Here is a 102,988-nt window from a genome sequence, read left to right on the forward strand (position 1 = left end):
GTGGACTGAAGGAAGCCCTCAAATTCAGACAGTGACACCCTAATCCCCAGTGTGAGCTTATCTGGAGATGGAGCCTTTGGGAAGTAATTAGGGCCAGATGGGTAACAGGGGTGGGGCTCTCATCTGACGGGATTAGTGCCCTTACAAGAAGAGCCACCGGAGACTGTTCTCTTTCTAGATGCACAAAGACAGTGGCCCAGGAAAGAGGATTCAGAGTGAAAGCTACCTTAGTGGCATCTTGGCCTTGGACTTTCAGCCTCCATAACTGTGAGAAAACCAATTTTTGCTGTTTACACCACCTACTCTGGTTATTTTATCGTGGCAGCTCAGGCAGACATCTGCCTTTCTTTTTCATGTCACTTCCCACAACTCCTGTTTCAGCCACAGTGGTCTTTCAGGTCCTTCGGAACCAACCCCAGGACATTTGGTCATTATTCTCTGGCAGGCTCCACCCCTCTGTCACCTCAACCCCACACACAGAGGATGACTGGCTCCCCTCATGCTAACCTCTTAAACGTCACTGCCAGGTGTGGCCGGCTGTCAAGATTTTTACTCTTCACCCAACTTATTTCAAACTTTTCTTCCCTTGAATCGTTAACCCTATTTGTGATTCATATCATCACTTCTCTCTGTTGCACACTTTTTCTAATTCAGTTTTACTGATTAAGGCCCTTGGGTGGCAAAATGTAATGTGAGCTAGCAACACCATAATATTTCTCTGTCAATCAGGTACTTGTGAGAGGCAACTTTAATTAAAGCCAAGGAGTGTAAGTTAAGCCCTTTCCAGGAGTTTTCTCAGCCAGAGCCTTCAGAGTTGATGCTGTGCACTTTAACTCACAAGTCAACAGAAGACTTTAACACGTGTCATAAGTTGAAAAGTGTTCGTTAACAGGAGCTGGGCTTTGTTTTTCCAAACATGTTTCCAAAAGGCTATTTTATTTTAAAACACACACAAAGTTGGATACAAATGCCTTTTAAACCATGGTGAAGGAGAAGGTTTCACTGACTGCTTAAGCTGATCATCTCTTCCTCCCTCCCGAGTCCGCTGTCCTCGAAGCCTTATGAAGGACAAGGAGATGGGTCTCCTCCTTTGCTGCCTTGTTTGTTGTCACACGAGGCTTGGATGATGGACCAATTTTTCTGGAACCACTTGGCAATCATTAAAGCTTTGCAGTTACTGGTTTTCCTATGGGTGTCTTACAGCCTTAGGTGAAAAGAGACAACTCATGAGATGACATGGAGTCTACCTTCCCTATACAACTGCTCACGCAAGAGAAACCCCTCATCCTTGCGCAGAGTTCTAGAGGCTGAGAAAGCACCAACAGAGACACCAGCACCCTTTGCAGGGGAAGCAGCAGCTTCTGAAAGACCGAGGGCATGGCCAGCGCCCCCGGCTAGGGCAGAGCCAGAATTCCAATCCATTCAAGTTTTCTAAACTTCAAGTCCTGTATGTTCTAGTAGGTTCGCACTCACACATTTGCCTTCTGAGATTAAGAAATGAATTCCAGGAGTTCCCGTCATGGCTCAGTGGTTAATGAATCCGACTAGGAACCATGAGGTTGCAGGTTCGATCCCTGGCCTCACTCATTAGGTTAAGGATCTGGCATTGCTGTGAGCTGTGGTGTAGGTCGCAGATGGGGCTTGGATCCTGTGTTGCTGTGGCTGTGGCATAGGCCAGCAGCTACAGTTCCGATTGGACCCCTAGCCTGGGAACCTCCGTATGCTTCGGGGTGTGGCCCTAGAAAAAGACAAAAAAAAAAAAGGAAATGAATTCCATCATCCCTAGAATGAGGGTTTTGGGGTCTGTTTTAGCTTCATGTCTCTCTTACCAGATTCAAAATTCAGTTTTTTTTTCTTTTCTTTTTTTTTTTGTCCTTTTAGGGCTGCACCTGAGGCATATGGAGGTTCCCAGGCCAGGGGTCCAATCGGAGCTGTAGCTGCCGGCCTACGCCACAGGCACAGCAATGCCAGATCGGAGCCGCACCTGCAACCTACACCACAGCTCAAGGCAATGCCGGATCCTTAACCCACTGAGCGAGGCCAGGGACCGAACCTGCAACCTCATGGCTCATAGTCGGATTCGTTTCTGCTGTGCCACGACAGGAACTCCTAAAATTCAGTTTTTTGTTTTTTGGTTTTAAGAAAAAAAGTTCCCAGGCTAGGGATTGAATCAGAACTGCAGCTGCCAGCCTATGCCATAGCCACAGCAACAAAGGATCTAATTTCCTTAGTTTCCTTGAGAAATTGCTATGTGATAGAAATAGCTCTCTGCATATATTAAACTCTACTGCTGTTCATCTCGATGAAGTGTTTGGTGCCATACTTTCTTGTTTTACTATATGTTGATAAATACAATGTGAAAATCCACCAAATTTTATTAAGCTGTACTTACCAAGCATTTCTTCTAACTTTGTTGCGGCAGGTTCATTCACATTAAATACAGTATCACTATTTCTAGGAGAAAAAGTAACAAGCTTCCTTATAGCATAAACTAGGAGGAAAAGACAATTTTCATTATTTATACAATAAGACTACTTTTAAATAGTCTTTCTCAAGACCAACCTTAAATAGCTGAATATATAAGGTGCATGTGTGTGTATGCGTGTCAATACTGTGTGTATAGTACATATATTTTTATATACATAAGAATACACACACACAAACACTACAGGTCCCCACAAATCTTTCTTATAATTAACCTATAAATTTCAATATTAGGTCAAAGCCAAAATGCTGGCCTAAAGCGCTTCCTTTCTTAGCTTCAATATAATTTTTACTCAATCATATAAAATTTGCATGGTGGAGTTCCCATCTTGGCGCTGCAGAAACAAATCCGACTAGGAACCATGAAGTTGAAGGTCGGATCCCTGGCCTTGCTCAGTGGGTTATGGATCTGGTGTTGCCATGAGTTGTGGTATAGGTCGCAGACACGGCTCAGATCCTGTGTTGCTGTGGCTGTGGTGTAGGCTGGCAGCAACAGCTCTGTTTAGACCCCTAGCCTTCGAACCTCCATATGCCACGGGTGCGGCCCTAAAAAGACAAAAGACAAAAATAAAATAAATTTGCATAGTAACGCATGGTGAGCTGACTCAGCAGGAGATGGACGAGTGAGGCACAGTGTGACGGTCACTAGGTGAGACACTCCCACGCCTCTCTCTGGACCTGAGGCCCGTGGTACGGTGCACAGTACTTACACCTTCTTCTTGTCCACCACACCGAGCCGCACAAATGCCGCTAAGGCGTTCTTCTGCACGTCAGAAGATAATACATCGTAACATTGCGAGGTGCCTAAAATTGGGGAAGGGAGAGTGAGTAGACTAGTCTCTTCTTAACTGTGGAAATCACTAACCACAGGGCTTTAACTCACCGTGATCGAGAAGCTGACTAGTGAATTTCCTAACTTTCACCAGGTACTGTTTCTCAGTGAAGGAGTCTTCTTCTTCGTTCAAGAGGTATTTGCAAATTATCTGATTTTAAGAGGGAGGATGAGAGGAACAGAAAGAGGAAGAAAAAGAGAAAAAGATAAACAATAATTTTACCCTGCCCCTTCTAACAGCATGATACTATATTAGAGCAGAATAAAGACACCCCCCCCAAAGATTTGAGTATAGAAAAGTTGCGGAATTTTTAGATCTCTCTTGATCCTATATTACTTTTTAGAATTAGAAAAAGAAAGCTGGAAATAATATTGACATTATCAAATGTCATTATAGTTTCTCACTTTTACAAAGTGCAAGTTCAGTAAATTAAGTAAATTTCTATTTCTTCACGTAACGCTGCTTAGGAAGAGAGGGGCCAGAGTTTTTGCAGCTTTTTTTGCTCTGAAAACACCTGGCAACATGCTAGGCCCTAAAACACTGATGATCTGCACTGTAGGAAGGTGCTCAAGGCAGAAGCAGCATTCATCCAGTACTACTAAGTGTCCGACTTGGAGCCAGGAGGCTGACAGCGGGTCACTCATGGCCCTCAGCCCTGCTGTGCAGGAAGCTGGTCCCGGTGCCTCTGAGCAGCACTTGGAGGGAGGTCACAGGGCCCTCTTCTGGCAGATACATATGGGTCCTCTCGAGGCTATGCCTCACACTCCCTGACTCTCCTGGAATCTCCACACAACTCCTCTGGGCACAGACACCATCCCCTCTCTGCACCTGCTCCTGAGAGCTCTCACTCCTTCAGATATTTGCACTTGAACCTTTTCCTTCTCTTCCAACATCACCACTTGGTGGCAATATAAGTAACTGACTTTACCTGTCATTTGAATTCTTAGTTTATTGCATACCTACTGTGTACCTTACTAAATGCTAAGAACAAAAGATGTAAGATACAGTCTGCAGGTGTTGGGGTGTAACTGTGCTCCTGGCATCATAGAGCTGTTATCCTCTCGGCCTGTGACAGACCGAGGTCCAATGTAAGGGAGCAAGGCTTCACCTGAGAGGGGAAATCATCCATCCTAATCACTAATCTCTCTAGCTGTACCATCCACCTGGGGAAGACACTTGCCCTTCAGACCAGAAATAAGTACAGGGTGGAAATCTAAGCACGAGAGGGTGAAGGCGAACTTGCAAAAGATTTACACACCTGATAAGATTCCACAAAAGGTTTAAAGAGACCTATTAAAAATTCTAACAAAGCGTTTCCTTTTTCTGTAACTAGGATGTCCCTTGTCGTCACTTCTATGGCCTCACTTTTAGAAAGCAGGTAACAGCCTTCTTCAAAATCCTGGAAGGGGAAGGGAGAAGACAGAATGCATCCACCAATTCATAACCGAGTCAACAATCGGCTGCGAGGCTCAGGATACGCAGCCATGTGCTCTCAGAACAGGAAAAACAAAAAACAAAAAAAACTGAAAAAACACCAGCTAATTCCACAACCCATCCCAGATGGTTCTGGCTGTTAAGAGCCAGAGAAGCATGGTGCCAACACTCAAAACGTTGGACTTCGAATACAGCAAACACATGGAAAACTGATAAGCCTTAAAAATCATGATCCGGGCGATAGATTTCTTTCATTTCGCACAGCCGTGCTCCTCACATTTAAGTGAAAGTACGTGCAGCAAGTCTGAAAAATACTGAGAATCATGCTGCACTCAGAGACAGCTGTCCCCATTTCCTACTGAAGAAATCTGCGCCCCTCAGCTCAATGACAGACACCTAGCCCATGTGTGGGTCCTGGCACTGCCCTGCCCCCCGGGAGCTGGCAGGCCAGCTCTGGGAACCCGATCCCTTACCACTGTCTACACTCCCAGGCAAGACCACTGTTCTCTCATCTCGAAGCAAAAGGCCCAACTCATTCTGACAAGTTGTGCTGGAAACTGTGTGCTGGTTGGTAAACGCACAACATAACAGAGTTGGTTTATTTACAGTGGCTGCATTAATGGTTCAAAGATGGGGTTCCTCTCACCAAATGATCCCTAAATTATTGATTAAACGTGACTGAGAATTAAAATAGGGTTTGCTGAACTGTGTGTGAGCACATTTTCTTTAGTTCTGCCACAAGCAGCCTTGAAGGAAGGGAAAGCACCCTTGTGCATCCAAGCCCAATGTCTCCAGAACTCACCCCACAAACACACCTGCTCTCTGGTAGCAACGACTTACCTTCAGTGCATTTCCTGGCAGAAAGATGAACTCATCTGAAAACACGCTGCATAGGAAGCGAAAGCAACTGTAGACATCCTCTGGAAATAAATTCATTATATAAAATTATAACTGCTTTGTAAATGTCCAGGGGGTACCCGGAAGTCCATGGTACTCCAAAATGCAGTATATACATATATATAGATAGATTAGTTCTCATCCCTGCCACATGAATAACATGGTAGGCATGTTATTCATGTGGCAGGGATGAGAACTAAGGCCCCAAAGGAAGCTAGAACCAATCCAGATTTTACCTACAGAGACACCATCGTTTCAATGGTGGAGACTCAATTACAACCAGGCCTCTAAGCAGTTGGTCCGGTAATGAGCAAGAGACCACACTGCCCAGAAGCCAGGGTCCTTCGTTTTCCCTAAATAATGGTTCCCTAGCAGAGAAGGAAAGGAGCAGCTATTTATTCCCTCCCACACTCACGTTTGCTGATGTCTGTAACGGCTTTAGCACCAGAACCCACTGGCACACAACAAACTACTGCTTATCCCTCGGACACTGGGGCAACCCTGCCCATTGGCTATAGACCTTCTTCATCTTTCCAACATGTGCTATGAATTTTCTCATCACAAAAACACAGACATATGGGCACAAACGGTTACCCCCAATTTCAGGATGTTCACAACATTCTAGAAGACCACATATGTTGAATCCTGATGTAAGAAGCCTCAGGAGTTCCCATCATGGCGCAGTGGTTAACGAATCCAACTAGGAACCATGACGTTGCGGGTTCGGTCCCTGCTCTTGCTCAGTGGGTTGACGATCCGGCGTTGCTGTGAGCTGTGGTGTAGGTTGCAGATGCGGCTCGGATCCCGCATTGCTGTGGCTCTGGCGTAGGCTGGCGGCTGCAGCTCCGATTCGACCCCTAGCCTGGGAACCTCCATATGCCGCAGGAGCGGCCCAAAGAAATAGCAAAAAGACAAAAAAAAAAAAAGAAGCCTCAGAGAGAACTAAGATCATGATCTGAGTTTTCTGTGTCCTGAACTAGGTTATCTGACCTCCCTGGGCCCTGGTTTCCTTATTCATAAAACCCTGGACCCCTGAGGTTCCTTCTAAGGCTTAAAGGTCTGGAGCAGAGCTCAGTGTGGCTCAACTCTGGCTTTTCCTTACAATTATCTACAGAGCTTTGAATAACAAAAACAAAAACCACACTGGCCCACACCCCAGACCAATGGAATCAGAAACCTTCTGGGATGGAGCTCAGCCTCCCATAACTCTAAAGTGCAGCCTGGGTGGACCACCCCTTCCCCTTCCCCTGCACCCCCACCCCCAGCCTCGACCACAGGCCTTCATGGAGGAGCTATTTCACTCACTGTGAAGTCCTCAAAGGACAGCACTCGCATATCTGTGCGGCTACTCACCTGCCCATCTGCTTCCGAGGGAACTGACCCCAGAACAAGAACCCCCGCCCGAGAAAGGCAGCACTGTACTCTAGCCCCAGATCCTTCCTTAAGTAAGTGGGAGCCCAATTTTCCTTATTTATAAAATGAGGGATTGAGACTAGACAGCTTCCCAGGTCCCTCACGGTTCCCCAATTCTAAGCAGATGGCCCCTCATTGGCCTGGGGTCTGAACACCACAAGGCTTCCAACACTGTTCCCTACATGGAGCTGAATGGCCAGGACTCTTCTAGAATGCAAGACCACACTCCCGATGGTCACCTTTACGGAACCCGGGTGTCATCTGCAGTGCCACGGCCACTAAAGAAGGTCGGACAAAGACGTTGAGCAACTGGTTCCTGTAAGCCGAGCACATGAGGAGGGTGACATGCTGGAAAATCAGTCCATCGACCACGTCTGTGGCTCCAGAGTCCACTTTCAGAGCCACCTGGTCTCTGAGGAGGCTGACAATGTTGGAGTGCAGAAGGATGCTGGACTGGACAACTTCCTCAGCAGGTTCACTGTCTGCAACAAAGACAATTCGCTCAGGCAAACGGCCAAGAAATGGTAGGGGTCGCTGTGGGGGATCTTAGGCCCAGTTTGAATCAACGCCAGTGACCCAACACATTTATTTTCAAGTGCCTGGTCCTGGTCTTAGGCTCCATCCTTTGAGGTCATAATATCATAGGTAAGGAATAATTTATGCATTTATTTATTACTTCTTTAGGGCCGCACCTACAGCATACGCAAGTGCCCAGACTAGGTGTCAAATTGGAACTGCAGGCCTATACCAGAGCCACAGCAACACCAGACCTGAGTGATGTCTGCGACCTACACCACAGCTCAAGGCAACAGCAGATCCTCAACCCACTGAGTGAGGCCAGGGATCAAACCCGCAACCTCATATGGATAGTAGTCGGGTTTGTTACCACTGAGCCACAATGGGAACTCCTGTGAAGGATATTTTAAACACACCATTTCATAACAACTCTAAGGACGTAGAACATACTTTCTTATCTAGCCCCAATCTGTCAGCCATTCTGAAATGCACTTCAGTTCCCACACTGAACAACCACACTTCCTCAGGAACTGAGGGTATCCAAAGGTTTTGTGATAGCAAGTTACATGACCAGAAAATCACATGTGTGTGAACTTAACAATACTAAGATGAGAAGGCAAAACACACCCCCCTGCTCAGACCAATTCCAAGATGTCAAGGATGTCGCTCGGCAACTCTGCAGGTAAACCACAGGGCAACCCAAGAGGGGCTATGTCAACATCAGGTCGCCCCCAGCAGAGGATTGCCAAGGAGGTGTTCTGGTTCCCTACATCAAAGATGACTGAGGGAGTTCCCGTCGTGGCTCAGTGGTTAACGAATCCAACTAGGAACCATGAGGTTGCGGGTTCGATCCCTGGCCTCTCTCAGTGGGTTAAGGATCCCGTGTTGCCGTGAGCTGTGGTGTAGGTCGCAGGCATGGCTTGGATCTGGCTTTGCTGTGGCTGTGGTGTAGGCTGGCGACTACAGCTCCGATTGGACCCCTAGCATGGGAACCTCCATATGCCACGGGTGTGGCCCCAGAAAAGACAAAAAGACAAAAGAAAAAAAAAGATGACTGAAGAAGTGGACCCATAACAGCTCCTGGCAGGCCATCCCCTGACAGTACACTGGCTGAGAGATAGTCAAGGAGTGAGAATTAGAGAAGTGTAATAAAGATAGTATATTTAACACATACCCTTGGCCAGGGAAGTAATTTTACTGTTACCTGAGCCAAGGAGCTGGCTGACAGGTGTACAAAGCAGGCACACTGCTCCAGCTGGGCAACATGTCCTTTGCCTGCTGTCAGACCGTGGCAATCCTGGGAACAGACGCTGATTCATCTTCCCTGCTGGTGACCAGCACTTAGCTGGGTGGCACTTCTGCGGGTAATTCTTCCTAAGCCTCTCCGCCTCCCCCTGCTCGCCTCAAGCCCTGCAAGTGCTCACCTGGGCATACCAGCCTTCCAGCTTGTCCTGCTGCCTCTGGTCTCTCCCACTGTGGTCCATCTTTAAAGCCGAGACCAGGTGGTTTTCTACAGGCCAACCCGTCACCCCTCCCTGCCTAAGATGCATGAACGCTCCCGAGACCTAGAGACGCCAGTCCAGACCTCAAGGCCTTTATGATCCAGCTGCTGTCTGTGTCTCCACCTTCCATCACTCCCTTCCCAGACCGAACATTCTAGCATTACCCACCACGTGCAGGTCAAGGGGTGCCCGGTGCTGTCCTGACCCCTACAACAGCAGGGCTCTACCCCATCAGTCTTCTGGAAGAGCTCCTGCCTTCCCAACAAGACGGGTTCCCAAGTTACGTGTACGAAATCCTCCCTGAGGCGGGCCTTTCCTTCGCGCTGCAGCGCGGGCGTAGTCTCAGTAACCCCCTGCAGTCTGAATTTCTATGAACCCACTCTTGTAGTTTACACATCACCACCCAGCCCTGTCTTCGACAGCCCAGCAGCGGCTACACCTCGTTCACCTTCGTACCCCTGGTACTCCCCAGCGCCCACTAGGTGCTCAGAATTTAGTGAGTGCACGGTAGCTACTTGACCATCAGTAATTATCTGGTCTTAGAAAGACGGCATGTCCACCTGGAGTTTCTGCAATTTTCAATCAAAGCGACTGAAAACAACTTAAGCGAACTATTGCCATATACGTCCCAAACTCCCAGCACAGCATTCATAAAGCCAGGGAGGTTTTTATAAGATTGCTATTCTCAGAGGCTCATGTGAAGTTCTACAAGACCAGCCGGTTAGTCCTTACAATCCAGTGAAGCAAATGAGATGCAAACATAATGTGGTAAAAAGAGGGAGGTAGAAAGGGAAGGCTATGTGGAGTGCTACCAGATTCATCATTTACCCCCTCCCTACGAGGTACCTGAGGAGGGGGGGGCACTCAAGTCCTCTAGCTAGTCCGTGCCTCCCAGGGAGGAAAGATGTGTGAGCAATTGTTCTCAAATAAGCCACATGCTGCGCTCTGTGCCCGACAGTGATAAGGACACATTAGGCTGTCTTTCTCTGAGCAGGCTTTGCTCAAAGTCCGTATGAGCTTTTCATGGCTAGGCTACAACTCCAAATGAAGGAATAAAAAAGCAAGCCTTCTCATCATGTACATTCCATATACGTACCAGGCCAAGTGACAAAGCCCCCAAAGGCCTGGGCTAAGCCTTTCAGCCATAATGTCTTCTCTACCAGAGCATCAAAGTCCATGGATGGCCGGTTCTGAAGCAGAACAGCAACTATTAGTGGCCATGGGTTGAGAACCAGGTTCTGAATCTGCAGAAGCTGCATTTTGTAGGCCACTTCAGTGACAAAGGCATGCATGTCTTCTGACTGTTTCTGAGGAATATATCTAAAAGGAAGAAAAGAGAACAACAGATTACAGTTCTGTTACTCAGACACATGTGAACGGAGAGGGAATGAGAGAAGACAGACCCTTTAGAAGGCCTCTCACACTTTCGGTCAACTGAATTCTCTTGGGTGACACTGCAAGGACATACCTTCCCTTTACCATATTCAACTCGAGGGTATGCTCTTGAGAGGTGACAAAAAACACTCAAGGTAACAGGGTTCTACTATTCTTTTCCAGGACACCCCCCCCCCAAAAAAAGTACCCCAAACCAACACCACTTGTGTTACTTTATAAACGGGAGATATCACTTCTTCTATGAAAACTGATGCCTCCCCCATAGAATAAATCCATCGTTCGTGAACATGTCTCTTGTATACCACATGCATCAGGTTATGACGTGTCTTATGACAACCGCTAGTGCCTGCTCTGGGTGGGCTGTACAGTTTGCCTGATGGCCACACTGCCCTTCTGAGAAGATTTAGGGCTTCTGCCAATACTGCCAGGTTCCTTGCCTGATGGATCCCTCGCATGTCATCATCAAACATTGAATCAGATGCTATCGGTTACCTACACAGAGCTCGCTGGAGCAAAGAGAACATGTGACCTATGACCAGCCACATAATAAGGCGACTTAACATGAATGCCGTAGCCAGTGAGGACCCCCTGTAATAGACAAGTGGCTAACCCAGGTTTAGATCTACAGGGTGAAAGTGTGTGGCTGCAAAATGCTAACATCTGCTTCTGACGGCGAATGAAGCTGGAAGCGAGGGCGCCACTGGCTGCTGATGCTTCATATAAAGTGCGAATGATGCTGCATCACTGAGGCCTGGCTGGGCAGATGCTTGTCTCCCTTACTTCCCTGGATGTGGTGTATGTCTTCACATTAAGAAAATCCAAATGGGGACTTCCCTGGTGGCCCAGCAGTTAAGGATCCAGCATTGTCACTGCTGTGGCATAGATTCGATCCCCGACCTGGGAATTTCTGCATGCTGTGGGCGTGGCCAAAAAATAAATAAATTTTAAAAAACCCCAAATGTGTATCTGTACCTGCATACTAAAAAAACCTGACACTCGGAGTTCCTGTTGTGGCTCAGTGGTTAACGAATACAACTAGGAACCATGAGGTTGCGGGTTTGATCCCTGGCCTCAATCAGCGGGTTAAGGATCCGGCATTGACGTGAGCTGTGGTGTAGGGTGCAGATGCGGCTCGGATCCAGCATTGCTGTGGCTGTGGCCTAGGCCGGTGGCCACAGCTCCGAAAGATCCCTAGCCTGGGAACCTCCATATGCTGTGGGTGCAGTCCTAGAAAAGACAATCAATCAATCAATGAACCTAATACATCTTCTTGCCCATGAAACTATACTCTTCTTGGGAACAGAGACTCACTACTATTAAACAATCCTTTCTAGTATTACAAATAATATGTAGTACATACTCTGGCTGGCCTACCAAGAGAGCTCAATAGTTCCCATACATGAGCTTGTTGACAATGGCTTATTTTTTCCCACTTTCAGTTACTAGGATACTGGCTAGGGGGCGGATAGGCTGGGAACAGAAATCAAAAGGAGCATTTACTGCTCAGAGAGTAGGCAGTGGATTTCATGTGTTTGAGCATAGTCTGCCTTTGCATGTTTAACATATATATCCTGCAGCTGTCTGGTGAATATATTTAACTGAAGCTTTTTGCTTCTCTGGTGTGTGATCTCAGATAACCAAGTTTCAGTTCTAGAAGTGGTCGACTCAAGGGTCACAAATGACTCATTCATCCCTGTTTCTATGTCAGTTATGAAGACGCAGGCCTTGCACCTGGGCACCAGGTTGTACGGGCTCCGGCTCATCCTCCCAGCTGCCAGAGACCGAAGTGACACAGGGTCTCCAAAGTATATGTGAACATTTCCAAACTTTTCAGAGAGAATCCTTCTGGCTTTCAACAATCCCTAATAGCATCAGAACAGGGAAAAAGAAAACAGGAATACATTCAGAAATTAGTTGATGTGCAAACTAGCATTTTCCTCAAATCCCAATAACATCAAGTTGGGCTATCCTTTACGTACAGTTGTAGACTCTTTTGGCTTAGGGACCCCTAGAAGCTCATATGCATATAGAGTTTCTTCCAAGATCCTATCATAACTGATGCTGATTGGGACAAGGTAGGTATCAAAAACTTCTCTTTTAAAAAATGGTTCCATCACAATATTCAGAAGACCTGCAAACATAGGGAGAAATGGTTTTTCTTTTTCTTTTTTTTTTGGGTGGGGGGGTCTTTTTAGGGCCGCACCCGAGGCATATGGAGGTTCCCAGACTAGGGGTCAAATAGGAGCTGTAGCCACCCAGCCTACACCATAGCCGTAGCAACGAGGGATCTGAGCCGCATCTGTGTCCTACACCACAGATCATAACAATGCTGGATCCTTAACCCACTGAGCGAGGCCAGGGATCGAACCTGCGTCCTCATGGATACTAGTCAGAATCATTTCCATTGAGCCATGATGGGAACTCTGAGAAATGGTTTTTCATACACATTTTAAAACAGAGCAGGAGTTCCCGTCGTGGCTCAGTGGTTAATGAACTCGATTAGTATCCATGAGGATGTGGGTCCAATCCTTGGCCCAGCTCAGTGGGTTAAGGATCTGGCATTGCCATGAGCTGTGGTGTAGGCTGGCAGCTACAGGTCCGATTCAACCCCTAGCCTGGGAACCTCCATATGCCACAGGTGCGGCCCTAAAAAAAAGGCCCAAAAAAAAAAAAAAAAAAAAACAAAAAACAGAGCAAACAAGGGGACATAAACAGGAAGATACTAAAAGCATGTACATTGTATTCTAAGCCCATAAATATAAACAATTAAACTTAAAGAAACACTTATAAAGAAAAGAATATCTTGCAAAAAAAGGGTCAAGTTCTATTCAGCAGCTATGACACTGCAGCCAAGGCCTTTGGGTTTGTATTCTTCCTCCAATCTGTAAGGAACCTACCAAATTTAGGAGTCAATGTCTTGGCAGAGCGGCTTCTTGTCCCTTCGAGGAAAAATTCAACAGGAGCATAACCATTCTTTAAAGAGAAAACACAAACAAACAAAACAAAACACAAAACCCATTGCCTACTCTCAAAGTGAAAAATCCTTCCTCTGATTCCTCTTCCCAGCCCCGTTCCCCAGCCCTCTAAACACACTGCTCAGAGTGAAACTTCAACAAGAGAGTCACACAGAGAAAACAGACCACTGACGTTCTGCACATTCCACAAGAAGAAAATAAACAGCTAACCAGCCCATTCAGAAGTGGAGAATTTAGGAGCTCCCGTTGTGGCTCAGTGGTTAACGAATCCAACTAGGAACCAAGAGGTTGTGGGTTCGATCCCTGGCCTCGCTCAGTGGGTTAAGGGTCTGGCATTGCTGTGAGCTGTGGTGTAGGTCGCAGACGCTGCTCGGATCCCGTGTTGCTGTGGCTGTGGTATAGCCTAGCAGCTACAGCTCCAATTAGACCCCTAGCCTGGGAACCTCCATATGCTGTGGGTGTGGCCCTAGAAAAGACAACAAAAAAAAACAAAAACAAAAACAGTGCTACAATAAAAAAATCTATCCCTTAAAAAAAAAAAAAAAAGAAGTGGAGAATTTAAATAAGGCCTTAGAGCAAACTTCAGTGAACAGAAAAGGCAGCTTGAAAGTACTTGGCAATGATCTGCATTTACCCGTAACATAGTTTTCACGTATTCAGAGAACACGGCCCAGTAGAGTCTATTGCCACCAAAGGTGCGCCGCATGAAAAAGGCCCCTGACCTGCGCAGCAGCTCACTGACCATTTTCATTCCCAGGAAGTCTGCAAGAGAAGGAGTGGTTAATATTTATTTGCAGACCTTGAAACTTTCTATAAATATCTCAACTCAAATTGTATTAGGACAGATGTCAGGTATGTTGGGCATCCCTAATCTTAAGAAGAAACATCTAACGGAATTATGGAACAGAAGGGCCCCTGGGCAGGTGCCTGCTGGGAGGTGACCCTGGCATCCAGCCTCCTCAGTCGCCTCTGCATTTACAACCAGACTAGCCAGAGTCAGGGGCCTGGGCAGGCAACATGACAGTCTTAACCATGTCATTGTGCTGATTTCTTTAGCCAGCACCGCTGCTGACCTTGATGACACATCAACATACATCCTCCATGCTCTGGATGGTCAGGCCCGACTGGCCCTCACCATTCCTTTTTATGTGTCAGGTAAAAAACAACAATCTTCTTTAAGTGGCACAAATTTAAAAAGAAAACCAAATCCAGAATAAGAGAAAGAGGTCCACTATCAGTTTTTTTTTCTGTTTTTTGCTTTTTAGGGAGTGCCACACCCCCAGTATATGGAGGTTCCCAGGCTAGGGGTCCAATCAGAGCTGAAGCTTTGGCCTTCACCACAGCTACAGCAATGTGGGATCTGAGCTCCCTCTGTGACCTACACCACAGCTCACGGCAACGCCAGATCCTTAACCCACTGATCAAGGCCAGGGATCGAACCCACAACCTCATGGTTCCTAGTCAGATTCATTTTTGCTGCACCACGATGGGAACCCCTCTACTATCAGTTTTGAGATAGTTCTTCCTTTCCCTGTCCCCTAATTTTCAAATAACTTCATCACGTATCTATATAGATGGAAATGCTTTCAAAGCGCTTAAGTCCCTGGTTGTTTTTACTTTTCTGTTTTCTACATTTATTCGTAAAGGTGCACACTTGAACCCCAGCTTTCCTGGCTGCCTCATAAAGGAGACGATCATTTATTTCCCTTAGTAACTCTACTTTTAGGACTCAATCCTACAGAAATAAAAGCACCAATACGAAAATACACTAAAAACTTGTTTGTAACAGCAAAACTACATTACGATACATCTACCCTGATGAATGTTACATGGCAATAAAAATGTTAGACATAACTTGGAACCTTACAAAAGTCACACTACCTACAAAAAAAATAATTCAAGATAGATCAAAGACCTAAATATAACACCTAAGACTATAAAGCTCAGAAGATAACATAGGAGAAAAGCTTAGTGACATTGGATTTGGTGATGATTTCTCGGCTATGACACCAAAAGCACAGAAAATAAAAGAAACAAACAGATAAACTGGACTACAGGGGCAGGGGGGAATCCATGAGGGATTGATTCCAGGACTCCACATGGACACCAAAACCCTTGGGTGCTCAGGTCCCTTATATAAAAGGGCACAGTGTTTGCATATAACTTAGCACATATACATTATTTCTTTTGGCCGCACCCACGGCATGCAGAAGTTCCCGGGCCAGGGAATGAACCTGAGCCACAGCAGTGACAACGCCAAGTCTGTTAACCACTAGGCCACCAAGGAACTCCCTATACATTTTTTAAAATCCTCGTATACTTTAAATCATCTCAATTATATTACTTTTAATTCCTAACACAATGTAAATACGCTACAAATAGTTTCCTGTGAGTGGCAAATTCAAGTATTGCTTTTTGGAACCTTCTGGAATTTTGTTTCGGAATATTTTGGATCTGCGGTTGATTGAATCCGTGGATGTGGAACCCAGGAACACAGAGGGCAGACTGGGTATCAAAACTGAAAACTTCTGCTCATCAAAGAATACCATCAACAGAGTGAAAGTCAATCCAAGGGATGGGAAAAAGTATTTGCAAATCACACATCTGAGAAGGGGTTAATATCCAGAACATATAAAGAACTCCTACAACTCAGCAACAAAGAAAACACACAGCTCAAAGGACCTGAATATTCCTCAAAGATATAGAATTGGCCAAAAAGAATTGAAAAGATGCTCAATATCACTAATCACCAGAGAAATGCAAATCAAAACCATGATGAGATACCACTTCACAACCACTAGGATGGCTATTATTAAAACCAAAACCCAGAAAACCAGAAAATAACAAGTGTTGATGAGGATATGGAGAAATGGAACCCTTGTGCACTGTTGGTAGGACTGTAAAATGGTGCAGCCACTGCAGAAAACAAGTGGCAATTCCTCGAAAAACTAAAAATCAAATTACTGTATGCTTCCTCTGCGTGTATACATATATATACCTGGAAGAACTGAAAGCAGAGACTCAGATATTTGCACACCTGTGTGCACTGCAGCACAATAGCCAAAAAGTGGAAGCAACCCAAGTGTCCAGGGATGGATGAGTGAATAGAAACAATGTGGAGGAGTTCCAGCTGTGGCGCAATGGCATCGTCAGTGTCCTTGCAGCGCTGGCATGCAGGTTTAATCCCCGGCCTGGCACAGTAGGTTAAGGATCCAGCACTGACGAAGGTGTGGCGTAGGTCACAACTGCAGCTCGGATCTGATCCCTGGTCCGGGAACTCCATATGCTGTTGATACGGCCAAAATAGGGGGGAAAGGGGAACATTATTGAGCCTTAAAAAGGAAAATTTTGATATAAGCTACAATATGGCTGAACTTTGAGGACACTGTACTGAGTGAAATAAGTGAGCAACAAAAGGACAAATCCTGTTTGATACCACTTATAGGAGGTACCTAGAGCAGTCAAATCCACAGAGATAGAAAGTAGAATGGGGGGAGTTCCTGCTGTGGCTCAGCAGAAACAAATCCGACTGGGAACCATGAGGTTGTGGGTTCTATCCCTGGCCTTGCTCAGTGGGTTAAGGATCTGGCATTGCTGTGAGCTATAGTGTAGGTCGCAGACACGGCTTGGATCTGCCAGCATTGCTGTGACTGTGGCGTAGGCCGGCAACTGTACCTCCAATTGGACCCCTCATCTAGGAACCTCCATATGCCATGGAGGCAGCCCTAAAAAAGCAATTAGTTAATTAATTACTTAATTAATAAAATAAAAATTAAAAAAAAGTAGAATGGGGTTGCCAGGGGTTTGGGGGGGGAGAACAGAATGAGGAATTTCAGTTTTGCAAGATGAAAAGATTTCCGTGGATGGATGGTAGTTACAGTGGGTAGCACAACAATGTAAACATTGTTTACATTGAATGCACCCTGAATGCACACTTAAAAATAACTAAGATGGTAAATTTTATGTTTTGCATATCATGCCACAATTAAAAAAATAAGTAAAAAGAATGTCAGATTTATTTACTGACTTAGAGAGATAGCTACTGCTATATTGTCAAAACAAAGAAACAAACAAACAAAAATATCCACCCGGCAGGTAATACATATAAGTAGTATAATCTCATTTTTCAACCACACCTCCAAGCCCTGTGTGCTTATGTCTGTTAAGGCAGAGTGAAGTACAGGATATAATCCAAACTACTAAACACTGGACTGGACTGGAAGGAAGAAGGGAAGAAGGGAGAGGCAATTTTCCTTCTTTTCTCCGAATGCAATGGTATTGTTAAAATCATACCAGTGACCACTTTTTTATAATTAAAAAAAAGTAGGGAGTTCCTGCCATGGCTCAGGGGGAAACGAATCTGACTAGCATCTATGAGGACGAAGGTTCAATTCTTGGCCTCACTCAGAGATTAAGGATCTGGCGTAGCCATGATCTGTGGTGTAGGTCGCAGACGTGGCTCAGATCTGGTGCTGCGGTGAATGTGGCACAGGCTGGCAGCTACGGCTCCAATTCAACCCCTAGCCTGGAAACCTCCATATGTTCAGGTGCGGCCCCAAAAAGACAAAAAAAATAATAATAATAAAATAAAGTAGAAAACCAATGCATACCCATTCCTGCAGCTATGACCGGCACAGGTAATTCGTAGTTGTATAAAAGGAAAGACAGCATCAGGAAGTCAATGTAACTTCTATGACTGGGCAGCAGAACAACGGGATGTTCCTGGATGGCCCGCTGTAGCTTTAAGACAAATGGTACATTTTGAATAATTTGAGTTTTCACGTTATGAAAATCGCATCTTAACTCAAGAAAACAGAAGAATGTGTAGATGTACACAGGGAGCACTAATGTTCTTCTGCCTCCCCTACTACATACACAACACTTATTTCAGAGCTGTGGTTAAATAATCTCACATAATGCAAGAATGTTAGAAGTGTAAACTGTATGGATCATAACAGCAATGGTGACGATCACTAACGTATATTAATCAGGCACCATATTAAACACGTTCCAGGCCTTGTTCAATACCATGTATTTGTAAATAAGCCCTAAGCCTGAACTTCCTTGTTTGCAACATGGTCCTGCCTCTAAGAAATGGTGGAGTTAGGACTGGATCTAAAGTCAGTGTGAATTAAAAAGTCAACTGGGAGTTCCCGTCGTGGCGCAGTGGTTAACGAATCCGACTAGGAACCATGAGGTTGCGGGTTCGATCCCTGCCCTTGCTCAGTGGGTTAACGATCCGGCCTTGCCGTGAGCTGTGGTGTAGGTTGCAGACGCGGCTCGGATCCCGCGTTGCTGTGGCTCTGGCGTAGGCCGGTGGCTACAGCTCCGATTCAACCCCTAGCCTGGGAACCTCCATATGCCGCGGGAGCGACCCAAGAAATAGCAACAATAACAACAACAACAAAAAAGACAAAAGACCAAAAAAAAAAAAAAAAAAAAGTCAACTGTTAACCACTGCACTAGACTGATTGGTGGTCTGCAGTAAGACAGAACCAAACTTCTCCCAGGGAGATTAGAACATTAGGAATTGCTAGGCCAAATGAAAGATAGGTATGTCTCTATGCACCAGCCTCACTGCCAGAAAGAATGGATGCCATGCCATTGGGAGGGATGCATCTGAGCTCCCCAATGTGGTCCTCAGGTCAGTAACCTCTAATTACTCACTATGCAATGTGCTATCTGTCCCTCTGAAATCTACATGTATAACCAACTGAGGCAAGGTGGTCTGTGATCCATCAAGACATGGCCAGCCATTGCCACAGCTGTGGCTCAGGAACTTCATTCAATATGCCGCTGGTGCGGCCAAAAGAGAGTAATTTTTAATAATTGCTTTTTTTGTTTTTTTGGGTCTTTTTGCTATTTCTTGGGCCACTGCCTCGGCATATGGAGGTTCCCAGGCTAGGGATCGAATCAGAGCCGTAGCCACCAGCCTACACCAGAGCCACAGCAATGCAGGATCTGAGCCGCATCTGCAACCTACACCACAGCTCACGGCAACGCCAGATCGTTAACCCACTGAGCAAGGGCAGGGACCGAACCCGCAACCTCATGGTTCCTAGTCGGATTCGTTAACCACTGTGCCATGACGGGAACTCCTAATAATTGTTTTAATTTAAAATAAAAAACATATATGAATAAAAATAATCTTCAGAGGGAAAGCTCTTCCTTTCCAAAAAGACTAAATTATTAAATGACAGGAGTGACGGAATTTAAAAAAATCATCATTTGGCAATCATTAGAGTAACAGCTGATTCAAGCAAAAATCGTCAGTGGGTATAAAAACTATAAGAGGAAAGTAAGATGAAAAAGAGGACAATGAGCCATTTTTAAAGTCTCTCTTCCCAAGATATTTACGAATTACAGAGGAACAAAGAGCAGGCAGACGGTGGGGAAACCTGGCAGATGGCACCGTAACCAAATGACAAAAGTGCCCTTCACCAGGACGGGGCAAAGAGACGCCATGTGCTCCTAGTTTGATACAATGGGGAGGATACAACCTGAGCCTAATCGAGAAAACATGAGTCAAACCCCAAATCAAGGGACACCACAAAATCACTAGTTTGTCTCCTTCAAAAGCGAGAGCATGAAACACAAACCAAGACTAAGGAATTGTTCCAGATTAAGAGTCTAAAGAGATATGGAAGCTGAATGTAACACAGGAGGTAGGACTTTCTTTTCCTATACGTGATACACCTGGGACAATTGGTGAAATATACATAAGATCTGCATTACCAGCATCGTATCAGTGTTAATTTGTTGTTTTGATAATTACACTATAAGAAAAGGTTCTTGGTTTTTTGGTGGTGGTGGGGTTTGTTTTTGCTGCATCCTCAGCATGTAGAAGTTCCTGGACCAGGGATTGAACCCGAGCCACTGCAGTGATCCAAGCCACAGCAGTGACAAGCTCTTGGTAGATTCTTAGCCCTTGGCACCACAAGAGAACTCCAAGAACATTCCTGTTATAGGAAAAACACACCAGAAAGGTGTGTGAGGAAAGGAAAAAGAAAATGTTGTAGGTGAATCTACAGAAATGTGTTGTACTACTTCTGTAACTTTGGTGCACATGTGGTATTAGATTAGTCTATAAAGTCTATAACCAAGTGACGAAGTTAGTTCTGAGGTCTGAAGGTCTGAAGGTGAAAGCTCAGGCTGGAGGCCGCCTGGTGACTGGGCCTGCTCATTTAGTGTGAGGTGAGATGCATGAGGGCTGATTAAATCAGGAGGGAGCGAAGGAGAGTCTCTTAACAGAGCGATACTCACTTTCTGAATACCTTCTTCATTTACACACACTTTCGAGAAAATCTGTTTAAATATTTTGCTCAGGGCAAAGGCGAAAAACCGAATGGCTCCCAGATGCAGTTTGTGGCTCATCTCATCGAGGATCTCACAGGCCTCTTCTTGGAGGACCTCCACAGACTGGAGGGATTCCCTGCAAAGCTGAAAGGAAGAGGGAAAGCAGGGACATGTTTCGGAAAAAGAGAAGTCAACATTCTTCCTGCTCAAATCAGTATGACCAGTTCCAAATGACCAATGTTATACATGTTTTCCTCTTATTTTAAACTGACATAATGCAAGCTTCCACCCAAATTCTCTAAAATAAGTTGCTGCTCAAGATCTAGTGCTCTAGAACCTATACTTAGCAGTTACTTTCAGTGGACTGCTGCAGCTCTTCGTCTGCTTGCTCCATGCTCCTAGGAGGTAACATACAGGTAAAAACATAGGAGTCTATTGAAATAACTATCCACTGTATCAGACATGCAGAACACTGGGAATCAGTGACACCCAAGAGCTCACATGGACTGTTCCCCCCTCACATGACACACAACACCCCATCTTTCTGTGCAGAGAACAAAATGCTGGCTGTGTGCTGGGACTGCCAATGCCTGGAGGGGAATAAGTCAGGTTCTGTCCTCAAACTAACTGGACCTTTTTTTTTTTTTTTGTCTTTTGTCTTTTGAGGGCCGCATCCATGCCACATGGAGGTTCCCAGGTTAGGGGTCTAATTGAAGCTATAGCTGCTGGCCTACGCCAGAGCCACAGCAATGCCAGATCCGAGCCACGTCTGCGACTTACACCATAGCCCATGGCAATGCTGGACCCTTAACCCACTGAGCGAGGCCAGGGATGGAACCCGTGTCCTCGGAGTTCCTAGTCAGGTTCGTTAACCACTAAGCCATGATGGGAACTCCTACCTGGATCCTTTAACTTCCCCCTGAGCAAGCACCTTGAAAAAGAGTAAGGTCTATATGATAAATAATATTTATCCTTCCCACAGGCGAGTGCTCTGCTTTGGGAAGAGGGGATGCTGGAGTTACCTGCAGCAAGGGAGTGGCTTCCCTTTTTCAAAAAACTGAAGTGAAATTAACATAACCCATGAAATACCATTTCAAAGTAAACAGTTCACAAATGTTGCAGAGTGATCCTCTACCTAGCTCCAGATCTTGACTTTAAAGGGGCAGGCCCAAGAGTGTGGGACTAGGATAAACTGTTTCCTCTGAATCTGCACTCCCTTATTTGACTCAGAGCTCATGTGAAATAGTGATATAGCAAGAAAGGTTCGGTAATATAGTCAGAACAGAATCCAAACTGAATATAAACAGACTGAAGACTGAATGAACAGAGGTGGGGAAATAGACAGTGGCTACAGAATGAATAACTGAGAAGTCTGAATGAGGAGGAGAGAGAGGATTAACAGTTAAGGCAAAAATGCTTTACCAAGTTGGAAAGCCTTGGACCTGTTTGTGTTGGACTGTTTGTTTTGTTTTATTTTTTTGCTTTTTAAGGACACACCCATGGCATCTGGAAGTTCCCAGGCTAAGGGTCGAATTGGAGCTAGAGCTGCGGGTCTACGCCGCAGCCACAGCAACGCAGGATCCGAGCCGCATCTGCGACCTACACCACAGCTCACAGTAACACTGGACCCTTAACCCAGTGAGCGAGGCCAGGGAACAAACCTGCATGTTCATAGATGCTAGTCAGGTTTGTTGCCACTGAGCCATGAAGGGAACTCTTGTTTTGTTTTGTTTTTGTTTTTGTTTTGTCTTTTTATCTCATTCCATCTTTTAAAATTATAATAAAATATACACAACATAAAATTTACCATTTTAACCATCTTTGTGTACAGTTCAGTGGCCTTGGACTTGATTACAGGCTAAAGGGAAGAGGTCAACAGAGAAAGGCTGAAGACAGGGAAAGGGAGAAGACGCCTGCCAAAGGTCTCAGAAGAAGCTGAAAGGGATGGATGGCGTCAGGACAGACATAGGCACATCTCAACCAGGATAGCAGATGCCCTGTCTCTGGGCCCAGACTAAAAAGCACACGTGAAGAGGGTACAGACATGGATCCATCTGAAGACATGGAATGGTAATTGGAGAAAGATAATTTCTAATACTTTTCATTATCCCAAAGGAAAAAAATAAACTGGTCTGCTAGTGGAGAGAGGGGTAGAGTCTATAAGCTCGTAAGGCAACATGAGGTTTGGGAGGGCTGAGAAGGGAGAGGACTGACATAAGAGGGGGTCCTGAGTCTGGAGACTACTGACCTGCCAGCTCTGCCCATCCTCCCAGGAGCAGCCAGGGACTTGTGACGTGAACAGAGAGGCAGCTGGACAGCAGACAGGGGCATGGGAGAATTAAGGACACTGGTGAGACAGTTACATAGATCATCCTGACAAAGGCTGGGGAGAAAGAGCAGACAGAAGTGGACAGAGGGAGAAGGGAGAAATCCAGAGACTGGCGTGAAGGATGGATTTCAGGAAAGAAGCCTGGGAGAGGGAGTACGTTTGGGAAACTAACAAAATAGTGCAGGCCAGAGATGGAAAAGGCCCAAACGATGGTGATAATAGTTGCTGAAGAGAAGGGTAAGGGTGGAATGAGGCTTAATTTTGTTTCAGGCCACAGAATGGATGGTGGGATCATCCTCCGAAAGAGGGAACCACCCACCAGGGCAGAAGGCGGTGCGGTGCAGGGATTAAGAAGTCAGATACGTGGAGTTCCCGTCGTGGCGCAGCGGAAATGAATCCGACTAGGAATCATGAGGTTTCGGGTTTGATCCCTGGCCTCGCTCAGTGGGTTAAGGATCTGGTGTTGCCATGAGGTGTGGTGTAGGTCGCAGGCGCGGCTCAGATCCTGTGTTGCTATGGCTGTGGCGCAGGCCAGTGGCTACAGCTCTGATTAGACCCCTAGCCTGGGAGCCTCCATGTGCCTCGGGTGCGGCCCTAAAAAGAAGACAAAAAAAGACCCCCCTCCAAAAAAAAAAAGAAGTCAGATATGTGAATTTTGGGTGCTCTTGAGACATATAAATTAGATGTCCAGCAGGGAACAGGACTGTTGAAGATAAAAGTCTGAACCCCAATAATCTAGCCAAAACTAGAGATTTGTTTGGGTATCAGTAGACTAGAGAACTGGAACAATAAGAACAGATAAAATGGATCAGGGACAGAGTTTCCTGGCAGCACAGTGCATTAAGGATCTGGCATTGTCACCGCTGTGGCAGAGATTTGATCCCTGGCCCAGGAACTTCTGCATGACATGGGCATGGCCGAAGAAAAGTAAAATTAAAGGATGAGGGAAACTGTAGGAAGGAAGAGAGAAAGGCTGAAGATGCAATCCTGAGAAACACTGGCAGAAGGAAGAACTTACAAGAGATTAAAAAGGAAGCTCTAAGAGGAGAACCATCACATAAGTGTGATGCCACAGATGTCAAGGTAAGCGACAGCACAGCATAACTGCCAAAGTGGGGACCAAAAGGGCCCCTTGTCCTGGGTCGCCTAGAGCCCCACAGTAAGCATTACTGGGTGAGGCACAGCAGTCCTCCGAAACCAGGTGTGAAGAGGACATCCTACACTTCTGAGGAGTCAGGAGGAGGGAACAGGAGCACGAAAAACAAAGAATCCGTGGCCAGGAGAGGCCGTCCTCCAGACAGGAGAAGCCTCCAGACAGGAGAGGCCTACGCCAGCTTGGGCGGATGGGGAAGGCTGAGGGGCAGGTATGAGACCCCTGGGGACAGGGTGGAATTGGGCAGATGAAGAGCCCAGGGACCAGGCTGATGTCAGAGAAGGGGGCATCTCCAAGGCCCTGGGAGAAAGCAGAGAAGCGGAAAACGACCTGACCTCGTATTCTAGGCAACTGCCCAAGGGCTATCCTGTCCCTTCAGACCCTCTCCCGGGAAACTTAAGACAAGACACACTCTCGGGACACCTCCTCCCAGTCTTGTCCCTCTCCAGTCTGTCCTCCACATGGCATACCCGAGCACTCTCCTGAACACGGAAGCCATCACAGCTCTCCCTGGCTAAAGCCTGCCAACAGCTGCCACTGTGTTCTGTGACACAAGGCAACCTGAGATACAGCGGTGGCTGCAGAGCTGGGAAGAGACAGACAAGCACTATTTTTAGGAGAGCAAAGGGGCAGCTCTCAGTGACTGACACAGCACGTAAGAGGACAGCAAGATGCTGGAGATGGCATCCAGGTATTTGGTCTGAGCAACTAGCACACAGGGGCCACTCCTGGAGGAGGGAAATCTGGGTAGTGTACTGCACAGGGCTGGGGCAGGAGATCAAAGAGTCTGATTTAGACATCCTGAACATAAGTGCTTTGGGATTTTCCGAGTGGCTATTCCAGGAGATGTATAAAAATATGTGTATGAAATTCAAAAGAGATCTGGGTGGAAGCAATAAATCCTAATCTGTATGATTTCCTCTATTAATACACATTATTATATAGTAATATTACAATACAGAGACAGCAGCCTAAGGAAGGTACAATTCTGGCAATGAGTAAAAGTGCCGGGTGAGTGGGTAGAATGAGAAGTGGGTAGAATGAGAAGGGGCCAGAACAAAACCTTGAGGAACAACAGCATGTCAAGAGACAGGCAAAGGAGGAGAGGCCATAAAGACAACTGACGGGTAATCAAAGAGATGTGGTGGGTGAGGGGAAGAGAGGGTCATGGAAAAAAAGGAGAGTGTGGGCCAAAAGCTCTCAAGGATTCACAGGAGGTTGATTTCAGCCGCAAGGAAGGAAGTCATTCACAATCCCAGGAAGAGCTACTACAGCAGGTGGAAAGCAGATTCCAGTGAGCTGAGTGGTATGTGAAGGGTGAGAAGGAAGGACAGCAGGCTTAGAAAACACAGCCAACTTCTTCCAAAAGTGGAGCAGAAGTGGGAAGAGGAGGTGGGCAGTAAGCAGAGAAGGAGGTCCATTTAAGCTGGAAGAGAAGTACGCATGTCCAATGATGATGGTGAAGAGCTGACAAAGAGGAAGAAGTTGAGACAGGAGGGAACAGACAATAGAGCAAGGCCCTTGAGCAGGAGCAAGAGGTGGGATTCAGAGGAGAGGTGTAGGGATTAAACCCAAACAGTAGGGGATCCGTCTTCCTTGTTAATAGGCGAGAAGAAGAAAATGACAAGTATTAGATGTAGGTAAATGAGTAGCCTGATCACAGGAAGCTGAGCAAGTTCTCACTTAACGGTTAAAATGTTGTGAAGTTGGAAGGAAAGTAAGAGAAGGAAGTAGGGCTGGAGGTTCAAGAAGGATGGGGCAACTAAAACTGCCATTCTGGAGACAGGGAGAGAGCTCACCAGGGAAACAGAATTACTGGGTAAAACAGCCCAACTGTGCTGCATAATCAAGAACAGGTGGGAGTTGCCGTCGTGGCTCAGCAGTTAACGAATACAACTAGTATCCATGAGGATGCAGGTTTGATCCCTGGACTTGCTCAGTGGGTTAAGGATCTGGGGTTCTGATTCGACCCCTAGCCTGGGAACCTCCATATGGCATGGGTGCAGCCCTAAAAAGACCAAAAAAAAAAAAAAAAAAAAAAAAAAGAATTTATAACACTTCAAATCTATCTAGATCATACGATTTTTCTCAGCAGCCCAGCCAAGTTTGGAAGACACCGGCATACACCAGTCACATTCAACTATGCTGGGCATTAGAATTACTTAGGGAACTTTTAAAAAAGAAGAGAGGAGTTCCAATTGTGGCTCATCGGTAACAAAAACTAGTATCCATGAGGATGTGGGTTCCACCCCTGGCCTTGATCAGTGGGATAAGGATCCTGGCATTGCCATGAGCTGTGGTGTAGGTTGCAGATGCGGCTCGGATCCCTCATTGCTATGGTGTAGCCTGGCAGCTGCAGCTCTGATTCAACCCCTAGCCTAGGAACTTCCAGATGTCGCAGCTGCAGCCCTAAAAAAAAAGGCAAAAAATAAAATAAAAATAAATTAAAAAATTTAAAAAAAAAAAAAAAGAAGAAAAAGAGAGATTCCTGGTGCCTGGGTCCTGACCCAGACCAATTAAATCAGAATCTCTGTGGATACGGCCGAAGTATTTTTTTCTTTCATTAATTCGAAAAATACCTGTTGAATATGTACTATGTGCTAGGCACCAAGAATGCAGCAATAAAAGAAAAAAAGGAGAAATAAAAATTCTTGTGTTCACAGTAGTTTACATACTCGTGGATAATAATTAACTTTGTGCAAAAGTTCTCTATGCAAGTCTAACAAAGAACCACTGTCTAACTGACAAAGACACTTAACTTATGAAATTGGCCCAATCAGAGAAGACCAACAGTTTCTCCAAGGTAGATCATGGCAGATCAAAACAAAAGGATTATAGCACAAATCATTTGTCCAAATCAGAAGAAAACAGGCAGCAGAATAAAGATAATAAAGAATTTCCCCAAGGCCCCGACCCTGACTAAACTCCTAGCTGAAAGTCAAAGAAGCAGGATCTCTACATGTAAACCCCAAAACTAATCATGACACACTCCAACTCAAAACCCTTCAGTGGCTTTGCACTCTATGCAGAATGAAATCTAATTCCTTTAGGTGGCTTACAAAGCCCTTCACAATGTGGCCCCTGCCGACCCCTCTGGTCTCAAATCCTGTCTTCTTTGCTCTCTTCAGTCCGGTCCCACTGAACTACTTCCAGATTCACGAACAAAAGTGCCCTCTACTCCTTAAAATTAGTGGGTGGTCCCCAAACTTCACTATACCTTGGAATTGACTGGACTTTATTTTTATTTTTACCTTTTTTTTTTTTTGGCCTTTTAGGGCCACATCCATGACCTATAGAGGTTCCCGGGCTAGGGGTTGAATTGAAGCTGCAGCTGCTGGCCTACACCACAGCCACAGCAACACAGGATCCAAGCCGCATCTGCAACTTACACCACAGGTCAGGGCAACACCGGATCCTTAACCCACTGAGCGAGGCAAGGGATCGAACCCGCAACCTCAAGGTACTAGTTGCATTCGTTTCCGCAGAGCCACGACAGGAACTTCTTGACTGGGCTTTTGAGAAATTGCTGATGTCTGGTTCTTTACTCCTGAATTTGTTTTAATTGGTATGGGGTGGGGGGAGGCACAGGGATTTTTAAAAAGCTCCCTGAATAATTCTGATGTGTCATGAGGTTAGAAAACCCCAGGGAAAAAGTGATCTACTCTACCAGGAACACTCTTCTTCACCCACTTCACCTGGAAGACCCCTAAACCTCTCTCAGGCCTCATTAAAAAAAATCACTTCTCTAACTCCCTACACAAAATTAGTTGCCCTTGTATCTAATTAATGCCCCTGTACACTGGCCTCCCACTTCTGTGTCTTGTATCATATTTCACCGATTACACAACAGTCATCATCTCCTATTAGACTACACACTTAAGAGGTCAAGCATTCAGCTCAACTTGCTCTCTCTTAATATCTAGCAAAGGGGCTAACACACATTATGGGTACAACAAACATTTGATGAATGTGCTGAATGGAGCAAAAGCTAAAAATCACATTGAAAACAGCAAAATAAATTCCTAGACTCAAGAAGAGAAAGGACTTGCTGACAAAGGACAAATCTGGCTACAGCTGAAGTGGGAGTCACTTACCTGTTTAATGACATAATGAACCTCTTCAGAATTGAGAACACTGTATTTAATGTCACTTGGCTTGCAAGGAGTAATTCCCTTATAGACTAGAGGTGTGTAGCATTTCATTGCAAATTTCAAGTCACTGACATGCCTCCTCTCCTCCAAAATATCTTCAAACTCATCCCACTTTTTGCGCTCCTTCTGTGGATAAGGCAAATGAAAGGAAGTAATGCACATGCTGTAAAATAAATTAGGACATGTTGGGAACTACACTGGTAAAGTCTCATCTTTGCCAAATTTTTATTCCCTGACATATGAACAAAAGCAGAGTGTTCTTATGTTAGATTTTCATGTAGAAAGAAAACGAAATGGAGCTATTACTAGAATCAGTGAATTGATATTGAATTATACCATTTTACACCCCAGGAATAACTAACTACTCCTTTAAAAAAATTTTTTTTATTTTAGTATAGTTGACTTACAACATTGTGCTAATTTCACCTGTACAGCAAAGTGATTCAGTTATATATATATATATATATGCTCTTTAAAAAAATATATTCTTTTCCATTATGGTTTATTATGAGACACTGAAGGAATAACTACTCTTTTTTTCGTCTTTTGTCTTTTTAGGGTTGCACCCGCGGCACATGGAGGTTCCCAGGCTAGGGGTCAAATAGGATTTGTAGCTGCTGGCCCACACCACAGCCACGGCAACACCAGATCTGAGCTGCATCTGCAACCTATACCACAGCTCATGGCAGAGCCGGATCCTCAACCCAGGGTTAGGGGGTTAAGGGTCAAGGCCAGGGATCGAACCCACAGCCTCTTGCATACTAGTCAGATTCATTTCCACTGAACCACAATGGGAACTCCAGGAAAAACTACCCTTAACACTTAAAAGTTTCATTATTTTTTTATTCATATTCATAAAATATATATATATATATATTTTTTTTTTTTTTGTCTTTTTGCCTTTTCTTGGGCCACTCCTGTGGCAATATGGAGGTTCCCAGGCTAGGGGTCTAATTGGAGCTGTAGCTGCCGGCCTACACCAGAGCCACAGCAATGAAGGATCTGAGCCGCATCTGCGAACTACACCACAGCTCACAACAACGCCGGATCCTTAACCCACTAAGCAAGGTCAGGGATCGAACCCGAAACCTCACGGTTCCTAGTCGGATTCGTTAACCACTGTGCCACGACAGGAACTCCTAAAAAAATATTTTTAAATTTAAAACATGGGCCATATCAAATACAGTTTATCTTGCCTCTTCAACTGTATTATGAATACCTCCTTATGTTAAATATTATTTTAAAATATTTCAGTGACTGCATATTCACCTTTATATTCTCTAATTTCTTAATATAATTTTTCTAATTTCCAAAGTGATACACATCCATTATAAAATTTCAGAAGATACACCCAAAGCACAAAGAAAATTAAAATCATTTGGCACCCAATGAGCCAAAGACCATTTCAGAGAATTTTTTTCCCTTTTTTTTTTTCTTCTTCTATGCCCATGGATACATTCCCTCCCCTACCACACATAACTTTTGACTTGCCGCTTTATTTATTTATTTATTTATTTATTTATTTATTTATTTATGTCAATTTAGGGTTGCACTTGTGGCATATGGAGTTTCCCAGACTAGGGGTTGAATCGAAGCTGTAGCTGCCGGCCTACATCACAACCACAGCAAAGTGGGATCTGAGCTGCGTCTGCAACCTACACCTCAGCTCACAGTAACGCTGGATCCTTAACAGATCCTTAACACACTGAGTGAGGCCAGGGATCTAACCTGCGTCCTCGTGAATACGAGTTGGGTTTGTTAACCAATGAGTCACAACGGGAGCTCCAACTTTTTTTTTTTTTAATTAATGTTATAAACACTCCTCTATGTCATTTAAGTTTCTCCCACAATACTATTTTCAATGTTGGAGGTTTGGACTATTTTTCATTCATTGCTATGATACAAAAGTGTAACAAATATTAACATTTCTTTCAAATCTAATCATGAAACCCTGGCTCTTTCTATTTTCCATCCTCCAGACCTCCCCACAGTGTGACATCACTCTCAAGCACCCCCTCCTTTCCCTACCTACAAATATCCTGAAATGTCCCTATTGTGGCTTCTAACTCATGACTCTTGTTACAGCGGAAAAGCCACCTCAGTTCCCTAATCCAGAGATTCTCAACCCAGGGGAAATTTTCCTCCCCAAACTACAAATAGGTCGTCTTCTTTTCTCCCACTTCCCTTAATAGATGTTAACATCTCCAGCCCTTTCTTTTGCTCCACACCCTGCTGAGTACTATCTGAGGACTATCTCTGCTACTTTCAAATACGCATGCTTCTGAATCCCATGCTCCATCCCTCCATCTTTATCTCCCATTTGGCCTCTCCAAAAAGGAACTTATTTCTCCACCGCACAGCCTGACGACCTGATTATTTCCCTGCATCTCAATACACACCCCATGCCATCCACTTCCCCATATCCATCACTCTAGACCACTCCCCCCTCACCCTTTATACTGGCCCGTTCCATCCTGTGAAGCGGCCTTTGAGAATCTTTCACATCTTCCCCTCATTCACATGTCCAGGCTGTGCTCTGGATCTCTGGCCTCCTTGCCCCTCCGAATCAGTCTTCAGTGCCGCCAAGTACCCTCTGCAAAACAGTTCTGGCCAGATTCTGCCTTAAATATTGACCTGACTCCACACCTCCTTCAGAATAAGATCTAAGCCACTCTCAGCATCACATGAGGACCTCTGTGACCTGGCCTTTCCTCCTCATGCACTCATGGTCCATTGAACAGGAGGCGGTCTGAGTCCCCAGCATGGCCCACTGCGGACAGCCCTCTGGGCTCTGCACTCGTCTGCCTCTGCCTGGCATGGCCTTCTGTTCCCATCATGCCTGCTTAGGCATCTCTCTCCCTGAGTTCCTGGCATGGCACCACTCTGCCTTGCTCATCGGGATCCCTTACCATCATTACATCCACTACGGTATGTATCCCACACCACAGAATTGTCCGCACGTCTGTCTCCCTACTAAAGAGCCACTACCTTCAGGACAGGATAGTTCGTGTCCTCTTTGTATTTCCGACATCTAGCTGTGTTTGGAAGATAGCATAATTGATCAATAGTTGAATGCCTAAATGTCAAGATAATAAAAAAAACAAACCCAGAATGATAAACTAGACCACAATTAGGCTAATGAGAATATAGACAGAAGCTAAGGGCACTTATGAGGAATTTAAGTACAAAAGGGTAGCATGTAAAACATGCAAAGTATGCAAAATATGACACTTTTATGCCCACCCATGTAAGTAAAGAGATTATATGGGGGGGAAAAATCTTCTCACTGTTGGAATTATGGTTTAAGACTACAGTCATTGTAAGGTGTCACAACGTTGTGCACATACGCTTGCTTTTAGGGCTGAAGAACCTCAAATTTCAATTTCTCATTAATAAAGTAAGAGTATAAGTTATATAGGTTCAGCCTTGATAGAATGCCACAAATTACCATCATAAACAATATAACTTTAGGAATAAAAGAAATCTTAGAGTCTTCCTATTTAGTGGTCCTGAGTGTGGGAGAAGGATCAGAATCAGCTGGGGAGGTGTGTGTGTGTGTTTGAGAGAGGAAGAGAGAGAAGGTCCTCAGAACAAGAGCCCTTAAGGGAGAGTGGCAGGTATATATACTTTGATTGTCTACAATCCTCCCATGATTCTGTTAGCTGCAGGATCAAAGCTCACGCTTCTGAGCATATGACGTAGCTATACAAAGACCTACAGTTCCATAATCGGGCTATCTCAAGGCTCAGCCCCTATCTCATGGCTTCCACATCTTTGTTCAAGTTGCCTCTAAGAATGGCATTCTTTATCAAGCAATGAGCACCTATTATATGCTTTGCACTGTGGTATGTATCGGGAATCTTTGCTGTGAGACCAAGACAGACAGACACAGCCTCTCCTGTGAGTAACCAGGCGCACAGTGGTACCAGTTCCTGAGATAGGGTGCTTACACACAGCCCTTCCCTGCTGTTCACCTGGAAGGTGCTGAGCCATCAGCCACAGCTCCATATGCCTCCTCTGTGTACCGTTACCAGACTCTCCCTCTGAGACCAAACTGGCCACCATCTCCTTTGGGTCTCCAGGGAACCCTTGATATGTTTTTGTCCAGAACACTTCAATAAACTTCTACCTGGTGTCGCCCCTACACGATTTCGAACTTCTTGTCATGTGTCTTATATATTTTTGTATTCCCCGTTCCTGGTAGAAACTCAATCACTGCTCGGAGAATGAAAAAATAAATGACTAAATGAAGCCCCTTCTTGAGTCCGGCTGACGACAGCTCTTCAATACTCACAGGCTAAAGTTCAAACTTCTCCCAATCTGCTCTAACTCAATGTCTAAAACCACAGTTCTTAACCCAGGCTGCACATAAAAAGAACTGAGGGCACTTAAAAAAATCTTGCTACCCAACACTGCCCCCCTTCCTCCCGCCTCGCCAGCAAAGATTCTTGGTTAATGTGGTCTGTGAGTGGTACCTGGGTATCAGAAATATTTTTGAAAGTATTCTTTAAGTGATTCCTACAGGCAGCCAGCACTGAGTGTTACTGCTCATTAAGTGACCTTCCCTACTCCATGCTGGAGAAAGGTTTAATATCAGAAGATAAATACCCAGGAACAAGAGGAACCCAAGTAAGAAGATTCAGGTGAGGTGTTTTCCCTCTCTTACTTTGCACAGCAGGCCTCTCCTTGTACCTCCATTGCAACTGCTCTGAGGGACTTAACAGATAGTTAATGAGAGCCCCAAATGTCCCAGGCATTGCTCTGCAGGCTAAGAATACTGCGTGAACAAGGTGGACAAAGAAGCGTCCTGAGGCAGCTCATCATCCCTTAAGGAAAGGCAGACAACAAAGAGACAAGGTTAAATTCACTTGAGGGAACCATCCGCAGCATAGTGGTAAATGTTCTACTATGGGAGAGTCCTGAATCACAGCATTTGCCAATTTCTGTGGTATATACGCTCCCATCATGGCAGAATGCAATATGCCCTTGCTGAACATGTGGCTGGGAAGAGAGGCAAGCAGCCACTGTTCTAGATTTCCACCTTCGAGTGCAATAGACAAAATCTCAAGAGCGTAAATAACAGTGACAGTAAAACAATTAAGAACTGCTGAATCTTGAGTATTTACCTTCAACATAATTTATTTAATTGTAAATTTATACAATCTCTAATTTTTAATGATGGCTGTGTTTTAACAAGAGCCTCGCAAGTGTCATAAAAAACAATCAGCTTGGACAGCCAGTATGACTGCTGGGGCACAACACTGCAGAGAGAATAGAAAGAAAGTGAAACAGAATGAAGATGGACTGGACAGCTACTTTAGATTGAGTGGTGGGGAAAGGCCTCTCTGAGGAGGTGATATTTGAGCTGGGACCTCACTGATAACAAAGGCAGACAATGCAAAGTCCTGGGACCACTCAGCAGGCCACACAGAGGGGACTACAGGTAGTCGGAGGAGAAAGCATGCCCAACCCTGCAAAATACAAGGAAGTGTGGCTGAAGCCCAGGGAGCAGGATTAGTAACCTCAGAGAGGCGCAGAATCTTGCAGGACACTATAAAGACTCTAGATTTTTATTCCCACCGAACAGGAAGCCATCATGCGAGTTATGCATGCACCAGGGATTACCTGGCTCCACTCTTCATCTGTGGTCTCCCTGAAAGAGTTCAAGCCAACCTCTGGCTTCAGATACAACCTACTTACTGATGGCTGCCATATCCACATATTTAGGCCAGACCTCCCTCTTTGGCTCTGGCACTGGATTTCTAACTCTATGGGGATGTTTCTCCAACATTTCTGATATACCTGGTCCATGATGTGATAAACCGCAAGTTAAAAATCATGATCTTGCCTCACATCTCAAACACAACAAACCCCAAACTGAAATGATTGCTACCCTGACTAAACCTGCTCCTCTTTCTCTTTCTTATCAGTGAAAGGCATCATCATCTGCCCAATTGCCAAATCACAGAAACCAGGAGTCAACAGAGACTGTTGCCTTTCTCAGCCACCACGTCCAACTGTCTTGAATATCCTAGCAACTGGGCTGGCTCCCTTCTCCGCAGACGCACATGGCTCCCCTGCCCCTGCTTCCCCAGGTTACTGCAGCAGTGTCCTAACTGCTCTCCAGGTTCCAGTATCCAGAGTCCTCCCCAACCAGGTTCTTTCCCCAGTTTCTGCTTAAGTAAAAGCAGTTAGCCACAGTTACACCAGAAACCCAATGGTCTTCTTAGATTCTCAAAAATACGAATCCAATCATTCTGCAGTGGTGCCTGATAAGGTTAAGATTTTATCCTTAAACACAACACATTAAGAAATTCCTGGAGTTCCTGTTGTGGCGCAGTGGAAAAGGATCCGACTAGAAATCATGGGGTTGTGGGTTCAATCCCTGGCCTCGCTCAGTGGGATAAGATTCTGGCGTTGCCATGGGTGTGGTGTAGGTCGCAGATGCAGCTCAGATCTGGTGTTGCTGTGGCAGTGGTGTAGGCGGGCTGCTGTAGCTCCAATTGGACCCATAGCCTGGGAACCTCCATATGCCGCAGGTGTGGCCCTAAAAAGCAAAAAAAAGAAATAAAGAGGAGTTCCCGTCGTGGCGCAGTGGTTAACGAATCCGACTAGGAACCATGAGGTTGCGGGTTCGGTCCCTGCCCTTGCTCAGTGGGTGAACGATCCGGCGTTGCCGTGAGCTGTGGTGTAGGTTGCAGACGCGGCTCGGATCCCGCGTTGCTGTGGCTCTGGCGTAGGCCGGTGGCTACAGCTCCGATTCAACCCCTAGCCTGGGAACCTCCATATGCCGCGGGAGCGGCCCAAGAAATAGCAACAACAACAACAAAAAGACAAAAGACCAAAAAAAAAAAAGAAATAAAGAAATTGCTTTAGGAAACGTCCTCTGCCTGCTTCCTTAGTTTTGTTTCTCATGTCTCTTTTATTACACCTTTACCTAACTTGGTTCCCCCAAACATGCAAGGGAGTGGCTGGTTGCCTTACAGCGATGCCTAAAACAGTATTCTTCTCCCTCACCTCCCTTCATCTTCCATGCATACCTCAAAAACTCAGCTCAGGGGTCAGAGTCGCCAAGTCCCCAAACAGGCCAGGTGCTCCTCCTCAGCCCTCCCACAAGAGAGCATGCAAGCTTTAATCACTGTGCTTGTCTCATTTAACTGTAACTATCTGTTTATTTTCATGACCTCCTTTGAAGTCCTTAAAGTCAAGGGCTGGATCTTTAACTTCCACATCTTGGACATTGAGAATATGGACTAGGACACTGTAGGGACCCACTGCTGTTATGTCTGCTGCAATCAGCAGTATCTTAAATATCTCTAAGCTTAGGAGTTCCCATTGTGGCACAAGGGTTAACGAACCTGACTAGGAACCATGAGGTTGCAGGTTCGATCCCTGGCCTCGCTCAGTGGGTTAAGGATGTCACCTTGCTGTGGCTGTGGTGTAGCCTGGCAGCTACAGCTCCGATTAGACCCCTACCCTGGGAACCTCCATATGCTGTGGGAGCAGCCCTAGAAAAGGCAAAAAGACAAAAACAAAACAAAACAAAACAAAACAAAAACTCTAAGCTTAGAGCATTAGAGTGTGGCTGAGGAAATAATTAAGGACAGTCTGAAACAGTAAGAAAAGTTCAGCTTAACATGAAAGTAAAAACTACAGTCACTACAAGTGAGGGTTGCTGTCCAGCTTCAGAAGTAGTAACAGCTAATACGCAATTGCTTTAGTCTTTTCACACGAAAAAGTTGATCATAATCTTATCACTGTGAATGGGGAAATTAAAAAAAAGATCAGTCCTTTCTTTTAATACACATGAGGAAAACTGCCATTAATTCACAAACTAGTTTAGTGCTGAAAGAGTCAGGGCTACACAGCAAACCTCTTCCCTACATCCCAAGGCAGAAATATTTCACCACCGAACTGTGCAGAGAGGTCAACAAGGGGAGAGGTTGAAGTGATCGATCTTAGGGTGGTAGACAATCAGCACCAACTACAACCCCAGAACACTCGACAGCAAGAGAACAGAGTTTCCCCATGGTCCAAAGAATACTGGGTTCCCAATTTTTAAGCAGCCAAGTGAATATACATTCTCTGCCTTTTTTTTTTTTTTTTTAGGGCCGCAAGTGCAGCATATGGAAGTTCCCAGGCTAGTAGGGGTCAAATCGGAGCTGTGGCTGCCGGCCTACGCCACAGCAACTCTGTAATCTGAGCTATGTCTGCAACCTACACCACAGCTCATGGCAATGCTGGATCCTTAACCCACTGAGTGAGGCCAGGGATGCAATGCACATCCTTATGGATACTAGCTGGATTCGTTACTGCTGAGCCACAACAGGAACTCTCTATATATTCTCTTTTGAAACTGGTTTGCTGGGAGTTCTCTGGTGATCTAACGGCTAGGACTTGGTGCTTTCACTGCTGTGTTGGGGTTCAATCCCTGTCTGTGAACTGAAATCTCATATCAAGCCATTGCTCCTTGTGGCCAACAAAAAGAAAAGAAAAAAAGAAACTAGGTTATCTTGTTCTTTTGTTTTCCTGTTACCCCTTCCTACATAAATTAACATTATATTTAAGCCAGTACAAGGTAATATGCCTTTAAAGTGCATTCTTTTATTTCCTCCTAAAGCAAATAAAAACTAATTTAGTGGTTTAACAAAAAAAAGTCAGTTGCCCAGGGTTGTAAATCCTGAGAGCTACAAAGCTTCCACTTAAGAATTTCTCTACAAAAATTGTGAATGACCAACATTCCGTTGGTTAAAAACAAAACAAAACAAAAAAACAAAACAAACAAAAAAAGGCCGGCTAAAGTCAGGAAAGGGGATTGGGGTGGGTGGTGAAAGGACAAATTGTAGATAGACTGGGTGGCATTAGTTGTCTTCCAAAACGACTTGTAGAAAAAGTGCAATGAGGATGGAAGACAAAAACACGATAGAAATTTCCAGAAGTTCCAAATCTTCTTAGGTTAAAAACATAAAGAATGTCGATGCCCACCCTCAAGCCAAATACTTTTCCTCCCGGGAATATCACAGCCACAAAAGAGCGGCTTGGACAGCCACTGGCTAGCTGAGGCGGAGTCAGACTGCAGGCTTCTCACGTTTGCCCAGAAGGTAGCCCGACGCGCCCGGGCTGCAGACGGAGAGACCCCAGATCCCTCCTCTCGTCCGTGGGTCAGGTGCTTCTGAAGGCCCAGCGCCGGGCGGAGTGAAAGGGAAGGAACGAGTGGAAAGGAACCAGAGGAACCATCACCGGGAGAAACTTCTAAAAGCACATTGACATCACACACGCGGCGATACACCGTTGCCTTGGAAACCAAATGAACCACCTAACCCCTCCAGGGGGTCTCTGGACCCACTCTTTTGGGCTAGGGGGTCGCAGCCCCGAGGCAGTCGGGAACGGGAGGAGGGAGGGGTCGTCTCTCGCGGCCCCGCCCGGGACCTTGTGCTACTCTGGGTACCTACCGAGTAGAGGAGCAAGACAGCGCCGGGACTGGTGGAGCCAACGGAGAAACAAGAGTTGGATGAACTGGAAGAATCCATACTGCAGCTGCAGTTCCGGGCGTGAACTGGAATTCTTAGCTAGACGGTGGTGCTACTGCCGCTGGGGGCGGTTCTTCCGCGCGGGGCGGCCCGACCTCGCCTCGGGCGGCAGCACCCTCTGCGGCCGCTCCAAGACACCCCGGGCGCCGCCATCTTAGCCAGGACGGAAGCCGCGCGGGGACTTGTGGCGCGCGCGCAGCTCGTCAGACCCCGGAAGCTGGGCGCCGCACGGCGCGAGTCCGGGGCTCCTTCCTCGTGGCCGGCCCCACGATGGCGCAGGATCCGGGCCTACCCACCCCCGCGTCTCCCGGCTCTCAGACCCTGCTGGATGCTCTGCTCCAGAACCTCTACGATTTTGGTGAGTGCGGGGCCTCGGAACCCACGTGGAGAGCGAACTTGAGAAGCCGAGGGTCTCCAGTGCGCACCGAATTGGGCCGGCGCCCTCTCTCAAGCTAAAGATCAGCTCCTCCAAACTGGTTCCGACAGTGGGTCCGTCTGAGATCACCCTTCTCCTTCCCCCACGACCCGGCTCTGTTGAGTTGTCTTTATGAATCAAACCTCCCAACTCGTCCCTGAGTGTGGGGACCAATCCGCTTGCTTGTGGGAAGCGCCAGACCTTTCGGACCTAACGGGGAGATGTCCACAGAACCTTGGGCTCTCGAAATAGCATCTTTTTCACTTATTCCGGACTTCTGGGAAGCCCCCTTTCCCCCACGCCACCCCACAGACCCGCCTAACCCTGGGGCATGATGCCACCTTGTCCTGAGGGCCTCATCCTTTGGTGTTCCCTGCCATCGTTTGCACATGAAGCTTTTCACGACCTTTCACCCATAAGTTGGCGGACTTATGCTCTCCTTTATCTTGATTGGGGAAGAGAAAAATAAAAAGGCTTACCACTGAATATATATGCGCTTGGCACTTCAGTTAGAAGTTCCGCACACTCTGAAGAACTTGCCCCAGGGAAGGTGACATCACTTGTTCCTGCACCACAGGTAATCTTAAGGGAAAAGTGCCTTTAAAAGCCAAACATGTTTCTTCAATTTGTAGTGTGATCTTACTAGTTTATTTTGGGGCTCAAAATTCTAAGCTCATTAATCAGTGGGAATAATAGCTTCAAAAGTATTGCGCATTTACCATATACTCCATGTTTTTCATGTATTTACTCATTTAATTTCCACAGCAATCCTAGGAAACAGATATTGCCATTAAGACCATTACTACAAAACAGGCGTTCCTGTCTTGGTGCAGTGGAAATGAATTGGACTAGGAACCATGAGGTTGTGGGTTTGATCCCTGGCCTCACTCAGTGGGTTAAGGATCCGGCGTTGCCGTGAGCTGTGGTGTAGGTCACAGACGTGGCTCTGATCTGGCGTTGCTGTGTCTGTGGCGTAGGCCAGCAGCTGTAGCTCCAATTCAGCCCCTAGCCTGGGAACCTCCATATGCTGTGGGTGCGGCCCTAAAAAGACAAAAAGACAAAAAAAAAAAAAAAAAAAAAAGGTCATTACTACAAAACTGATCCCATTGTTGTAGAAACAAGCACTAAAGATCAAATAACTTGCTGAACTTCAGCTAGTCGTTTGCAGAGCCTGAGTCCCAAGCCCCACACTGTCTGGTTCCACTCTCCTGAACTTGTATTGACTTGGGCAGTGGACAGGATATCTATATGCCCTTGTGAATGTTAGAAGATAGAGAAGACTTACTTTCTGGCCTTGAGAAGACCTAGGAGAAAAGACTATTCTGCAAAATCCTCAATAGAGTTAACACTGGCTGGAAATTATGCTCAGAGCCCTGAAGGCATGGGCTATAGCCACTCAGTTTTGTATCTCTATTGCTGAAGTGTAGTCGAGTTGACTCTTAGTATGTATTTATTGAACAAAAGACAGAGTACATAGAAGCAAACATAAATGGTCAGCTGATATTTAGAGAGCTCTGTGATGTTCATACTGTAGGTGAGTAATGAGGCCTAAAATTCTTGTCAGAACCTTCAGATGACTGGTCAGAATTTGAACAGCTGAAACAGGATATATGAGATTTAGTGGAAAATAAAGACATTCAAATTAATCCACCTGTCTTAGGTTCATCTTACTTCGTAACTGTGAAAGGAAATAGGAAGACTGTGGTACCTACCGGCAAACTTAGAAAGAGTTAGAAAGAAACACTGGCTGCAGTGACACATGTACTAACTATTTTTAGTGCAAAATGTAAACCAACTGGGATTACCAGATCCTGGGCTATTGCCATAATGATGCTTTTAATATAGGTGAGGACTAAAGTAATTCTGCTGAAATAGTCGACATAAATACAGGAGTTCCCTGGTGGCCTGGTGATTAAGGATCCAGGATTATCACTGCTATGGTGTAGGTTCTATCCCTGAGCCGGGAACTTCTGCAAGCCTCGGGCATGGCCAAAAAACAAAAACAAAAGACGTAAGTATAATATGTTACCTGGAAAAAAGATGACTGTGGGTTTTGGATTCTATAGATTGTTCAAACACACCCCGATTTGAAGAAAAATGAATGTTTTTTTTTTCTTTGTGTGTATTTTGGGATGTTTATAGCTGTGACACGTGCATTCACGTGCTCTGGGATTGGTGAATATGTGTTTTTTCCTTTTTGTGTTTGAACAAACAGGAGAGACAGAAGATGAAGCAGAACAGAAAAGGGTCAGAAAGAAGAGAGAAAGTAAGAAGAGAGATATGGGGACTCCAGCAGCCTCTGGGACAGAGCCAGCTCCCTTGCCTGAAGCTCTTGGAAGAGGCCAGAGGAAGAACGCTTCCACCTTCTTCAAGGAACTCAGAGAAGAGCTGCACAGGGCTCCTGCTGGGACCCCCAGTGACCTCCCTCCAGGACCTTTTGGCTCTGATGCTGCAGAATCCCCCTCCTCCCTGAAGAACAAGAGGGAGCCAGTGGAAGTGGTAGAATTTCACAGCAGAAATACAAAAAGAAAACAGAAGCCAGATCAAGATGAGCACATAAAGGTAATGAATTGGTTTCTACGGTGAAAACCCTGGTATTGTGGTATTAGGTAAATATCTCCAGTTACAACTTACTACAGCCAGAGGGTACAGAGTACAATCTACAGAGGGCAAAGTTGCAGGGGGCGGAGTCTGGAGGAAGCCAGGTGCAAGCATCCAGTGTCCCCTCCCAGTGGAGTTGTGTGGGATGTACCTCACTCCCCCAGCAGTGACATGTGCCAGCTTGTGCACAGTGTTCCGCATCAGGGAAGCTCGCCCCTGCCTGCGAGTCCAGAGTTTTTACTGGGAGTCGGTCATGTAGGCATTGACCTACATGACTAACCTTGGTTATTCAAGCTGTAGACACCCAGAGATAAAGCATGACTCTCCTTGTTAGTGCAAACAATGTGGGCACACTGGATGCAGCATGGCTCAAGACCTCAGGGATGTAGAAACACTCTTACCAGACAATGTCTAAGTGCTTGGATCCCAGGAGCCAAGGGCCAGTCATGAAAACAAGATTTTCTTGGGGCTTGACAAACTCAAGCCTGCAGCGTTATTAACCTTTTCACACGCAGAAGCCTTCTCAGTCATTCAGCAGCTATTTCCTGCCGCTGTTCTGGGCACTGGGATATAACAATGAGCAAAATAGGCAAAAGCTCCTTTCTCCCAAAGAACTTAGATTCTCGTGGAAAACGGATTGATTTTGCTGAGCAGCAATCTCAGACTGAGTTTGTAAGCCTTAAAACCAGCAGAATGTGTCTCGGGGCTTGGTAAAGTGTAACTTCCTCTGTCTCTGTCATGGAGAAAACTCAGTGAGAGGCAAAGTGACAGGTAAGAGAGAGTTTATTAGGACAGGACTCTTCCTCCATCTGCGCACAGTCTTCTTCCCTGTGTGAGTCTCCAGTCTCCTGCCTCTCTCACCAGGACACCTGTCATTGGGTGGAGGGCCACCTTAAATCGAGGATGGATCTCATCAGGAGATCCTGAAGTTAATTGCACCACAGAGATGCTTTTTCCAAATAAGGTCACCCTGCTGATTTCTTGGGATTAGAGCATGACATCTGTTTTTGGAGACCATGATTCAATCCACTTCAAAGACAGGCTTCTATGGATTTTTTTTTTGGAACCTGTGAACACATGGTAATTCCCGGTATTTACCACTGCTTTTCTAGAATTTAAGTAACGCTATATGTCAAGCTCACCAGCGTCTCTTCCTCAAAGATTATTAATGCAGTCTGTAACCGTATTTACCTTATTTTAGGATGCTAAATCAGCTTTTGAATTATTTATTTATTTATTTATTTGCTGTACCCAAGGCACTCAAGAGTTCCCTGGGGATCTAACCCACATCACAGCAGTGACATGAGCCATAGCAATGACAATGCCAGATCCTTTACCTGCTAACCACCAGGGGACTCCAGCTTTCCCATTCTTACAATATTTGAAATACTGAGGCATTGGGGCCCATTATAGGCAGACCAAAAAATGGATTCCCTCAGCCTTTGCAGCCAGAGCCCTGTTAGAGGCCAGTTCTCACAGCCAGGGAGTATGCATCCCGATCGGAGAGGGACACGGGGTCGGCGAATGTACAACACGGAGACAGCCTCTTTGTCCCTTCTTTCAGGGCGCTGGACTGCTCATACTTTATTGGCAATAGTAGTTGATTATATAGACAGTTTTTCATTACTGATTACACCACAGTGTTAAAAGTACATTGGTTAACTATTACATAGTATAGCAGCTATGCATCCTGTTTTAAGATCTCTATTTTAACTAAACTTAGTGAGTACTTTGAAGAGGCCATAAAACACAAGAATTTGGCATTTACAAACTTTGTAGACTGGTGCTTATCTTCAAAGCGTTATGGCAGGGAGACAGTGTAAGTAAATATAAACCAACTTAATTAAACTAGCTATCACTAAAAAGCTTTTAAAATCAAAGACAAAACTCACAGCTAGGTTTTTTGGATAAGATATGGGTAACTTCTATGGACCTCATTAAAATCCTAACTCTAAAGTTCTTATTATATTATTGTTGTAACTTTGTTAAATCACAAATCACCACAGGAAAATAAGAATAAGTAAATAATCAGGAAAGACTGAGGAAACCTGAATAACAAATAAAACAACAGGAAAGACTAGGTCACCCGAGAAACAATCCATGTTCTCCAGTGCAAACATGGAAATTGTTTTCCCAGGAAAGCCCCAGTTCTTTCCCCACCAACATCAAAATGAGAGCTGTGTAACCTGAGGCCTGCCCTTGGCTTGTACCATACAGGCAGGCTTTTTATCCTGTCCAGAAGCCCACCTTCGGCTTGTACCGTTCAGGTATCTGCCTTCAGGGGTTTTTTTTGCCATCAGGCAAGGTCCTTGTTTTGAGTCCCTGCATTTTCTCAGCTCCCTGGAGAGCCCCCCAGCCAGCCAGCCAGGGAGCTTCCCCTGATGGGTGTTACTGCTGTGTAGCAGAACCAGCCTGGTGAATATTAGTGTCTTGTGTGTGTGTGCCATGATGTGAAGTTGGTTGGGGAACACTGCTTTGCGGAGCAGTTGTGCATGTGGAGAATTTAACTGACGTAAAGCATCTGGGCACCCTCCCTCGGTTCCTCAGATCCCTTGCTCTTCAGTTTCTTCTTTTACTTGCTTGTGTTCCTCTTTTTGGAATAGAAATTTTTATTTCTAGTAGAAAGGACAAAAAAGGTGGCATTGAGTGCATCCAAGTCTCCCTGTCTCTTAGTAATAGAACATGAGCGGCAGGCTATTGAATTTGGACTTCCTCATTTTTTTTTTTTAAAGCTTTTTAGGGCCACACCCATGGCATGTGGAAGTTCTCAGGCTAGGGGGCAAATTGAAGATACAACTGCCCCCCTACACCACAGCAACTCGGGATCTGAGCTGCATCTGCGACCTATACCGCAGCTCACAGCAACCCCAGATCCTTAACCCACTGAGCAAGAACAGGGATCAAACCCAAATCCTCATGGATACCAGTCGGGCTCATTACCACTGAGCCACAACGGGAACTTCCTATACTTCCTCATCTAAATGAAAGTTTTTAGCTCTCCTTGGTGTTCTGCCCTTTTCTCCTTTTTAAAATTTAACTTTTTCAATGTGAATGTGTCTGACTAAGGAAAAACTATGAACACAATAAAAGCACATATGCCCATAGAAAGACTTTAGAATGTTGACAGTGCAACACATAAATAACTACAAATTAATATAAAGCTAATGATCATGGCTCTCCTAGGTATAGGGCAGGCCAGGCAAAGAACAGTCAGCTGGGGGTAATTAGGATACATAATGCTGTGCTGAGAGTTTGTGTAACTTGGTAACATATGCATGTTGTGGCCCCCACTCTCCGAAAGCTTTCAGGTCATCGTAGGACTGTTCAAACAGACGGGAATCAGTAAAAATACGTGATAAAATTATGATGGCTCCCAATGACTAATCATGGCATCAGCTGACCATCTTTGAAGTATTCTCAAGAAGACAGTAGGAACTGACATGTGAATGACCTTTTCCCAGAATTTAGGCCTGTGCCCTAAATAATGATCAAACAGCATTGTGTATTAGAACAGAGTTCCATGGGGCGATATGGTGATTTATAATAAGAAATACATGTTTGGGGGAGTTCCCATTGTGGCTCAGTGGAAATGAATCTGACTAGAATCCATGAGGACAAAGGTTCAATCCCTGGCCTCACTCAGTGGGTTAAGGATCCGGTGTTGCCGTGAGCTGTGGTGTAGGTCAAAGATGGGGCTCGGATCTGGCGTTGCTGTGGCTGTGGTGCAGGCCAGCTGCTACTGCTCCAATTCCACCCCTAGCACGAGGACCTCCATATGCTGTGGGTACAGTCCTAAAAAGACCAAAAAAGAAAGAAAGGAAGGAAGGAAAGAAAGAGAGGAAAGGAAAGAAAGAAAAAGAAATACATGTTTGATCTTTGTCCCTCTTTCTGGGACAGAGCTCCTGAAACCCTTGGTGTTTCCTAAGAGAGGAGAGCCGTAAAGGTGCCATTTGTCCCGCTAGTGAAGTGACTTGGAAAGTGTCATCAGTGGGGACTGGTGGCCAGGAGAGCCAAACTTATGATGAGTGGGTTGGAACTTTCTATCCTATCCTGTGACCTCCTGGGAGGGGAGAGGAGTAGAGATCAAATCAGTCGCTGGTGGGTGATTTAATCCACAGAGCCTGTGTGTTGAAACCTCTGAAAGCCCACAAGGACGGGGTTGGGTTTGGAGAGCCTCCAGGCTGGTGGGGACATGGAGAGAGCACCCCACTCCCCACAGAGGGTGTGGAAGCTCTGCCCCCTTCCCACATGCCATGCCCTGTGCCCCTCTTAAGGCTGGCTATTCTCTCCCAGCTTAGCTGTTTGCTACTTAGGCATGTTCCCCTTTCCTCATAAGCCGGTGGCTTAGGAAGTAGGTGGGTCTCTTGAGTTCTGTGAGCCACTCTGGTGAATCAGTGAACCCACAGAGGCATCGTGGGCACTTCCAGCCTGGGCGGTCGGTCAGAGGCACTGCAGCTGACAAGCTGGCCTCTGGGCGGGGATACTTTGTAGGGCCGAGCCCTTCCACGGTGGGCTCCGATGCCATCTCTGGAGGACGGTGTCAGAACTGAACTGAATTGTAGAGCACTCAGCTGGTGTTGGAGCCTTGCTTGCTGGACATGTGTGGGGCAGCTGGGGACCAGAACCCCTCTGAATGGACTTAGCTGGGGACTTTGCCACCATTTGTATACTTTCCCCACTCCAAATATCTCATATCTGAGCATGTCCCATTAGCAAAACTGTGGCTGTGGAAGAAGCCTGACAAGAAATAGTAGGCAAGAGGTCATTCATTCACAAATGATGGCCTAGCTATTTGCCAGGCCCAGGAGGTCCCAGAGTAAACGAGATACATTTGTCCTCTGCTTTCATGGAGTGTACCGTTTACTAGCGGAGTCCTGAGACCCCAGGATGCATTAATGGCATGGTTGGAAAACATTGTAAACACTCCGAAGGGAAGACTTAGGGTGCTGAGGGTATCAGGCAGAACCTCTTTTTAAGCAGGTGGTTGGGAAGCATCCAAGGAGGTGACTTGAGGCCGTTGCTCTGGTAAAGGGTGCTGGTGAGAGGAGAGGAGCAACACTACAGATGTCCTGAGGCGATTGGGACCGGGAGGTGGTTTCCTAGGAGCAGGGAACTAGTGGCAGTGGGACCAGAGGAGAAGGGTGTGAGCTGCCAGAGCATCACCAGGCTGAGGCCATCCAGCTCCAGGGCCTGGAGACAGCAGGGCCTTTGGATCTGAGTTTAAAGGATGGGGAAAGCCACCAAAGATTTTTTTTTTTTTTTTGGTTTTTAGGGCTGCACCTGAGGCCTGTGGAAGTTCCCAGGCTAGGGGTCGAACTGAAGCTTCAGCTGCCAGCCACAGTCACAGTCACTGCAACATGGTATCCAAGCCGTGTCTGCGACCTACACCACAGCTCACAGCAATGCCGGATCCCCAACCCACTGAGCAAGGCCAGGGATCAAACCCGCATCCTCATAGATCCTAATCAGGTTTGTTAACCACTGATCCATGAAGGGAACTCCAAAAAATTCTTTTGGTCAGCAGGTCAGCCCATCAGAAAGTTCACTGAGCCTGTGGACTGCCTGCCTTTACCCCTCGCCCCTACACATTTCTCTCTAACGGTTCCTTCTTTCTATAACTTGCTTTCTTCTTCTTGCCTAACATACAAGTTCTCAAAATTTCCCAACATTTCTGTCTCGTGTGTGGGACAGTAAGGCTTTATCAGTCAGGGTAGGTGAGCTGGTAGTTTGATAACAAGTAGTCCCTAACATCTCAGTGGTTTAAAGGCAAAACTTAATTTTCTTCTGATGTTAACCTGTGAATCAGAATTGACAGGGGCAGGATGCTGAGGTCCATATCACTCTGACTTGGGGACCCAGGGTGGCAGGGGCTCCCTGCAGAAGGGGCGTACTTTCCTCTACTCACCTTTCTTCATCTAGAAAAGTCACTTAGCCCTGCCTAGGGTTCAGATGGGCAGCAAAGCCTGGTTCTCTTGTGAGCTTAGAAGTAGGAAGGGCCCAGTGTTGCCTGTAGGCAGTGCTCCTGAAACAGGAAACCACTGATTGCTTTGAAATGCAGGGGATGTGTTGTGAATAACGCACTAAAGCGTCTTGCTTTCTTTTTTAAGGCCTGCACCCAGGGCCTATGGAGGTTCCCAGGCTAGGGGTCAAATCAGAGCTACAGCTGCTGACCTACGCCACAGCCGCAGCAACGCAGGATCCAAGCCTTGTCTGCAACCTACACCACAGCTCAGAGCAATGCCAGATCCTTAACCCACTGAGCAAGGCCAGGGATTGAACCCGAAACCTTATGGTTCCTAGTCGGATTCCTTTCTGCTACGCCATTATGGGAACTCCCAAAGTTTTAAAGGTAAAAATAGAAATTCAAGTTAGGTTGTGGTGGGGTCATGCTTCGTGACATAATTAGCCAAGAAATCTCTTCCATGTGCTTGGTTTTGTTATAAAGAAGCATCTACTACCAGACCAGGTTCATCTGCCTGACCTGCAGCAAGTTGAACTTTATTCCCAAAGCAGCCAAGAGAGGAGATGGCAGAACAAGTCTCAGATCACCTCCCTGGGGCAAGGGGCTCGGAGTCCTCACAGAATCGGCAGGGTGGTCTTGGGTGGAGAAAGGTGATCGGAGGTAGGGGAGAAGGTGAGCAGTACCTGCTGCATGTCAGGCAGATTCACCTGGGTTACTGCACTAAGCGTGCTGGCGGCGCTTAGCATGACCTGCAGGTGTTTTCCAGCCTTGGGCTTCCACAGGCCCCTTTTTAGGGGTGCTGATCCCAGCTGGGGGCAGGAGCTGACACCCAAGTTCCCGTAAAACAGCTGGGCTGCTTGAAGCTAGGAGGGTATACAGTTAACGAGGAGAAGGGAAAGAAGGACAAAATAACTACAGCGTGCCTCATCATCGAAGGCAGGTGACAAGCAGAGGGGTTTTAGTAAGCTGTGCCCTTCTCTGTTACCAGGGCTGCGTCTCCAGATACTGCACAGCTGGTACAGCCTGCTTCCTGTCAGCTCTGGGTCTGGGGCTGCAGTTGAGCTGTTGACCGCTGTCCTTGGCCAGATCTGACATATAGTTTCCTTAAAGTCTCAAGCTTTTGGTTAACTCTACATGTTGGTAGTCACAGCTGGGGGATATATTGATGTAAAGAGTCATGTTTTGGTGGCATTTGCGGTATCATCTTCTGTTGGGAATTATAAACCCTATCTGCAGCATTTCTTGAAATCTGATGTTCCTGAAGAAATTTTCAACTCAAGAGACTTCATTAGCCATTATTCCAATAGTTGAACATGAGGAAAGAAATGAGAGAATTATTTAAATATGACTTTTTTACCTTCTAAAATCCCTGCTCAGACAGTTACCCTTTTCTAAACCCCCCACCAAACAGAATTTCCCACATGTGGTGCACAGGGTGCAAATACTGGTTTCTGTAGTACTGTTTTCTTTTTCATTAGTTTCTCATCAGTCTTGTCTTAAGCTCTGCAACCTTAAATTTATTTTCTCCACTTTTATTAGGTTTTTGTTTTTTTTCCCCGCTCCTACAGCATGTGGGAATTTCAGGGCCAGGGATCAAACCTGTGCCACAGCAGTGACCCGAGCCATAGCAGTGACAATGCTGGATCCTTAACCTACTCAGCCACCAGGGAGCTCATCTTGTATTAGTTGTTAGTTAGGCTTATTGCCTGTAGCTTAGACATTTGGGCCAGTTTCAAGGCTTTTGAAAACATGAGTAGTCTCCTGGTGTGATGGATACAAACAGATGACCTTAATAAGATTTTTTTTTTTTCCTTTTCAGACCAAAACTAGTATCCTTGAGAAAGATGTGAATGTACAAGAATTTAACTTGGAAAAGGTATGTATTTTCAAATTACTAATTTTTTCGTCTTTATAATATCCAAAATGAATATTATTGTCCAGTGGTTGAGGAAATGGTTAAGCAAATCACACTACCTTTACTTGATTGAATCTTGTGCAGTTATTTAAACCACTTCAGTTCTGTGACAGTGGTGTCAGCAACACAATGGTAAATACTCAAAGTAGGGATGTGTGCGTTCTTTGGTTGTAACTAGGTTTTTTTTTTTTTTTTTTTTTCTTAGGGCCACACTTGCAGCACATGGAGGCTCCTAGGCTAGGGGTCTAATCAGAGCTATAGCTACCTGCCCACGCCACAGCCACAGCAACGCAGGATCCGAGCCTCGTCTGCGACCTACACCACAGTTCAGGGCAATGCCGGATCCTTAACCCACTGAGCGAGGCCAGGGATCGAACCCTCAACCTCATGGTTCCTAGTTGGATTCATTTCCACTGCATCATGACGGAAACTCCGTAACTAGGTTTTTAAAAAGAGTGAGAACAAAGAAAGTAATTCAGCTGCCAGGAGTGGGGTATTGGTGACTTTTCTCTCCTGTGATAGCTTTTTAAAGAGGACATGTGGATCTGTGTTTGAAGCTGCTGTGATAAAGGGATCCTAGGTGTGTGTATATGTGTGGGGAGATACTTTGAATCATTGCCTTTATGAGCCCTCGCCTGTCTTTGGGTGCATCCCGAGCTACTGCACGGCTCTGCAGGTGATGCTCTTGTCACTGATTTCCACAGAGAAAAGCCCCCGCTTCTGCCACCCATGTTAAGGGTGGGAGAGTGGAGTTGTGAGGTTACAGGTTTTCCCGAGGGCCCTCCACGGAGCCTAAACACGCCACGACAGAAGTCCTGGGAGGTGTGGCTGCTGCAGGCCACACACGACAGTGTTGGGTGACCAGCAGCTCCCATCCAACGGGCCACACTCCCAGGGCTATGTTTCCTCTTGGACAGCATGAAGTCTGACCCTGCTTTGTGTCTGCAGGCCCGTTTAGAAGTGCACCGATTTGGGATCACAGGTTACGGAAAAGGAAAGGAAAGAGTCCTGGAGCAGGAACGTGCCATTATGCTGGGCGCTAAGGTGAGCAGCTGCCTTTGCTTTCCACCCCAGACAGGTTATGGAAAGGGAGCGCCCAGGGCCAGCAGGGCAAGGGACACTGGGAAATTTTTGCAACATAGAAAGTAATGATCTGTGTCCTCTTTGATTTCAGCCTCCCAAAAATAGTTACGTCAATTATAAGGTTTTACAAGAGCAAATCAAGGAAAAAAAGGCAGCAAAGGAAGAAGAAAAGAGAATGGTAGGTGTAATAACCTTCTCTTTATTTAACTGGAACAGAAAGATGGTTGCAGTTTGCTGCCGTGGAATGCTGCACCCCGCTGCTTGGAAAGCAGTCTAGACAACAGCACATTTAGAGTTAAATGAGCATTCTTTCCACCTCTTTAAGTCAGCTCCACTTTGTCATACCAGCCAAATAATCTGGTTTATTTACAGGAAAGGTTCAGTTTGAAATAGTCAACTCCTTTTCAGATACTATGAGCTACTCTGATCTTTTTCCCATATTTAGTGTTTTGTTTTTTGTTTGTTTGTCTTTTACATTGTCTAGAACACACAGGCATATGAAAAACCTCAGGGGAATAGATGTTATACTTCCAGTTTTTCACCCAAAATGGAAGCTTTGACATTTATTTATTCACTTACTTACTTATTTTGCTTTTTAGGGCTGCACACGCAGCATATGGAAGTTCCCAGGCTAGCGGCTGAATTGGAATTGCAGCTCCCAGCCTACACCACAGCCACAGAAACACTGTATCCGAACTGTGTCTGTGACCTACACTGCAACTCACAACGCTGGATCCTTAATCCACTGATTGAGGCCAGGGATCGAACCCTCATCCTCATGGGTACTAGTTGGGTTCATTCCCTCTGAGCCACAAAAGGAACTCCAGATTTGATGTTTCTACTGTCCTTTTTCTCTGAATGACCTTTCCTATTTTTGAAAAGGTCTTAGGATGAACCTTTGAGTCTGTTATGTTTCATGTGTCTACTTGTGGAGTTCCCTGTTGACCCAGTGGGTAAAAGATCCAGCACTGTCACCGCAGTGGCTCGGGTCACTGCAGTGGTACAGGGTCACTGCAGTGGTACAGGTTGGATACCTGGCCCAGGAACTTCCATATGCCACCATGCGGGGGGGGGAGGGGGAGAAATATATATATATATACACATACATATATGTATATATATATATGTCTACTCAAAAAAAAAAAGGCGTCTCTGTAGCTTTGGTCACAAATCTCTAGTCTCTTTTTGAATCTCCATCATGTATTACTGATTCATATATTTTCTTTAATTCTGAAATCAGGCCCAGGAAACAGATATTTTCAAGAGAAAGAAGAGGAAAGGGCAGGAAGACAGGTGAGTGATACCATCAGGCACTAGGGTAGAATGGTTTGGATAAAGCTCTTGGTTGGTTCTGAAAATAATACCTTGGGGTCGATGTGATGTCTCTAGCCTGTTAGGGTGTTGCACTGTCTCTCCTGCATCCTAACCAAGCCCATGACGGGGAGACGGGAGTTAGCAGATTGCCCACAATTGGACAACTCCCTCAGAACTGAATTAGGAACCTTCTCCAGTTTCCCATCTTCAAAGACCAGACATGTGCAGCAACTGGTCGAAAAACTGAACTTGACGTCTCCAGCAAGACTTCTGTTCCCTCCTAAGAGAGCCTGCTGTGGGGACAGCATGGTCTGGGTCTGTGCCGCCCGCCACGTAAGGGAAGGCATCGGGGTTTTGAGTAGTGGAATGCTGACCTCTGGCTTTATGCCTCTTTCTTTCTCTCTTTCTCCTTTTCTTTCCTTCTTCCTTTCCCTCCCTCTTTCTTTCTTTCTATTTCTTTCTTTTTCCTTATAGGGCTTTCTTTTTCCTTACAGGGCTGCACTGGCAGCATATGGAAGTTCCCAGGCTAGGGGTCGAATCAGAGCTGTAGCTGCCAGCCTACACCACAGCCACAGCCACACCAGATCTGAGCCATGTCTGCAACCTACACCACAGCTCACGGCAATGCCAGATCCTCAACCCACTGAGTGGGGTCGGGGATCAAACCCACATCCTCACAGATACTGTGTTGGGTTCTTAACTTGCTGAGCCACAACGGGAACTCCTGTGCTTGTTTCAAAGCTTTTGTTGAAGTACTCCTTTTTCTCTCCTCGAATTACCATTTCAAAATCAATTTCTTTGGTCTTAACCTTTTTCTTGGACCCCTAGTGGGCTTCCACATGCTGGAAAATGACCAATTGTTCTGTTCATGTCTCTGCTGAGGGCCTGCTGTGGGCACATAGGTGTCTTAGGTGTTGGGGGTACCGCCATGATCACACTCAGAGTATCCCCATTCTGGAGGAACCTATGTTATAGTGAGGGAAACACACCCAAACAGACAGGGCCTGTTGGGTACCAGCAGGTTCTGTGAAGAGGTTGAAATAGAGCACCGTGAGAGAAAATCTCGAGTTGAGGGTGCTCGCATGTATTCTAAGGGGTGACTTTTGAGTTGAGAACTGAGTAAAGAGGAAAAGACAGCCTGGAAAGATCCAGTAGCAGAATATTCAGCGAGACAGAAACGAGTGCAAAGGCCCGGAGGCAGGAGGGTGGCTGGCATGTTTTAGGAACCACAGGAAGGCTTGTGGCGGGGGCAGTGGGGCAGGAGGCCAGGGCTGCAGGGAGACCTCAGTGGTTGGTGGTGCTGAAATCTGCTTTGCGAGCTTATAGTTCCTTTCTTTCCCTTTAAATGTAGGAAATCCAAAAAGAAGAAATCAGCTCCCAGTATTTTGTCAAGTGGACGGATTGGACAGGTTGGAAAATTCAAAAATGGGACATTGATTTTGAGCCAAGTTGATATCAAGAAAATAAATTCTTCCAGAGTGGCCAAATGAAATATTTTATAAAGAGCAAAATGGGAAAGTGCCACTGTCCTGGAACTGGACCCCAACAGGACTTCCAGATTGTTCTTATTTCAGAGACTGCTTTTTTTTTTTTTTTTTTTTTTTTTTTTTTGTCTTTTTGTCTTTTTGCTATTTCTTTGGCCGCTCCCGTGGCATATGGAGGTTCCCAGGCTAGGGGTCTAATCGGAGCTGTGGCCACCAGCCTACGCCAGAGCCACAGCAACGCAGGATCCGAGCCGCGTCTGCAATCTATACCACAGCTCACGGCAACACCGGATCGTTAACCCACTGAGCAAGGGCAGGGATCGAACCCGCAACCTCATGGTTCCTAGTCGAATTCGTTAACCACTGCGCCATGATGGGAACTCCAGAGACTGCTTTTTTATTAGGGAAAAATAGTCAATTCAAAATAATGTTTCTAGCTGTGGAAGTGTCTCTTTCCACGTTGGGCCAATTGCAAGGCGAAGATAAAGTAAAACTGAGAAGAGTATTTAAGTATTTGTTCTCCAGCAAGATTCACTTGAGTTTCACCTTCACTGGTGTTTTATGCATTTGCTCATAAACATTTCATAGTTCTACTCATTTGTAGAACTGAGAATGTGATGTGTTGGTTGTTTTGTGGGGAAAAGCAGTTTCAATTTTCAGCTTACCTAAAGTGTATAAAATCTACTTTGTAAGAAGTGTAAATAAAATACAACTTTTGTGGTCTCTGTGAACATGACTGTTCAGTAACACAGTAGGAGTTTAACTCATATCCTTGTACCTACATTTGAGCAAATGTTACCTTCTTCAAAGTCATCACCTTGGGCAGCCATACGTATATTTTTTTTAATAACAATGCCCTTGCTGGAGTTCCCGTCGTGGCGCAGCGGAAACAAACCTGACTAGGAACCATGAGGTTGCCGGTTCCATCCCTGCCCTCACTCAGTGGGTTAAGGATCCGTTTTTGCTGTGAGCTGTGGTGTAGGTTGCAGACAAGGCTCAGATCCTGCGTTGCTGTGGCTCTGGCGCAGGTCAGCAGCTATAGCTCTGATTAGACCTCTAGCTTGGGAACCTCCATGTTCTGCTGGTGCGGCCCTTAAAAAAACAACAACAACAACAAAAAATAGTGCCCCTGCTGAAGCTTGTGGCACTTAAGAAAAGTCTTCAATGATGGTAATCGGTTTTGGCTTTTTTTTTTCCATTGCCAAAAAATCCAGATCCAGACCTAGTAAAGTTTTGGTGAAAAGAGAGGAGTATTTTCATCTCTGGCAAACTTCCTTATATGACTCATAAGTTGACTCTGAAGGCATTGCCATGGTTCAAAACATGTTTTAATTGGACCAAAATTGCAAGTATTATTTTTTTATTAAAACATTGGAAATGTTTTCCAAGTTTATTTTGAAAGGCAGGGTATATATTTTGGCAGTTTTTTTTTGGTTTTTGTTTTGTTTTTTTGTCTTTTTGCCATTTCTTGGGCCAGTCCCATGGCATATGGAGATTCCCAGGCTAGGGACTGAATCGGAGCTGTAGCTGCTGGCCTATGCCAGAGCCACAGCAACGTGGGATCTGAGCCGAGTCTGCAACCTACACCACAGCTCATGGCAATGCCGGATCCTTAACCCACTGAGCAAGGCCAGGGATTGAACCCGCAACCTCATGGTTCCTAGTTGGATTCATTAACCACTGTGCCACAATGGGAACTCCAATATTTTGGCAGTTTTTAAGAGTAGTTTCTTAAAAGGTATAGAAGGGAGTTCCCTGGTGGCTCATCAGGTTAAGGATCCAGCATTGCCACTGCTGTGGCACGGGATTCAAACCCTGGCCGGGGAACTCGAACATGCCTCAGGCACAGCCAAAAAAAGAAAAAAATAGCGGGTAGAAGACCCCAAACACCAAAGTCCTAAGAAAAATCTCAGGTGCTAGAAATGACCCATTGGAGTGGGAACTGGATTAGTTAATTCCCCTTCCACACACATCAGAAGAGCCAAGTGGGCCCTCCTCGCCCCACCTCCTGTGAGCCCCTGTGGCTCAGATTACAGAGCACCTGACCATACTCTGGACCAAGCCCCAGCCTAATAAATCCTGCAAAAGCATGCAAATTCCTAGTATAAATTGCTTACGTTGTTTTTGTTTCACCTTTTAATTTACAGAGTAAATACATTTGTTTTTTTCTTTTTTGGCCACCCCATGACATACGGAGTTCCTGGGATCAGATCTGAGCCACAGCTGCAGCAACGTAGGATCCTTAACCCACTGTACTGAGCCAGGCCTGGCTCAAACCTGTGTGCAAGTGCTCCAAAGACGCTGCTGATCCTATTGCACCACAGCGGGAACTCCCTACGGAGTATACATTTACAGAGCAGTTTTGTGATCACCAGGTGCTCTGGAGACCCTCGAACGAGGTCTAGGAACTACAAAGCTACCTGTCCAGCAAGGACCGACGGTCACACTTAAGACCATGCTTTTTATTTCCCTCTTGACGAAGTTCCCTCCTGCCTGGTTAGCAGCAGAGAGGACAATGGAAAACAGTCCTCCAATGGAAGACACCAGTCGTGGCTGAGATTCTGGCAGCAGCCACTAAAGGAGGAGCGTGGCTCCGGTGAGCTGGGTAAAGGTTTTCTTGCTGTGCCTGCCGTGCATACCGCCATTCCCTGTTGGCAGGGACGTCTCCCCAGTCGTGGACACATCTATGTGGATGGGACCCCGCTCCTCACTACACCCCCACCTACCCTTACTCCTGGTGACCCGCTTCCAGAACGACCCTTGGCCTCGTGGACCTAGAGATGCTGCTTTGCAAAGGGGGCAGCAGGGGACAGAGCCAGATCTCACTGACCCAAGGCTGTTGCCTGGGCAAGGAGGGCTTCCACCTGGCGGGGGTGATTGACGCTGAATAACAAGAGCAGGTAGGGCTGTGTCACCCAGGCATCTCTGATGCCCCCTCTCCCCACTTTTGGTAAACGGACATGTGCAGGAAACCTGGGCTGAGAAGGGCCTGGTCACCTGGGGGCAGACCTCCTGGGGATGAGGGTCTGGACCACGATGAGCTGAGGCAAAGGGGTCTAGGATGGGGAGAGGAGGCAGACAGTGAGCGTGGTGCAGTTCAAATGACCCCCCTGACAGTCCTGGTCTAAAGTCCCTCGCTGAAGCTCTGGGAGGGCCCCTCCCTGCACTTGAGTGAAGCACACATCTGTGGCCCAGGGGGTGGACACGTGGGCCCTGGGGGGTCCCCCTCAGATCCCCTTCAGGAATAAGGACTTCCTCCCTCTCTCAGCTGCTGAGAGTGCAGAGTGCACAGCCTTCAGGGACCACCCAGTGCTTCTTGGGGTGGCCCAGGGGCAGTACTGGCTGGTGTGAGGGTGTTGAAGCCCAGGCCTATCATTAACACAGAGGATTTTTTTTTTTTCCTTTTTAGGGCCGCACCTGCAGCATAAGTTCCCAGGCTAGGGATCGAATCGGAGCTGCAGCTGCCGGCCTACACCACAGCCACGCCACACCAGATCTGAACCACCTCTGTGACCTACATACACTGCCGCTCACGGCAATGCTGGATCCTTAACCCTCTGATTGAGGCCAGGGATCGAACCTGCATCCTCATGGATACTAGTCAGGTTCATTACAGCTGAGCCACCATGGAAACTCTAACACAGAGGATTTTTAAGGCCATGAAAATTCTCTGTATGATCCTCTAATGATGGGTACAGCTCAGTGTACATTTGTCCAAACCTACAGATTGTCTGACATGAAGAGCGAACCCTCGTGTAAATAAATGATCGACCTGGAGTGATGACGATGTATCAGTGTAGCTTCACTGATGGTGACGTGTGTGCTACTGTGGTGGGGACGTTAATAACGGAAGAGGCTGCATGCGTGAGGGGTGGGGGGGGTGAACTCTCTGCACCCTCCCCATACTTTCGCCATAAATCCAAAACTGCTCTTAAAAAATTGTCTATCTTAAAAAAGCATCTACTGGAGTTCCATGGTGGCCTAGTGGTCAAGGACCCAGTGTTGTCACTGCTGTGGGCCGGATCACTGCTGTGGCTCTGGTTCAATCCCTGGCCCAGGAACTTCTGCATGCTGTGGGTGTGGCCAAAAAAAAATCATCTACTTAGTGTCTGAACTAGACCTCATATCTAGACTATTGTGTGTAACTTGCTCTCTGAGTAACTCTTTGCTTGGGTACCCCCAGAAGTGGGCCTCAAGACAAACCCATTAGGAGGTTTATCCTGGGAAGCACAGGAAAGGATGATGCGGGGTCAGGGGCAGAGAAAGGAGAAGAGCGACTTGAGTGGAGTTGCAGAGGGAGACCTTTGCTGGGTCTCCCTTGGCCCAGTTCTGCTTCCTTCTTTTTGTGCTTTTAATTTTTTTGCCATGCCCAGGGCACACAGAAGTTGCCCGACCTGGGATTGAACCCATGCCACAGCAGTGACAACGCTGGATCTTTTAACCGATAGCCCCCAGCTTTGTGTTGATGTCAAGAGCTCCCTCTGGCAGACATCCTCGCTGCTCTCAGAGTCTGCACCTGCCTCCCACACCCAGCTAGGCCACTCCATGGTCTGGCAGGTGACTGATGGTTGAGGCTGCAGGGGGCATGTGACATGGCTGCTCTGGACGAAAGTAACAAGGGACAGTTTCCAGTCAGATGCCGGGGCTGGTCAGTCTCCTTGATGCCCCTCAGTCACTTCCTGAGGATATTTGCCCCAAATCTTGGCTTCCGCTTGTAACCCGTAAACAATTTTTCATTCGTGAATTTATCTTAACCATGTGTTAACTGTTGTCAATTTCTAGCCTTGCAAAAATGAATTCCATGAACCGTTTGAGATGGTATCTTATCACTGAGAGTCATACGCAAGCACCTTAAGATTTCCTGGGCACACACAGCAGAAGCACATGGACACCCCACTACCACCACCTCCTACAGCTTCTGCCCCATCCAGCTGGCACTTAGGGCCACTTTGGAGGATGGCAGACCTTGCCGCTATGCAGTCATTACAGACCACACCTTGTCTTCAGTTGCTGGCAGTGTCAAAAGAATTTATTTCAAATCTGCTTAAGACTGTGGTAAAACTCAGGTTTTCCAAAAGGCAATACACAAAATTCAACCAACCCCCAAAGACCAGAAAACACAGTGTTTGCAATTCAAAAAATACAAACGCTTGGGATACCGATACAAAAATTAGAAAAAAGTTGCATACCTTCCCACCCCCCACCCCCACTGCCCTCCTCCATGTTTCCAGTGGAGCTTGGACACCAATGGGACCGAGAGCTGCCACCAAACACCAACAACTAGTGACAGGAAGTGGGTGTGATGGGGGAGGGGTTGGAGGAAGGGAGAAAGCGGGGTAAAGAAAGACTGGAAAGTGGAGGTTCGCTCCACGGCCAAAACAAGAACACGAAGCTTTTTGTTATTTTTGAAATTCCCTTGCCAACGTGAAACACACATCTCTCATGCTTCATACAACAGTTTAGTGGGAAAGCAGCAATTCTACATCATGCATTTAACGTTTCTTGCTTTGCTCACTCTGCATTTCCTCTTGGTGCTGAGAAAGTCCGGGGCTTGGCACGTCCAGTCACCAGGCATGAGGGGTCCGAAAGGCTGTCCCCAGGCCAGAGCCTCACCCAGGCAGCACCTGCCAGGCTCCTATTTCCACAGCCGTGAGCAGGCACTTGTTCCAAACCCAAAGCCTGTCTGGGACTCTCCCTGGAGCCTTCTGAAGGGCTGGCCCAGGGAGCAGTACCCACCTCGATGGCCCAAGAGCCCCTGGGTCTCCCCAGGACGGAGCCAGGCAGTTGGCGCCCACAGCGAGCCGTGCCCTATGAGAGAAAGCAATGCCTCTGGGCCTAGAGACTTGCCTGCAGTCTCAGCTCCCAGCTCCTTCTCTGACCCAAGATGGCGTCATTCATCGCAAGAGCCAGGAGACTCCTCCCCAGATCATGCGAGTCAGTCCCAGTCTGCGATGGCCACCAGCCCTCTGCTGTTGAGGCCACTGGCCCTCCAGACTGCAGTTCAGTTGCAAGCCATCTTAGTCTTGTTTTATTTTGACCGTGTCCACGGCTTGTGGAAGTCCCGTGGCCAGGGATCAAGTCTGTGCCGCAGCTGTGACCTGAGCCACAGCAGCGACAAAACCAGATCCTTAACCCACTGAGCCACCAGGGAACTCCCTATCTTACTCTTAGACATTGATTTTCAAAGTTGTTCCCTTTGCCGAGCTCTTTGGAAACAAAGGAGACGCATCGTGGATTGGGGGCCCCTGTTAGATACTAGAACTGAGTTAACCAAGGAGGCAGAAGGCAGTCCCTCTTTTTCCATGTTTCAAGGGGGCTTCTGTGTGCATTGAGAATGCTGAGGCGCAGCCTGTTTAGAGCGCTTCATACAAAGTAGCATTGACGCAGGCTGCACATCCACCGAGTTGCTTCCTGCTTCATGAAGCCAGATTTCCCTGTCAACTTCTCCCCTCACAGCAGGCAGCTCCTGGTAAGGGGACTTGACTGGAAGACGCTGTGGTCAGTGACACTTGGGAAGGTCACCACACTCGTTCTGCCTGTTGAATGCAAACTATGAGCCTGGACTCCATGGATGAAAGGCTCTACTTTTTCCTTTAAGAAGCCTTGCACTTTAATCCCCACAATGCACCGGAGGAGGTAGGTTAGTGTGACTGGTCTCATTTTCAGGCAGGGGTGGGAGGGGTACTGAGGCACAGAAAGCCCCACCCGTATCTTGAACCAATATCCATGGAAGCCAGGTTGAAAGAGGGCGGTTTCTGAGGGCTGAACTTGGTGTCCCGCTCCAGACCTGCTGATCTACAACCCGTTTAAAGCGACAGCCGTGGCTCAAGGAATGGGATTGATGAAAACACCTCCCGGCTCACCGGCGAAAGAAAAGCCGGGACCTCCCAAGATCCTCATGGACCTTGAACGTCTTCTGATGACACCTGTTTAGATGTTTGTCCCATTGGAAGCCACATACCCACCAAGACGTTTCTGTTGCCTCTAGTCAAAAGCAGCCAGGGAAAACGCAGGTGACGATGTGTTTTCTAGGGATGGGGGTGGCGGTGGGGGCAACTTCGTGCAGACAACGGGAGACCTGACAGGCTGGCGGCTGTGAGCCTCCCTCCATTTTCCTGACACCACCCACCCACCCCATCCCCCGCCACCATCTGGCAGGACTCTGCAGACCCGGGAAGTCCGGGTCTTGGGGGTCAAGATGCAGGCCCGCAGCCTTGTGGCGCAGGCTCTCCCAGACTCCCCAGATGCATGTGGACACCCCACATCGACACGTGACAAACCATGATCACAGCATCCTTGGTTCTCAGCCATGGAATCCCCTCCCTGGGCCACTCCTGGCAGTGTCTGCAGACACCTTCGGTTGTCACAGCTAACCCGGGGGTGCCACTGGGGTCTCGCGGGTGGAGGCCAAGGACCTCTGCTAAACATCCTACAGCACACGCGGGACAGGCCCTCACAACAGAGAACTCCCCCTCCCCCTGCCCCACAAAGTGCTGAGGGCGGGACTCTGACATCCTCTGAGGGACAGTGTTTGTCGGCATTCACCTGTGAATCCCCAGGGGTGGTGTCCACCGTCACCAACTCACAGCCAGCAGGTGTCCCCAAGATCACCTGTCCTGAAACACGCCTTCTCAGGGGACCAAGCCTTTCACTCGCAATTGGATTGCAGGTTTAAGTACAAATATCTTTGCAGAAGTGCAGACAGATCTGCACCCTGGCCCCTTCCTGAGAGTGCCCTGGTGGGCAGAGAGGGGCGGGAGGAGCAGCAGGAGGGTGGGGCGGTCCCAGGCCCCAAGAGCAAGGAGGAGGAGGGGCCTGTTCCCGTTGTTCTCAGGGAGTTCCTGCTCGGCCCAGGCCCGCCCTCTAAGCATGATCTTCCCAAATCTTGGGGTGCCCGAGAACACTGTCCCAACTAAGACTATGCAGAGAGCTGAAAAGCCAGCCTGAAATACCCACAGTTTTATGGTTTTTAGGTCAGTTACCTGTGCATCAGGATTCCTGACGCCTACTTGACCTGGAATCACTGTTTTCCCGCACAGGACAAAGGGGGAAAGCAGGCCTGTGTGTAATGTCTTACCTTGGTCTGAATTCAGGGCTAGGATGCTGTGCAGTGAGATGCTATTGGATATTTTCTTTAAAGAGATTAATTCTAAAAGGAAAGGCGTACACTTGGACCAGACTTGCTCACGAGCAAAGAACAAACTGCAGAACTACATTATGGGGGGGCGGCATTATTTACAATGAAATGGAACCTGACATTTTAAATTACTTTGAATCCCTTTCTCACTGAAACTGCTTTGTCCACCATCACCAAGGTATCCTTCTGCCAGCCCAACCACAGCATCACCTTGATACAATGTTTATGCACAAAAGCATCAGTGCCTAGTGAAGGAATGGTGAACTCAGATGAGCAGCCTTGTGGTGCAGGCTCTCCCTGCAGATGAGCAGTGGCAGATGAGCAGCCTGTGACCTGTCACTTTGACCTCAAATCCCAGGCTTCCCAGGGGAGAGGTGTGATACAAGGCCACAGGTTGGTGATGAGTCCTTTGTTTGTCCTGCTGGTCCTTCGAGAACTCAGGTGTGCAGCACGGACCTGCCTTCTCCCTGAGGTCCGTTCTTGTTCCTGGATGGTGTTTTGTGCTGAGGGCAGGAGAGGTGGCTGGAGGACAGCATGACTCGGTCCCAACCCAGCGTATTGCTTCTGGGCCCCTGGAGGAGCCAGGAAAGTTAGATGCTTGCCAGCTCCTGGTATTCACAGTACCTCAAGGCTGCTGCAGGTGGGGAGGAGGTCCTGGTGGCTTCTCTCTGAGCTGCAGGTCATGTTCTTTCCAAAGAGGTGCCCTGAAGGGGTGAGAACCTGACTTCTCCCTTTCCCATATCCCTCTGAACCAGGTGCCAGCTTTCCCAAGAATGTCACCAGGTCCAGGCTGACCCCAAGCAGTTCCTTCTCAAAGATTCACAGCCAGGGCCACATGGTCACCCAGCTTTGACCTGCATCCAGACTCCACTGAAAAGGGTCACTTCCACCAGGAGGTCCTGCCTCACCACCCTCTCACTCTCTGTGTGCTGGCCTCCTCTTTCCCAAAGGACGTTTCCCAAAGCCGATGCATCAGGACCCGCCACCACGCCACGGCTTTCTTAGCCCCAGGATGGCTGTGGCTCCTCTGTGTCCTCCCATCTTCAGGAACCTTCCCCATCTTCCAAGCCGGGTCCACAGGGCTGTGGCCAAGGAGCAAGATCAAAGGGAAGTGGGAGTGGAGAAGAGATAGGCGTGTGCGGATGAGGGCTGTGCAGCCAGGGCCTTGGGCATCACCTGCAGGGCTCAGGCTGGAGCTTGGGTACCGAGCGCCCTGGGAACCACCCGCAGGATGAGAGTGAGGAGGCAAGACCTCGACTCTGCTGAGCAGATGGTTGCCAGAACCTGGGTGGCAGAGGCTTGGACACAGCACCGGCAGCTCCCGCAGATGCCGGGCGGCTGGCCTTGCTGGCCACACCTGGTCCGGGAGCTTGGGCTTGAGGTAGGATTGTCGGATCTGCTGAATAGAGGGCGGGAGCTGCACTGGCCGGGCTGACTCGGAGACCAAGTGCAGCATCTAAACAAGCAGGTAGAACTGAGTAAACACAGTTGATGCCGGTTGACGGGCTAAGTTTTATAAAAATCCGATCCAGCAAATAGACAGCTCCTCAACCTCAAAAATAAAATGCTTGATAAAATAGATTCTTTTAAAGAGGAGAGAGAAAGGCTGACTACCAGCTGGAGACAGAAGTGGCAGGTGACGAGGAAGAAGAGGAAAAAGAGATGGGACAGGTGCTCTGGGGATAGCGTGGTGGCAGGTTTCCGGCTCTTTCCAAGAGGCACCTCATGGGACGCAAAGGAGGTGAGGGTTCCCAGCAGGGAGGGGAGGGCTGGCCACGTGGACTCAGCACACCCGGGCTCCCTGGGAAGCAAGGAGACCAGGAACGCGACATTGTCATTTGTCTCCTGCAGAGCCGCCCCTGCCATCCCGTCCACTTCCTGTTTTCATGATGCTTTCAGGATGACAGTAGATGGTCTTCCCCAGGCTTCCCCAGGGTCTCACACCTCCTAGGCTCATGAGTTTGAGAGCCACACAGCTAGGAAGGGCAGCTCAGGCTTGCAGGTAGCCTTTGGGGAACCAGATCCCGAAAAAAAAACATCACCAGGTGGAGATTCGTCACAGTTATTCAGATTCCAGTATTTTCTTTTGTGTTTAAGAACTGAGTGAAAGGATTTTAGCAGACTGGTGTGTGTGTGTGTCTGTGTGTGTGTGTGTGTGTGTATGTGAGAGAGAGAGGAGAGAGATTGGATGATTAGTGAAGGACCTAAGGAAACCATTTTTAAATGGTTCAACAAGAGAGGCCAAGATCAAGGTTAAGGATTAATGTCCTCTATCCATCCTGGATTATGTCTGCACGTGGCCTGACATACTGAAGACTCCAGGATTGGAAACCTAAAGGATAACTCCCTGGCAGAGATGGGAGCCTGCACCCTTGGTTCGGCGGAAGGGGTGGCATCCAGCAAAGGCTTGACACTGAGGACACGGGACTCTGGAGTATCCCCCTGCCTCCTGCCCTTAGGAGGTCCATCTCCAAGTCTCTCTCCTCTCGCCCCCAAAAGACAAGCTTTGAAAACAGAAGGCAGGAAACAAAGGAAACCCCCAAATGCTTCCTTGCTCCCTTGAGAAAGGTCCTCCCTTGTATTTGGAATGAGGGGAAACACGCACCCACATTCACCACTGAGAATGGCCTCCACACGCACGGCCTGCAGGCCATTCCCCATCCCCCAAAGAAAACGGTTCATAGATACTCAGTGGCTGCTGGGTTGGAGACAAGGTCACGCTGCCCTCGGGGGCCGTGCGAGCGCAGTGAGGGATGGCTGTGCAGAGCAGGAGCTGGGAGGCTAGTTGCCCGACAGCTTTGGCCTCCCCAGGTTGCTTGGCACTTCTAATCCCGTGTGCAGGGTGACCTGGAAAAGAAGATGGGGTGAGTGAGGCCAGGGGCAGCCACCCATGAACCCTGAGCATGCAGACAGCTGGGCAGCCGTGTGCCACTCTCTGCTCCAGGGTCACCAGGAGCAGCAGCCTGCACCACTCTGCACTGTGGGGTCTGCTGTTTATCGTGCCACTCAGTATCACTTCAGGTCAGGGCCAGGGGTTTGCTGCAAGGAGCCTATCTTCACCTCTTTCCTCCCAGGGAGAACTGCACAGCTGCCTGGTTTCCAAGGGGCCCCAGCCACCAGGACCACCCGGCCAGGCTGACCTGCCCTCGCAGTAACGGGGCTCGCTTTTTCCCCCCTCTTTTTAGGGGCACACTTGCAGCTATGGAAGTTCCCAGGCGAAGGGCTGAATCAGAGCTGGAGCCACCAGCCTACACCACGGCAACACCAGATCTGAGCTGCATCTGGGACCTACACCACAGCTCATGGTAACATGGGATCCTTAACCCACTGAGCTAGGCCAGGAATTGAACCCACATCCTCATGGTTACTAGTCGGGGTTCTCTACCGATGAGTCATGTGGGAGCTCCCAGGGGCTCACGGTTTACATTCATTTCTGCTTTCCTTCCATGGCCCTCTTTCCGGTCCTATATCTGTCCTGTGACCCCCATGGAAGAAGAGCCCATATCTTATGCTGCCTCCAAGCCCTTTTGCAGATGAGCTGGGGTGCAAATCAATAAGTGATAATTCTCAGGGTCAGTGCATCCCGCAAAGCGGGTCTCTGCCCCTCCCCGTGCTTCCCAGGAGCAGCACCGTTCCAGAAACAAAGGTTGCTGTCTCTCTCCATCCCCCACACCATCACTGCACCCCTGGGCCATCTGAGCTCCCTGAGGACTGGGCCCGGCCCTGAGATGCTGCCGGCTTCATTCAGGAGCCCGAGAGGGGTCAAGAGAGTGAGAAGGAACCACTTCAGGGTAGTATCTCCCGAGCTCTCTTTCTCCTCTGGGGTGGGGTGTGGGGGGGTGAGGCCACATGGAGGCTCAGCATCCCACCCAAAGCCCAGCACACTCCTGGCCACTAGGGCCCAAGCTGGGCACTGCCTCTCCTGACTGCACAGCTTCTCTCAGTGGCAGCTCGCCCAGAAGGTGGCACGGCCACTTGCCTCCCTCCTCCACCCTCTCTGCCCCTCCCCCACTGCGACTCCCTTAGAGCCTCTGCTTATTTCAGGGGACAAGTAAGACTCCATCACTCCAGAGAGGCTGGCCTCCAGAGGACGCCCAGGGGGGCCCAGGGTAAGCTCTCTCCCTGGCTAGGAAGCATCGCTGTCACCTTCTTTATGGCCCTCTCTGCCCACATGCACTTTGGAGGCTCATGGGCAGCAGGGGGCACCAGACGGGCTCCCGTACCTGCACGTTGCGGTTGAGGCTGAGGGCTGGCATGAAGACCCCGTCCACGTGGCTGAAGGCCGTGGGGCCCTGCTGCTGCCCGTTGATGAAGAAAGTCAGCGTGTGCTTGTTCAGGTCCAGCAGCACGCCCACGGTGGCCCCCTTGCTCACACCACCTTCTGTCCTGGGAAGAGAAGCCCAGGGAAGCCCTGTCACCTCACCCAGCCCAGGCTAGTGGTGAGGACACCTAACGATGCTGGGAAGGCTTCCCCTCAAAACACAGAGCCCACCCCCAAGCCCCTGGCGGTGGAGGGAGCTGGTCCTCACAGTGACCTGCAGGGAAGCATGGGGACACGAGTGTGGTGCTCTTGGTAACTGTTATGATGCTACATTTCCTGGTGGTTGGGATTCACATCCACTGGGTGGGGGAATCTTTAGGTGGACAGCACCCTCCCCCGCCGTGGGTGCAGAGTCCATCAGACCCTCCCCTCCCTTAGCTGAGTTGAGGTCAGGCTTGACCAAGGCTGCTCCACTCTGATAAGAAAACCATTTTGGGGAATTCCCGTCATGGGTCAGCGGAAAGGAATCTGACAGCATCTATGAGGATGCAGGTTTGATCTCTGGCCTCACTCAGTTGGTTAAGAATCCCGAGTTGCTGTGGCTGCGGTGTAGGCCGGCAGCTGCAGCTCTGATTCGACCCCTAGCCTGGGAACCTCCATATGCTGTGGGTGCGGCCCTAAAAGGCAAACAAACAAACAAACAAACCATTTTTGGAGTTCCTGCTGGTGCACAATGGGACTGAAGGCATCTCAGGAACCCTGGGACACAGGTTTGATTCCCGGCCCAGGACAGTGTGTTAAGGGTCTGGTGTTGCTGCAGCTGTGGCTTAGGTCTCAGCTATGGCTTGGATCTGAGCCCTGGCCTGGAAACTCTATATGCCATGGGGCGGCCGAAAAGAAAAAAATAAAGAAGAGAACCATTTTTTCTTTTTTTTTTTTTTTTGGCTGCACCATTGGCATGCGGGAGTTCCTGAGCCAGGGATTGAACCCAAGCCACAGCAGTGACCTGAGCTACAGCAGTGAAAACACTGGATCCTTAACCTGCTGAGCCACTGGGGAACTCCTAGAAAACCATGTTTGTCCTTTTTTGATTGGGAGTCAGTTGGTCAGCTGGAGTGCATGGTGGGCTGAAAGCACAGGAAATTGATGAGAAGCACGGGGCAGGGGGTGTTTCCAAGTTGATCAGAAGGCAGGTTTCCCAGGGGCCGTGTTGGGGCCCAGGGTCCAAAACTGCGCCAGTCGGTGCTATTCAGACACTGACTACCGGGTGGCAGTAATGACCAGTCTGAGGCACAGGAATGATTCCCACCCAAAAGCAGTCCCCCTTCAGGTCTCCAGGCTACCTGATCCCCCTCCTCAAACTACCTGCCCTCTTCCCCTCCTCCTCCTCACCCCTCTTCCTGCCCCTGCCCCTGAACTGCAGCCAGGATCCTGGGTTAAACCCTGACGCCACCGTTAATTAGCCCTGTGACTTGGGCCACAGTTAACCCTTCTAAAGAAGCCCCAGTATTATATTGGCAAAATGTCGAAACGGCAGTACTTTTGTGAGTTTAAAGTGAAATCATGGGAGTTCCCATCATGGCTCAGTGGTTAACACATCCGACTAGGAACCATGAGGTTGTGGGTTCGATCCCTGGCCTCGCTCAGCGGGTTAAAGATCTGGCATTGCTGTGAGCTGTGTAGACCAGCTACAGCTCTGATTAGACCCCTAGCCTGGGAACCTCCATATGCCGCAGGTGTGGCCCTAGAAAAGACAAACAAACAAAAAACCAAACAAAACCAAAGTGAAATCATGCACACCAGTTGCTTCACAGCATAAGTGCAGTAAATGCTCCCTGGGGTTACTCCCCTGCTGTGTATCTGGGTGCCCATTTGCCCTAAGCAAGCATAGATGGAGCTGATGCCCTGGACTCAGCCCCCGTGTGGCCTGTGAGCTGGGGGCTGGGGCAGGCGCAGCACCCAGTCAGCCTGCAGCACCCAATCAGCCCTGGCAGAGGGATAGAGCTGCCTGCTTACCCAGGTCTCTGGAGAGAGGGGTCACTGCCAGTGAAAAGGCGGGTATGTGTGTGTGAGGAGGGGGCAGCCTGCCTCCAGCTCCCCCGGGGATCCTCAGGCAAGGCCTTGCTCCAGACCAGCCCTCTTAGGGCCACTTGTAGGAGCTGCAGGTGACCTTGCCCAGAGGTGGAGCCCAGTGAGGTTGGTCCTCAGGTCCCTCGTCTCTCCTGTCCCTGGGGAGACAGCCCTCAGCAGACCCAGGAGACTCCAGAGCAAGGAGGCGGTTCCGACGGCCATCCCCTCCATTTCCAGGCTCCTTGGCCAGGGCTGACCTTGAGGATTATCCATCCCCTTCCCCAGTGCGCGCACACATGCGCACGCGTGCGTACACACACACACACACACACACACACAGGCCAGGCGTGAGCACAGAATCCCTGGGGGAGAGGAAGGGGAGCATGGAGCTGGGTTGGGGGCGGGCCACTGATTCTGTGTCCCTGGAAAGGGTGCCGGGGCGCAGGGCGCGCACCTGTTGGTGTGAGAGTTGCAGTGCATGAACCAGCTGCGGTTGTTGTCCACATACATGGCCCAGGCCTTGTCATCCTTGCCCAGCATCATGTCCTTGACCACGCTGGCCCTGGCCACTCCGAACGCAGGGTCTGGGTGGTTGTCGTAGCGGTCCACATGCAGCTCCCAGTAGTGCGCACCCTTGGAGAAGGCCGCCGTGCCCAGCACCACCCGGTCGTCATAGCTGCTGCAGGTGGCCGTCTGGTTGTCATTGGACAAAATGATGTCCCGGTGCCCAGAGTTGGGGTCAAACGTGAACCAGGCGACTGGAAAGGAAGGGGGCAAGAGGCGTAGGGTCAGGAGACCTGGGCTCAGAGACACTCACTGGAATCTTGTGGGAAATGGGCACTAGGCATCACATGTTCTTCCTTGCATGATTCAAACACACACACACATACACACACACTCACTCACACACTCACGCTCCCTCCTCTACATTCATCCAAGCTCCCAATCTGTGAACCCAACTTTGCTGAGGAACACGGGGTGCAGGCCCCCCACCTAAATGCTTCACACGGAGTCTTGGTTTCTAAAGCCCATTTGCCCACAGGACAGTATACATGAGAGGGGAGTAGAGACCCCCACCCCACCCTATGACTGGGGGATTTGGGACACAGAGAGGGGCTTCCCAAAGTCTGGCTCATAGCCTGTTGGGTGGCCCTTAGTCTAAAGTCCTGACCACAAGGCCTAGGGCAAGAACTGCCAGCTGCAGCAAGGCCCTTGGGGCACCCAGCAGGTGAACCCTTCCCAGTTGACAACATCTCTGCTTCCGACCCCGGGAGACAATCCAGGCACAACACATTTTCCTAAGGCCATCAGAGGATGTATGGAGTAACGGAGGATGCTGAACACAGGGTTGGCACCAGCCTGGGCCCCTGCAGCCCGGGGGGCGCATGCCCGGCTTAGCAGGGCTGAACCTACCCCACGGGTCAGCACCAAGGACATCCCTCATGTCCATGTGCTCGTGGAGCCTGAAACCTGCAAGGATGCAAACCTTGGGTGTGCAAACCTCGGATCTGAGCTCTTGGTGGGCTGGAGGTTCAAGGGCTCTGTTCCCACCCTGAAGAAGGCATGTGCCTCCTGGCAGCCAGGTGCTGGCTCTTCTCTGGGGCCATGCCACTGCCTCAGCCCCTCAGAACTGGGAGTTTAGACTCCCTGAGCCTCTGAGTCCTAGTCTCCCTTCCCAGGCCCAACCTCTGGGGTGAAGGGATGGTTTTCCTTTGTGGCTGGTGGGGCAGGTGGTAAGGCAGGGAGTGAGGTGAGCAGAGGAGGGACAGAGCTGGAGGAGCCAGAAGATCATGCCTCACAGCTGCCTCATTCTTTGACTCCCTCAGGCCTCAGCTTCTGCCTGTCCATTCACGGGGCAAAATGTGGCTTGGGCCTGTGGAACTTTCCCAAAGTGCCAGATTCTGTCCCCCGAGACACCTCAGTGCTCACCATCAGACGTCTGCAGAACCACAGTCTTGCTGTAGGGTCCGACGCCCGAGGAGTTGAAAGCCTTGACCCTGGCGTTGTAGGTGCTGTTGAAATGGAGCCCATCGATGGTGCACAGGGTCTCCTTGCCGACGTACACCTCCTACAAGAGACCCAGATGCTCATCGAATGCCTCTGTTACATGGACAGTTTCTCTTAGCCACTGTTGACCTCAGAAGTGCTGCTGCTAAGTTTTGGTTGTGGCTCACCAGGTTATCCATGAGGATGCAGGTTTGATCCCTGGCCTTGATCAGTGGGTTAAGGACCCAACATTGCTGTGAGCTGGGGTGTAGGTCACAGATGTGGCTCAGATCTAGCTTTGGCTGTGACTGTGGCGTAGGCCAGCAGTTGCAGCTCTGATTCAGCCCCTAGCCTGGGAACATCCATAGGCCGTGAGTGCAGCCCAAAAAAGCAAAAAAAAAAAAAAAAAAGTGCAGCTGCTGCAACAGAGTTATCAGTAAGGAGATTTTGGATGAGTGGTGGCTGCCACACAGGCTACATCCAAGTTGGACATGAACCCTTCCAGGCTGATGGGCCACCTCTGCCCTTGAAGGTGGGAGGTGCTGCAGCTAAGAGGCTGTTCCAGACCGTCCTGTGTCTGCAAGGGGCAGGGCTCTGGAGCCCCCTCCCTGGGATGGGGTCCAGGAAATCTCACTTCCTTCTCAGCTGGAGCAAGAGGAGATTGTTGGTTTCCAATAGGTCACAGACATGGCTCGGATCCTGTGTTGCTGTGGCTGTGGTGTAGGCTGGCGGCTATAGCTCGGATTAGACCCCTAGTCTGGGAACTTCCATATGCCACCAGGAGCAGCCCTAGAAAAGACAAAAAAAAAAAAAAAAAAAAAAAAAAAAAAAGCAGCCAGGGTTCAAATCTGGGTTCTTCTGCATTCAGAGTCCACACTTTTCTCAACAGAACGCATGGCTCTGCACAGTTTCTAGTCCTAGGCTCTCGTTTTTGTCTTGTCTCAAAGGGGAGAAGGTATCTTCTCGGTGGCTGCTTATTTCAATGTCTCTAAACAGTCTTCTCTCCCTTCCCATTTCAAACCCACAAGTTCCCCTCCTGGTTTTTGGTTAGTCAAGGGGCTCTTTTAGTTCCTGGCTCATCTGTACAACCGCAATGACTGAGGTTCTAGATTTAGGGCATGACCCGCGATTCCTCAAAGCGACCTCAGTGTCTCACTTCCCTAAAGAGCCCCTATTCCCAGGGACTCAGTAATTCCCAAGAGAGGACTGCAGCTATTTCCCTGACCTTACATTCTTTACTATTTTATATATACAGGCTTTTTAGGGCCGTACCCGCGGCATATGGAGGTTCCCAGGCTAATCGGAGCTGTAGCTGCCAGCCTACGCCACAGCCACAGCAATGCGGGATCCAAGCCGTGTCTGCGACCTACACCACAGCTCACGGCAACACCAGATCCTTAACCCACTGAGGGAGGCCAGGAATCGAACCTGCGTCCTCATGGATGCTAGTCATATTCGTTAACTGTTGAGCCATGACAGGAACTCCCCTGCCCTTACATTCTTGTGGGTTATCTTTGAAACAAAAAAGGCAAAGACAGGGATAGCCCCTTTGAGGGAAACAAAAGGAATATTGACCTTTGGTGAGCCTTGTTGAATGGGTGCCACTTCCCAAGAGAAGAAATATGAGAATTGTTACTGTGTCGGTTTGTTAGAAAGAGGCTATTTTAGTCTTCTTGGGGGCAGGAAGGTGGCGCTGTCAGCAGGCCCAGAGTGAGTGCTCCCTGGTGTTCATGTCCACAAAACAACTGGACAGGACCCTGAATGTCCTGTGTGCGATCTCAAGGGAGAGTTCTGTTAGGGGGTCTGGGTTGGGTTGGGGAGCTGTCCAGGGTTGCTCCTACATGGCCAGCTAGAAGATGGATTTCTGGCTCGCCAAGAGCCTCTATTGTCCCCAGGTATTTCATCACTGGGGACATAAATGTAGAAAGTCATCCCAACCCAACAACCATGAGTATTAAGTGTCTTCCCAAGAGAAACACCTTGCCAGGTAAACTGCTGAATGGAGCAAGGCAAGGTGTGATAGAATATCAAGGGAGCATTAGAGGGAGGGGTGGGGTGTGGGAGTGATGACTAGTTAAGACTGAGTGGCTTGGGCCAGTGGGAAGTAGGTATGTGTTGGTGACACTTTTTGCGAGCTCCACCTCAGCCTCTGACCTGTGGCAGTCTTCACAGAAAAGCCATCCTGAACTTTCTATGGCTGCCTGCCTGTCCAGACCCAGCCCTCAGTAGAGAAGCCCCATGTCCCCAACACCCAGCCCACCAGCCCTCTGTCGTGGGGACTGATGCCCTCTGTGATGACATCAGACCTAAGGGCAGGAGCTCGGGCTGGTCCAGAGGCCAGGGCGGTGCGAGCCCCTCCAGCCTCCGAGTTAGGATCCCCTCCCCAAACAAGCAGTGGGGCCTCACCCGGAACTGCCCCCCATCGCCGTCGTCAAGCTCCAGGATGTAGCCGTCCACGGGGCTGTGGGTGAAGGGCGGCGTCCTCCAGGCCAGCGTGACACTGTTGTTACGTGTGCAGCACTTTTCCAGCTGCAGCAGGGGGACAGGCGGCACTGTGACAGGGACAGGCGGGCTTTAGTGCACAAACCCCCGCAGGGCAGAGGGACACAAGGGGACTCCAGCCCCAACCCAGAAGGAAAGGTGGCCCCCTGTGGTCACTCCCAGCTGCTCATGTGCACAGTTCAGCCCCGAAGCCTCCATCTCCAGGCATGCTGGGGTGACTGTGCTTCTCAACCCTAGAGGGGGTCCTGGAACCTGGGGATGGGCAGGAGGAGAGGAGAGGCAGGTGCCATCACCTCTCTGATCTGCAGCCCTAAGGAAGAGGGGTCCGTACCTCACCCACTCAGTGAGAAACACGGGTTTTGACTCTTAGCCCCACAAGGAGCTCAGGAGGTCTTTTGGCAGAGCTGGATCCCAGGTGCCTCCCAGCATAGCAGGGTGTCCACACACCCTCCCCAAGGGCCAGCCTGCAGCTTTCCTGGGGCTGGGAAGGTACTGCTGGGGGGTGGTGGCAAAATGCAAAGACAGCTTTAAACCTTTGGCTGGGAGCACGTTAAAGCCCAGGGAACTGGATCCCTGAAGGAGAGGCAATAGAGTATCAGAGTGTCAACCCACGGAATTGGGGCTTTGAATCAAATGTATCAGAATCATAAGTTCTATTGAGGGGAGATTGGAGAATGTTTTTATTCTCCAGCTATATTCAGGCTCAAGAGATTTTAGAAATACAAATAGCCCACTCTGACATTTTTCAAAGGGAAAATTGCAACATTAGTTTTGTAAAGACTACAAATTTTGATTTGCGTCCCAATATTAGGGCAAATATTCCACATTTCAGTTGAAGTTTGGTTGGGTATAAACCCGTGCTGTTGCAGACGTGGTCTCGGGGCTGGCTCGGCGCAGCCTGCTCCTCCCGGACCTCGGGTTACTGGTGAGGAAGGCTCCTCTCTCCATCCCTGGGCTCTGCTGCTTGCTCCCCTACACCCCCTGTGGATCCCACTACCCCATCCCGTCTGGAGCGGCACCTGGACTAGCTCCAAGTTGCCTCCTTTCCCGAGTGCCCCACCTCTGCCAGGCTCCTCCGGCTTCCAGCGCCACGTCTCATTGACACCTGGGGTAGATGGCATTTCCAAACCTCACCCAAGGTGCAGAGTGTGGGAGTGAGCACAAAGGCACACAAAAAGAGACTTGCTGTTTGGGATTTTAAAACGGTCACATATTTTGCGAGTAAGATTTTTCCTGAATTCACAGATTCTGTAGATGCGATACTCTGCCCTTTGATATTCTAATTTTAAAAAATCAAAAAGGAGTTCCTTGGTGGTCTAGTGGATCTGGCATTGTCACTGCTGTGTTTGTTAGAGCTGTGGCCTGGTTTCGATCCTTGGTCTGGGAACTTCTGCATGGCATGAGCATGGCCAAGATAAAAATAAAAAAAATAAATACAACAAAAACCCAAAGAGCTGGAGTTCCTTGTGGCTCAGCGGTAATGAACCCAGCTAGGATCCATGAGGACTTGGGTTTGATCCTTGGCCTTGTTCAGTGGGTTAAGGATCCGGCATTGCCATCAGCTGTGATGCACGTCACAGACGCGGCTCAGATCCGGCATTGCTGTGGCGTAGGCAGAATGACCTTGCTTGCTCATTTTGTAACCCAGAGTTACGCAAACTTTACTTAACTGAGTCTCCCATGGCTCTCTGAACTCAACTCTACTGGCTGCTCCTGCTTTTTTTTTTTTTTTTGTCTTTTCTACGGCCACACCCGCGGCATATGGAGGTTCCCAGGCTAGGGGTCTAATCAGAGCTGTAGCCACCAGCCTACGCCATAGCCACAGCAATGCCAGATCCTTAACCCACTGAGCAGGGACAGAGATCTAACCTGCAACCTCATGGTTCCTAGTTGGAGTCATTTCCGCTGTGCCACAACGGGAACTCCTGCTCCTGCTTTCATTGTGTTCTCCCCTCTGACTTTATTGCACTTTGAGGAATGAAGAAAACTTATTCCTGCCTTAGGGCCTTTGCTCTTGCCATCCCCCTGCCTCCTGGGATGTTCTTCCCTTGCTTTGCATAGCTCTCCTCCTCACCACAAAATACCACCTCCCGTGTGTCTACCCAAGTCCCTCTCAAAAAGCACCTTGTTTGTCAAACTTGCCGCCATCAGGTCACCATATGCCATCAGTTGCATGGTATATAGATGTGTTTGCATGCTGCCTATTCCCTCCCTTTTTCTTTGTCTTTTTAGGGCCATACCTGCAGCATATGGAGGTTCCCAGTTTAGGGATCCAATCAGTGCTGCAGCTGCCAGTCTACACCACAGCTCACAGTAACTCCAGATCCTTAACCCACAGAGCAAAGTCAGGGATCGAACCTGTGTCCTCATAGATACGGGTTTGTTAACCACTTAGCCACAATGGGAACTCCTGTCTATTCCTTCTCTAGTACCTCAGCTCAGGCTTGGAAGGGAGGCTGCAGAGTTGTTCAGGGCTGTGTCCTGAGCACCTAGGACGGTGCCGAGCACACAGTAGACAACTCGACAGGTATCTCTGAAAGCACAAACTGTCCTCTGTCACAAAGAGGAACAGTCTGGCTCAGGCAGGGTGCCACCCGTCCCAGGTCACCTGACTGGAGGGCAGCCCAGCTGGGACCCAACCCCAGGTTTGTGACACAGGTCCCTCCCTCTCCCTCAGCCTCACACCAGGGTTACAAGTCTTGCGATGGCACTAAGCTGCCCCGCAGAGTCGATGCCTCTTCCGGAAGAGGCACCGACTGAACTGGGCCAACCACGGCTCACCCCTACATTTCATCTGGATGAAGTCCAGCTGGTGGATGGCCTGCAGCAGTGGCTCGCTGTCCAAGGTCAGCTCAAACTCCGCAGACACTTTGGGCTCCAGGGCGCCTTTGACCCACTGTTCCTGGGATACCTGGACACGCTTGATCAGGGCGTCTGAGATCTTCAAGGAAGCATAGGGTTGAGGGGTTTTCGATGTGCAAAGAAAAAAACCACGCAGCAGGTGGGGAGGAAGGGAAGAGGCTTCATCTCTGTGGGCTCAGAGGCCGGAGAGCAGGGCTAGGCTCAGGCTCTGAAGGTCTGAACGGTCAGGACTTTCTGGCAGAGAAAAGCAGAGCTGTCTACATGAGCCCTGCTAGTGGGACTCAGGGCATATAAAAGGCACTGTGTTATTTATTTATTTCTAATTTTTTTTCCGTTTTTTAGGGCTGCACCCTGGGTATATGGAAGTTCCCAGGCTAGGGGTCACATGGGAGCTGTAGCTGCCGGCCTGTATCACAGCCACAGCAACCCCAGATCTAAGCCAAGTCTACGATGTACACCACAGCTCACAGCAATGCTGGATCCTTAACCCAGTGAGCAAGGCCAGGGATCGAACCCACATCCTCATGCTAGGAGAACTCCATGGCACTGTATTGTTTAAATCATCTTTTAGGTGTTCCTCTGGTGGGTCAGCGGGTTACCAACCCAACAGGCATCCAAGAGGACGAGGGTTCGATCCCTGGCCTCGCTCAGAGGGTTAAGGATCCAGTGTTGCCATGAGCTGTGGTGAAGCTTGCAGACCTGGTTCGGATCTGGCATTGCTGTGACTGTGGTGTATGCCGGCAGCTGCAGCTCCGATTCTACCCCTAGCCTGGGAACCTCCATATGCCACAGGTGTGGCCCTAAAAAGAAAAAAAAAAACCATCTTTTAACAGCTCAGTCGTGTTAAATGTAAAAAAGCACTCGCTCTTTTAGGTCAAACCCTTTTGTGAAGTAAATGGTACTTTTTAAAAACATACAAGCATTCCTCACTATACCTCTTTTACCAGGTCTAGCGTCTTGCAACATCAAACAAACCAGTGGTCTTTCCCAGATCGGAAAGCCCCGCTTCATCCCCAGACTTGCAAAGCTCCCACCCTCCCCATGTGTCTTCTCCACCTTGTTCTGCAGCTTCTGCTCCAAACTCTCACAACATTGAACCCACAGCTCTACCCTGCTCTGCAGGAGAGTCCTGCTCATTCAAACATTTACCTGTGTCCCTGTGGAGCCATGATCCTGGGTACCCCTCCTGGGGACCAATCAAGGGGAGTCCTCGTCTTTCCCACAGATGGAAGACTGAGCTCCTGAATCGCAGCACGTGAAAGCCTGGCATTTCAGCCAGAGAGATCATGCCCCTCAACCGATGATGCAAAGCCACGGTCACAGCTAGTGACCAGCAGGGCCAAGAAGAGAAGCTATATCTTCTGGAATCTCTGAGCAGAGGTTCTGCTCAATGTCAAACCACTGGGAAGGAGCTTCCTAGGCCCTGGGCTGGTCTGGGGAGTGGGGGTGGAGTTGGAGGAAAGATGCCCAGCCCGCCCAACATCCCCCAGAGCTGGCTCACCTGCAGGAACCCGGAGGGGTCGTTCTCCTTGATCACCTCCAGGCAGTACTCCATCAGCCCCGTGGACTGACGCAGCTTCAATGTGCAGTGATTGATCTGGTCCCAAACCATCTGCCATGAAAGGAATCCCCAGTAACCATCTCAGCAGAGGAGGAGCAGCAGGGCTGCAGTGGGAGGCGGCCTTGGTCAGGACTGCCTTGCACCCCCTCTTCCCACTCTGTTCCTGAGCTCTGTGCTCCAGAGTTACTGGGGACCCACATCCCAACAAGCAGGGCCACCACACTCAACCAGACAAAGGCCCTGAACCCTGGATGGAAAAGCAGAGAAAAGGAGTTCCCATTGTGGTTCAGTGAGTTAAGAACCCCACATAGTGTCCGTGAGGATGCGGGTTCGATCCTTGGCCTCGATCAGATGGTTAAGGATCTGGCATGGTTGTTGTGGTGGTGTAGGCCGGCAGCTGCAGCTCTATTTCAACCCCTAGCCTGGGAATTTCCATATGCTGCAGGTGCGGCCCTAAAAAGAAAAAAAAAAAAAAAAGAAAGAAAGAAAAGAAAAGAAAGGAAGAAAAGCAGAGAAAGCTCAAAATCTGGACTCTCCATGGGACCAGTGTGTGCCCGCTCCTCATGTGTGGGTGGAAACTCAGCTTGGCTGCTTTGCGTGTAAACCAAGAACCAGCCCCATACATCCCTTCTTTCCTTGAAAGGAATATTCTCTGATCCCGTTGGGAAGTGTCTGTAAAAGAGACTGCGCCCTGGACAAGGAAAGAAGTGGTTTTCATCCAGGCAGCATGTTCACAGGGCACCTGCCTGGACCAGGAGCCCAGAAAGCCTGAGGAAGGGGCAGAGCCTGAGCCCTGAGCAGCACAAGGCCTGTTCACCTGCTGCAGGCCCCTCTGCTCTGCAAAAGGAGAACAGGGAACGGGGACCTAGAGAAGACGGGAGGCAACAGGTGCTGATGGGTCCACGGAAAGTGATACGAGTGTAAGCAGGCCCCAGGCAGCTTGCTCAGTCCTTCCTTACCTCATTCGTTCATTCATTTCATTCATTCACTGGGTCAACTAACGCTGTCCCTGTGTCTACACCGAATGCTCCTCCCCCAGGGCAGAGGCTGTGATGGGACTGAGGGTCACCAGGGGCACCTACCTTGACCTTGTGCTCCCTCTCTTTGGTCACCTTGGTGAGCAGCTTGGCTTTCTGTCGCGTGAGAGCGTCAACCAGAGCATCACACTGAGCCACCAGGCAGGCCTCGTAGTCCAGGCCGTTCTCCTGGGGAAGCAGAGAGCTTTAGGAAGGAGACAGGCTGAAACATGGCGAAGGCTGGAGACACAGGGGTGCTTCAGCCAGCTCATCCCAGCATGCGACTGGGGACGTGCAGATATGCATCTCAGCACATCTGTGGGGGAATGAACAACCGAAGTCATCCCAACCTGCCAGTGAAGGTCAATGGCGTGGGAAAAGCTCATGAGAGACTTAAGGAAAAAAGCTGCTACATGTGTGTGCAGCATAATCGCATACAGGCTGTGTGTGTGTGTGTGTGTGTGTGTGTGTGTGTGTGTGTGTCCCCAAAGTAATGGAACAACATGTCAAAATGGTGAGGTGATCACCTCAGGGGGGTGAAATCTTGGGGAACTTTTTCTTCTGTTACTACCTACTTTTCAAAATTTCTCTAGCACATACTTCTGCTTTTTATAATCAAAAAAAAGTAAAACAAGAAAAGAACAAACAAACAAAAAACACTCCCCAAAACCTAGTGTTCTTGCAGTAGGATCTCTCTCAATTGTAAAAGAATCCTTCTAGATCTCAGATCGGCCTGGATTCAGACATTGGGTCATGAGCCAAGTGGGTTCTTCCCCTCCTCTCGCCTCACCCCAAATTCCCATGTTGAAGCCCTCACCCCCGCCATCTCAGAATGGGCTGTGTTTGGAGACAGGGCCTTGAAAGAGCTGAGAAAGTTAAAGGTGGGCCCTCATCCAATCTGACTGTGTCCTTAGAAGAGGAGACCAGGCAGACCAGACACAGACATGCATGCTGGGAGGAGGGTGTGAGGACTCAGGGGGAAAACGGCCGTCAAAAAACCCAGGAGGAGGGACTTCCCATCATGGCGCAGCAGAAACAAACCTGCCTAGAAATCATGAGGTTGCGGGTTCGATCCCCAGCCTCGCTCAGTGGGTTAAGGATCTGGCGTTGCCGTGAGCTGTGGTGTAGATAGCAGATGCAGCTTGGATCTGGAGTTGCTGTGGCTGTGGTGTAGACTGGCAGCTAGAGCTCCGATTAGACCCCTAACCTGGGAACCTCCACATGCCACGGGTGTGGCCCTAAAAAGACAAAAAGGGAGTTCCCGTCGTGGCGCAGTGGTTAACGAATCCGACTAGGAACCATGAGGTTGCGGGTTCGGTCCCTGCCCTTGCTCAGTGGGTTAACGATCCGGCATTGCCGTGAGCTGTGGTGTAGGTTGCAGATGCGGCTCAGATCCCTCGTTGCTGTGGCTCTGGTGTAGGCCAGTGGCTACAGCTCCAATTCGACCCCTAGCCTGGGAACCTCCATGTGCTGCGGGAGCGGCCCAAAGAAATGGCAAAAAGACAAAAAAAATAAAAATTAAAAAATATAAAGACAAAAAGACCAGAGAAAAAAAATCCAAACAAACCAGGAGGAGTACCCATCATTTCTCAGTGGGAACCTAAAAAGACAAAAAAAAGGAAGGAAGGAAGGAAGGAAGGAAGGAAGGAAAGAAAGAAAGAAAGAAAGAAGGAAAGAAAGATCGAGCCCAGGAGAGAGGCCTCAGAAGGAACTATCCCTTCTTTCTTTCTTTCCTTCTTTCCTTCCTTCCTTCCTCATGGATACTAGTTGGGTTTGTTTCCACTGAGCCACAAGGGGAACTCCAAGAAGGACAGTTTTCATTGGCCGGTTAGGGATTCAGCGCTCTTACTCCCTCTTCTCCATCCAGACACTGGGATGTTTGATGGGTTCACCGTCTCCAGGTGTGCATTTCTACAGAACACAGGCGTGTCTGCTCTCTCCCCTCAGGCAGAGCTCCTGGGCCAGAGACTGCACTGTGCTGATCTGCATTGGGCTCAGTATGTGACCCAACATGGGTGCTCAGTAAATACATATATTTCATCGTTGCTGCTTTTGTATTCCGATGCATCGGTATAGAGGCACTGTGAACAGGTACCGCGTGGGGTTTGGTGGCCATGCAGAGGCCTGCATTACTTGTGTCCAGTTCTCTTTTTACGATTCTCTCTTCATTCACGTAAAATCCCTCTCCTAGCAGATATTGCATGGGTGTCAGTGCATACAGTGTGCAGTAAATGCAACATCTGAGGCTGGACAGTGGGACAGTTAGGCCTTCTCATATTCAAGACCGAAAAATGTCTGCTTGGGGATCTCTCCCTTCCTCTCCATGTCTCTTGTGTTTCCTGCATAGACTCCCCTCCCACCCGAGCTATGCTCACCTGGATCTGCTGCAGAATATTCTTTAGCTGAACCAGGAACTCCTTTGCTTCCTTTGCCTTATCGGACACACCATTTAAGGCTTGAGACAGTTGGGCCTGAAAGACATCACAGGTTGACAAGGAAAATTAGACGTCTAAGGCACACAGTCTGCACTTCATCACAGAGGCTTGTCTTTATAAACAGAGGGGGCAGAACTGCCCTCGGGCCTGAGCCATCCTTGTCTAAGGGACCCGTCTTGACTCATGGTCTTCCCAGCATGTGCTTATTTTTCCAGCTGTAGTGGATATGGTGTTGGGTGACCCACACCCTTCTGTCTGGACCCCAAAGCTGGATAGAAGGAAGGAGCACTGGCTCATTAGTTCAGGCTGACAGGTCCGCCCATGCTTTTGTTTGTTTGTTTGTTTGTTTTTGTCTTTTTGTCTCTTTAGGGCCACACCCAAGGCATGTGGAGGTTCCCAGGCTAGGGTCTATGGGAGCTGAGGTCGCCGGCCTACACCACAGCCACAGCCACAACAATGCCAGATCTGAGCCGCATCTGCAACCTACACCACAGCTCATGGCAACGCTAGATTCTTAACCCACCGATCAAGGCCAGGGATCGAGGCCAGGGATCGAACCCACAACCTCATTGCTCCTAGTCAGATTCATTTCTGATGCGCCATGACAGGAACTCCAGGTCTGCCCACCCTTGATCTTTGCAGGACCCAGGGCAAGAAGGCAAGTAGTAGAGCCTTGGCCAGGCCTGGCTCCCTCCCTTCCCAAGGCTGCTCTACCGCCCCCCATAGGACACTTGGATATCTATGCATGATTTCCCAGGTCCCTGGCCACATGCTGTCCACCATACACAGTCACCTTCTGGCTTGAGGAGGGGTGGGCAGGAAAGAGACCTGGAAATGGGCTGGAGCCAGATGGACTCAGGGGTCCCAAGGCATCATTTGGAAGGGGATTCAGGCTGCTGGTAGCCTCTCCCTTTGTCCTGGAGACTCCTTACACAGCTCATTGCCAGAACCCAAAGGTGAAGCTGCAGACTATAAAAGCTATAGTCTTTACCTTAGGCTTCTTTTGATTTGTCTTTTTTTTTTTTTGGCTGCACCAGGCACAAGCCCCCCAAGCCAGGGATCGAACCCATACCACAGCAAGGTTCCAAGTCACAGTAGTGACAATGCAGGGTCTTTAACTCACTGAGCCACCAGGGAACTCCATCAGGCTTCTTTTTAATGAAACACATGTAACCGAATTTGTCTTCAAAACCTTGCGGTTGGAGTTCCTGTTGTGGCACATTGTAAACAAATCTGATTAGGAACCATGAGGTTGTGGGTTCGATCCCTGGCCTCACTCAGTGGGTTAAGGATCTGGTGTTGCCGTGAGCTGTGGTGTAGGTCGCAGACGCAGCTCAGATCTGGCGTTGCAGTGGCTGAGGTGTAGGCTGGCAGCTATAGCTCCGATTAGACCCTTAGCCTGGGAACCTCCATGTGTCACAGGTGTGGCCCTAAAAGGACAAAAGACAAAAATAAAATAAAATAAAATAAAATAAAAACCCTTGCGATTGAGTAAACTGATGCCCTCATTTTTAATATGACCTCATTTTTCAGATTAAAAAGCCAAGGATGAACAACAATGGGTCCAGAAAGGCCAGGATTACACCTGCCCTCCACTTTTTAAGGTCTCTGTTCAAATATCACCCATCAGTGAGGCCTCTCCTCGCTTTATTTTTCTTCATAACGTTCATCACCGTCTGATACAGGTATGTTTATACAGTCTGTCTCCCCTCCGAGACACCCTGCCTGGGTGTTCACATCCAGGAAGCCCCTGGCATGTTAAACAAATATTTGTTGAATGAATGAATCAATGCATATGATTTATTTGAACTATATCAATGGTTTTCAAAGTGTGGTCCCTGGACCAGCACCCTCAGCCTCATCTAGGAATTTGTTAGACGTGCAAATTCTCTGGCCTCACCCCAGTCTTACTGATCAGAAATTGGGGGCGAAGCCCAGGAGTCGGTCCTTTAGCAAACCCTCCAGGGGTTGAGATCCACCGGATGGTACAAACACGGCTCAGGTGAAGATGGCGAATGAAGCCATGGTCTGGATGAGAAGATACAGGAGACGCATGCAAAGAGAAGGCCAGGGCCTCAGGCTGGGGACACCGACATGCAAGGTGAGGTCAAGATGATGTCTGGGCTCTGTCCTGCTGGGGGAGGGCTGGGTGCCTTGGGCATGACTCAGCTGAGAGGCAGCTCCCGAGGAAGCCCTTCCTTCATTGGCTTCCCTGCCCTTCCCCCTCTGGGTCGGCCCCTCCCCTCCACACTCACCCAGCGCAGACCACACCCTGTTGCAATTATCTGTACCTGAAGAATATTGCTAGAACTTATGGGAGGAGCAGAGTGTTCTGTGTCTGCCCGGTCCACCTTAGCTGCCACCAGCATGGGTGGCTCTGAGCACTTAAAAGGTAGCTCAGGAGCTGGATTTAAATTTTATTTAGTTTATGGCCATCATTGATACATCTACAAATAACAATGTAGGGGAGGGTGTGGAGAAAAGGGGACCCTTCTTACACAGCTGGTGGGAATATAAATTGGTACAAGCACTATGGAAAACAGTATGGAGGTACCTCAGAAAACTAAATACAGAACTACCATATGACCGAGCAATCCCACTTTGGGCATATATCCAGACAAAACTTTCCTTAAAAAAGACACATGCACCCATATGTTCATTTCAGCACTATTCACAATAGCCAAGACATGGAAACAACATAAATGTCCATCTACAGATGAATGGATTAAGAAAATGTGGTATATGTACACAATGGAATACTACTCAGCCATAAAAAGAATACAATAATGTCATTTGCAGTAACATGGATGCAACTAGAGAGTCTCATACTAAGTGAAGTAAGTCAGAAAGAGAAAGACAAATATCATATGATATCACTCATAGGTGGAATCTAAAATATGGCACAAATGAACCTATCTGCAAAAGAGAAACACACTCACAGACATAGAAAACAGACGTGGTTGCTGGGGGCGGGGGGAGTGGTATGGACTGGGAGTTTGGGGTTAGTAGTTGCCAGCTATTGCATTTAGAATGGATAGACAATGAGGTCCTACTGTACAGCACAGGAAACTACATCCAGTCTCTTGGAATAGAACATGATGGAAGAAAATATAAGAAAAGGAATATATATATATATATATATATGTATGTGGGTCACTTTGCTGTACAGCAGAAATTGGCACAACATTGTAAATCAACTATAATTTTAAAAAATGGAAGAAATTTTTATGTAGTTTACATTTTCAGCTGTCATATGTGGCTTGTGATTGCTGTTCTGGGCAAACCAAACCTTTGGGCCCATCCTTAGAGGAGGGCAGGTCCTGGGGCAACTCAGCCCATCCCTGCTAACTGCACTCAGGAGGAGATGGAGGGGTCAGCATCATTCAACCCCCCGAGGGGCATCTTCAATGACACAGATTTTCAAATTGAAGTTTAGACAAGTCCAGAAAGGAGTAGCAGGGAGTTCCCGCTGTGGTGCAGCGGAAACGAATCCCACTAGTATCCACGAGGCTGCAGGTTCAATCCCTTGCTTCGTTCAGCATTGCTGTGAGCTGTGATGTAGCTCGCAGACACAACTCGGATCTGGCGTTACTATGGCTGTGGTGTAGACTGGCAGCTACAGCTCCAATTCAACCCTTAGCCTGGGAACTCCCGTATGCCACCAGTGTGGCCCTAAAAAGCAAAAAAAAAAAAAAAAAAAAAAAAAAAAGAGAGAGAGAGAGAGAAAGAAAAAACACAAAAGAGTAGCACCTCTCTCCCTACCATTCTCACCAGAGCATGGAGCCCACCTGCTCCCTCCCTAGGAACCTATCCAGTCCTATGGTGGGTCCTTGTATTTTGTCTTTGCCTTTCTAGCCAAGCCCTGGCACAAGGCAGCGTCTCCACAACTGCCCACTGGCTGAACAAAAAACAAAGGGACCGTTCCAGCAGAAGCGGATGCTGAGCACATAGGCCCCAGAAGATCCTTTGCCTTTGCTGAGTTAGTAAGGGTCCTCCCCTTCACTCTGGCACTGCAGATAGTGTAGCTCTGTCCCCACCAGCACCAGTCCCCAGCGGCCCAGCCCACCCCACTGCCAGCTGACCTGCTTCCTGCTTGGCAAGCAGACAGAGGAGCTTGGCCAGGAGCCCAGAAGAGAGTGATCCTGAAGGCCTCCGGCGACCTTGAGCGAACACCCAGCTGAAAGGGGAATGATCTCACAGCCCAGCCCCCAGACTCACCTGATCTCTCCCTCTGTGTCCCCTCTATGCACCCCAACCAACCCCGTCCCCACATGTGTTTATCCCCACACAGGCCCCTGCCCTGGTCTCCTGGTCCCCCGGGAGAGCCTGGGTGCTGTGTGAGGGCCGGTCGCCACTAGGGGATATCCCAGCACCCACTGTACCATTCTCGACCCTTGTGTCACCTCTCCTTGCCTAGGGGACAGAACTGTGGGAACTGAGCCTGGTTATTCTGGTGGAAAAGCAGCCAGGACTTGGGGCGGGGGGCAAGGTGGGAACCATTTCTCAGGGTACAAATGGCTCACGTATTGGCAATGTGACACCGTGACAGGGATTGACAGCACACTGTATTTGGCTTTAGTTTTTTGGTTTGTTTTTTTTGTTTTTTGGCCACCATGTGGCATGTGGAGTTCTCCAGTGAGTGATCGGATCCAAACCGCACCTGCAACAACACCGGATCCTGAACCCATTGTGCTAGGCCAGGGATTGAACCTATGTCCTTCTGCTGTTGAGATGCTTCCAATACCATTGCACCACAGCAGGAACTCCTGACTTCAGTTTGAGACATCGTCCTCTTTTCCATAAAGACTATCCAGAGGGCTTGCCGGGGACACTGAAAATCGTGTCTTTCTGGTCTGAGAGAAGAGCCTGCAGCCTGAGAAATGAGAATGGACTGTTCCATCACTGTGGATGTTGATTACACCATAGTCTTGGAAAGAAGGAAATATCCAGACAGAAGATGAATTAAATGAAAGAATGGATTTTTTCTTGCTTTTTCTCAGAGCTGCACCTGCAGCATATGGAAGTTCCCAAGCTAGGAGTCGAATCAGAGCTGCAGCTGCCGGCCTATGCCACAGCCACAGCTGGGATCCTTAACCAACTTGGTGAGGCCAGAGATCGAACCCTCATCCTCATGGATACTATGTCGGGTTCGTAACCCACTGGGTTCGTAACCCACTGAGCCACAATGGGAACTCCCTAATATGGGTTTTTCCTAGACGGATAGTTATGGTCTCTATGTGTCTCCCCAACATTCATATGTTGAAGCCTTCGCCCCCAATATGATGGGGTTGGGAGGTGAGGTCTTTGGGGGTTGATGAGGTCATGAGGGTGAAGCCCAGAGGATGGGATCAGCACCCTTATAAGAAAAAACGTGGGAGAGATCTTTCCTCTCATGTGCACTGACTGAGCAAAGGTCATGTGAGGACACACGAGAAGGTGGCCGTCTGCAGGGCAGTAAGGGAGCCTTGCCAGGAATGAAGTTGGCCGGCAGCCAGGTCCTGGATGTTCAACCACCAGAACTGGGAGAAATAACTCTCTATTGTTTAAGCCACTCAGTCTATGGTATTTTGTTATAGAAACCTGAGCAGACTAATACATAAATTATCTAAACTACCTGACCAGGAGCTCCCATTGTGACTCAGCAGTAACAAACCCGACTGGTATCCGTGAGGATGTCGGTTCAATCCCTGGCCCCACTCAGTGGGCTAAGTAAGGACTGATGTGTGGTGTAGGTCACAGACGCAGCTCGGATCCAGAGTTGCTGTGCTGTGGTGTAGGCTGGCAGCTGTAGCTCCAATTTGACCCCTAGCCGGGGAACTTCCATTTGCTGCAGGTGCAGCCTTAAAAAGACAAAAATATAAATAAATAAAAATAAACTACTCAACTAGGACCTTCCTGCACTTTCAGTTCGCACAGCCTCAGAGATAGTTTTTGTGTTTGCCGCAGTCTCTGTGGAGAAGCCCCTGTAGGGTCTCCTTTGAAACCCGGTCTTTGTTCTCAGGATTACCCTGGTTGATGAGCAGGTTAGACACCAAGGACCTAAAAATGGCTCCCAAATGCCACCTCCTCTTGAAGCTTTTGCACCCTCCCCAAATGGGACGTGCCCTTTGAACTCCTTCTCGGGCATATCTCACTTGCTGTCCTGGAGAGGGGAGGCCCAGGGGGGATGCGTCAGCTCTCCTGTCCTTCCAATCCCCCGGGCCCCTCTGCAGGGGCAGCACGGGGCCTCATACCTAGCACGGCTCCGCAGAGCCCCACGTCAGTGAACTGATTTGTCCTTGACCTTGTCTGATATTCAAGTCTCAGTGCTCTCACACACGGGGCTTAATTAAAAGGGCCATGTGGTGCTGGCACTGGCAGTCCAGCCGTACCCTGCGGGTTGAAGCTCTTCTCACGACTTCTGGTGTTAATTGTTTCTGGTTAATGGTGGATCCTGCCCCAGTTCAGTCCTAGTACACAAAACCTCTGAGGCTCTGCCTCTGCCCGAACACCAGAGGGTTCCTGCACCCAGCCCCGCTCCCCCTTTCCTGAGCCACCTGCCAACTGGAAAAGCCCTGGAGCAGAGCCCCTGCACCAAGAACCCAGGAACCAATATACATTCGACTGCCCTCGTGGTCAGCCTAAGCTAAGGTTCAGAGGTTGCTCTCACTATTGAGGCAGATGTGGTGACAAGACTGGAAACTGGACACAGAGAACTGGACGCACAGGAACTACTCCACTCCCAGGGACCATGCCTGGGGATGGGAGAAGGGCAGGGGAGGCAGGAGAGATGGGCACGTGGAGGTCCTAGAGCGGGCGAAGTTGGGACTCATGCAAAACGCATGAGGTAGTGTGACAGCAGGCAGAGAGTTGACATGAGCAGATAGAGTGGGGCCATGGCCAGGGGGCAGGAAACCAGGCATCATGGAAACAGTGGGGTCCATGGACAAAGAAAAGCAGGAACCTCCAGAATGACAGGAAACCACACATTTTGGAGTGTGAGTGCCCTGGAGACAAAGAAAGTTGGAAGAGGGTGCGAATCTCTAGCAACTTGTTGCTTATTATGCCCTCATTATAATAAAATCAGCTATGCAGATAAGAAGTTCCCATCATGCACCATGGCCATGAACCTTTTGATCAAGGCTAAATAAGGACAAAAATCCCTCCTCCCTTCTGGAAGTGGAGCTGGGATGAAAATCAGAGAATATGACTCCAAGCCCCTCCTTCCCAGTGAATATTCCACCCCTTCATTTGTGCGCCCCGCATTACCAGTGCCAAAGAAACGCAGGGCAGCTACACACTTGTCTGCCCACCTCCCTTCTGGGGGTATATTTCTCAAATAAATCCTCACTTCACTTTCTCAGTTTCCATTTCTGAATTCCTTCTGAGACAAGACTCTTTCTCCAGGAACAGTAGTGGAATCAACATGTACCCCACAAAGACCCACCCCCTAAGGCCAGAACAGGATAATTCCTTGGTGCTTACAATGGTGTGTGGAATGACAATGGCATTGAAGAGTTAAGTGTTAACTGAATAAGTAATTAGGTGAATTGAAGAATAAATACTCCTTAGGGGCGTAAGCTCAGAGAAAAGGACTTACTGGTTAAGAGGCATCATCAATTATTAAGTTATCCATAGTAAGTGCTAGAGATTACGTTATGTGGGTACATAGCTGATGAGTAAAGCCAAACATTCAGTAACTCATAATTTAGGGAGTGAATGGTAAGCCACAGTATTCTGTTTTAAAAAGGATGGTCATTTCTTTTTTTGGGTTTTTTTAGGGCTGCACCCGAGGCATATTGAGGTTCCCAGGCTAGGGGTCAAATCAGAGCTACAACTGCCGGCCTACACCACAGCCACAGCAACGAGGATCCGAGCCTCGTCTGTGACCTACACCACAGCTCACCGCAACGCCGGATCCCTAACCCACTGAGTGAGGCCATGGATCAAACCCGAAACCTCATGGTTCCTAGTCAGATTGTTTCTGCTGCCCCACGACAGGAACTCCGTCATTTCTGATTATTCACATTTTATAGGTTTCCTGAATCCAAGAAGTTGGAGATGGGATGAGTACAGATATTTGCCTAAATTTCCTAATACAACCTTGACCTATTTTTCTAAACTAGGCACTGTCTGGACAGATTTTTCAGATGACATGTGACCAAGGCTCAGCCCCGCCTGCTGGAGTGAGTGCTGGAGGGCTCTGTATCCCTGTCCATTGTTTCTGTCACTTAGACCCCTTCTGACGCCTGACCCCTGAGCTAACGAGCCCCAGCTCACTGGCTTCTGTCCCTTGTGAATCTTTCCTGACTCTCTTCCGTGTGAACTACTTCTTCCCTCTGTAGCCACGTGGAAAAAGTGCTGTTTGATCTCTAGATTCCCTCCAGCCTCCAACCTCTTTTACTTGCTCTAGACAGAATGCTTTGTCTCCTCCTCACCCTTTTATCTCCCTTCCCTGCTGCCCATTGCAGTTGGCTGCGGGAGGGGTTGTGTCCCACCCTCTGCCCTCACCTTCTGGAGTAGCTGGCAGTGAACCCTTTATTTTTTCCATTCATAATTACTCTTTTTTTTTTTTTAAATGACCACACCCACAAGCCTATGGAAGTTCCCAGGCCAGGGATTGAATCCGAGCTGCAGCTGTGACCTATGCCACAGCTGTGGCAAAGCTGGATCCTTTTAACCCAGGGCGCCAGGCCGGAGATCAAACTGGTACCTCTACAGCAAGGTGAGCCATGACGTCAGATTCCTAACCCACAGCGCCATAGGGGGAACTCCCATAATTACTCTTTAGTGATGCTGTATGAATCTGTTTTGGGTCTGTTTGCATTCTGCTACATTTTTAGAGTTAATCAAAATCTATAAGGAAAGGGAGTTCCCTTCATGGCTCAGTGGTAATGAATCCGACAGGATCCATGAGGACATGGGTTCAATTCCCGGCCTCGCCCAGTGGGTTGAGGATCTGTCATTGCTTTGAGCTGTGGTGTATGTCAAAGATGTGGTCAGGTCTGGCATTGCTGTGGCTTTGGCGTAGGCTGGCAGCTGTACCTCCAATTAGACCCTCTAGCCTGGGAACTTCCATATGCCATAGGTGGGGTGCTAAAGAGAAAAAAAAAAAAATCTACAGGAGAAAACTCAATTATCTTTTCACAGAATCATTTCGCAACTTGCTGTGCAACTATAGCAAGCCCTGTGGCCTCCTGTTCCTTATTTGCCGAAGAAGGAGGAGGAGTGTATGATCTCTTTAGGAAACGGCCTATCCCTGAAAGAGGGAATTCCAAGCAGCAAGGGGTGAATCGAGGAGAGCCCCCCAGTGTGTGCCTGGACTTAATTAATTTATTTATTTAGTCTTTTTAGTGCCACACCCATGGCATATGGAAGTTCCCAGGCTAGGGGTCAAACCAGGGCTATCGCCACAAGCCTATACCACAGTCACAGCAATGCCTGATCCGAGCTGCATCTGTACCTACACCACAGCTCATGGCAATGCCGGATCCTTAACTCACTGAGTGGGGATCGAACCCACATCCTCATGGGTACTAGTCGGTTCCTTACTGCTACGCCACACAGGAACTCCTGCCTGTATTCTCTCTTGTCTGCTCCTTTAGGTTCCATGGTTCTGAGGGTTCCAACCTCCCCTCTTCCCTGGGCATGAGAGAGAATACTAACTTAAGGAGTTAGTGTAGGAGCATGCGCTCCGATACATTCTTTTGATATGGATGTTGATTAACATTTGTGGCTTAAGGGCTCCAGGGAGTAACACCTCCACAGGCCTTGTTTTATTATAGGAAATATGTATTCCCCACAAGCTTCGTTTACTATAGGAAATGCGAATCTCTAGCCCATTCCTCAGCTGATAAAGAAGGAATGAGGAGTTCCTGGCGTGGCTCAGTGGTTAACGAATCCGACTGGGAACCATGAGGTTGCAGGTTCGATCCTGGCTGTGCCCAGTGGGTTGGGGATCTGGCATTGTCGTGACCTGTGGTGTAGGTTGCAGACGTGGCTCGGATCCTGTGTTGCTGTGGCTCTGGCTTAGGCCAGCGGCTACAGCTCCAATTAGACCCCTAGCCTGGGAGCCTCCATGTGCTGCGAGTGTGGCCCTAGAAAAGGCAAAAAGACAAAAAAAAAAAAAAAAAAAGAAGGAATGAGAGGAATGGTGACAATCTAAGGAAAGAAAATGACAAAGAAGCCATAAAACTTACATGGGACATTCCCACCCCTAAGACCCCTACTGGACAAGGACTGACATAGGTAATTGAGCAAGGCCAATGGGAGAAAACCACATCTTTCTGGACCCCACGTTGGTACCCCCGCCCCATCTTTAAGAGATAAAAGTCCCTATAGGACAATAAAGAAGGGGGCTCTTCTCCCCCCTCCCAGCTGTCTTGGGAGCTATTTGCTTTTCTTTAATAAAGACTTTGCTTGCTTGCTGCCTGTGTGTTCATGGAATTCATTATTTGACTGCTGTGAACAGGAACCCGGATTCCAGTATCATCTTTTGGGCATCAGTCAGACCTTTCAAAACTGGCGGAAGAGTGGAGAAAGCACTCTCTTTGCTTCTTTGTAGAATGACAAAGACATAAACCAAAAGGAAACCCAGAAATACACCCAGCAGTAAATACGTTTCTGTTTAACCCTAGAGAAGCAGCAAAGAGGATTTATCCAGAATCTCCTTCTTATGAGACCCCTATGTTCTGGCCCGGGAGGTCTCAGACAGCACCACCACCCCTCAGAGGCTCCTGCCTGACTTGGGGCCAGGAGGTCTCTGAGCAGCATATTGCCTTCTGGCCCCCTAAATTTGCTGAACCTGAAGATTCTGGGGACCTGAAGTTTCCCAGGGTAACTAAGACTCTCTGGTTCAAATCTCTATGTAGTAGAGAAGAATAAATCTGACTCCGTGTAGAACAAATCTGACTCTACATTGGATCTGTTTCTTTCACTTTAACCTTGAATTCTATTGCTTTGGCTACCAGTGAATCACTGAAAGGATATTGCCTACAGCTTAAAGTATACAGAATGGTCTGTCTCCAGGAAGTCTGCCTCTTATGCTTAAGTGTTAAGCTAAAATACCTTTGTTTAAGCTCACAGGAAACCTACTGACCAGGCCCACCTGTGAATGGCTGCAGGAAAGAAGAAATTAACACACCCACTGTGGAACCAGGAAATGCCTGGGACAACTTATCACTTCTTTACTTTACCGTCTCACTTTGCCCTCTTTGTTCTGTAAAACAAACCAGCATGAGAACCTGGGCAAGACGTTTCTTTGGGACACAAGTCCACCATCTTCCTGGTGTGCTGGCTTTCCAAATAAAGTTGCCCCTCTTTGCTCCAGCAACTCTTCTCTTGGTTTGTTGGGCTGTCCTGCCTGGAGCAGTGTGAGCAAGGAGAGCCCACTAACTGAGTATCAGCTTCAGGCTGAGGGCTCACACCACTTCTCAGATGACTTGCACAGTGAGAGTGATGGGCCCAGAACCCTGGAGCCCCCAAAGCATGCCCATTAGGGTTTCTTACACTTGAATATCTGTCCAAGTCAAGTAGAGATCTTGCTAAATTCAAATCCTGAGTCAGTAGGACTAGTCTGTATTTCCAGCAAGCTCCCAGGGCTGTAGACCACACTTTGAGTCCCCAGTCCAGAAGTCAGCACTTTTTTATTCCATAAAGAACCAGAGAGCAGGAGTTCCCGTCATGGCTCAGTGGTTAATGACTCCAACTAGGAACCATGAGGTTGTGGGTTCCATCCCTGGCCTCCCTCAGTGGGTTAAGGAACTGGTATGGCCATAAGCTGTGGTATAAGTCGTAGATGCAGCTCGGGTCCCGTGTTTCTGTGGCTGTGGTGTAGGTCGGTGGCTACAGCTCCGACTAGACCCCTAACCTGGGAACTTCCATAAGCCGCGGGAGCGGCCCTAGAAAAGGCAAAAAGACCAAAAAAAAAAAAAAAAAAAGGAAGCAGAGAGCAAATATTTTCAGCTTTTTAGGTCACAGATGTCTGTCCCAACTATTCAGCTCCACCAAGAGCCACTGGAGCCAAAAGCTGCCATCGGCAATGTGGAAATACACAAGCATAGCTATGTTCCAATAAAACTTCACTTATAGAAACAGGCGGTATACCAGTTTGTGGATCCTTCTAGTCTGTCTCAGAGATTAAGAGATCCCTCTGCTCTAGGAGGAGGTGTATCTCCTTCAGAGCCACAAATAAGGTCCCATCACCATGAATGTTGACCCAGATAAAGGCTGAAACTGTAGCACTTTAAACTTGGAGTGACCGCCTGATCATACAGTATGAAATACAGTCGTCAGTGTTCTCCTCAACCCAAACCCTACATTCTATAAACAGTCTTCAAAGAGAAGAGTAAAGCAATTCAAGATGACAGACTCTTGCCTTCTCTCAAACCCACTTTTTATCTTCCTGATGTGTGGAGTGGTGAGGAATGCTTGTACTTCAAACCTTATAACATAGGGGCTCTTTCTTTCTTTTTTTTTTTTTTTCTTTTTAGGGCCACACCTGAGGTATATGGAAGGTCCCAGGCTAGGGGTCAAATTGGAGTTGTAGCTATCAGCCTATGCCACAGCCACAGCAACGCCAGTCCCAAGCCATGTCTGTGACCTACAGCACAGCTCATGGCCATGCTGGATCTTCAACCCTCTGAGCAAAGCCAGGGATCAAACCTGCAACCTCATGGATACTAGCCAGGTTCCTTACCATTAAGCCATGACGGGAACTCCCCACAGGGTCTCTTTCTAATAGTTGTTCCTGAATTACTGACCTGCTTGGAATTAAACCCAAGCACCGGGCAGCCTACGGCCCAGGTGGCTTTAAAGATAGGGACGATGTTAACACAGAGGGTGGTTTCAGAGGACGTGGCAGAGTCAGCTTTTGTTCCCAGAGGATGGCCATTGGTTCTTAGCCAGTCTGGGGCAGAGGGAACTGAAGCCAGCCTTTGCATTTCATTTCCTAGAACTTCAGAGTTGGTGAAAGATTCAACTTCTCAAAAAATTCAGGCTTCCATTAATTCCCTGCCACATGCTTTGAGGGCCCTAATGCATTTCTGTTTAGTAACTCAGTTTGGAATGATCAGCCACAGAGCTGGGCACTTCAGACCTTCCAGAAGATTTCTGTCAAGGACGCCTCTCTACCTAGCTCACTTTTCCCCCGTTTAACCTCACTGGAAAGTGTTGTTGTTGTTTTGCTCTTTAGGGAAGTTCCCAGGCTAGGGGTAGAATGGGATGGAGCTGCATCTATGACCTACACCACAGCTCACAGCAATGCTGGATCCTTAACCCAATGAGGGAGGTCAGGGATTGAACCCACGTCCTCATGGATACTAGTCAGGTTCATTGTTGCTGAACAGCAATGGGAACCCCTCAAAAGTGTTTTAGATGGACCCTGAAGGCTTGGTCTTTTTATGGGCCTTAAAATCCAAGAGGGAATATTTAGGAAATAGTTGTGCATATTATTACTAATTTTTGAGGGAAGGCAGATCACTAACTGTAGTTAAAAATATAAAAATCTAGGAGTTCCCATCATGGCTCAGTGGAAACAAATCTGACTAGTATCCATGAGGATGCAAGTTCTATCCCTGGCCTTGCTCAGTTAAGGATCCGGCGTTGCTGTGAGCTATGGTGTAGGTCGCAGGTGCAGCTTGGATCCTGCATTGCTGTGGCTCTGGCATAGGTCAGCAGCTACAGCTTCGATTCAACCCTTAGCCTGGGAACCTCCATAAGCCACAGGGGTGGCCCCAAAAAGAAAAACAAAAAATCTAGATACTTTTGATTCTCTTTTTAAAAATAGTTCTAACAATAATCTAGTGAAACTAATAAACAATAATAACTAGAAACAAGACAATTCACCTTGCTTTCCTCCAAGGTCCCTGTCTACATGAATTTTTAATTTTTACAAAATGTTGCCATTGGGAGATAAAATAAGTATTAAACATTATGGAAGGCAGTTTGGCAACATTAATCAGATATCTTAAAGCCAGATCTCCTATGATAAAGCAACTCCATATTTAGAAGTTTAACCTAGGAAATAATTCAAGAGTATGTATAGGCTTAGATTTAACTTGAAAAGTATTTATAACAGCAGAAGACTGAAAACAACCTGAAGTCCACCATCGCAGCATGGATCCAATAAAATAACAAATCCTTACAATGGAATCACATGCAGCCATCCAAAATGACAGATAGAAATGGACAGGAAAGATATTTATATTATATTATTTAATAAAAAAAGATAGTTATGAAATAAATATACAAGAGGATTCTAGAGGAAAAAGCTCCAAAATGTTAGAAATTTTTTTCTCTGTAAAGTGGAATTTGGGGATGATATTTAATTTCTACATCTCTGCTCTATAATTCTAATTCTTTTTTTTCCTTTTGGCCACACATGCAGCATATGGAAGTCCCCAGGCCAGGGAATCAAATCCAAGCCATAGCCATGACCTGAGCCACCACAGAGACATTCCCTGTGTTATACTGCAGGTATTCAATAAGTGTACTTCTGATTGTATACTGTTAGAATTACACTTTCTGCCTTCATCATTTATGTATAATCTCTTTTAATGGAAGAAGTCTTTCCTCTGAGGCTTTAAAGGCTAAAAGCCTTTCTTTATGTCTTTTATAAAAGAAGGTAAGACCAGGCTGCTGAGAAACCAGATGCCCTCTGGCAGTTTCTTAGGACCTGGGAGTAACCTGAAGTCCTGTCTTTCCTGTGATTTCCAGACCTCACCTCCTTTGCTCTTCAAAGTGCTGACTCATTGGGAAGAGTAGTCCTGGGAAACCAATTAGATATTTTTGTTGTCATTTTGTCTTTTTAGGGCTGCATATGGAAGTTCTCAGACTGAGGGTTGAATTGGAGCTATAGCTGCCAGCCTACCCCACAGCCACAGCAATGCAGGATCTGAGCCACATCTACAACCTACACCACAGCTCACAGCAACGCCAGATCCTCTACCTACTGCAGAGGCCAGGGATCGAACTTGAGTCCTCATGGATACTAGTGGGGTTTACTCCCATTGAGCCACAAGGGGAACTCCCTTAATGAGATTTTGTCTTGATTCTCTTCTGTTGTCCATGGTTCTCAAAAGACTTCTGGAGATGGGCTTATCCAGCAGTCCCTACCTTAGCTCAAGAATCAAATTTCTACCCCTTTCATTCATTCATTCATTCATTCATTTTTTGCTTTTTAGGGCCACACCTGCAGCATATGGAAGCTCCCAGGCTAGGGGTCCAATGGGAGCTGCAGCTGCTGGCCTACACCACAGCCACAGCAACACGAGATCCGAGCCATGTCTGCAACCTTCACTGCAGCTCACAGCAATGCCAGATCCTTAACCCAATGAGCGAGGCTGGGGAGCGAACCTACATCCTCATGGATACTAGTCGGGTTCATTACCTCTGAGCCATGACGGGAACTCCAACTTCTACCCATCTTAATTCAGGGTTGACTCTATCCACAGGAATTTCAGTGGTTGCTGATATTCTGAGACATGTCACACTAGGAAGAGTTACGTCCCACAGTGACCTTCTCCCTCTGGTTTAAGGAAAATTAGAATTCCATAGTCCATAGGCAAAAGGACAAAAGCTCTCATGGAGGAATTCCCATTGTGGTACAGCAGGATAAACAGTGTCTCTGCAGCTGCAGGGACGTGGGTTCGATCCCTGGCCCAGGAATTCCAATTTGCTGCAGGGTGCCCAAAAAAGAAAAAAAAAAAAGTTCTTATGGAAAGCTTCTCCTCCCTATCCTATCTTTCACAATACAGTTTCTTCACATCAGAAGTTCTTTGAAATTATTCGTCCTCTTCCCGGAGAATCATCTCAAAATGTGTTTGGCCAAGACCAAAAGTGTTTAGGCTGTTTTTGAAAGGTGATAACCAGTCTTGTTTCAAAATAGATTTCAGTGTCACTTACGTGTCTCTTTCCCTAAGAATCACTAATTAGATGGCAAGCCCCAGTCACACAAGAGAGGAAACAAATCTTTGATTAAGGCTTCTCTGATCATAGGAATGTTAGGGAAATGTTTCTGTCCCAATTCTAGTGCTGTCAGTGCACGAAGCTCTGTCAAAGCTCCCGAGACTTTAGATGATAACAACAACTTCCAGAGACTAGAAGTCTTACTAAAGAATTTCAACTGCCATGGTGGGAGCGTGAAATTGAGTGCTCTAGTTTATCTTTCAAAAGTAGCCACCTTCACAGCTCACAAAGGGGGTCTATTTTCCTGCAAGACCAAAGGGTCTCCAGGGCACCCTTGGTTATCTTTTCCTTTTATCTCCAGCCCCTAGTTGAGATGCTCATAAGTGCTCAGTGATGTCCCTTTCTGCAGAAAAGAGCACCTGCTGAGAGAGAACAGCAGAACTTCTCACTCTTGAAAACAGGTTTTCACAGAAGAATCTCATGGAATTCCTTCTGGATTTAGGAGTCAGTCTAAGTTCTCTGAAGCCGTGACATTAAATTGAGACACTGGATTTGCATAGCTGTGTTCCCCATAGATAACTGACCCACTCTATTGAGCAAATGTCACATATTTCCTCCTATAGAAATGTTGTAAAACTGCTGTGAACATCACATCAAGGAGGACTGATGTTTCTCCTGCATAATCTCCATTCTTGAAACCGTAGCTCATTATCCAACGCACTTTTCCAGATAAAGAGTTTCAATCTCTTTTAGGACTGCAGACTCATCTTAACTCATTTCATTTTCCACTCATCGCTAAGTCTACAGATTTGGGTGGCAACCCCCCAGAATTAGTTCTAGACTTCTAGGTTGTGAAAATTAACCAGCTCGTAAAATCTGAATGTGAATTTATATACTTCTCATCTTGGTAATGGATCACTGCCTTTTGGCTAAAGTTGTTTTTTTTTTTTGTTTTTTTTTTTTAATGATGTCTCTTTACTTGAAGAGGAAATAAGCAAGGCAGTTACAATTACAGTGAAGCGATATGCAATAAAATGTCAGATGAATGATAACTCACTCAACCAGACATTCTCATTTAGCTCAAAGCTATTTTAGGACTCAACATAAACACTATCAGTTCATGTTTTCTGCAGGTTACCAAGCCACTGAGGTCAAATAAGCACTCTTTGCTGCTGCCCTGTAGCTTTCTGTGTGTTTATGGTTTTAAGTATTAGGACCATAATAATAATAAATAATATATTTTGGTTAGTGAGAATCAGGTACTGTGTTAGAGGCTAAACACACAGCATTATACTTACTCCTGATAACAATTATCTGAGTTAGATATTCTTATTCAGGGGCTTGAAAATTGTGCCTAAATGCTTACAGCAAGTGAATTACAATCCCTGAGGTTTAGATCCAGGTCTGTGTAACTTAACAGCATGGTTTCTCTGCAGAGACACTGTTGATATTTTTCTAGGTAATTGTTTTGGGGGAGGTGTCCAGGGCACTATATGCTGTTTAGCAGTCTCCGTGACCTCTACCCTGAGACGCCAGTAGTGACCTCCTAAGTGTGAAAACCAAAATCATCTCCACACACTGGCAATGTCCTGAAGGGGGAATGAAATTGTCCCCAAATGAGAACCACTGCTCTAGAATTAGGAAGTTAACTCCAGATCGCCCTTTTCTGGCCTACTATGTAAATCTCCCTCTCCAAGGTGGATTTAGAAAGTGTTCTTCATTTGTTTTCCTTCCTGATTCTTTTATTTGAAAATGTTGAGTTACAGTAATAACATACATGTTTTAGCAAGTGAAATTATATAGCAACAGTATATAACAAATCTACAGTATAAATGGTTGGTACCATGTTCTCCTCCCATCTATGCCGCCCTTTCTGTTTGTTTCCAGCTGGATGATAGGAGAGAACCATGACTGTCTTTCCTTCTCAATCAGAATACATACTTCCAGATACTCATGTTGCAACAGAACAAATGGTGGGGGAAAAAATGTAATTGTAATGTATACATGTAAGGATAACCTGACCCCTTTCCTGTACAGTGGGAAAATAAAAAAAATTATAAAAAAAAAAGAAAAATAATTTGGAAACAATTGATTTTGAAAAAAAAAAAAAAAGAATACATACTTCCTAGAAGATCTAAACAGATATTTCTCCAAAGAAGACATACAGATGTCCAAAAAACACACGAAAGGGTGCTTAACACCACTAATTATTAAAGAAATGCAAGCCCAAACTACCATGAGGTATCACCTCACACCAGTCAAAATGGCCATCAGCAAAAAGTCTACAAACAGGAGTTCTCATTGTGGCACAGTGGAAACGAATCCGACTAGGACACATGAGGTTGTGGGTTTGATTCCTGGCCTCGCTCAGTGGGTTAAGGATCCAGTGTTGCCGTGAGCTGTGGTGTAGGCCAACAGCTGTAGCTCCGATTAGACTCCTAGTCTGGGAACCCCCATATGCCTTAAAAAGCAAAAAAAAAAAAAAAAGTCTACAAACAGTAAATGTTGGAGAGGGTGTGGAGAAAAGGGAACCCTCCTTACACAGCTAGTGGGAATGTAAATTGCTGCAACCACTATGGAGAACAGAATGGAAGCACCTTAAAAAACTAAATATAGAACTACTGTATGATCCAGCAATCCCACTCCTGGGCATCTACCTGGAGAAAACCATAATTTGAAAAGATCCATGCACCCCTATGTTCACTGCAACACTATTTAGAATACATACTTCCTGCTGGGCTATTTGCCCCTTTTTGGGGTGAGCTTTTACCAGAAAGAGGACACTCCAAATCTGCAGATGCAGTTGGGGGGTGTGTGTGTCTCCAAACAAGGGACCCGGCTCCCTGACCTCAGCAATGAGTTCGGTTGATTAGCCTGGCCTTTGATTAGGAAGTTAAGGGGATGGCTTGTTAGAAAAACATCCCATTCTTGCCTTGGGGCCTGGTCAAGGGCCTGACCTGATTTTGAAGGCTTCTCTCCTTTTGTGTCAGACATGAGGACACATTGGTAGCCACAAGCATATGCCATTCCCTCTTGGGAGGTGAGAGGTGCCATCTCAGGCAAGTTCCTGGAGAAGACAGGTTGCCGGCAGCCTGCACGTGGATGTACCTGGCTGTCTTCCTAGGACCTTACTCTACCGCCCCGCAAGGCTCCCACTGATCAGAGCCCCGTTAAAAGAAGGTCTCTGGGGGAGAATGCTGTTCCCTTCTTAAAAGGGCACACACCTAAATTCTGGAATAAAGCTCGAGAGGAATTATATCTTTCCTTTAAGCTGCCCTCAGGGATTAACAAAGCGCTGATACAATCAGACATTTTCCTGCAGGCAAGAGGTAATATTTGCACTTTAAAAAAAAAAAAAAAAAAGACAAAAACTTTTGAGAAGGAGGAAGGGGTCCTAGGTGCCATAAATCAACAGGGATCATCAAGATAGCGTGTTGGTCAACTTTGGGAGTGAAAGGGTCCTGCTTCAGCATTCCGGATGATTTTTGTTTAGAATCATAAAATACTGGGGGGAGGGGACCTCGTATGTCATCTCTCCATGCCCTTTCCATCTCCAGCGCCCAGCTTAGAGTACCTGGAGTTCATGTCATTAAGGGGAGCACCCTTTTCTTTGCACCCGCGCCACGCGACCTGCCCAGAGGGCGCTCACCTTGTGCTGTTTCCACATGGCCCCCAGCGGCTTCACCTCGTGTTTGCCGTGCCGCCCTTCCTCCAGGCACATGTAGCACACCGGGGTCCGGCAGCTCACGCAGTACATGCTGTAGTTCTCCATGTCGTGTTCGGGGCACGTAGGGTACTTGCGGGCCGCGCCGCCCCCGGCAGCTCCCGCCCCGGTGCCTCCTGGGCTCCTGCAGCCGCCACCTCCGCTGGGGGCGCCCTGGGCGGTGCCTGGGGACGCAGAGGCGGCCTCGGTGGGAGCTGGAGGTGGCGGCGGCTGCACCAGGCGATGCTTAGCGAAGGGTCCCCGGGATGGATGGCACTTGAGCTGGCAGGCAGCGCAGTAGAGCACATCGCACTGCTCGCAGAGCGTGGCGGCGGGCTCAGGCGGGGTGCGGTCGCACAGCTGGCAGATGGCCACTGCAGCGGCTGCGGACGCCCCCTGCAACGCCCCGCGGCCCTGCTGATACCGCTGCACGATGGCCTCGAGCAGTCGGTTGCGCTGGAAGCCTCGCAGGCCACGGTGGTCCAGGGAGGCGCTGCGGTGGCACTGCGGGCACGTGATGGAGCTTGAGGAGGACGAGGACAGCGAGGAGCAGGCGGCACCCCGGGCCGCCGCGGCCGAGGAGCCGGGTGGCGCGGGAACCATGGGCAGCACGCGAACCCCGTTGGGGGACTTGAGGCTCGGGGTGTAAGAGCCATAGCCGCTGTCTGTCTCGCTATACAAGCTCAGCTTGTCCGCGTGGTCGCCGCCACCTCCCGCGCCGCCGCCCAAGCCACCAGCTGTGCCCCCTCCCCCGCCGCTGCAGGCCGGGCCAGCCGCCGCCTCGTGGTCCAGAGGGGGTGCGGCAGCGGCGGCGCCTGCGGGCAGCCCTGTGCCCCGGGAGTGCAGGAGCGGCTGGGGCAGGTGTTGCTCACCGTCCGGGGTCTGCACCGCGATGGTACGAGCGCAAGGCAGGCAGACGTTGTGGGAACAGGGCAAGATGATGGGCTCCCGAAACAGGGAGCCGCACACGGGGCACTTCAGCTCCTCCTCCATCGCCGCACGGGCAGAGAGAGCTGCTCAGGGCGGAGGTCGGAATGGCCCAGGCTCCGGAGACAGGCGGAGAACAAGTGTGGTTAGCACCAGGGAGACCGGAGGTGGGAGCATCACACCGGCATGACTACTTCACACCCCGGGGGCACGCCCCTCTCTCTGTCCTGGGGCCACCGCCCATAGACAACTGGGGGCAAGAGAAAGGAGGGGGTCCTCACCTCCTGCCGGCGAGGGTCCTGCACCAGTGGCTTCAACCTGCGGCCAGAGTCCGGAGCAGGTCGACTGCCCTGGCGGTGGCCTGCTAGATGCTCTAGGTGATGAATCAGCACTAGCGCCGCCGCCGGCTGCAGCGCGCGTCTCCTCTCCACATCAGGACCAGCTGCCCGGCTGCGGTTCGCTGGCTCTCCTGTTTCAGCCCCTCGGCTCCAGTGAGCAGCTGCCCAGGGGCTCTCTTAGCCCTAGCCCCGCCCCCAGTCAGGGAGATCTGTTGGTAAGAAGGCAGGTCAGCAGGCCGCTTGGCGGTAGGGCTGGGTTCAGCACCGCGAGGAGATGGACAGCGCCTGGGAGCCGAAGGTGGAGCTCCACCGAAGGAGGAGCCCCAGACCCAGGGGCCTCCACCTGCCCGGTCTCTGTGCCAGCGACTGTCTCAGCAGGGCCCCGCCGGCCCGGAGACCTTCGTTCGCCTCCTTCTCCGGCGGCTGCTGACGCGGGACGAATGCTCCTGGGGCTTTCTCCCCGCGGCCAGGATTGACTCGCCGCTCCGGTTTGTAGCTGCTGCTCCTGCGGCGCCTCTGACCTTGGGTGCGCGACGCTGCAGCCAGCGGGCGGAGGGCGAGCGCCCGGCTGGCTCGGGAATCCCCTCCCGCCTCCCTTCCGCCGCCGCCTCCTCCCGGCCCCGCGCGCCGAGGAGTTGTAATTTCCAGAGCAGAGAGTAGTGGCGGAGAGGAAGAAAGGAGGAGCCGGGAGGAGTCGGCTCGGCGAATGAGGGCTCGCCTCTTGCTGCTAGGGGAGTCAACGGGCAATTTTAAGGGTTCGCAGAGAGGATCATTGTTAATAACAATCTATTATTTGGATGAAGATTGCATCTTGAATTAGTACAACGACCTGTCCCGCCCCGGTCCTACCATCATCTCCCTGCCCACTCCCGTGCTCCCACCCACCACCATAAAAGGGTAAAAAGAGGGAAGTAAAAAGCCAGTTGTTTTACAAATGGAGAGGTAGCACGGTGGACAGTCGCCACCTAAATCTGTGATAAAGCAAAGAAATGCAAGTTACAAAATGTCGGACAGCCTAAAGTCAAAGGCTAAGGTTTTATTTATGGGTTGAACCACAAGCCATTTTGTCTCTTCAATCAAGAGTGCTCCTCCACAGGCGATGTCAGTCGTCTATGCAGAGTGAGCACAGGGCACGGGGTTTATAAAATGGGACTTCTTGGCGAAATGCCAAAAGGAGCCACTTTAGGTCGGTTGGCCTTCGGTACCGAGTCCTCGGACCCAGACCTATCCTGCTGCGGGTGGGGCGGTAGGTGGTGGGGGTGGGGGAGGCAGCGACCAGGGATACTAGTTTTATGAATGAAAAAAATCTCCACATTGTGCCACGCCAGCCACGAGAAGAGCCTCCCACCCGCGGCCGGGGCTGCTTCGTCTGCGCTGCTGTTTCCTCTCTGCCGCCGAGAAGGTTGGGTGGGGAGGCCGCTGGCACCGTGGGTGGGGATTGGCAGAAGGAAGGGCTCGCAGCGCATCAGGCTCTGCCTACGGACGTTTCACGCTGGCATGAAACAGACACAAATTAGGAAATCGTTTGTTTGAAAACGACATGAATATTGAAGTCACGCCTCCCCCTGTTCTTGGTTCTCCAGCGCTCCAAACAAAGACAAGAGAGGCGCCGCAGCGCCAGGCGGGGAGCCTCGGCGGCGCCTGCCAGTCACCGGGCGAGGGAGCCGCGCCGGCTGGCGGGGCACCGCGGGAGAGAGATGCGGCCTGGCAGGGGCTGGTGCCTCAGGGACAAGGACCGCGCGCGGGGAGAGCTCTGGGGGAGAGGCGTGGTGATGCGCTCCTGACCCTACCATGGGAGTCAGGATCCACTGACTCCGCCGTGAGCCCGTTTGCTTATGTTTTTTTTTTTTTTTCTTTCTTTCTTTTCAATTTATTATAGTTGATCTACAATGTTCTGTCAATTTCTGCTGTACAGCATAGTGACCCAGTCATACATATATACATTCTTCTCTTCATTATCTTACATCACGTTTTGTCACAGTGATTGGATATAGTTCCCTATGCTACATATACAGTAGAACCTCATTGCTTATCCATTCTAAATGTAATAGTTTGCATCTACTAACTCCAAACTCCCAGTCTATCCCACTCCCCCCACCCCTTGGCAACCACAAGTCTGCTCTCCCTCTCTGTGAGTCTGCTGATGCTTTTCTGGTCTCCATCCGCATCTGTCAACGAGGATTATAATAATACTTTTGTGGGAGAACAGAATGAAGCCACGGTAAATACAGGTTGCGTTTCCTACTTCCTGCTCTAAAATCCTGTGACTGTTCAGTTCAGTTTTGCCCACTGTTGAGCAGCCTTCTTCCAGTTTGTCTTAAAGGTGAAGAGCAAGCCAACCAAGTGCCAGAGAAAGCAACCCAGAATTAAAAGACCTTCCCCTGGGCTGCAGGGAGCTTAGAACAATATTTTAAGCAAGTGTCCATACCCCCAGATGGGGGATGGTGACAACCTTGTCCTAACCTGCCACAATAAACCACAATGAGCTGCATCCTGCCTGCAATGCTCTGATAAGCCTTCAAGAAAGTTGCTACAGTGTAGCTGGCTGCCTTGTCAGAGATGCAGGAACATGAGTGGAGGTAGGTATGTGATGGAATCACTTGAAGATGCACTTCTTCCTATT

General features: G+C 48.4%; 3 protein-coding genes across 14 annotated transcripts; 1 reads left to right on the forward strand and 2 right to left on the reverse strand.

Annotated features, from left to right (window-relative positions):
- Positions 1 to 901: 901 nt before the first annotated feature.
- Positions 902 to 38,070, reverse strand: GNPAT (glyceronephosphate O-acyltransferase). Of its 3 annotated transcripts, none has more exons than XR_014825590.1 (16): positions 37,831 to 38,070; positions 28,322 to 28,504; positions 20,713 to 20,889; positions 18,060 to 18,189; positions 14,084 to 14,211; positions 13,372 to 13,447; positions 12,454 to 12,605; positions 12,206 to 12,336; positions 10,176 to 10,399; positions 7,301 to 7,543; positions 5,592 to 5,671; positions 4,576 to 4,716; positions 3,368 to 3,467; positions 3,195 to 3,288; positions 2,099 to 2,454; positions 902 to 1,544 (listed from the first exon to the last, which is right to left on the reverse strand). XR_014825590.1 is itself a non-coding variant. In NM_001185140.1 (16 exon segments), coding segments are annotated over 16 exon segments (2,043 nt in total).
- A 40-nt stretch (positions 38,071 to 38,110) lies between these two features.
- C14H1orf131 (chromosome 14 C1orf131 homolog) lies at positions 38,111 to 56,463 on the forward strand. 4 transcript variants are annotated; one of them, XM_084996924.1, is made up of 8 exons: positions 38,111 to 38,900; positions 40,539 to 40,885; positions 48,706 to 48,762; positions 49,750 to 49,845; positions 49,976 to 50,062; positions 51,125 to 51,177; positions 52,550 to 52,607; positions 54,830 to 56,463. In XM_084996924.1, exons 2-8 carry the CDS (start codon positions 40,604 to 40,606, stop codon positions 54,896 to 54,898), a joined length of 702 nt encoding a protein of 233 aa, XP_084853050.1. In that variant the 5' UTR covers positions 38,111 to 38,900; positions 40,539 to 40,603; the 3' UTR covers positions 54,899 to 56,463. The 4 variants fall into 4 exon arrangements, with proteins under 4 accessions (XP_084853050.1, XP_084853048.1, XP_084853049.1 ...); XM_084996922.1 differs by having other exon boundaries at positions 38,111 to 38,266; XM_084996923.1 differs by lacking the exon at positions 54,830 to 56,463 and having other exon boundaries at positions 52,550 to 53,413.
- Positions 56,464 to 57,693: 1,230 nt separating this feature from the next.
- Positions 57,694 to 101,004, reverse strand: TRIM67 (tripartite motif containing 67). 7 transcript variants are annotated; one of them, XM_084996874.1, is made up of 11 exons: positions 99,811 to 101,004; positions 99,047 to 99,258; positions 79,453 to 79,548; positions 77,144 to 77,266; positions 76,002 to 76,112; positions 74,426 to 74,579; positions 71,543 to 71,688; positions 69,080 to 69,218; positions 67,605 to 67,908; positions 65,043 to 65,205; positions 57,694 to 63,666 (listed from the first exon to the last, which is right to left on the reverse strand). In XM_084996874.1, exons 1-11 carry the CDS (start codon positions 100,091 to 100,093, stop codon positions 63,601 to 63,603), a joined length of 1,797 nt encoding a protein of 598 aa, XP_084853000.1. In that variant the 5' UTR covers positions 100,094 to 101,004; the 3' UTR covers positions 57,694 to 63,600. The 7 variants fall into 7 exon arrangements, with proteins under 7 accessions (XP_084853000.1, XP_084853002.1, XP_084853001.1 ...); XM_084996876.1 differs by having other exon boundaries at positions 100,011 to 100,516; XM_084996875.1 differs by having other exon boundaries at positions 99,338 to 99,839.
- Between the last annotated feature and the right edge of the window lie 1,984 nt (positions 101,005 to 102,988).

Source organism: Sus scrofa, chromosome 14 (genome assembly GCF_054392235.1).
Source record: "Sus scrofa isolate SSC_HxYL_T2T_F1_AM1 chromosome 14, Sscrofa_HxYL_maternal_Yorkshire_Landrace_v2.0, whole genome shotgun sequence".
Taxonomy (NCBI): Eukaryota; Metazoa; Chordata; class Mammalia; order Artiodactyla; family Suidae; genus Sus; species Sus scrofa.

Coding starts and splice junctions, on each gene's coding strand:
- TRIM67 (XM_084996871.1), bottom strand. CDS start 100,093: ATGGAGGAGGAGCTGAAGTGCCCCGTGTGCGGCTCCCTGTTTCGGGAG. Junction 79,549..99,046: donor CCATGTGGAAACAGCACAAG/GTGAGCGCCCTC, acceptor GATGTCTTTCAG/GCCCAACTGTCTCAAGCCTT. Junction 77,267..79,452: donor ATATTCTGCAGCAGATCCAG/GTGAGCATAGCT, acceptor CTGCTTCCCCAG/GAGAACGGCCTGGACTACGA.
- C14H1orf131 (XM_001925586.6), top strand. CDS start 38,179: ATGGCGCAGGATCCGGGCCTACCCACCCCCGCGTCTCCCGGCTCTCAG. Junction 38,267..40,538: donor CCAGAACCTCTACGATTTTG/GTGAGTGCGGGG, acceptor TTGAACAAACAG/GAGAGACAGAAGATGAAGCA. Junction 40,886..48,705: donor ATCAAGATGAGCACATAAAG/GTAATGAATTGG, acceptor TTTCCTTTTCAG/ACCAAAACTAGTATCCTTGA.